This window comes from Colius striatus, chromosome 5 (genome assembly GCF_028858725.1).
Source record: "Colius striatus isolate bColStr4 chromosome 5, bColStr4.1.hap1, whole genome shotgun sequence".
Lineage (NCBI taxonomy): Eukaryota > Metazoa > Chordata > Aves > Coliiformes > Coliidae > Colius > Colius striatus.
This window is the reverse complement of record NC_084763.1, coordinates 35,630,400-35,774,578: the sequence shown is the minus strand read 5'-3', so window position 1 is coordinate 35,774,578 and position 144,179 is coordinate 35,630,400. Positions and strand designations below refer to the sequence as shown.

The 144,179-nt window shown below is 39.4% G+C and overlaps 6 protein-coding genes across 13 annotated transcripts; 5 read left to right on the top strand and 1 right to left on the bottom strand.

Moving 5' to 3' along the window:
* The first annotated feature begins 22,054 nt into the window (after positions 1-22,054).
* On the top strand, positions 22,055-32,697 carry STEAP1 (STEAP family member 1). Its single transcript, XM_061996468.1, has 5 exons — positions 22,055-22,195; positions 25,392-25,496; positions 27,649-28,161; positions 29,613-29,777; positions 31,527-32,697. The coding sequence occupies exons 2-5, from the start codon at positions 25,404-25,406 to the stop codon at positions 31,782-31,784; spliced, it is 1,029 nt and encodes a 342-aa protein (XP_061852452.1). The 5' UTR covers positions 22,055-22,195; positions 25,392-25,403; the 3' UTR covers positions 31,785-32,697.
* A 9,417-nt stretch (positions 32,698-42,114) lies between these two features.
* STEAP2 (STEAP2 metalloreductase) lies at positions 42,115-61,656 on the top strand. 2 transcript variants are annotated; one of them, XM_061997172.1, is made up of 5 exons: positions 42,115-42,171; positions 46,820-47,344; positions 49,067-49,594; positions 53,181-53,345; positions 59,736-61,656. In XM_061997172.1, the coding sequence occupies exons 2-5, from the start codon at positions 46,853-46,855 to the stop codon at positions 60,015-60,017; spliced, it is 1,467 nt and encodes a 488-aa protein (XP_061853156.1). In that variant the 5' UTR covers positions 42,115-42,171; positions 46,820-46,852; the 3' UTR covers positions 60,018-61,656. The 2 variants fall into 2 exon arrangements, with proteins under 2 accessions (XP_061853156.1, XP_061853157.1); XM_061997173.1 differs by having other exon boundaries at positions 59,884-59,989.
* Positions 61,657-69,026: 7,370 nt separating this feature from the next.
* Positions 69,027-96,672, top strand: CFAP69 (cilia and flagella associated protein 69). Its single transcript, XM_061997411.1, is given in 23 exon segments — positions 69,027-69,167; positions 69,426-69,488; positions 70,752-70,817; positions 73,039-73,148; positions 74,843-74,919; positions 76,099-76,197; positions 78,048-78,197; positions 78,322-78,499; positions 79,511-79,631; positions 81,339-81,387; positions 81,470-81,591; positions 82,076-82,292; positions 83,140-83,304; positions 84,520-84,638; positions 85,399-85,517; positions 86,549-86,630; positions 87,623-87,815; positions 88,447-88,584; positions 90,412-90,488; positions 91,536-91,730; positions 92,683-92,769; positions 94,386-94,490; positions 96,496-96,672. Coding segments are annotated over 23 exon segments (2,835 nt in total). The 5' UTR covers positions 69,027-69,041.
* A 5,272-nt stretch (positions 96,673-101,944) lies between these two features.
* Positions 101,945-105,664, bottom strand: FAM237B (family with sequence similarity 237 member B). The gene is made up of 3 exons (XM_061997274.1): positions 105,585-105,664; positions 103,024-103,420; positions 101,945-102,319 (listed from the first exon to the last, which is right to left on the bottom strand). The coding sequence occupies exons 2-3, from the start codon at positions 103,418-103,420 to the stop codon at positions 102,294-102,296; spliced, it is 423 nt and encodes a 140-aa protein (XP_061853258.1). The 5' UTR covers positions 105,585-105,664; the 3' UTR covers positions 101,945-102,293.
* Positions 105,665-111,873: 6,209 nt separating this feature from the next.
* GTPBP10 (GTP binding protein 10) lies at positions 111,874-127,161 on the top strand. 2 transcript variants are annotated; one of them, XM_061996965.1, is made up of 10 exons: positions 111,874-112,115; positions 112,618-112,811; positions 112,905-112,996; positions 114,086-114,230; positions 117,253-117,326; positions 119,153-119,205; positions 123,051-123,158; positions 123,676-123,753; positions 125,138-125,261; positions 125,956-127,161. In XM_061996965.1, exons 1-10 carry the CDS (start codon positions 112,083-112,085, stop codon positions 126,171-126,173), a joined length of 1,119 nt encoding a protein of 372 aa, XP_061852949.1. In that variant the 5' UTR covers positions 111,874-112,082; the 3' UTR covers positions 126,174-127,161. The 2 variants fall into 2 exon arrangements, with proteins under 2 accessions (XP_061852949.1, XP_061852950.1); XM_061996966.1 differs by lacking the exon at positions 111,874-112,115 and adding an exon at positions 112,430-112,518.
* Positions 127,162-127,849: 688 nt separating this feature from the next.
* CLDN12 (claudin 12) lies at positions 127,850-143,319 on the top strand. Of its 6 annotated transcripts, XM_061996297.1 has the most exons (5): positions 127,850-128,218; positions 128,445-128,630; positions 129,563-129,655; positions 133,778-133,815; positions 136,190-143,319. In XM_061996297.1, the coding sequence occupies exons 3-5, from the start codon at positions 129,647-129,649 to the stop codon at positions 136,950-136,952; spliced, it is 810 nt and encodes a 269-aa protein (XP_061852281.1). In that variant the 5' UTR covers positions 127,850-128,218; positions 128,445-128,630; positions 129,563-129,646; the 3' UTR covers positions 136,953-143,319. The 6 variants fall into 6 exon arrangements, with proteins under 6 accessions (XP_061852281.1, XP_061852280.1, XP_061852285.1 ...); XM_061996296.1 differs by lacking the exon at positions 128,445-128,630; XM_061996299.1 differs by lacking the exon at positions 128,445-128,630 and having other exon boundaries at positions 127,851-128,218; positions 133,747-133,815.
* Positions 143,320-144,179: the final 860 nt, after the last annotated feature.

The following is a 144,179-nucleotide window of genomic DNA, read 5'->3' as shown; positions in this document are numbered from 1 at the left end:
AATAAAAGTTGAGAGCTACTATCAAATTGAACTCTATAACTTCGTCACAGTGAAAGACCAAACCACCAAACAGTCTAATCTGAGGACAGACAAGTTAGCTACTGTAGCTTGACTCTACTCCAATCCAATTGACCTTAAGGTCAAGTAGACCAGACGAAAAAGTCTTGAAGGAACTTGCTCCATTCTACATATGTAGTTGTGAGATACCTCAATGGCCTTCTGCCTTTAAGACAATTGTTCACTGGAACTTCTGTATTTAACAGCCAACATACTAGCTCTTGTAGCTTACCAGGAAAGCAGTCATGTTTCTTAAAATATGACTTTATGTGAAGAATGTCCCAAGGAAGTTGCTTCGCATATATTCTTTTTACTTTCAAAAGGTTTAGAAGTCTCCATATTCTCAGCTTCAATCAGATTCCCCCTTTTAACACTATGTGAGTACTAAAAGTTAAAGCACAATAAAAGGTAGTCTATGAAGATGAAGTTCACACAATTAATTACAAACTTGTAAACTGGATTGCAAATAGTAAATACATTTTAAAATGTATACCTAAACTTGAACATCAAAATGGTTTCTCCTTAGGTTCTCAAGAAATAGTAAGCACCCAAAAAACTCTTCTCAAAAAAAGTAAACGTACAGAATACATGGAATTACTCTATCTATTGGGTGACTCCCTCCAATCCTGGATGATTTCTCTTAGATTGTGAATCCTGTCTCTTTTTAATGCAAATGAAGCATTCAAAGCTTGATCAATGTCCTTCCAAAGCAAATGAAATATTCAGGATTTACCTTTGATATTCAAAGCACTTCCTGGAATCATGACTCCCTCTTTTTTCTCTCTATTTCCAGTTTAGGAGGACCTTTATATTGCATTTTTAACATATTCTTTCTTTCACAGAAGATACAAAATAAATATTTTAACGCTTTCTTGACTTTTCTAGCCTTCCTATGTTGCACCACATAGAAAGTATAAATTATACAACTAGTTGGCTAAGATTATGTTTTCTGATGTGTTGCCGTTACTCTATGAAGACCATTCATGACACATTAGAAATACAGATGTTATACTCTGTAACAGAGTATTCAGACTTTCTGGCTGACTCCCACACTTCATACATCCTAACTCTCTTAGTGAATAGTTTTCCCTGGACCCTAAACTCAAACATTTTGCACAAGATACTGTAGCAACTCCATGTCTTTATAAATCAGTGTCTTCCTGCACCTTGTCATGCACATCCAGTATTCATTTAGGGCTGCTCCATACACTTATAGGTACAAAATTTTCTGTACGGCCTTCTCTCTGTCATACTTTTCATATCCTTTTCTGATCATCAGAACCTCTGCTCACCTGTTCCTCAAGTTTTGGCGGTAGGTCTCAGAGATGCCATTTCATATCCAAGTATCTTCTTAGAGGCTCACACTTAGGGATAATTTTCATCCTGTGAAATCTGCATCCACTTATCTTCATTGTGTCTTCCCTTCAGTAAGATGACTTCAGTTTTTGCCTCTGAAGCATCATCATTCTTCTTTCGAGACCATATATATTCAATGAAGGGAACAATTCTTCCTTCAAAGTCCCCTCCAGCAGGGCCACATTCTGGTTGCTGTGTTTACTTAGCCATTGAGCCTTTTGCACAGGCTAATTCTGATCCCAGTTATCTTTCATAATCATCCATGTACTGGCAGAAACTGAAATCAGGAAATTTGTCTCACATCCTCAGCTACAAAACCACTTTGTCAGTCATGACACGCTGTCTCAAAACACAGATAGCAAAGCAGTCACATAGATTAGCTCTGCTCTTAGGAACAAAACTTAAGTCTGCTTGCATTCCAAGTACATTCCAGACTAGCAAGCTCTTAGTCTTTTTTGTACTCTCCTCTCTGACTTCTGGGAACAATAAACCATGAGCAGATTACTAGAAATGTGAACATTGACCTACTAATAAACATATGTTTGGAGATACTCTTACCTTATTTAACAGAAGCTACCCTTCAGCAGATTTAGAAAACACATGGTGAACTTGTTTTGCATTAAGGCCATCTATTATGGCATATCAATATGTCTGTATCTAACCTGATTGCACTTCTGGTTTATTCATAATGTTGAGCTAGTGCATGAGTAAATAAAAATACACCTATAAAGAATAAATTGTGAAAACTAAAAAGTACAATTTCATATATTAAATAGCCACAATCTACATATATCCTGGTTTATATGAAGGCTTTGATAGGTTGTTGCTCTAAGATCAAGGCTTTTGTGGTCCCTAGGAATTTTAATTCTTGAGGGTCAGTACATGTTCTACTGGAAAAGTAAAACACAATGACCAAAAATATTTGCAGTGTTCAATCAGGATTAGGTGAGCTAGCAACCAGAATTTCCATTTTGAAAGTTCTAATTGATCAAGAAAAACACCACCTGCTCAGAGCAGACATCTAAGCAAGGTGCTGAATGTTATCTCTTTCACTAATAAAATAACAGAGCATTAAATTACATGTATTTGGGCTTGAAACTGTCTTAGTCAATTCCTAGGTTTCTTTGACATTAAATGAATTACACAAATTGCTTCAATATTTACTCCCATTTCAGGCGATACTTGTTATGTCTGTATTAAGACGACCCTAGATAAGCATCACCATATCTTTCTATGGGTTTCATCAGAGGGACCAAGTTCAAAACACCACAAAGACAAGTGATCCAGCACATAGATAAGCCCTAGCCCTGAACTTCACAATAATTTTTATCAGTTTATGACATTGTGAGGTTGAGACCAATGCTCACATATGGAAGATCTCAATGTTTCTCTACACAGAGACCTGTGTAATCCAAGCTCTGGATCTCATTCCTTCAGAGGAAAGAAAGGCAAAGCACAGGTGAAAAACTGAATCAACATTGCTCCCTACCAATCCACGCAGAGCAAGTTAAAACTGTCCTGCCATTTTGCAAGTCACAGAGAACACTGGTAAAAAAATCATATATATTGCCTTGAAATGAATCCCCTTAGCACACAACTAGAGTAGCACAACAAAATGTGATTTATGTCTGTTACCACAAGCAAGTTCGCATTAACACAGCTCAAGGACTCAAGTAGATAAAAGTTCCTAAGCGGACCAATGGACAAGAGAGCACTCTTATTCAGGTAAAGACATTCCTACGTTTCCATAAACCAAAGAAGGCATAGGAAAACATTATTGTGGGAAAACGTATATGGGGAAATTAAGACAGCAAAGATGTGGAGCAGATCTAGTGATGGTAATTATATAGAAATCTGGTACTTTGCCTTCTACGCTCTAATTAGGATGGCACCTATTCAGCACTGCTATTTCTTTTATTTACTACAACCAGTCTATCACATTTCAGACACATATCAAAAACTTATTAAATTCTTACTGTAAGACTCAACATTCTGTGTAGTTCTTCAAGTAAAATCTTGCAGAAATCATCTGCAAGAAATGCATCTACCAGCCTGAAGAAAGTATAGCAAGTTCACACAATAACACCATCAGCATCCTTTTGCAACTCCTTTTATGAGACATATTATATGAAATTTCATTTAAATCAGGCTTAGATATAAAAGACACATTAAATATGAAGATGATACCATATAAATTCTCCATTGAAATCAGTCTTATAGTAATGGTTAACAAAAGGTCCTTGGCAAAGCAGTTAAAGAAGATACTAAACTGAGATACTGAAGTGTCTTTACAGTGAGGTTTTTTTTCCTCTAGATATTTGCATAATTGTTTGAAAACACCATCAATTAGACAAATTAAAATAATTCTATTTCTTTGCCTAGGAGATGACTATTTTCTCTATTTTAGGTGAAACAAAAAGCTTTTATTAACAATTATCAGACAAAGTGATTGGGAAATTTAAAGGACACGTGAAACTTAAATTTGTCTCATGCTTGCATGTGAACAGATGTGCCTGTATTTATATAGCACCCAACTATTTCTGACTGAAACCCACCAACGCTTTAAAAAAAATGTCCTGAAAGGATGCATTGCAACCTTTTCACATCACTAGTATAATGTGCATCTCTTGCTGTTATTAGATAGGGCTGAAGGGCAGGACTGCTTGAATTTACTGCATGGGTATGTTTTATCATGTAACAAATGCAGCTAAAGCTGAAAACAGCTTTAGATAAGTATCTAATTGAATACATTTTTTCTGACTGCAGGGGCAAGTAGAAAAATTTCACTATATACCTAGAGAGGGAAATAAACAGCCTGAACCCAGGAGGATGACCTGAAAAGAGATGTGGTTTGCACACAATGGGACAAGCTAAGTCATCAATCCTTTGCATAACAGGAGTTATAGACAGAGACAAAAAATACTATACAAAAATTTATTCATATTAACCATTATGTATAGACTCACTATGTCCCAGTTTAAGGATTTAGCACACACTGATAGCATTACCAGCCCCTGACTAGGGTTCATCTATTTTGCAAAAACAACATTTAGTTTGCAGATTCTCTGCCCTTTCAAGTTCTATCCTAGACACAATTTACAGCATAGTAAAGCTCCTGATCACAACTAGAGCCAGGCATGTACCTAATCAACCCCAGCACTGCACCCATGGAGGGGAAATCCAGGCATGATGGCTGGATTTTAGAAGGCAGAAAAGGAACTCAAATTCAAAACAGGTACCACTGTCTTGACTAAGTAACACGGGAAGATTTAATTGAATCAGCAAACAAATAAAAAGGGACTTAATTTCCTCTAGGCATGAGTCTGGCTGCAAGGTTGCTGTCAGGAACATGGTGGCATTTCTTTAATCCGAGCTCATTTCAGCACTGAATTTCCTCATGATGGGGAAAATCAACCCACTTTGTCTCTTTCCAGCCTTATCTCAACATCCTCCACTTCAAGAGCTTTATACATCCAGCAGTGATGACAGTAGTACATAAGAAAGAGTAAATTTATTACTCTTGAGGGGCATAGATTTCCTTAGAGCCACATCTAGCTAGAAATCTTTGTGGTTGCAGGAGACCCAGAAGAAAAAATCACCCCTCAGGGAGCTAAATTAACAGTGCTGCAATTTTTGCCGTGTTACACAGCACAGGAGGAGCACCTCATTGATATAAGCAGAGCTAAAGAAAGAGGCTACAGCCATCTCATGGGTAAGCCCACCACCAGGCATTTCCAGTACCCATTCCAACGAGGAAGCAGCTCTACTGACTATGAACCAGGCAGGATTTTTTCCCATAGCCACCCCAGTACTCCCAGGTAATCAGTTAAGGTTTTTAACTGATACCTTTACTCTGACTGATGAACACAAAAGAAAAGAGTCAAAAGTATGTATCTTAAAAAGGTCCTCCTCAATATGAATTAAGCAATTTCCATGTGCTGGCCTCTGCGGGTATTTAACTATATGTTTCCAATTTCTTCATCTTCTTCATTTCATTTGATCTTCTCAGGGTTCATTAGTAGTTTGCAAAGAATTTAATTATGACAAGTTAACTAAGTATTTGCAATTTCTGTCAAAACTGTACAGACATTCCAAACTCGACTAATCTAAGAAATCTATAGTTGTGAGTCCCTAGAAGAACAAGAAATCCAAATCACAGAAGCTCTATTGCATTTTCATTTAACAAAATCAGAAATGTTATCCACACCCAAAGAGATGTGGTTCAAGTGAGCACATTTAGCATGTCTCCTTGTCAGGGGCTTCCTCTGGTTGACTCATATCATAGTTAAAAAAAATCCAACCAAAACCAGCTAAATGTACTGAAAGCTGGGAAAACAGGAAAGGAATTTTCTAAGTCCCAGTGTGAAACTTAAGGATTGCTCTCAATAGAGTAAGGACTGATCTTCCAATACTCAGTGTCAAGCTGATTTGTTTCTAATTTTAATGAGATTAACCTACACAAATTATACATAGGCCAGTAAAGGCTTCGAAGAACACAGCATTTCACAGCACTGCAGCATTTGTAGGTTTGACTTTCAGCTTACTACAGGCATACAAAGTAATGGTTAGTATAAACTATATTAAATATCTTTTTATTATGAGGTTGAGGGGTTTTTTGGTTTTGAAATTGTCTTGTACAGGATTCTCACAATATTTTGTCTTTTCCAATCAAATAAAAACCAGGTTAAATCTTGAATAATCAGATTTTTTACTCTTATTGCCTGCTATTTTATTTGCTTACTTCCTTGTTTATATTCCAAGGACATCATAGCTGATTTTTAACTAACTTTTTCCATGACAAGTTTTGTCATCAAGTGATCCATGGATTACAAGTTGCTAAAAGTAGCCATACAGAGAAATGAAGCTAACTTTCATGATATACGTTGTCCCTGGTTTCCATAATATATTTTACTAAAATTAAGGAGAAAATGCATTGAAAAATACACAGAGTCATCAAAAGACATTTATGGGATTTTGAACTTAGTAATGGACTAAACCCAGAAATTAAATTTGGATGCTTCAGCAATGATGTTTCAAAATGCATACGTGTGTATGAGTACTTCAAATTTTATGCTACTGTGCAAATGATGAACAATTTAAGAATGGAAAAAGAAAGCTAAACCCTAAGGTATAACACTTAAGAAAGAAGCTATCTTTTTAATTAGCATTTTCTGTAGAGTACAACTAGAGTATTTAGCTACAGTTACAACTAATAAAGATAATAAAGGAAAGTAAATTTTTTAAAGTCAGTTGCAGGGGGGAAAGAGTGCGATGTCTTTCATATGTGTTATTTAGCAGGATAAATGTTTGGCAGGCACAGCTGAGGAAAGGTCGTAGATGATACACTCATATACATAGTAATGAACCAAACATCCTTACAGACTACAGCTGACAGAGCACAGCAGAGATTTCACCATGGTCTGAAGAGCACAAATGTTGTCTTAGTCTTCACCAGTGGTTCTCAAAAAGAGCTAGAATGAGAAGAGCAAGAGAAAGGCTGTTTAGACATGTAGTGTATGCACTTGAAATGATGGATGAGCAGTTCCTTGGATGTCCCCATCTCAATAAGAAGATTTGAACTCTCTGTGATCTGTTCTCTGAGAATCAAAGCCATTCTTTTCCTTACACAAACCTTGCACAATAGCAAGGTTTGTCAATAGCAGACTTTTCTTGAGCAATAAGTTACTTCAGTAAGTAAAATTCATCTTGGCATTTTAATGTGCAGCCTAACTGGTAACTTTTTTAACAATAATTCTCTTAAAGTTTAGGTGAATTCAATTTTTGTTTTAAACTGTTTACCAGCCAAATGTAGAATGGCGTATTTTATGTGTCTTCACTGCCACCTTTTGGTCAAGCTTTTTATTGCATTAATTTATTTTCAGAGCAATACACAAGACAAACAAAACCAAAACTCCGAAAGTATATCCACAGCAAGCAAACATTCAACATAATACACATACAACTTTTTAGTATTACAGTTTTTAAAGCCTAAAAAAACCCAAGAAAAAGGCAAAAAACAAGGAAAAAACCCCACACCTATTTTATCCTAAATTCAATTACAGAAAGTTTGTGCTATTGATTCACAGTCCTCCTGAGGTACTGTGATTGAATACAGAGTTATAAAGCTGTCTCTGGATATACCAACTTCAGAGCTAGAATTTACCTGTTTTCTCTGCATAGATCTATGTCTCCCACTAAATACTTGTTTCCTTCTGATAGTTAGCTGCTCCTTCAGCATTATTAGAATTCACATTTTCTCTATATTAATACACAGCAGAATTCTTGAAAGGTGCTTGGTTGTCACTGAAAGTTACATTAATTAATTATATTTATGTAAAGTTAATACATCAACAGCACTTAAAATGCAACTAAAGAAGACTTTAGTGTATACAAACATAGAATAAAGAGTTTTTTCATGACCAAAGCTTTTTTTTTGATCATTTGTTGACTCTTCAAGTAACCTGTAATGGTTTTTGTCAAATTTTCAGGTTGTTTTAACACGCAATGCGTAGTGGCATAGCATCCAAAACTAATCCCTAACAGTCTTTTCTCACAGTCACCATCCAAGTCATCCAGAGGGACTGTCTCAAGAGATATAACACAAAAGTTGTTTCCAAATGAAGTTGTTTTGCAGTCTAATAAATCAGGAAAAAAATACTTGCAAGAGAGCTGAACATTATTTTAATTTGTACCTCCAGAAAAGACAATCATTTACAAGTATGTATCACATGCTGAGACCAATTGGAATCAGGACCTAGAATGTATCTGCTCATTTATTAAGGACTTAACTCTTCATTGATTAAACAAAATATTACACAGACGGGAAACAGCATCACTACTTTCTGGCTGCCACAAAGTGGTCAAATTAATTGAAATCAGTAAGAACCCAGAACACCCTTGGCAGGGATACTACTTGTCTATAAGACTGGGCGAGATCAAAGGAACATGTGACAGAAGAGTGTGTGAACCTGTAGAACAAGTATATACAAGTAACAGGCATTTTTGCTGAAGTACTACACACTTACTAAAGTTTCAGACTTAGGATTTAGCACATCCCAAGCCTACTAAGTATAGTAATTGCTACTACCTTTGCTCTGCTCGACTGTGTCCTTAATGATGTCGAAATTTTTTCATAGACATCACAATGAACATCCTTACATTAAAGAGGAAGAGACAGAGACACGGAACAGTGAAGAAACTTCTCCAAAGTAACCCAATAATCTGTCAAAAATGGCCAAGAAGGAAGTCATTGGGGTCCTACTTTCCTCCAGTCCACCTTGACTCTCCCCCAACTATGCAGGGACTCCTCTGAGAATGCTCCCTCAGAACACTGACCACTGCTGGTAGTGTGCTGGCTTCAGGGACAGATATTTGGTTGAGAAAACTGATATTCTGAAGTCAATTAGTAGTCTTGTTGTGTTAGAGCTTATACTACTGTACATCTTGAGCATCTTGGAAGATACCATCCTGAAATCTTTCTCCAGCATTAATAAGCACTTCTTTCCTGTGGCATTTGTCAAAAGTTCTAATTAGTAGAATATGCAAGCTCATACAGTAGGACCTTTCTTTTTAGTCCGCATGATAACATAGAATCACAGTGTTGTGGTTTGGCCCAGACAGCAGTGAAGCACCACAACAGTCTCTCGCTCAGTGCCCCCGTTCATCCCCATTCTCATTAGTAGGGCAGAGGCCCCAGCAAAATGGGAGAAAATAAAGATAACCAAGGTTGTTGTGGATGGGACAAGGGCAGGGAGGGCTCACTGACAATTACAGTTCCAGGCAAAACAGACTCCAGTACTTGACTTAGAGAGGAAAGTAGGAAAGTTTATTCTACTACCTACAAGAAACAGAATAGAACAAAAAGCAAAAAGAGAGAAGGATGGTTGAGAAAATTACAACCAGCACTTTAAGATCTTCCTCCCCCATCCCTCCTTTCTTCCCGGGCTCAGCTCAATGCTCCTGTTATCTCTACCTCCTCCCCCCTAAACGGCTTGGCGGGCAGGGAATGGGGGATGTGGTCAGTCTCTCACAGATGGGCTCTGCTGCTTGTCTCTTCTCAGAGGAGGACGACTCCTGGCATTCTTCCCTTGCTCCAACATGAGGTTCCTCCCACAGGACAGTCCTTAACAAATTTCTCTGATGTGGGTTCTTCCCAGCAGCTGTGGCTTCAGCCAATACAGGGTCCCTCACACGGGACACAGTCCTTAGTGAATATCTCTGGTGTGGGTTCTTCCCAACAGTTGCAGCTTCTGCAGATACAGGGTCCCTCCCACAGGATAGGGTCTCTTCTGAGCATAATTTTAATGAGTTTCATTGGCACGGGATATTCCCCACAGTTATAGCTTCTGTGAATATGGGATCCCTCCCATGGGATATGGCCTCCTTCAGCCACAGTCACTGCCTCTAGCACGGGGTCTTTAATGAAGAGAATCACTGCCCCTGATGTGGGGTCTTTAATGAAATGCAAACAAATCTTAGCTTCTCCAGTCCTCTCCACAGGATGCAGGGTAGTCTCTACTCCAGCATACCTCCTCCTCTCTTCCCTCACTGACCTGACATGGAGTCTGTATGGTTGCTTCTCTCTCTCTTCCCACTCCTTGCACCACCACAAGCTGGAGAAGAAGAAGGGACAGAGGAAAGAAGATACATCAAGAAGGAACAAGAAGAACTCTTCTCTTATGGCTTCTTCTTAAAAAAGTGATCATGGAGGCATCTAATTGGCTCATCCACAGAAGTGGGTCTGGCTGAGAGCTGGGGAGAGTTATGAGCAACTTCTTACAGGAGTTATCTTTACAGCCCCTTCCCCCTTACCAGAAACAGCTGTAATGTCAAACCATGACATACAGAATCACAGAATGGTATGAGTTGGAAAAGAGACCTCTAAATATCATCTAGTCCAACACTTCTGCTCAAGTAGGTCTGCCTAGATCAGGTCACACAGGAACGTGTCCAGGTGGGTTTTGAAAACCTCCAGAGAAGGACATTCCACATCCTAACTGGGGAGGCTGTGCCAGTGCTCTGTCACCCTTACAGTAAAGAAGTTTTTCCTTAGATTTAAGTGAAACTTTTTGTGTTCCAGTTTTTGTCCATTACCCCCTGTCCTGTCATTGGACACTACAGAAGAAAAGTGTTGTCCCATCCTCTTGACATACACCTTTCAACACTTGTAAGTATTAATTAGATCTCTCCTCATTCTCCTCTTCTCCAGGCTGAACAGCCCCAGTTCCCGCAGCCTTTCCTCATTTGAAAGATGTTCCAGTCCCCTGATCATCTAGATGGCCCTGCACTGGACTCTCTCCAGAATTTCTCTGTCCCTCTTGAGCTGAGGAGCCCAGAACTGGACTACTCCAGATGAGGCCTCACCAAGACAGAGTAGAGGGGGAGAAGAACCTCCCTTTAATGCACAGACTTAGACTCTAGATACATGTGCTCGCTCTTAGTGCACTGCAGACATGAGATATTGCAACACAACATAAATGATTAACTATACATGGAGCCAAAAGACCCACTCTATGGAGTGTCAACTAGTCACAAAATATACAATTTTCTGGAAGGAAGCAATTGTTATCATTTTTTTCAGAGAAAAAAAATAACTTCATGTGCTTCAGACAGACTGGGTGGAGGAGTGCATTTGCATAGATACATATGTAAACACACATCCAAGCACAGATAATGCTGTTTCAACACTGCTGTGGCACTATAATGTTCAGGATTTGTGAATGAATATAGAAGTGTCCAGCAGGACATTAAGAGGAGACGCTATTTTATGTAAGAATTTTGGCATTTGCCCATTCCATCAAATCTCAAAAATCTTTCTAGCAGGGGAAAAAGAAAAAAAAAAAAGTGGCTTTGTAGTAGATGGATTAACATTCCTCCTGTGGATTACACTACAAATTGCTGCTATTGAAGGGTAAAAGTAAAACTAAGAGTATTTTTAAACAAAATTTAAGGGACTACAGCAGCAAGATCTTTCAGGATAGAATATTCCAGTACCTTGCACACAAGTGAAATTGTCCCACAATTTACTGAAGAATTTCCACACAGGAAAGGGCTAAACCCTGTTCTGTTGTGATGCTGAACAAGGAACAATTCCTGCAAAAGTAACATAAGTAACAAGCAAGTTACAAAGTAACAAGCATCAAGTAGATGTGATGCTGACTCAAGTCCACAACAGTAGAAACAGGCATTCCTACCAATCGTTTTCAAATTAATGATTTCACTTTAACTACATCCAACTTCTCCGTCTGCTCCAATGCGTTCCCACTTGTTCTAAATCACAAGCGCTACTCATATCAAACAGTTCAGTTTCATTTAATATTTCTGACTTTACAATATAACTACATGTTAGAGCAAGGTGAAAGACTTGCATAAGGAAACAGTATTTAATTCTCTCTTTTATAATTTCTACTATTTTTATTCTTTATAATTGTATTTTAGTCCTGCTATAGTATTTGACTCATTTATGAAGATCCTTGCAACATCTGAATGTTCTGTGTAAACTTGTATTTGAAATGAATGTATTACCAAGAGGATTTCTTATCACCATTTTATTTTGCTCTACTGATCTGTTAAATGTGTTGCACTTCTCTTCCTTCCAAAGGCATCATTCATTATTACTATGTAATTTTTTTTCTAGAATTGCAAATAGCTATGTATGTTTTATACAAATTAACAGAGCAAAAACATACAAAGGCAGAATTGGGGGTTTCCTTCTTCAGGACCAAAGAAGGGCAGAGCTCAGTATGAATAAAGTCAAACTTGGACAAAATTCTACAATTTCTTAAGACTTTGCCAGCATCTTTGTTAAAATGTAACCAATTCCTTCAACTGTTTTTATACAAGTGACTTTTAGATAACACAGAAGCACATACTTTTATTTATTTTTAAACAAGATAGCCAGAGGAAGAAACTAAGGATGTCCAATTTCTGTCAACATAAAATAGTCTTTGTGAGTCCAAAAAGTTAAGTAACATTCTAGACTTAGAAACACGAGGAATACTAAATTACAGCTTTTGAAAGTACTTTGTTCTAACTTGCAAAGTTGAGTTTTGGGACTGTATATCAGGACAGGTTGCCAAGATTTCTGTTTTGATGAAACATTAAATCTACTAGAGATGGCAGTCAGTGGAACTGTGAACCATTTAGACACAAGTCAATCAAAAGGATTATCTTCTTATGGACAGAGATAAGGCTATGGTTTATCAAACCAGTTTACTAAAGAATATTCATTAAGGATGCTAAGGCATCCTTAAGTGTGTCAGTCTACTTAGGTCTCTTGCAAAGCACCACAATAATATCTAAAAGTAAGATAGATGCCTCATAGATTGAAATTTACAAAGCTCCAGGCAGTTGTTTTAAGCAATAAGAAGGAAGTGCTCATAAACATAAGAGATCCTTTAAGTGAGAGTAAAAGATGAATAGCAAAACTCAATCATTTTTATATCACCTAATAACATTCAGGAGCATAGATCCAGTCTTTGAAGTCTCTGGTTTTCTTATGAACTGTTGACTAAATCAAGGCAATGTTGTCAGGTGACATAGATTAGGTAGAGAAAAAAAAAAATCAGTGTAGTTTACGCCAAAGTCAGGATTGTTAGAGATCCACATTGACAAGAAATATAATATAATATAATATAATATAATATAATATAATATAATATAATATAATGTAATATAATGTAATGTAATGTAATGTAATGTAATGCAATGTAATGTAATGTAATATAATGTAATGTAATGTAATGTAATATAATGTAATATAATATAATATAATATAATATGATATAATATAATATAATGTAATGTAATGTAATATAACATAATACAACATAATACAACATAATATAACATAATATAATATAACATAATACAACATAATACAACATAATATAACATAATGTAATAATAATTTTAAGAAAACTTGTTCCTTACCTTTGCTGCTCTTTATGAATGCTGAGAAGGAGACTGTCTATATTGCTTCATCTTCTGATACTGTTTCTGAAAATAGATAGGAGACAAGACATATGCAATATTTCTGTTAAGTACTTCAAAGATCTTCTGGGTTGACTCTCATCTCTTTGTGAAGGTATTGATAAGTTTTCACTTTGTAGCCTGCAATGATTAAGTCCATGGCAATGTCTTTCTGTCTTTGCTTTCAATGCACTCTCCTTGGCTGCATTTTCACTGAGATGTCAAGTAGATGTAGAATTCTCAGAGAGCCAATAATGGTAAGCCATCTTAGGTCAACAACTCTAGTAAAACAAGTGTGGCCAAGACAGTAGCAAAATCCAAACTTCTACTCAAGACTTCAAGTAAGGCCAGTAACTAAACAAAAAATTACCTGAAAAAAGATTTCTGAGTACATTTCCTATGACATGGATTTAAAGTTCTCATCACACTCTTGGGCCCATCATTCCACCTCCATGTTCAAGGTAGCACACTCTCAAGACAGTTCCTGAAACCATCTATAGTTATTAGCGTCACATATCACTGTGGAGTTTGATTTCAGTCTTTTCACAATCAATGCACTTTCTGAAATACAGCCAATCAGGATTAGTTTCCTTATGTTTACATGGAGCTTCCTATATTTCAATTTGTGCCCATTTATTGTCCTGTCACTTGCTCTTCTTTACTCCCTTCCATCAGGTATTAATACACACAGATACAATATCCCCATGCCTTCAGTTCTCTAAGCTAAGCAGTCCACCTTCTCTAATGCCAGATTCTCCAATCCTTTAAACATCTTTGTCATCCTTCAATGGATTCATTCAAGTATATCCATATCTCACTCATATGGGGAAGAAAGAACTGTACACAGCACTCTAGAAGTAGAGTATTGAGGAGAGGAAAAGGGTAAACTCCCTCAGGCTGCTGGCAATGCTCTGCTTATTGCAGCCCAGAAGACTGTTGTCCTCTGATGCAAGGGTGATCGTGTTCACATGTGTCATGGTTTGACATGACAGCCTTTTCTGGTATGGGGGAAGGGGCTGCAAAGATGGCTCCTGCAAGAAGTTTCTCACAACTCTCCCCAGCTCAGAAAAGGCTCACTTCTGGGGCTGAGCCAATTAGACGCCTCCACGATCACTTTTTAAGAAGAAGCCGGAAGGGGAGGTGTCTTCCTCCATCTTCTTTTCCTTCTTCTGCCCCTTCTTCTCTTCTTCTGGCTGGTGGTGGTGCAAGGAGTAGGAACGGTGAGAGAAACAACCATGCGGACTCCAAGGTCAGTGATGAAAGGGAGGAGGTGTACTGTAGCAGAGACTCCCCTGCATTCTATGGAGAGAACTGGTGAAGCTGAGATTTATTTTCATTTCTTTAAAGACCCCGCATCAGCGGGAGAGACTCATTTTGATAATGAGCCCGCATCAGGGGCAGAGACTCATTTTGCTAAAGCTGACCCCGGACCAGGGGCAGCGATTCACTTCATTAAAGGCCCTGAGCCAGGGACAGTGATTTTGGCCGGAGGAGGCCTTGTCCCGAAGGAGGGGCCCTTTATCACTATGGCCGGAGCAGGCCCTGTCCCGAGGAAGGGACCCAATATCCACAGCTGCAACTGTGGGGAGGAACCCACGACAAAGCAGCTCATTAAACTTAGGCCCAGAAGAGGCCTTGTCCCGAGAGAAGGACCTTGCAACTGCAGAAACTGCAACCGCGGTGAAGAATCCACGTCAGAGATATTCACCAAGGACTGTGTCCCGAGAGAGGGAACCTGTATCGGCAGAAGCCGCAGCTGCTGGGAACAACCCACACCAGAGAAGTTTGTTAAGGACTGTGTTCCGGGGGAGGAACCCCGTGTTGGAGCAGGGGAAGAATGCCAGGAGTCATCCTCATCTGAGAAGACAGAAGCGGCAAAGCCCATCTGTGAGAGACTGACCACATCCCCCACTCCCTGCCCCCCTGAGCTGTTGCGGGGGGAGGAGGTAGAGATATCGGGAGCAGTGAGCTGGGCCCGGGAAGAAAGGAGGGATGGGGGAGGGAGATCTTAAAGTGCTGGTTGTAATTTTCTCATCATCCTACTCCCTTTTTGCTTTTATTCTGTTCTGTTTCTTGTAGAATAAACTTTCCTACTTTCCTCTCTAAGTCGAGTACTAGAGTCTGTTTTGCCCAGAACCATAATTGGCAGTGAGCCCTCCCTGCCCTTGTCTCAATCCACAACAATCTTGCTTATCTTTTTACTCCCATTTCGCTGGGTCCTCCGCCATCTTAACGAGGGTGGGGGTGAATGGGGGCATCGAGCGAGAAACTGTCGTGGTGCTGTTGTGCTAGCTGGGCCAAACCACGACAACATGCTGTTCACGAAGATCTGCAAAGACTTTTCTGCTAAGCTTCTTTTCAGGCCACCATCCTATACTTGTGTATGGATTTATTTCTCCACAGGTGCAGGACTTTGGCAAACTTCATGAGGTTCCTGAAAACCAATTCTCCCCCTTGCTGAAGTGACTCTGAATGGTAGCACAAACATGTGCTGCATCAACTGGTCACCTCGGTTATTGTGTCTCCTGCAAAGTTCATTTCTGATTGAATGGCTGTTAAGACAGAATCATAGTTTTTCTCTGGAGCCTGCAGCATGCTAGAACCTGCTGTGATTGCTCTGAATTCCCTGTCTCTGTTCTAGTCCTGCCTCATTTCCTTTTCCGGTTCTTCCTTGAGTGCCTGCTGCTAGAGTAGACCAGTGACCTAGACAGCAGCAAAAAGTCTGAACAAAGATCTTAGATTATTTCTGACTATTAACTTCAGCTATCTACTGTTGTTTGTAGTGTGTAGTTAGTCACATAGTATAACTACGACTCTGGATGACAAGAACATTTTCATTTTGACAATGGATAGTATTTTTGAACAGTCTTGTGATCTTAATCTAGAATTCTAGTAAGTAGTTTTGGACAAAAGATCTTTTTCTTTGTAAGTAATAAAACTGTCTGAATTTAAAAAGAATCATGCCCTAAGAACTTATAATTGGTATAAAATATCAATATTAGCCCCTAAATTGTTGAAAACTAATTCAAAATCTTGAAAAATATACATTAGAAGTTCTAATTAGCATAATTATTTCCATGTTGAAGATATTTGTATAATTGTGTTGTCAGTCCTTGCATGTGGGCAACAATTCCCTTACCAGTGTACCATAATAAATGCATTAATATAGTAGGTCCATGTAAAATGAATTGTCCAAAATCCGAAGGAAGACTACTTTCAAGTGTTTATTGCTTGATTTAAATTAATTATGGTATTATTATTGTTACTAATGATTAAATTAATTAAGTAATTCCAAAACTATTGTCAGGTCCTCTTCCACGTTTATTTAGATTGTATCAAATTTACCACAACCGTCACATACACTTGGAGGTTTAAGACAGTACCCTTAAGGCAGCATTTTAAGAATTTTTCACATCTGCTCACTTCTCAAAGACATGTTAGAAATCAAGAAATGTTCTGGCAAAGCTAATTCCTTGCCTTCCTTCAAAATCCTCTTTAAAATTGGGAAGCTGTTGTTATAACAGTGCATCCAGCAGTTGGAACTGCTATCATTACTCTGGAGAGTTGCCAGCACAGTCTGACATCCTAACCATCTCAGGTGCTATGATGACATAAATGCAAGGTATTGTGCCAAAAACCTCTCTACAAATTGTGGGATTTTAAAATGTGATACTGGAAGAAGAAAGGTTTTCTGAGAAGTTCCTGAGGTAGAAGGTCTGGGAAAGGACATGGTCATGGGAAGGATCCTGCAATAATTTGACAAATTTGTGACCTTATTACACACCATTGTAGGTCCTCAATGAAAAATATGACACTATTGCCACTCCTAAGACACAAAATCTATCAAAGAGCCATAGCTACAGGCAATAAATCACATAAAATATTTTTACAAGGTGTGTTCCAAATAATTTTCATTTCAAATTACTCCTGTAGCAAGATATAAACAATTATCATTACTGACAGAGATAATGAATATTGTGGTAGTTTGAGCCTGGCTGGATGCCAGGTGCCCACCACACCGCTCTATCCCTTACCTCCTCAGAAAGCCAGGATGGAGAGAAAATAAGATGGGAGTCTCGTGGGTTGGGATAAAAGCAGTTTAATAAAGAAGCAGCAAAGCCACGCGCACGGGAAGCAAAGCAAAAGCAGATAAAGCTGTTACTCTCTACTTCCCATCAGCAGCGATGTCCGGTCACCTCCCAAGAAGCAGAGCTTCAGTACGCGTAGCAGTTGCTTTTGGAAGGCCAGAAATGAATCTCGCCTCCCCTTCCTGCTCCTCTCCCCCAGTTTATATTACTGAGCTGACGTCATATGGTATGGAATATCTCCTTGGTCAGCCTGGGTCAGCTGTCCTGGTCATGGTCCCTCCCAAGATCGTGCCCACCCACAGCTATTGGTGAAGGTGGGGGAAGGAATGCGGGAGGGACAGCCCTGATGCTGTATAAGAAGTAGTCATAATATTTATATCAACAGTAAGCCCAGCACTGCAGGAGCTGCTGTAGAAAATCACTACCATCCCAGACCCACTACAAATATCCATATACATCACAGCAGAAAATACACCACTGCTATTCGCTATTACATAATCAGACTTAAGGAAAATGGTTTCCTGTACAAACAAAAAAACAGAGGCAGCAATGTAAAAGAACTCTTGAACTGTGGCAAGTCAAATGCCTGCCTGAATGCCCTATATTCTGTCTTTGCTCATAACCCTTTCCCTGTGAGTTCATCCCTTCCTCTGTATCCCTTACATTTTAGTCCTGAAGTGCTGCCCAATTTTTGCTAATATATGTATATACAATACTATTATTTTTATTATCATAATAAAGATATAAACCTTATAATGGTTTCACCATTATAAATACTTTAAGGCAGTCAGCTCTATGCTACAGTAATGTATGTGCCTGATGAAAATCATCAAAACACCACAGAGAGGTATCATAACTGCTTCAAGGGATAGTGGTACAATTTTAGATGTTATATAAGTAAAAGTGACAAATATGAGAAAAGCAAGTATTGTATGATTATACACAAGGAATATCACTGTGACTGATGCAATCAAATTTTGTTCTTAAATATCAAACAAATTCTTCTGTGTTGCTTCCCAGCAACAACATGCATTATCAGAAAGAAATTCTGTGAAAGATGTCAGTTCAACAAACTAGAAGTGGAAGTGTTTTCTGTACTTGTCTATAAATTATATACTTGAAACCAAGAATGTAATTCCTTTTACAAGGAATGAGAAAATAAAATGCTGCTATTCTTCTCTACTTTGAGTTGTTTTTCCACTCATTTAATTGAACTTTAACTGAAGCAGTCATGTGGTCTTTACTTGTACTTTCAACACTGTCTAAAAGTATCGCTTTTAAAAAATTGAGTGTCACGTGGCTCTACTGATTTCTCATAATTCAAGAGAACTAGTACACAGTTTTGTTTCTTACACTGAATTGAACAGCCCTCTCAAACAATCTTGAGCCTGTGTTTTTTCACAGTATATCTTTTTCTCAGCTTTCCCTAACTTGGCACCGATGACTTAAATCTTCCAGAAGACTATAAGTATTTTAAGTAGTTTAAGAGCCACTTCTTTTAATCAGAATTTGTGTGATAAATCCAGGCCAAGTAAGAAATTTATTTGAGTTTAACAATGTTACTTACTACAAACATGTGGTTCTTTACTTCACATTCATTCAGCAGAGGATACAGCAGCTGTCTGCTGGTCTGACCTCTTTCTACTATATTCCCTTGGTAAAAATGATTACTAAATGACAGTAAATCAAATATGTTGCCTGATGCCCCTGTTCTCAGATGGCTTTAGCCCACAAGGAACAAGAATTCTCTGACAGGCACCTCTTCAACTCCCACTCATTATATGAACAGAGGGCACTTATCACTTTTATTCACAATTCAACTCCATCTTATTTAGGAGCCAACACTGCAGTTTCTTATACTGTAGTTTTCAAAATTATATTAGATCTGATTGCACTTCACAGTGAATTTTCAAAATATTTCATAATTTTTCAAGTTCACACATAGTTCTTTGAAGTGCAGATTCTTTTCCACAGATTGCTGGTTTTTAGAATTCCCAAGAAAGAATCTTCTCATTGGCATCACACACATCTTCATGGCCAAAAAAGTTAATGCAGTTCAGTTTCACGTCCCCTGTCCCACACAAAGCAAGACCTCTGCCAATGTCAGACCAAGTCCTGGGCTCCAATAGGAAGCACATTGCCAGCTGGCCAAAGCAGGTGATCCTTCCCCTTTCCTCAGCTTCTTTGAGACCCATCTGTAGCGGTGTTCAGTTCAGGGCTCCCCAGTACAAACAAGATAGAGATACACTTGAAGTTATTTCAGTGCCACAGAGACGATTAAGGGACCAGAGTGTTTCTCCTACACACAGAGGCTGAGAGAGCTGGGACTATTCATTCTGGAGATTAGAAGGCTCAGGAAGGCTCTTAACAATACATATAAATACCTGAGCGGGAGTGGGGGGAGCAAAGATGATGGAGCCAGACTTTTCTCAGTGAAGCCCAAAGAAAGGATAAGAAGCAATGAACACAAACTGAACTACAGGAAATTCCATTTACACACCAGGGAAAAAAAATAAAAAAGAGAGGGGAAAATATTTTACAGTGACAGTGATCAAATATTGGAATAAGTTGCCCAGAGAGGTTGTGGAGTCTCAGTCCTTGGAGAGACTCAAAACCCAACAGGACAATGCCCTGAACAACCTGCTAACACTGCTTTGGGCCAGGGGAGCAAGGAGGTGGACTAGATATCTCCAGCCTCAACAGTTCAGTCATTCCATGAAAGTCAGCCGTCACTCTGTAGAGTATAATTTGGAAAAATTCCATGATTCCACAATCCATCTGGATTTTCACTATCCTCACAGTAAAGAATTTTTTCCTAATATCCAGTATGAACCTTTGAGCTGCAGTTTGTGATACCCGATTGTTCCTACACTCCTTGGCACTCCTTGCCTTTGTACTGCACCTTCAAGTGTTTCCAGGTTTCTACTACACCACCTCTTACTTTGCTCTTCACCAAACTAAGCAAGCCCAGTTCCTCCACAGCTCTTCTTGGTAAACCTCTGCTGAACCGTCTCTAGTGCCATCCTGGAAATCCAGACACTGTTCTTGATATCTTCACCTGGCTGAACCAAGCTCATTTGAACTTGTTTAAATTACAGGGGATGATTTCCACCCTTCGACACCACTTCCCCCTTGCAGCATCATTTCTGAGTCACACAAGGGCATGACAGACTCATCTTGCTGACAGTAATAGTTGTACTTAGCTTAAGTCAAGAATTTCAGAGTGAGACTGTTAGTATGACTCTGTGTAGATCTACGTCTGACTGGAAGACTATACCACTTTTCCAACAATTTGGCAAGTTGTTCTAAGAGCTTCTAAAGAGTAATTGTAGAAGAAGGTGAATTGTCCTGACCTGTGTAAATTGTGGTTAAAATTTTCCCAAGATTTAAGCACTGACAGGCAATCTTGTTGATGATGTAACAATTTTTTCCTCCAGAAAATGCAATCTACCACTCCCTCACATCCTTTGTCAACACTGCACACAGACTCTGTCAAGAATGAAGAAAGACTACAGAAAAGTTGGGCTAAGACAGAGTTCTCAGAGTCTTTTTCATCTCTGGAAAACACACTGCCACACTTCAGCAACCACAGAAGTACTACTCTTTCTCACACAACTCATGCAATATTTAAAGAATACTGACAATCTTCCAAATGTCTGAAGTTAGATAAAGCTTCACAGCTTTAACTTTTTGTCAATAAGATCATCCCCATTCTGCATGGGCCAAGAGAATTACCTCATTTTGAATCAACTCCTGATTCCTGTGTTATTTCCTACCTTAAGTTTCACATTTCTTGCACAGCCCTTTGCATAAATATCAGCTTAAAGCTCTCCACATAGAGCTGTCTCATCTAGATGTAACAGTCTGCAGAGAGACTGGGATCCACTTTGCTTTCCAGTAACTGCTTTAATACAAGTGGTACTTTGAATGAGCTGAAAATTATGCCGTAGGATAGCCACGAAAGGAAAATTTTCCCTAGCATTTGAATCGATCACCACTTTGCCAGCACTTTGTCAGCAGGGATAACAGACGAAACGGTGAGGAGGTTTCCCGGGTCGGGATATGAAGGGCGGCGTTTTGCGGTCAGCTAGTGGGGCGGAGGCAGACTTCCCCGTCCATCGGAGAGCTCCAACGGCCCTCCAGCAAATACACACGTCCGCCCCAGCAGCGAAAGCTGAGCCGCTGGCAGGAGGCGACTTGGTGGAGAGAAAGGGCGCCCGGGAAAGCAGCGCACCTTGGCGCCTCTTCTTCTTCCTCCTCCTTCCTGCGGGGCGGGGAGGGCCCTTTGAATGTGCCCTTTGTCCAGCCGAGACCCCAGCAGACGCATGGATGAGCACTTCTTGGAGCAGCCAGCCCGAGCACCGCGGTGCCGGAGGGGAAACCCCGAGGACACACCGCTCCACCGCCGTCCGGTGCCCGTCGCCGCCGCCGCGGCTCGGGCCGGCGGACAGGCCTCCCGCGTGCGCTCCACCTGCCTGGAGGAGAGCAGGATGGGCACAGGAGGCGGGGCTAGGAGAGGAGGTGGAGGCTGTGGCCAGGGGCCCCGCGCCGTCGCTTCAGCTCTCCTGCGCGGCCAACCCCTTTCCGCTGCAGAGGCGCGCCCGGGCACCGGCGCTCGCAAGGCTGCCAGCAGGGTTTCCCCCACAGCCTAAGGAACCGTCGCCCACCCGCGGCAGGGGCTTCGGCCTCCACAGGAAGAAGAGGCTGCGCGGCGGCGGGGCGAGGTGAGTGAACCCCGTGGCCGCCGCCGGGACGGGACAGGACAGGACGGAACGGGACGGGACAGGGACGGGTGCCCCCGGCGGGCGCGGGCTCGGGCTCGCTGCAGGAGTCGGCGCCCAACTGGCGGCAGCGCGAAGCCGGCCGGGCGTCTGGCTGGCAGCACAGCCAGCCCTCCCCTGCCGGCGCGGTCCGGCCCGGGCTCAACTCTGACTGGGGAGAAAAGCCGCGGGACGCACTCCTGCGCCACCTCCTCGCCTTTTCACCGAGCTCAGCAGAATTTGCGAGTGCCCACAGCGTTTCGCGCGATGCTGCAGGCACTTCAAAAGCGAGGCAGTTATCCCTAACACTTTCATGCTGTCATTTACAGATAGTGCCGAATGAGAGAGATACAGTCACTGTCCTGTGCCTCTTTCATCACCTCATCGTTGAGCCTGTTCATTTTGCTCATTTTTCCTTTTTCAAGAGGGAAGCCTTGAAACCCCTTACTCAGGAAAGCCTCTCATTGACTTTGAATGATGCTTTCTCAGGACAATGCCTGCACCATGTGGGTACCTGTTGGTTCAGCATTATAACGAGCCTATGTTCTCAGTAAAAAAATGCAGTAACATAACCACAGCTTTGGAAACTTGGCTTCCCCCATCCTCATTCCCAGAACAGAAGGGGTATACACTGAGGATGAACATCACTACAACTGTTTTCTTTCCTTGCAGTAGTGATTTAGGGCTATAACTGCTTAGTTTCTGTCTCTCACAGGACTCCTAATTTTTGTTTCTTCAAATGTGTTCCAAAAAGACACATGCTTTAGATTACTCTTTTCTGGCAATTCATAAGACACTGAATGGTGGAATTATAACTGCTTTGTATTTAGGTTTTCCAAGACTATTACTGTGCTTTGTTATTGGGTGTACTCAAGAAATAATTTTCTGTTAAATCTGGTATCAGAAGCCAAGTGGATTATTATGGACTAGCACCTGTGATTCCTAGCACATGTGACTGTGCATGCAGTCACATGGCCGTAACCTCGTTTCCATGGATAAGCACATATGCTCATTCACACACTCTTTTTTTCTTTCTGTTTTGTCTTCTGCTGCATAAATCATTGATGATGTATTTAACATTGTATGAAACATTGTTCCCCGAAACAACCAATGATGCATCTTTTAGGATCAGCAGCTGTCACTCCAGCTCATGGATTTCTTTTTTTTTTTTTTTCACATCATGGCATCATTTACTACATCCTCATCAACACAAACCTTTAGCTAGAAGCTGTTACTGGAATCTTCATTACTAAATTTTCGAAAGGAAGAGTGATGGCAGCATGAGAATCAGGTGATTCAAGTTCCTCCAAACAGAGCTTCTCAATCTAGAATATGCTTCTGGACCTTCAAGATAGTGTGCTAGTCAGACAAGGAGAGTTATGAAGTGGCTGGAATCACTGTGTAAGTTCATGTAGACTGGTGATATTAACGGTTGAAAGCTCAACAGAGATCTGAGCCACAACCTGTTTTAAAAATTTTAAGAAGTCAATCTCATGTAAAAGAATACAAAGTCAGTCTTCAAATTTGCATCATTTTTTTTCCACACTAAACTTTAGGATCAGAGAATAGGCCTCAAAACAATTGTGACTGCCCTTCATATTATGAGTTCTTTTTAAAATAAATCTGTGGCTCACTGTATTCATTAATCTTTTTTTTTTTCAGGTGAGTACATTATACTCAGTTCTGTTTGTAAACTCTGCTTTGTCATTGTAACAGCTAGAAATACAGTTTATTGAAACATAGAATTAGAAATTCTTAACTAATCATGGGACTTTGGGATATGGGATTTTATGGATATGTGATACCCTGAAACTTGTGATAAAATTACTGGGACTAGCCCAAGAGATGGAACAAGGGGCGGGAGGGGGAGGGGGGGATAGAAACGTGCCATCATCAGCCCATGCTGATGCTATATAAACCATCCATTGACTGGTGTAGAAAAGGGTTAACAGCCTGACCTTCAGACAGAAGCTCTTGTTGACCCTACTCTGCAACACTTGGCTGAAAGGTTATGCCCAAAGGGACGGTTTGGTAGCAGGAGGGAAAAATCCAGAGAAAAGTACTTAGGAAAAGAATACTTTGGCTTCAGGTGCCTGGTGGCCTGGCAGAAAGCAAACCCTCACAGCAGACAGTACAGAAGTGTAGGACTCATCCACTGAAGGAACCAGACACAGTTAAAACAGAACATCTGACAAAGTCTGATTTGTCCATACAATTTCCCAAATAAAAGAATCAGTAGTTAGCAAAATAGTTTCATATCTAGTACTTCAGCTATTCAGTAGGAAGATACACAGAAGAGCTGCCTAGTCACTGTCTTAGAGGTCTGCTCAGAAAGTCACACTGTGGTAAGGGACCCTGAGTTTCCACTGATGAGGTGCCAGCACCTTTCCTCCTGCAGTACCATGTGATGCACACATGAGAAGACTTTGTTGCATAGTCCTTGTAGTTATTTTACAGCCTTCAAGATGCTGGTTTTCCCTGCAATTCTAAAATTTTCAGAAACATCTCTTTCAGTTCATTCTCCTTTTTTTTTTTTCCTGACTTCTAATTTCTTGTAGTCCTTAATAGCTTATCACCATTTCTGCTCGTATTTGTGAGTGATGAATATTGCCAGTATTCCATGGAACCACATGAATGCAGTCCAGATGAAGTTTCCTGACAATCTCAAAGGGAAAATATACCTCTAAAGTCACTGTGTGATTGTGTGAGTGACTATCAAACAGACCAATTCTAAAACCTAAATCCTGAAACCTAAGAATATCAGGAAAACACATTTGAATGGATTTCTTGCTTTAGTTAGTCTCATGAATTTGCCCAAATCTATTTCATAACATTTTACACGTTATTTCTGTAAGATGTTTCAGACTTAGTTATTGTAACCTTAAAACTTTCAGCCTTAATTAATACATTAATTCCACTGGCGACGTGGGCACTTAGCTTAAGTATTCTTTTTCATCTGTGATTTTGGTCTGTTGATTCATACCCTCTCTTACTCTCTGCTTTGCTTAAAAAACAAACAGACTTTCCTTTCCTTAGATTATCATTCCTTCTCCAGCAAATGGGTGGAAGAGAGAGAAGAAAGCATTTTGAGGGAAGACAGGCCTCAAAGTTCCAGTTGAGCTTTTCGAAATGTGTTTTATATCCTGTATTTGTTTTGCAGGGAGTTTCTACAATGGAGAAGAGGGAAGGAGATAATCACGCCATTGATCAGAATGCAGGTCAGAGCATCGTGCCACGAAGAAATACAGGAAACCGTAGCAACTTGGTAATGTTTCTGTAAAAAAGCAGCTCATATGCCACACAGAATATTGCAGTCTTTCATTTGAGTTTGTCCAGAAACAGTGTTCTCATCACATTGGCATATCATCAATACTTCTAAGGCCTTGTCACAATATTGACATGAAGGGATATAAAGACAAAGAGCATCTCATTCAATTTAATCACAGTCCATGATAAAAAATACACAAAGATTGGGGAGCTAAAAAATTACTTGAAGTTAGTTGTTAGTTGTATTTTACCAGATGAGCAAAGCTCTGTAGAAATAATTTAAGATTGTTACACAGGAATACAAATTTTTCTTCGGAGGAGTCCTCATAATTGCCACAGTACATTCAGTAAGTTTTCCACATCACACAAAAAGTCCAGGAAAAAAATCCACTCCCAACAGCATTTCAGCAACTGCTAACACACAGAAGTAGTTCAAGCTACCACTTGCTATTCTAATATGAACTGTCTTTCAGACTGGGAAATACTGAATTAGGCTTTGCAAACTCTCTCTTCAAGAAACAAGTATCTCTGGGTTAAACTTGGTTCAGATGTGAATCTAAGTTTGTAGTATTTGTACCAACTTCCAATTCTACAATGCATAGATTACACTCAACTTTTCTTCACAGACTAAAGAATAAAACCTACTTAGTCTATACTGTCACTATTACAAAGATAGGCTCTTATCATAAGATAAACATGTAGCTGTTCAGCTAAAAAAACTTAATGAACACCATGCTCTTTAATTTTACTGTAAGGCACTGTAGGCAAGTCAGTCAGACATGGTGGGAAACTCTAGGATTTTAAAGCAAGATGGCATACATTTTTTATCTTTCTGTTGAAACAAAACACCTATGTATCATTGAATGTGAAGGTAAGATTTGCACCTACTTACCCTTGCACTATTTACAAGTAGTACCCTGCTTGAATTGACCCCTTAATCAGCTTCAATTTAATATTTGATTGTTAACAATAAAGCCAGATAATGTTGCTGAGATAGGAAGATCTCCTAGCACAATGCTAACTTAAAACTTTCAAATTGCTAATGTTTGCCTTCCTCAAAAGGAACATTGCCATTTCATTTTCTGGATATCTAGACACCTGCCATATCAGCCATTCTAAAGCTAAGCCACTGCAGCATAAGATCAGTTTTACTTTGTATTTCATGGGAATATTAAATGACTTACATGCTTATTACCTAAAATTGTCAGTTCTCTACCTCTGATAGCTGCCTGCTGCATCAAGTGAAATGTACTGCTGTTAGAACACATATTTTCATTGTATGTATAGTGGTTGTGTACCTCTTCCATGAACTATAGGACAATCTTTAAATATATTATCTCAGTTTAAACCACTTTGTAATATTACACTAAAATTTTGTACTAGTTTAGCTCCTTCTAAAGTCTCTTGTGAGAGAAGAATCAAGCAATGCCCACTTGGCAGCAGAAAATTCAGCTTCTTAAGTAACTCAGTTTCACCAGGTTTCATAAAAGTTTAGAGGACACTATTATATTTGTGAAGGAGAGGAGGAAGACCACAGGACTTTGTGCTGGAGTTGATAGATGTGCAGCTGGTCTAATGGTGGATCAAACCTTTCTACTTACATCCGTATTCCCAAAACGTAAATGTCATTAACATAGTGACAGAATGATATATGTTATTGTCTTGACTCTGGATTCTGTTACTGTGCATATTGTTTTGGCTGCATCATTAAGTCTGTAGCTGAAATTTGACATTTTAAATCTCTAGCTTATGTCATTAAAAGCTGTAATGAGGCCTCACATAATGTAATTGATCTTCCCTTGCAATGTAGTTAACTTCATGGAATTAAAATCTATTTTGAAATCACTACAGATAACTAATGAAGAATCTAGTGGTTGATAGGCCTAGGACAAAGGCTGGACTCATTGACCTTAAAGGTCTCTTCGAGTCAAAACAAAATGATTTTAAGAATGAGAAACCTATGGTAAAAGTGCCTTGCTCAAATACTGACTATGCTGTTTGAAATGTTCCATTTTAAACTATCTCATCTTTAATAGTATGTCTTGAATATGGTTTCAGTGCAGTATGGTGTAAAAGCCATGATGTTCCCATATTGTCATAACTGAAATTTTTAAACTTCTTTTGAACTATTTCCTTTCTATCCTTTCCAGAGCGTGGAAATGCAAGTCACCAATCCACCAGAAGTAGCAGAACTTTTTAATTTACATCAAGCACACAATTTTGCTGAGTTTGAACACTCTTCAGAGCAACACTGCAAGCAGGATCTGTTCCCCAAGTGGCGCTTGCCAATGAAGATAGCATCTGTGATCTCATTAGTAGCATTTGTTTACAGTTCTATGAGAGATGTCATATATCCTTTTATAACTAGAAAGGAAAATGTTTTCTATAAAATTCCAATCCTTGTCATAAACAAAGTTTTGCCAGTGGTTTCAATCACCCTTTTAGCACTAGTGTATTTGCCAGGAATATTAGCTGCTGGTTTCCAGCTGTACTTTGGCACAAAGTATAAAAAGTTTCCCCCATGGCTGGATAGATGGATGTTGTCAAGGAAGCAATTTGGACTTCTCAGTTTCTTCTTTGCTACAATGCATGCCTGCTATAGCTTATGCTATCCAATGAGAAGATCATACAGATACAAGCTACTAAACTGGGCATTCCAGCAGGTATGATGGGCATGCAAATGCCAGCCCTTCTGTATTCAAAAAATTCTTGGTTTGGTCATTCATCAAATCTGGATGGGGAAAAGCCATTTTCATTGCCATTTGATTATGAAGCAGACCCTCACAGAGCACTATTAAGGAACAGAGTAGGACATAGTTGTTAAAGCTTGTAATAGAGTCATCACAGCTGTGTTAGTGTGTATTAAAGAAATAATTTCCTTCATTTGCAATTTTTTATTTCTCTGTAAAATTAACATAATTATACCTGCCTCATAGGAACATTTAAGCCTTTGGCACACTATTAGTTTAGTGTGGATTAACCTTCTCTACATCAGTGGAATCTAATGATCTATAAAAACTGAGTATACACTTTTAGACATCTTTGTAAAGAGAATTAGTCAGGAATGAAGGGGGACTGAGCTAAATCACAATAATCTGTATTTATCAGAAACTATATTTGAGAACACTGATCGCTCCACAATTAAACTGGTGCACACAAACTTGCTAAAAGACAGAATTTGAATCATGCTTCTCAGTCATGGGCAGTAATTTGCTTGCAAAACTCTTGAGTTCTCTGTGACTACAGAGTTCCTAGTACTTGCATACCACCTTGAGCACCATTAAGTATTTTAGTATAAGGAATATTCCAATACAGGGTAGAGACAGCAAATGTACAAAATGTGTTGCCCTCACAGCCTAATCTAGAGTTTTATCAAAAACACAGTATGATGTTAGCAGCTTCTTACAAATTCTATAAACAGTCAAACTATCTGTCAAATGCTCTGAAATCAGCTTTATCAGTAACCTGACTCAAATAGATTACCAGAAATTTCGCTGAGATTCCAATCTTTTGAGATGAAGAATTATCATGGGTCCTATTATGCTGTGGTGATCACTAGCAGCATCAAAAGGCTGTTACAAGTAGGTGTAAATGAAGTTTTGACAACAGTTTATTAAAATCACAACCTTTTCATCTGTTGTAGTCAATGCAGCTGAATGTCCCAAGTTGTTTTTGAAAAAACAGAGCTAAATTGTGGCAGGAATTTAAAGAATGACCACTGAACTACCTCCCTAAAATAGTACTGTTAATATACTTCCTGTTGTTATAATCTCCCAGATATGGTATTTAGCCACAGGTGGATTATTTTTGGTCAAAGAATAATATTTCTCCTACTGTGAAGGCAGGCTAACAGGCCTCAGAACCAGTCTCTCCTGGGCCAAGATATTAATAAAGTCTAAATTATTCTCACTTAAAGCCCACCTTTGCTCTGCAGATACTAGTAGAGACTTTGTCATCAGAAGTGAATAGCAGTTACATTCACGGACATTCAAAATACAAAAATACTGTGTTTCTTGGCTTTTTTTCCCTGAATATTATGGTGAAAATAGCTGTATTTCACATAAACAGCTACGTGTGCCAGTCTGTTATTTTAAGTATTATGTTCTTTTGGCAGATCAAACAAAAAAAAGAAAATGCCTGGATTGAACATGATGTTTGGAGAATGGAGATTTACGTGTCTCTGGGAATTCTGGCACTTGCTTTGCTGGTCTTGTTGGCAATAACATCAATCCCATCTGTCAGTCACTCTTTGACCTGGAGAGAGTTCCATTATATTCAGGTACACATAAATGTCATCATTACATGTCATTAGTCCCCATTTGTAGAACTGTATGTTATCAGCTGAGACCATTAGGAGTTAGAAATTTCAAACACAGAGAAGTTAGTGAAAAGTTTGTTCTGTACCCTTTGTTAATTGCTTTGCACGAAATAGTCATTTAGTTTGTTTCCTCGTCAGGAGAAGAGGCTGTCAGGTTCAGAGTATAAAGTAGGAAGAAAGAGAACTCCAAACCACTGGTTTGCTCCTCTGACTTGTGATGAGCAGCAACTGTCCCTTCACAGGACCTATTCTTAGGTCAAAGACCGCTGGTGCTGAAAACATTTCAGTCATCTTCAGGCATGCCCTGTGTCCTGCTGAATTGGGTGTAGATGGTATTGCAACAGCCAACATTGTTCCCATACAACACACTACACAAGGAGAATTGTTTATTGCTTCCTTGGAGCCATTTAGGCAATTCTTTGCTGCCTGAGCAGTATGAGGTGGCTGGAAAGTCCAGGAGAAGACTTCTGCCCAATAATATATGCAAAGGTTTTTCACATGCAGCATTTTTAGCTTCATAACTCCCTCCAAAAAGGTGCATTCTGAAAAGAAGACATCTTGAAACACAAGCATAATCAAATCCAGCCACTCCTGGGTTTGCTGTAGATGTGCTTGATTCATTCATCTAAGTATCTCATTTGCTCTTAGTTCTCCTGTATCATATGCAGTAGTAACCAGAGGTGATTCTGCTGACATCGATATGATCACTCACAAGGTTTGAATTAGGTCACTGAACACCAAAATCCAAAAATTCAGTAACTTACTAATTACCAGGCATTTGAAAATTTGATCTGAATTTAAAAAGTAGATCTGAAACATGTATCTTCCTACAGTTAGTCATTTGAGATTCTGCCTGTTCTATGAAGTACTTTATTTATAAGAAAAGTTTTCAGCTCTACAGAGAATATATATGAACAGATCTAGGAGAGGGTCTTTCAGTGTATGGCTGCACTATTAAATTATGGTAAAGAAACACAGAAGAGTAACTTACTGTAGTGGGTTTGTTTTAAAACAAATAACCTTTATACTAAAAAATCGTATTCTGTACATTTAGCAGTTGGAAGGACAGTTGTTTGACTTCACTGATGAGTAATTCAATTTTTCCAACAATATCAAGATTTTTATGCAACAAGAACATCAAAATTACCAGTAACTAGCATAAAATTTCCTTTACTTTTGACTTTTCGTAGACATCCTAAGCCAAATTTATCAGTAAGTGGAAGACTTCAGTTTCCTATAGTTGTGCAATTGCTTTTGTCATAGCTAAAAGTTTCTTGTTTTAGTTAGCCTTAAAATTTTTCTTTGCAAATAATCAATTAAGCCATATATAACTCTCCTTTTGAACTCACAAGAATTAATCACAGCAGTAAAGTAATTTAGGATACAGATGACATCTATAAATTGAAATATTGAGACCTGACACTTCTTCAGGAATAGCCTGTAATCTGTAACCTCTTCTGTGTATTAGCTAAGTATCATAGCAATACTTGAAAAATGTGCCTCATCTGTTTTCTTTTATGGTGGCATAGAGGGATACAGTTAAATTCTTGAATTATAGTTCTTAAATTTTGGTTCAAAGCCAGTGGTCTCTTTTCTTGGACTGATACGTGTTTGCTGAGGCCCCTCATGTTTTCCATATTTGCTTAACAGAGTACTTTTTTTGCCAAATTGGAAAAAATAAATAGCTTCCTATTTTCTTTCTCTTTTCAGAGCAAGATGGGATATTTAGCTCTACTGCTTTGCACTGTTCATGCACTGGTGTTTGCTTGGAATAAGTGGGTTGATGTTAACCAATTTATCTGGTACACACCACCTTCGTTTATGGTAGCAGTTTTTCTTCCTGTTGTAGTTCTGCTTTGTAAATGCATACTGTTCCTCCCATGCTTTCGGAAGAGGATAAAAAAGATCAGATGTGGTTGGGAAGCTAACACACAAACCAATCAAACCAGTATGACTTCCAGACTGTAGTTCAAATATGGACATTTCCTGTCTATGTATGTAAATCAAGGCCACGAAACAGTCACTCGTGAACTCCATCTACCATCTTTTCCATGAATGTTTCCTTTTCGCTTTTCCTTTCAACTTCAGCAATATGGGCTGCCTGATGCACTTTGGACCTTTTCTAAGACAGAAAGTTGAAAGATTCATCTATGCAGTGTTCTGTTATTTGATCATTTCTTTCTGCTGACTCACTGCTTTTAAAATCGAAAGGCTTCAATGCCTCAACATTAATTGTTTCATACTCAAAAGCAATTATAAATCATTGCTCCAGATGACCACAGAAAGTAAATAAATTATTACACCATAAAACCCAGGAATGCTTTCTGCTTCCAACAGCCATGTTTGTTCCTTTGCTAAATATCAGTATTGTAATGGGACAACAATTAGAGTATTTATCATCGCATTCCTTCTTATTGCCTGTGTCCTATGTTTCACTCTGCAGAATGGGGACCTCAAACACATGAATCAGACAGAAACTGTATTCCTACTAGGTCTTGAATTTAGACAATTGGGCAAGCAGAACTGCAAGCAGAACTTTACGAGGCTTGTGTATAGCCCAAAACAAGAGTTTTTAGACTCAAATCTACACCCTATACAGGACTAGGCATGTCTCTGTTTACAGAAAACAATCAAACATTTCTGATTTTTTTATTCTATGAACATGTTATTTTGTTTCTGATGCTGGAAATTTTCCATGCTTTTGACCTAATCCTGCAGCCCTTGACATATACTAAACTTTATTCACACAAATTATTCCAGTGGGATAACTCACATCAGGTAAATGTGTTTTAGCATTTACTCTAGGGCCAGCACAACTGTGTGAGTGGAAGACAAATATTAAAATCTTGACATTGATTTGGTGAGATTTTCATGTAAAATGGTTTCTCAATGCACTTGCTTTTACAGAAAGTTACACACAAGCCAATTAAACCTCTCTTTCCTTGCGTTGTATAGGTCTGGCTGAATATTTTAAGTAAAATAATTCATTTGTTAGTATCTATTTTTAAATATGTTATGCAGTAGTTAATATTTTCACCCAGCATCAGGAACGGTTCTACCAGTCTCGCAGCATCAGTTGACTAGGACACAGAGTGATCGTCTGAGCAAGAACTGTAATTGGTAGTGGCTCTGGTATTAAAACAGGTAAACAATGTATGCAAAATATATTTAACACATGGTGCTAATGATTCTGCAACTAGTGATACACTGAACATAAACAACAGGCAAATTAAATAGCTATAGGAATACTACATTTTGTATTTTCCTAGTTATAACATCATTCAATTATTTCAGCTAAAAGTTGACCTTCTAATTTGCACTTAATGTAATATTGTGAAAATAACTGGGGATGTCGTGGCCTGTATTATAGACTGAAGATAAGGGTGGCATTGTGTATCAAATTATTAATGTATGACAGAGGCAAGCACTCTAAAACACAGGAAGCTAAGAAATTTCTAACAGAACAGGAAAAACGTGGAAGAAGCTATTCAAAGCTATTTATATGGCATGTATAAAACAATAGCAAGGCAAATTAATATTTGTATGCATTTGGAAAGCAAGTAGTTCAGGGGAATAATAATAATAAGCTTCAAGGCTTTTCACCGTATTAAGGCCATTACCAACTGAAGTCTTTTGCTCAATGGGTCTGTCATGAATCAGCTAGATCAGTGAGCATTGAGCAGAAGAGCGATCAATAGGATTATGAAGTCAATGGAAGCTGGAAGTTAAGGTCCTGTGCCTTTGGAGTCTACATCTTGCTGCACAATGGTAGGATTTAGACCACTAAGTCAGTTTTGAAAATGGGACTTTAATTCTACAGTTGATTTGATCTTTGTGAAATTTTTGCCCAAGTTCTTAATTTTCTCTCTGAACGTCTAAGGTATTGTCTAACTTGGAGACTAACAGACAGCTCCTTCTTGTAGAAATCACTACAAGTACCACTGCTAGAAAAAAGACCAAGAACTCCATGAACATGTAAATTATCTATATTCAACATGTTGTAAAAAATATTTAAGCTGTCTGCTCCAACACATTTTTATCTAAGTAGCAGGAAAAAAATATTATCTGTGCCATTATATTTAGTACATAAAATCAGACCAAGGCACATTGCCAGCATGGAATTCTTTCAGTAAGTACTAAAGAAAATGTATGGACATCTTTCTTTATCTTCTATTCATGGCATAGCAGTGATAAATTTAGATTCATCCCACTTCAAGTGGCTGAGAGATTGTGTCCTAATGAAGCATTTTATTGTACCCTGCTCTCTGCACTTGTTTCACAAGGTATTACAAAGCAGCATAACTTCATTAATTTCAATCTGTCAATATGGGTTGAAATCCTAACATAAATTACAGGTGAAAGACAATTTCAAAATCACATACTATCCAAACTGACATTTTACACTCATTGTTCAGATGGGATTAAACACAGAATTACACAGAATTACAGAATGGTAGGGGCTGGAAGGGAGATTATCTACTCCCTCAGTCTTCTCTTCTCCAGGCTAAACAGCCCCAGGTCTCACAGCCTTTCCTTTTAAGAAGGATGTTCCAGTCCCCTGATTATCTTGGAAGCCCTCTGCTGGACTCTCTCCAGAAGTTGTCTGTACCTCTTGAACTGGGGAGCCCAGAACTGGACACATTACTCCATACGAGGCCTTACCAGCATGGAGAAGAGGGGGAGGAGAACCTCCTTCAACCAGCTGGTCTTGCTTTTCTTGATGCACCCCAGGATGCCATTGGCCTTCTTGGCCACAAGGGCACATTGCTAGCTCATGTTTAGTTTGCTGTTCAGCAGAATTCCCAGGACCCTCTCCGCATAGCTCCTCTCCTGCAGCTATATCCCCAGCCTGTACTGGTGCGTAGGGTTGTTCCTTGTTGGGACAAGACCTGGTCGAGATCCCAACAGCCTTCTGGGGAATCAGCCGGTCCTCCCAGTTTGGTGTCATCAGCCAACTTGCTGAGGGTACACTCTGTCCCCTCATCCAGGTCACTGATGAAGATGTTGAACAAGACTGGCCCCAGAACCGATTCCTCTGGAACTCCACTGGCCACAGGGCTCCAACTTGACGTGGATCCATTGGTCACCACCCTCTGGGCTCTGTCATTCAGCCAGCTTTTGATCCACCTCACTGTCCACTCATCCATGCCACACTACCTGGGCTTTCCTATGAGGATGTTATGGGAGAGGGTGTCAAAGGCCTTGCTGAAGTCAAGGTAGATGATATCCATTGCTCTCTGCTCATGCAGCCAGCCAGTTATGTCATCGTAGAAGATTGTCAGGTTGGTCAAGCTGGATTTCCCCTTGGTGGATCTAAATTGACTCTCTCTGATCATAGAATCATAGAATGGTAGGGGTTGGAAGAGACCTTTAGAGATCATCTAGTCCAACCTCCCTGCAGAAGCAGGTTCACCTAGATCAGTTCACATAGATCAGGAACATGTCCAGGCGGGTCTTAAAGACCTCCAAGGAAGGAGACTCCACACCCTCCCTGGGCAGCCTGTTCCACTGCTCCGTCACCCTCACTGTGGAATAGTTTTTTCTTATGTTTAAGTGGAACTTTTTGTGTTCCAGCTTCATCCCATTACCCCTTGTCCTGCTGCTTGCTACTATAGAAAAAAGGGATGTCCCAACCTCCTGACACTCACCCTTTAGATATTTATAAATGTTAATAAGATCTCAGTCTCCTCTTCTCTAGACTAAACAGCCCCAGTTCCCACAGCCTTTCCTCGTATGAAAGATGTTCCACTCCCTGGATCATCTTGGTGGCCCTGCGCTGGAATCTCTCCAGAAGCTCTCTGTCCCTCTTGAGCTGAGGAGCCCAGGACTGGACACAGTACTCCAGATAATGTTCTTTTCCTTCATATGTTTAGAGATGTCATCCACAGATTTTTAGTTCTAGTATTGCCCAGGGGCAAATCCAGAAGTAAATTCTGCCAGCTGAAATTTGCATACTATTTACGAAAGCTATTCCTAAAATCACACTTGACATCTGAACTTTCAAGCCAGTTTTCACCTACTGATTGTCTCAAGTAGGAGTCAGGCTTTCTGTGCCACAGCCAGCCATTTCTCTAGAAATCACCACTGAATAATTATAGCTGGAATTTCAAACCTCATATCAAGTCTCTTTCCTCCTTTGCAAGCCTTTAGTAAACTACTTCTTGTAACTCACTTCCCAATCTATAAAACTGGAGCACTAACACTTATTATACAGTAATGAGGGAGGAGCATCATGTAAGAGTTGTAAAGGGCTACAGAAGAAAATGCTATTAAAAGTATTTTATTTTTCTCTAATAGACATGATTTAGTTCAATACTAATTAAAATAACTATGTTTGTACCTTAGAATTTATGTTTATGTACCTATTTCAAAATTCAGTATATTAATATGTTTCTATATTACTATAATGCATAAAATCAATGTGTGCAAATTTTAGACATTTCTTTTTGTAACACATTCTTTTTATAAAACTACATCATTAAATGCTTCAATGTATGCTATATCTGCTATTGTGTCATATACATTCAGGATATAAGGGTAAAAAGGCACAGTAGACTCTAGAGGAGCTGAACAATAAAAATGTCTTCAGTCAAGGGGAACCATTCTCCCCATGCTGGTGCAGAGCCTGGGGCCTCCAAAGAAAAGACAAAGATGTAAAAAGCAAAATGGACACTTTCATAGGGGGAGATTTTCATAGGGGGATGTGATGGAAGCATATTTTTCCTGACAGACACTTTTAACTGTCAGACTGCATATTCCAGCATTCAGAGATTGTGTGAGAAGAAAGAGAAAGCTGAACTAATTGTGGAGTGCTTTGGAGGGAGACCTATGGTCCCTGAAAACACTGATCAAAAACAAGGGAAAGGTCAAGAATGGTGAGCGCATTGCAGAGAGGAAAGGAATACTGGCATATTTTGGGCTAAAAGTCAATCACTTGTGTAAGTAGTTTTGCAGTGCCTCTACAAAGACTGCAAAGTACTTCCTTCAGTTGTTATATGTCCACAATGTACTGAAGTCAGAGACACTAAATTCAAACTTTGGGGAGATACTAAAAAATTGTTGAATTTTATGCCAAATTTACCAGAGGTGGCCAAATCCCAGAATAGTATTCCCAATAAGTGGTACCAACAATCAGTGCCCAGGAAACGAGAGGCAGGGCTGTGCTGGCTATGTTTAACGTAAATTCCTGATGATTACAGCATTTACTGTAAGCAGTCCCTCCCTTTGGCCACTCTTCTGGGTTCTCTCAGTTCTGCAAATGTTCAAAGCTGTGAAGTTAGTCGGACCAAGGAACTGGATCCAGCTGAAAAATAATGCAGGGAAAGAATGATTCAACCAGATTCACACAGGTCTGATTCATTTGACAGCCATGCACATATGCCAGCAGGAAGGACTGGAAGGGGAAAGGCATAAAGGGGCAGCTTAATTGAAACTAACTTAAACTAGTTGCAAGTGCTCCTAAAATTCAAAACTTAAATGACTTCATCTTATTTCAACAGTTTCATTACTTCACTTATTTGTCATGTTCTTAATTTTCCATGAATCAGTAGGCAAAAATGTGTTCTAGAAATTGTCACTGACTGACCTCTACATGACTGTGAACTGCATGGCTTCATTTGTGGAGATGATGGTCTCATGTCTTCACCTCTTTTCTGCTACGTCCATAGTTTTCAGTACTGTCCCTTGATATCATGAAATGTTATGTTAACCATTTTTGAAATTCAGACTAATTTGTTTTAAGCTAACTTTCTTAAAAATGCATTGAAAAGATCTTTTAAAACAAAAAGACATTTTTTAAAAACAAGCTGAATCTGTCTCTGGAAAATGTAGTCTACTGTAGTCACTGTAAATATCTGGAAATGGTTGATCCTTGCCACTGGTTTTTTTTTCAGTAGTACCAGGATTTCTTGATCCCATCAGCATGCTCTGTTTCTGATGGCAAAATAATGTCTTTTGGTGAGACTTTGGACTCCTTAGAAAAAAATCTCAGATCTAACTGAATTCAGTTGTATCAGGATTCAACTTCTGCATCGTTTGAACTTTTCCATAGATTGAATGTAACATTTGAATGGGTGTGGTGAGGCTAATGTGTTAAGTATGTATAATAAGTATTCAGAGTTTTTAAAATTAAAATATATAAACAATAAGTGAACCATACTCTATAAACTTAAAGACAGCTAATTCTAAGATGATGCAACAGAAGATAAAGCTCTTTTGCCTTTTTTGTTTGTTTCTTTTTATGTATATTTAATCTTTGAAGCTCAACAGTGTATCACTGAGATAAATACGCTATGACTTCAATTTGGTTTAAGATTCGTAGTCCCTATGGAACTGGTAGAATACTGCCACTGCTACTGATAAATATATTTGGTTCTTAAATGTCATCTTTTGGGCACACTATTCAACAAGAAGTGAGGCAAGTGTGAGGTTTTTGAACAAGACAGTCAATCCAACGTTTATTGCAGGTACAAGATCACACTTTTAGAACTCATTTTCTCACTTTGTAGATGCCTTTTAAGATAAGCAACCACGAACTAAGAAGAAAAATTCTCACCTTCTGTAGCTTATACCACAAAAAAAAATGTTGATGAGAGTTCTACAGAGAAGTGGAAATGTCATACATAACCTTGTGCTCCATACAAAGCCATGAACAAAAGTCTTAAAACCCCTTAACTGGGCTTCAACAATAGCTATGGAAAACCATACTCAGAGAAAGCTAGAAGAGGTTTTCTTCCCTCAGCCTTTTTTCTGGTGAATAAAATCAAACTGCTAGATCATAAAACCAGAAACAATCCTCAGTGGTTTTCTACTTGGATTGCCTTAGAAATAGAATTGTAAGCCTGGATCTCCTGTACTTCTAGTTGGTTTGGGCTTAGGGGGGGTTTTTTGCGGGAGTCCTCTGTTTTGAATGAATCACCCTTAATTTGTAATTCCTCTTCATAAGAAGGAGATAACCTTGTCTTGTTTTGCATGACTTGCTAGGATTTCTCAGCAATGGCTTAGTAAATGTACTCTAGACTTTCTTTCCTTCATTCTTTCTCTTTTTCCTCTCCATTTTCTTTTTTCTTTCCTACTTTTTCTTCTCTCTTTTCTTGTCTTTCCTTTTCTTCCTTTCCCTTCTCCTCTACTCACATCACTTTACCTCACCTCTCTTCTCCTCAAAGGATATCTGAATGTTTTAATTTATCTGTTTCAGTTTGTCCTTCTTTCCTTGCTTTTGACTGCTGAAACTTAGATCCTGTAGGGTCTGAAAGAAGTAGTGATATCACAACCAGTTAGTGAAAAGAGGACATCGCAAATTGATGAAATCCAAAAAGTGAAGAAAAGAAAAATATTTTAGTTGAGGTATTTACCATTCTTTTTTGTTCTTTCTTTAGTTGGTGGTTAGGTGTTGGGTTTTTTTAAATTGTATCTTTATTAAAAAATAACATTTTCAAGCAAACAATGACATCAGATTCCTTAAAAAAAACAGAAAGAAGCAAGTAACAAAATTACAATTTGTTTCTATAAGAAAAAAAATGTTTCAATTTTCTAAATCTCTGAGATCCATTTTGTCCATATAAATAACGGGTAAGACATATAAGTTTTATTTTTAGAGTAATGACAAGCTGTCATAGTAAGAAAACCTACTTGGACGGAATGTTCTTGGCTGGGAAATAGTGCATTTTTCTGCTAAGTTATGAAATTAGCTGTGTTGAGGGTAATATGCCAGAAACTATTGTATTTGGGATTGTTGCCCCAATAGGAAGCATATTTTTATGTGTTTGTTTTCACTGTCTTTCCACGGGGAAATCCCCAGGGCTTAGCTTTCTCCTTGCCAAGAGGAAGAACCAGAATATCTGTTTCCATTGTGAACTGGAAACTCCTTTGTTACGTTCCATCCCTTAAAGGAAGAAATAATGCTGCCCTGGACTTTGATAAAGAAAGAAAAACACCTGCTTAGAGAAAATAATCTCCTTTTTAAAATGGATTACTTGAGATAGCCCTTTATCAGGGTATCTGATAATTATGTTGCCCATAGATCTTTGTACATAATTTGAGAGAACTGTAACTTCAATTTCATCCTCTCACTAGAGACATGGTCCAATTTTGCAGAGAGTACAGTATATAGAAGGTCTGTATTGTACCCTTGCTCTCATGCTAAACCTCCATGCAAAAAGGGGACCTCTTGGTGCTTTTCCTGCTTGAATGGAGCAGTTACACAGCAATGGAAGAGAAGCTGTAGTTGTTTTAATCACAAATTCAAATGAGGATACTCAAACTGCAAAACCTCTAAATGGTGCAAGGAAAGCATAGGATTAAGATAAATCCCCCAAACATCCTTGATTTTAATTTTTAAAGGTACTAAAGTTACTGGTATTTGTTCAACAGGCTAATCATAACCATGATTCAAAAGTTTCCTCATTTCCCCTTGTGCATGAAGGCTAAAGCAAGGTAGGTTTGCACATAGTAAGAGAAGAAATAACTGGAGAAGAAACAAACAATTTAGGTGAGAGATGACACTGAATGACATCTGTGCGAACCTACATGGGTCAGGTATGAAGGACCCAGGTTGGAGCTTGCACACCTTACAAAGTTCAGGCTGGAAGAGAGAACTTGGCACTTTCACATGGAAAATGTAACTAATGAACACTCGCAGACCAAAAAGCTGCATGCACAAGAGACAGGTAACGGAACTCAAAGATCATTAACCACATACTATCTGCATAAGAAAAAACACAGATCTTGTAATGAATCATCTCCTAAAGGTATGAGTCTTCTGTTCAAGACTTTATGTTGCAATAATAATGTAAAAGACATCCCACAGGAAAGTAATCACAGATTTACAGTTTTCTTATTAAGGTACAATTCAAAGAAATTATAAGAATCGAGAAATGCAGTAGTATGACTACTCTAATTTCTGTATGGTGTGCTATAATTTTGAGGTGCACAAGACAGTCTCATGACTTGATACACTTAATCTAAATACTTGTACGGCTACAAGAGTCATATAAAGTAGCCTACAAGAACAATCAGCCACAAATAATGCAGAAAATAGCATTCTACTTTTTTCTTTTGGTACATATGTTGGTTGGACTAAGATTTTTGAGCTCTGTACTCATACTGGCTACAGAAAAACAGCCTTTTCAACCACCTGTTAATGTGTCCATGTGTTAATTTTCTTCTGCAACATGAGAGACATACATAATTATATGTCTTGGTCAGTTTTAATTGTGTTAAATACAAGGGGTTAAGGACTACACATTGTTATATATACAGCATAGCATAACGAGAGATGGAATTTATTTGGTAAATCAGAAAATGTTAAAATCAGAAGTTACAATTTTTCATGAACTGGAATTATCTTGAACTGGAAATTTCCTTGGCCAAGCAACGTTTAATTCAGATCTTCCAGTTTAGCTTCGTTTTTATGCAGTGGAACCCCATACATCATTTCATTTTTTATTACACTGAAATCAGAGTACAACTCCCACCAGCACAGAATACAGCAGGCATACAGCTAACTAACATTGAGAGCAACCTCCCCACTACCCACACACAGAGAAGCTGGCCTGGCCTGCAAGGACATCCAACAGCCTCTCAGAATTAATTTTTTACCAGGAGGGAGCTGAAACACTGGGACAGGTTGCCCAGAGAGATTGGAAATATTCCTGGAATGCCCCATGTCTGAAAACATGGAATCAGATTGGACAGGACTGTGAGCAACCTGACCTAGTTGAAGATGTCTCTGCTCATTGCAGGTCAGTTGGACTACATGACCTTTAAAGGCCTCTTCCAACCCAAACCACTCTGTGACTCGATGATTCTTCACCTGCAGCCCTGTAGCCGTCAATGGCTGAGGGCCAGTGGCACCTTTCTATCGAGAAAAAGATAGGGAAAAGTAGCCGGAGGAGGGTTCCCACCGAAGAATAAACCTGGGCCGCAGCAGCCAAGACAGGGCAGGGGCCAGGAGGAGGTGCGTTTTGCCCTCAGGACCGACTTCTCGCCTGAGGACCGAAGTCCCCATGCTGTGTCGGTGGGACCCTGGGTCTGGCTCAGTGCGTACTGCACACGCCTGTGGGGTTCGTGGCCGGAGCGTAGTGATCACGGACTGGGGCCGACGACACCGCGAAGCCACCGCGCTCCTCTGCTCACACGCGGCTGACCGCGGGTACTGCTACCCCGTCGCCACCTTAGCCCCGGCAGGACGTGGCAGCTGCCCGCCAGGCCGCGGCGGCGACCTGCCGCAAGGGGCGGATCGCAGCGGCAGGAGAGGCGCCGCCTTCCCGCCCGCCTGCCTGCCCGCCCGCCACTGCGGGCCCGGAGTCTGAGGAGGAGCAGCGGCGGTCCTGGTCTTCCTGGCGGGCGGGAGGAGGTGAGAGGCGCCGGGGTCGGGGGACGGGATGGGGTCCCATCCCCATCGGGCGCTGCCTCAGGCCAACTGTGCCCACCGTCGTCAGGCTGCCCATCGCTGTGGTGGGGAGCACCCGCCGCGGCTCCCCCTACCTTCAGACCGACTGTGGCAGGCCTGACGATGTCGGAGGCTCTCGGAGCGGGGCAGGCAGCAGGGCTAGGTGCAGCCCAGCCCTCGGCAGCCAGGACGGGCGCCCCGGTACGAGGCGCTGGCGCGGAGCCGGCTGCCTCCTCGCTGCGATGGCCTTACAATGCTGCCCCGGCTCAGCCCGGGGGGACGGAAGTGGCCAGGGCGGCGACCGGCCGGGCAGTGGAGTCGCCGGTCTTGTCTGGAGGTGCCGGATGGGACATGGGCCTCGCCGAGCTCTTCTAGGTTAGATACCGGCCTCGCCGAGCTCCTCTGGGGTAGATACCCGCATCGCGCTGCCGCCCGTCACCCTGCCGAGCGGGCATCAGCCTGCGCCTGCCATCCGGCCAGACCCTTGCCTCAACCCTGGCCTCAGGTCTCATCTCCTAAGTTACCACCCGAGCGTGAGGTCACAAATTTAGTGACTGTATGTCTTTCTCTTTGCTCCTTTTTCTCCTCCAGTAGTTAGTTTTCTAAAAGTAGTTTTTAATGTCTCTGTCACCTTCTAGCTGGCATAGCCTCTCAAGTGTTTTCTTAGCTTACCTAAGGGCAAATGGCAAATTTATGTCCCTTCCACTATTTTTTTTAATATCTATAAAGCCAGATATTTTGTAAAAGCCTGATTTTGTTGCAGTCTGTTCTTAAACAACCCACCTTAGCTACTTCTTAGAATTTGCTTTCCATCTATTTACAAATTGATTGATCAATAATTTGACATACAATCTGTCCAGAGACTGAAGTTAGTCTATAAAATCTTTGTTTTCCTCAGTCCTCCTCCTCTGCTCTTTTAGAGGTATGTCCTTGCTGAGTTCTCAAGCTGTCACTTTGATCAGCGTTTTAAGCATCAAGGGTGGGTTTCCTAAGTGTCTGCTGACTTGAAAATCTTTATCTTATCTTTAAATTTATCCTTTACTCTTATATTTTTTCGCTTTCTGTCTCTCTGTAAAAGGAATTCCATTAAATATGTATTCACAATTAACCTTTCTGCTGAGGGCTGAAGTAAAGAAGACATTTGACACTTCATCCTACTTTGTATCACCTCTAATTTGTTCATTTTCCTCTGAAGTTATAAACCTTCTGTCTTTTACTGTATTTATGGAACCTTTACTTGTTACACTTTATGTCCTTCACTAGTTATAGCTCATTTCTGTACCATTGCTGTTCTTCTTTTATCCCTGTATGATAGCACTGTCTCTGTAGTTTCTTAGCCATGTACACACATACCCCCTTTTTTTTCCTTTTTATTTTTATACATTTAGTAGAGTCCTGTAACTGCCAGTTCTCTGATCTCTTCCATCTCTTAGATTATTTGACCAACCATCATGCCTGCCTATTCCCTCAAAGTTTTTTACGAAGTCTGTTTTAGTCTGTTACTCACACTCTACTTGCCTTACAACAGGTTAGTGTGAAACTTTGTCGAGTGGGGCAAATTCAGCTCACCAGAGAAATTCATAATGTCTAGATCCTTGATGCCCACTCTCCTAAGGATTCTTTGGGCAAAAACTGCTGCAGTATGGTTCAATGGTACTGGTAGCCCATTTTCTTAAGGTGGTTCCCTTTCTATCACAAAGCTTTGCAGCACCTTCATGTCACATGACCTGAACTGAAATGGGCATCTGTCATCACTTGGTAAAAGTATACATGTTCTGTCATATCCATTTGATATATATCTGTTATCTGATGAAAATACATTATGTTCCTGGATGGGAACCTATCATGGTACAGGAAATACTGGTATTTTATTCATGAGTTAGATACATTTCAAATCATATACTAAGAAGGAGGTTGAATGGGGTTTTTTTCAGTGTATGCATAAAAATCCATGTGGTCTAACTCTGCCAGAACAATTCACTGTTAGAATCCTTTCTTAGAACACTGATTTTGTGGTTGCTTTCACATGCTGTTTTCCATCTTTATTCTCAGCCCAGTTTCAGTGAGTTCTTCCCTTCTAGTCAAAGCTGAAATGAAAAGATCCCATTCTTCTCATAGCTTCCTCCAGTGTTTTTAATTGTGAGAGCTTGTTTACCACACATACTATATTCCTAGCCAATAGTTGGGTAAAGTCCCCCACTGGTGATGTTACCATCATATCAGCTCTTGGATAGTGGCTCAGAAAGAGGTTCATTCATCTCCTGCTTTTTATGTCATCTGTTGCCCATTGCTTCCAAGACGCTAACCTCATGGTTTCTCTCTCTTTGCTTCTTCTTAGCCTGCCTTTCCTTGTTGCTTCCTTCATTTTTGGAACTCATTCCCATTCAACAGTGCAGAACCACTTACATTATAACTATGGCTTCATGTGAAGACTTTCCTCCTGGAGGTTGTTTTATTGGGTTTTTATGTCTTTTTGTGACAGCTGTACAGCAGTTCTGTGACCTCTTCTCTGCAAAGGGGTAACTTTATTTCTTTTAATTTTCCATGAGCCTTAGCTTCTGTTCTTCCTCAAAGCTTCCCTTACTGCACTGAACTCGAGTCCTAAAACTCCCTTCTCTTTTATTATTCCATGAAATCTATCTCTTCCTGCCATTAGCTTTTCTTGGAATGCTGCCCCATGTGTTTGTCTCCAAGATTTGTCTTCTCTGCCTGGTCAGAAAATTGTCAAGCAGATTTGTGGCTTGTGGCCTTGAATCCTTTACCCTTGCACCTGCAGTTAATCCTTATGCATCCATGGCCAGACCTAGCACTCTAACATAGCACTGTCGTTACAGATCTCACAAACAGACCTTGACAAATTTCCCTCATTGTCTTTGCCATTGGGCAGCCCATTTCCCAGGGTGACAGGTCAGTATGTCAGGTGGATGTCAGTCATGGTGGTAGCCATGACATTTGCAGCTTTGACACTTTTACATCCCTTCCTTTCTAGCCAATATAGGATACCACAATAATAACCTACATAAGGTTTTAAAGGAACTCGGTTTCCATGAACTCACAGTCCTTATGCCAGCCCCACTGCAGCTATCTCTACTTTCTAATATTTTCCATAATGACAGTTTTTCCTTACATGTTTCTTCTCGTTATTCCATTGACCATTAGTTTGAGGAGCATGAAGTTATCTCGTGGTCCAGTGTTCCAGAGCTGTGGAAGATAGGGATGTGGTGGTTTAGCCTGATGTCCACCCAGTCATAAAGTCACTCCCCCTCCTAAACTGGACAGGAGAGAGAGAGAAATATAACAAATGGCTTGTGAGTTAAGGACGGAGAGATCACTCAGTAATTAGCGTCACGGGCAAAACAGACTCAACTTAGTGAGAAAAAGATTTGGTTTATTAAAGAAACAATAAGAGCAGGGAGATGAGAAATAAAACCATCTTAAAAACACCTCCCCCCACCCTTCCTCTTCCCAGGACTCCCTTTCCTCCCCACCCAGTGGTGCGGAGCATGGGGGTTGCAGTCAGTTCATTACAGATGGACTTTGCCGCTGCTTCTTCTCAGGGGCAGGCCTCACACTTACCACTGCTACAGTGTGGGGTCCCTCCCACAGGAGACAGTCCCTCATGAACTTCTCCAGCGTGAGTCCTTCCCACGGGCTGCAGCTCCTCACAAACTGCTCCAGCATGGGGCCTCCCACAGGGGCAGCTCCTCACACACTGCCCCAGCGTGGGTCATCCACCGGAAGAACAGTCCTTCAGGAACAGACTGCTCCAGCCTGGGTCCCTCATGGGATCACAAGTCCTGACAGCAAACCTGCTCTGGTGTGGGCATCTCCCCCTCGGACTCCCAGGTCCTGTCAGGAACTTGCTCCAGGATGAACTTCTTACACAGCCTCCTTCAGGCAACTACTCGCTCTGGTGTGGGCTCCTCCACGGGCTGCGAGTGGATCTCTGCTTCCCGGTGGTCCTTCATGGACTCTAGGGGAACAACCTGCTTCAACATGGTCCTCCCCACATATCACAAGGGAGCCTCTTCAGTGCCTAAGCACCCTCCTCCCCCTCCTTCTCCACTGACCTTGGTGTCTGCAGAGATGTTTTCACATTCTCTCTCCCTGTTGCTGCTGCAGTTTTGCAACTGCGCAACAACTTCTCCTTCTCAAACATGTTATTCACAGAGGTGTTACCTCCATCGCTAATAGGCCAGGCCTGGGTCAAGTGCAGGGTCCAGCTTAGAATTGACTGGCCCTAACCCTGTGAGCTATATGGGAAGCTCCTGGCAACTCTTTTTGTTTAAAGAAGCCACCCTGCTACCAAAAAACCTGGCCCAGGCAAAACCACTACAAGGGAATAGGAGAAGATGGAGAGAATATTACTTACTCCTGTAAGTTTATTATTGAAGTGCTTGAAGTATTTTAAGTTGCTGCTTGTATTAGTGACACATTTCAAGGCAAAATTGAGTGGCATATACTCTATTAAGAAAACGTAACAGGAAACTTAGAACCACAGATTTTGCTTCCAGAGGTGTTTATGAGTTATGATGTCTTGTAAAATTGTATGATGGTGATTTTTTCCTTCTGTTGCTTTCTCTTTTCTTTTCTCTTTTTTATTTCCTCCCAGAACAAATTATTGTAGGTTTGGTGTCTTGGAAGTATGGAATCAATCTCTATGATGGGAAGTCCTAAGAATCACAAAGAAACTTTTCTACCAAATGTCTCCAATGGCATCAAGGATGCCAGTAAGATCACAATAGGCATCATTGGAAGTGGAGATTTTGCTAAGTCATTGACAATTAGACTTATCAGATGTGGGTACCACGTGGTCGTAGGAAGCAGAAACCCTAAACTTGCTGCTGAGTTCTTTCCACATGTGGTTGATGTCACACACCATGAAGATGCTGTAGCAAAAACAAACATCATTTTTGTAGCCATTCACAGAGAACACTACACCTCTTTGTGGGACCTCAAACATTTACTCGCTGGTAAAATTCTGATTGATGTCAGCAATAATACAAGAGTAGACCAATATCCAGACTCCAATGCAGAGTATTTGGCATCACTTTTCCCAGATTCCCTGATTGTCAAAGGATTCAATGTCATTTCAGCTTGGTCACTGCAATTAGGACCAAAGGATGCCAGCAGACAGGTAAATAGTATATTTGTATTAATTTAATTTGTTTGTAACGTGAAAATGACAGGAACTGAATGTAAGCAGACAGAACTCACGGGATTCCTCCTGTCTGACTTAACATACCTGAAATATTTGGCCTTTAAGTTTTAGTAGCAAATGAAACTTTCAGAGTCTACCTCACTCCACTGTTAGAACATAAAGAGTAATTGGTCCAAATTGGCCTTTGGGATGCCTGGTTATATTTAAAGATTACAGAGGAAATGTGGATATTAGCTTAGACTAGACTGATGACCTTTAGATGACCACAGACAGGGAAAAGAAATTGAGTCTTAATGTCATCTGTAGGAAATATGGTAATTTTTATCCGTATGTTCTATATAAGGATAGAGGTAGTCTTTCCCAGTATATTTTAGTTTCAGTATCGGTTTATATGGAGTGAGCTATTGAAAGAGATGCACCGAAATCTGAGGTCCTGATCCCAGGTCTCAGGAGTCAATTTTCTAGAAATGTTTGCAGTCAATGTAACAGCAAGGTGCGTGAAAGAAATTGTCTAGCTTTTGTAATGCCCCAAGATCATAAATATGAGGAAGCAGAAAGAGGCACATACGTTTCTAAGTGATCATTTATTTGATCCAGGACTACTTGAGAACATCATGTTCAAATTCCCTCCCAGTATGTTCCTGAAATCCATCCTGTGTATAGAAAAGGCAGATTTATGTTTTTCATGCTTTGCTGAAGTGATATGAAGGATTTAAGCCTACACAAGAACCTAATCCTTCACAGCTCTATGGGCTCTGAGAAATACATGAGAAATTAATGGTATGATATGAAGGATTTAAGTCTATGCAAGAACCTAGTCCTTCACAGCTCTATGGGCTCTGAGAAATACATGAGAAATTAATGGTGTGATATGACTACTGGAGAGTAAGCTGAGTTTTCTGGCACTTCAGGTAGATTTTAAAGACAATGCAATTGAGATATATCTATATATTATATATATAGGTAGATAATTTTTAAAATAACCTCACCATACTATTTTAACAGATGACATGTTTTCTAATGCAGATGACCAACAAAGAGTATTGGGCAAACTATAGTCCACTGTAAATTTTAAAAGAACTTTACAGTACTTTGTAGCAGTGTGTTTCTTCCACTGTGTAGTAAACTGGTCTTTAGAAGGAGTTCCTATTTGACTGCTAATTTTCATCTTTTCCATTAAACATTCAATTTTTGTGGAAATCTGGATTGTGATATTAAGCTAAACTTGTTATACATGGAGAGATCACACAGTTCTCTGTTTTGCATTCTGTTTATGTTACAGCTGTTTTAGGGTCAGCATTCAAGATTCATGTATTTTTGAAGGACTCAAGATTTTCTGAAATGCTCTTAGCTATTGTGTCAAGTTCAATCCAGTCCTGTAGATATCTCAGTGCAGGGGACTCCAGTGTGCAGATTATCAGCGCATCCCAGAGTCAGCTCATTATTAACTCACAAGAAAAAGCCAATTTTGGTTTATTTATTCTGTTGCTAAATGAGTGTGCATATTTCCACTTTGCATGGATTTATATGTTTTTGTTCTTATCCTGGTGATAGAGTCTGCGATAACAGTGTACAGTTTTAGCAGTGGTGCTGTGGTTTGACCTGGAGGCCCTTAAGGGATTTCCATGTGGGTTTGGGATTTTTTACGTTTCAGTCTCTTTCTCTGACTACAGACAATTCACTTGACTTTCCCTACAGGTTTATATATGCAGTAACAATGTTCAGGCTCGCCATCAAGTTATTGAACTTGCCCATCAGCTCAGTTTTATTCCTGTTGATTTGGGGGCATTGTCATCTTCACGGGAGATCGAAAACTTACCTCTGCAACTGTTCACACTGTGGAAGGGGCCTGTAGTGCTTGCCATTAGCCTGGCAACGTTTTTCTTCATCTATTCCTTTGTCAGAGATGTAATCCATCCATACATGAGAAATCAGCAGAGTGACTTTTATAAGATCCCCATTGAGATTGTGAACAAGACTCTACCAATTGTTGGTATCACTTTACTTTCTCTAGTGTACTTATCAGGACTTATTGCAGCTGCGTACCAGCTTTACTACGGTACTAAGTATAGGCGGTTTCCACCTTGGCTGGACAACTGGCTCCAGTGTCGGAAGCAGCTAGGACTGCTCAGTTTTTTCTTTGCAACAGTGCATGTGGCATACAGCCTCTGCTTACCCATGAGGAGATCAGAGCGATACTTGTTCCTCAATATGGCATATCAACAGGTAAGCCAATCTTCAGTTCAGTAAGCCAAAAATGCCTTGACTGTATGCCTGTGGCTCATGAATGCAATATATGTGTTTTCTTAATCTGTTCTTTTCAGTGGGAAATGTTATGGGTTAAGGTATGCATAGCTAGTATCAAATACAAAAGGAGACTAAAAGAAAGGAGGAAAAGGAGGTAGGAGGCCTCCATGGGTGAGCAAGGATCTGCTGGTACAACTCAGGCAGAAAGCAGCTGTCTATGAGAGGTGGAAACAGGGGCTGACTTCTTGGGAAGAGTATAGGAACATTGTCACAGCATGCAGGGGTGCAACTAGGAAGGCCAGAGCCCTTCTAGAATTAAATTTAGCCAGGGATGTTAAGGACAGTAATAATGCATTTTTCAAGTACATCAACAGCAGAAGGATGGTGACGGGTAATGTGGGCCTACTACTAAATACCAAGGGTGCCCTGGTGACGGAGGATGCAGAGAAGGCTGAAGTACTGAATGCCTTCTTTGCTTCAGTCTTTATGGCCAAGGCGGGCCTTCAAGAAGCCCGGTCCAGCAAGGATAACAGGATGGCCAGGAAAGTAGAGGACTTGCCCTGGGTGGAAGAGGAAGAGGTTAAAGACTTGTTGGCCAAGCTTAAGGCTCATAAGTCAATGAGTCCTGATGGGATGCATCCGAGAGTGCTGAGGGAGCTTGCTGATGTGATTGCTAAGCCTCTCTCCATCCTCTTTGAACAATCATGGAGCACAGGTGAGATGCCTGAGGACTGGAGAAAGGCCAGTGTCACTCCAGTCTTCAAAAAGGGAAAGAAGGAGGACCCAGGAATCTACAGGCTGGTCAGCCTCACCTCCATCCCTGGAAAAGTCATGGAACAACTCATCCTGAGTGTCATCACTAAACATATGAAGGAAAAGACTGTTATCAGAAGGAATCAACATGACTTCACCAAGGGGAAATCCTGTTTGACCAACCTGATAGCCTTCTATGAGTGCATAACCGGCTGGCTAGATGAGGGGAGAGCAGTGTATGTCATCTACCTTGACTTCAGCAAGGCTTTTGACACTGTCTCTCATAACATCCTCATCAGAAAGCTCAGGCAGTGTGGCTTGGATGAGTGGACAGTGAGGTGGATTGAGAGTTGGCTGAATGACAGAGTCCAGAGGGTGGTGATCAATGGCACAGAATCGAGTTGGAGGCCTGTGGCCAGTGGAGTTCCACAAGGATTGGTTCTGGGGCCAGTCTTGTTCAACATCTTCATCAACGACCTGGATGAGGGGACAGAGTGTACCCTCAGCAAGCTGGCTGATGATACCAAACTGGGAGGACTGGCTGATTCCCCAGAAGGCTGTGCTGCCATTCAGTGGGATCTCGACCTGCTTGAGAATTGGGCAGAGAGGAACCTCATGAGGTTCAACAAGGACAAGTACAAAGTCCTGCATCTGGGGAGGAACAACCCCATGCACCAGGTCAGGCTGGGAGTTGACCTGCTGGAGAGCAGCTCTGCAGAGAGAGACCTGGGAGTCCTGATTGATAATAAACTGAACATGAGCCAGTAATGTGCCCTTGTGGCCAAGAAGGCCAATGGCATCCTGGGATGCATCAAGAAGAGTGTGGCCAGCAGGTCAAGGGAGGTTCTTCTCCCCCTCCACTCTGCCCTGGTGAGACTTCATCTGGAGTCCTGTTTGTAGTTCTGGGCTCCTCAGCTCAAGAGGGACGGAGAACTTCTGGAGAGAGTCTGGTGCAGGGCCACCAAGATGATCAGGGGACTGGAACATCTTTCATATGAGGAAAGGCTGTGGGAACTGAGGCTGTTTAGTCTAGAGAAGACTGAGGGGGAATATTATTAGTATTTACAAATATGTAAATTGTGAATGTCAGGAGGTTGGGGCATCCCTTTTTTCTATTGTATCTAGCAACAGGACAAGGAGTAATGGGATGAAGCTGGAACACAAAAAGTTCCATTTAAATATAAGAAGAAATTATTTAACTGTGAGGGTGAGGGAGCCCTGGCACAGGCTGCCCAGAGGGGTTGTGGAGTCGCCCTTCCTTGGAAGTCTTCAAGACCCACCTGGACATGTTCCTATGTGACCTGATCTAGGCTGACCTGCATCTGCAGGGGGATTGGACTAGATGATCTCTAAAGGTCCCTTCCAACCCTACCATTCTGTGATTCTAAGAGAAACATGGTCCTGACCTCATGGTGACTTGAGTCACCAAGCTGCAGTCAAGTTACTTACCTCCAAGGTAGGGGGAATCAAGGACATGTACTGCGTAAATCCCTGATAGTAATATACACAAAGAGAATGTAGGATGGACAACTTAAGAGCAACAGCGGAAAACCTCTGAGGTATGTATGGAGGAAGTATGTATATTTTAAGTTCATTTACCAGTGTGAAAAGTACAAGGGTAGATGCTGTAATAGTGCTTACAGCTATGTCTGTGTTTACAAAATGAAAATGCTACTACTTTGTAACATTTTGGACCAGTGGCAAAAACACTTTATTCATTAAAAATTCTATGAACGTCATCTATTACAGGCAATGGAGATTGACTCTTAGTTCCCAGGAGCAATTGATCTTGCATAACCCTGAAACAATCTCTAACAAATCTGTCGTCTTTTAGAAGAGAGTCTGATGCACCTATCTGTCAGCAAGGTAGCTAATTGTCACCATTAAAGTGGTAGAAAAACAGCACTGCCAGAAAAGTAGCATTGCCATTCAGCGCATAAAATCTGCAGGAAAGAGAGATGTGATAGGACAGAAAGAAAAGCAAACTAAGGAAATTAAATCAAGTGGAACAATTTAACAGGGATTGGGTCTGCAAATTCTAAAAGAGCTATCATGAAAAACAACTTCAAGGCGGGATGAGCAAAACTATAAAAGGCAGCAAGAAACTGTGATTGTTCACACTTAGTAAAGGACTCACTGATACTTTTACTAAGAACTTATGTTGGTTTTAATAATATTGTAAAACTGTTACTTGCTAATATTCATAGAGAACCTCTTTCAAGATGTGCCATATCACAATAATTAACCTGAAAGTGGAGAAGTAATTGAAAATCCAAACCTCTTAATTGTTAGGGAGCCAAATTGTTTCTTTTTCCTTATAAAGCTCTCCAACAAGAACAATCTTGGATGTATCTAGTGTATAGGGTCAACAGTGAAACAGACAAAATAACTTGGATTCTGCATAGGGAGCTGAAGCAAAAATAGGAAATGATACTAAAGTATTTCTGAATGTAACAAATGAAAAACAAAGGTTTACTCAAAGTATATTAGAGAATTTAAGTTTCCAAGGTCTGAATAACACAGCTTGTAGGAATGAGCAGATTTATCTGATTTTAGAACACAATTATTATCAATGCTATATGTTACATTTTCTGTTAACAATTCATCTAGGTATTCATGTTTAATATATTTTAAATCTAACAAGAGCAATACCATCAGTAAGGAAATAGTTATTTTCCTCCAAGACATGAGGAAACCTCTGAAATATTTGACCCCATTTTATAGATGTCCTGTGACTCTAGACTTTTACTCAGCAAAACAACTGGTGATATTTTTAACATTCTAAAGCATTTCCTTTCTGCTCTATTATCAGGTTCATGCAAATGTTGAAAATTCTTGGAATGAGGAAGAAGTGTGGCGAATAGAAATATATATCTCCTTTGGAATAATGAGTCTTGGATTGCTTTCTTTGCTGGCAGTAACTTCCATCCCTTCAGTAAACAGTGCCTTAAACTGGAGGGAGTTCGGTTTTATTCAGGTGTGTTACTCTTTAAATAAGGGGAGTTTGTTGTTAACAAGAATTCCTGGATGATGATCATCATGATCATAGTCATAATTATGAACAAAAGCACTTTGCAACATGATGAGAGCTCTCTTTTCTCCTCTCTCCACTAAGTAAATAAAAAGAACATACCCTTACTCTATTGCCATGAAGCATTTCAGGAGTGTTAGAACAGGATTTTGTGTTTACACTTCCTAGTCTTAAATAGCCAACATAGCTAAGACCAAATGAGCACTAATCTATTCCATTGTTAGAATTTCTTGCTAAATTCAATTTAGGGAAATTTGGACAAACTTGCTAAAGGCAGTGATACTGATGGGATACTACTACATGTAGATGCACAAAAGTGTTAAAATAGAAGACTTAATTTGTCCTACAGGATTTTTATTGCACAGCCCTCTCATAGCCATGGTATAATTGATTTAGTTTTATTTCCCCTCCACTGTGTGGGAATTAATATAGCACCCAACTGCTTTATTTCCAGTAGCTGAGAATATCCATTAGTAAAACGTGAAGCTTTGTTTATCAAAAGCAAAGGCTTTTCCAGGTCCTGGCATGCCTTTTGCAACCCTCCTCCCACAGATAAATATCTACAACAGGCAGACCTAACCATCATAAAATTCTGAGAAACAGGGGCTTTAGGAAACAGCTTAATGTTTGCTTCCAAACAAAATTGCCATTAGTTTTAGATAGCATTCAGTGATAGAAATTTCATTAGGATTTGAGCAATAATCACAGAGTGATGTGTCTACAAAGGCTTTTTTTTTATTGTGTCATAGTTACTGCAGTTATTTCCACTGTAAATAAAAGTCAGAATAGTTCCAAATTGAGTAATTATGAACTTTTAATGAGTTATCTGTCAGTATTTTGAGGAATTTAATTCGGAACAAGCTATTCTGGAAGTATACAGGTACAGCTAATATTGCATCACATGCTGAAGAGAACTGGTATTGCTAATTAATCATGCAATTTTTAATCACAAAAATTACTGAACTACTAAAAATGTCCTTAGTTATCATTAATGGTACTTCACTTTGTCATTAATTACTTTCCAGGATGTAAATTGTTCTTCATTTAGTTACTTGTCCTTCAAAAAGTCCTCTTGCTTTATTCAATCAGAAAATAGACTTTCAGTGATCCTTCACTAAAGTAAAAGGAGTCTGCATTTCTCCAAAAGCTTCACTGCACCCAGGATGCAGGTAGAACAGATAAAACATGATAATTCTTACTTTTGTCTTTTGTATCTTCTAATGAAGTGCAATATGATGAAATTACTCTTCTTATAATCTTACTCTACGGGGAACAAACAGTGGAACTATTAGCCCATCATCTCAGTGCTGCTTTTTTTTTTATGGGAAGAGCCATATGTTTTTAGCTTCAATCCTGATTCTCAGGTGATTTGCCACAATAATTGCTGAACTTCTTTTGCATCTGACAGATGAGGAACCAGTCAGTCAACATACTCAGTTTCTGACCTCAGCACTTCCCACTGATAATGTTGCTAATCTTAGTAAATATAGTTTTGTCAAAATAAGGGTCTTGTAAAGAGTTTTACCACTAAACATATTCAGTCTTGAGTCCTATCAGGAAAATCTGAGATTGGGATTAACAAATTATTTATATATATATAGACTATTTTCCTGTCTTGTTGCAGTAGTATAAGCCCCGAGTAAAATCTCACCTACCTACTCTGGTTCAAACAGACCTCTACAACAATTTTCCTAATACTGTAAAGAAAGCCTAATTGTGAATGTTTTGGCCCAGAAATCATTGCTATCTTCTATATCCCCAATTATTTTGGAGGTGTCTCCATCTTACCTGGATTGGTTTCATAGCACAGGTGTCAGAAGCCCCAAAAATTCCAGCCTGCTTGATTAAGGGAAAAGAACTCTGCGAGATGAAGCAGATCAGGCTCCACATCATATCTCAAAGTATGAAAAGGAATGAAGTGAGATATGAGAGGGTTGAATAGTGATGCAAAGGGAAGTTACCACGTCAGCCTTACTAGGAGCTAAGAGACCAGCATAAAACTTGGTACAGAGCTGACCAGTATACAAAACAAATATCTGATTACTTTGTCATGATTCAGAGAGAAACACTCATAATATCCAGATAGAAGAGCAACAGAACGAGTCAGTGATTCAAAGTTTGCTTAGTTGGAGATCTTAGATGCTGGAAACGTAGCATGAAACTTTGCAGGCATCTTAACTTGACCCAGAGTTAGAGCTTATTGAGGAAAGACACAGGGAAGAAGCTGAGGCTGACAAACTAATGCATCGTGTTTCTCAAACGCTGCGTCAGTACTCTTCTTTTTCCCTTCTAAACATATTTGGATAAGAAACAAAGATATTCATAGACAATAAATTAAAAATTATTCATATTTTGTCAGAGCAGGCAGAATGACGAGCCCACACCAATATACTGCAAAGAGAAAAAGGCATTTATTGAAACCAGTCCTTCAGTGTTCACATAAAATACATGGCAATGGAGAATGTTGTCTGCAAGCACTGCTGCATTAGGTGCTTCAGGCTTCTGAAGGAAGTTAAACTATAAATATATAACGTAAGCATAAATGACTACTGCTTTTGTATTCCTACCTTAGAGCCCAAAGCATGTCACTCGAAGTGGCAATGGACAGAGCAGACTAGCTTTGAAAGCTGAGCTTTATGTTTCTTAGCAAAAATAAGTGCAAATCTGACTTTTGTATAATAGGGAGATTATCTTTTTGTAAACATTCCTTTTATCTGCTAGCACAATCCCATAGTTCTTTGGAGACAGTATTACTCAAACTTTTATTGCACACAGACTTTGAGGAAGAGCTGCCCTGCTTTGTTTCTCCCACAATAGGATACTTTCCCTCCAGAGTAAAAAAAGAACAAATCCTGAGTATTTCACAACTTTCCGGGTAAAATTCTAGTCAAGGTTGCAACAGACCATTTATAAATTTAGCAATATTTAGTTACTGAGGGTATCTGAAACATACCTTGCATAAACGTGGGCTTTGGAAAATACCTTTTGTGTATATAAAGTGCTTGGAACTAGTCTAACATTGTGAAGGTAGAAATGCCTGAAGCAGGTTTTTCCTGCAGCAGATTTGTGTCTCTATATATGTACATCTTCCTGGTAACATTTTAGGGATTTTTCTCCTGCATCCTTTCCACTCCTCTTAATGTTTTTTTTCATCTCAAACAATGACAGTCTGTCACAATTATCAATGGTCTTGGCTGGGAATCTCTCATATCGGCTAAAAACTTGACTTTCATTGGGAAGGAAAATAAACTAAACGAGAAAGACTTAAAGAAAAGCTAAAATATTGCAGAGTCCACAGGAAATGTGCTAATCTGTAACTCAGCTTGGAAGATAAGGAAGAAAAGCAACAAAAGACATTCTTCCCCTTTTCCCAGCAGCTGTCCTTGAGCCTGAGCAGAGAGCTCCCAAGAGTTACTTAAAATTGATATTACTACTCACTCACCAATGTGAATGAGAAGTATCCTTTCTTGTTGCTTTCAAAAGACTCTTGCTCTTAAAGAAGTTAGTATCCTGTGCCTCTCCTAGCCTCTCTGGTAACTTCAGTTTAAGTGCTCTTCCAGCTCTCATAAATGTATTCACCCCTTTCTTTTGATGTCTTAAGAAACCAGAAAAGGATGACAGAACTGCAGTATGTATATTCCATCTAAAGCACAACTACATTTCCCTCCTCCACATTGTCTAATCATAAATTTGTGCAGAAGAAAACTTGGTTGCATACCTGAATGACAGCAGCTCTCTCAACTTTACAGTGTTAAGCAGATTGCTTTCTAGCAATTAGTAACTCCCACAATCATAATTTATTTCTCAATACTTGAAACATCTTTCATGTTAGCATCCATAGGGGTGGTCAACTTTGGAATATGGCTTTCTGACACTTCTGCTGGCCAGGATTTGTAGTATGATCCAGTGCTACCAACTGATTTTATTTTTACACTTCAGCTGCCCAAGATTGCCGCCTTCTGCACTAGCTGATGTCATTTTGTCCAAGCCTGCTTCGGTCAGTTCTGAGTTTCCTCATTTTACTACTGTGCAGCCATTGTCATAGTCTTTGAATACTGGCAGGGCAGATACAGAAAAATCAACTTTTTATAGCAAATCCAAAAGTTTTGTACTAACACAGCCTCCGGCAGTAGGGTTTTACTTAAGTAGCAAAGGGAGCCAGTCTTGCTTACACTTCTGGAAAAGTCATTGTCAGTAGCTGCAAGCTGGGATAAATGCTCTTAATAGAACTTTCAAGTGCAGATCTGCTGTGACTAAACAAAACAAAGACTGCAGAATGCTAAGTTGTGTGGAGGACATCCTTTTTCTTTCTAAGCAGTGTTATTACTGTCAAAAGTACATCATAGAAATTCAGCAATTAAGAGACTGGTAGAAGAAAATATCATCAGTAGCTGACAGAAGCTCCTATAGCAGTGTCGTTGTCGTCATATTTTTAGATGAATTGTTGATATGATCCAGTGTGTACTAGCACATGTCCTACCAGTGCTTCCAAGAAGCATATGACAACCTTCCACAGGGGGAAAAAAAAGAACTTAAATAGAGATGCATTGTATGTTTTTCTTGTCCTTGTGCTGTTAGTTCAAAGTGTACTACTAAGTGTACTGATGTACTTCTTCACTTTGATTTTGACCATTAGATAGCAAGACAGATAGAGATGTCTCAAAACTGTAGTTTGTAGATGGAATTTTAAGTAAGCGTTAAAAATCTGGTGGGGCAGGAAAAGAGTCTCTATACCTTTTCCCTCGTTTCTTTTTCAGGAATTGTTATAGTTCTCGTCAGTAAGCCTGATGAATAAATAAGGGATGTGATTCACTTGTGCCCTTTGCCCTGCTGGTAGTGATAACAGCAGCAATGAATTCAGGACAGACATACTTGCTAAAAATCTGCAATAACATATTCAAACATTAGGTTTAATAGTACTGTTTGCTGTCCCAATTCCTTACCAAAATGGAATGGAAGCATTCAGATATTGCTTATGCCATTTTCATATCACAAGTGGTTGTCTGGTTGTTTCTTATGGAACATTTTGACAGCAAATTGGATGTTTTAGAAAAAGAGTGCAGCATATCTAATATGTACAAATGTGACTCTGAAATCATTAGCAAAAATGCATAAATATTGACAAGTTAAAAAACATGGTACCAATCTCTAGAATTTAACAAATGTATTTTCTTTTTTAAGTCATTGTATCTGTGACTCTTTGCACGTGGTATTAGCTCAGAAATTCTCCTTTCCCTACAAACTGATTAGTCTTGAAGTAGAAATAATGAATTATTTCACTAAATATTATAGGCTCATAGGCTGCGTTTTTCTTAGCTTTTCTCTTCAAATTAAACCAAACCTGAGTAGCCAGTTACTTATTTCTTCTTTGTTTCACTGACCTTCTACAAATGTTTCCCAAGCAAGTTAGTTATTACATCAGCTTTGGCCAAAAAGAGTTTTTCTTCATTTAGTCACCATCAGAATTCAAAGTATAATAGCATTTTTTTTTTACCATGGCTTGAGAAATTCAAGGTTAATACGTTTAATTCAAGTCTGCTGAGCAATACAATAATGGGGTTCTTAAAAGGGCAGATACACAGAAACAGTGAATGAATGAATATTAGCACTATTTTATGTGGCATGCTCTAGATGATGTGCTAAGAGGTCCTCTGCAGGGTGTTGTGGTAATCTTCTACTTCATCTTTCATTTGGCACTACCTCTATGATAAACTGCATTGTTGCATGGTTCCATTTTGCCCAAGTCCTGCAGTCCAGGTACTCCCATTAATCAGTAGGCAACAGCTGATAGAGAAAGGTAAGGGATGGTTTGTCCTGACTTCAGACAAGTGGATGTAGGCCATTGTGAGGAAGAAGTAAACTGCACCTCTCAGAGTGGTAAAAATCTGCAGTGTTAGGCCTAGATATCTTCCTGCAGAATTGCTTTGTTCCATAATCATAAATCTTGGAAGTGATCTACTTGTGTACTTAAGAAACAGGGAACTTGAACTTTCAGTCATAACTGATGTTGCTCAAGTGACTTCACTGGAATTGTTCCTTATTGGATACATATACTGAAGCTGACTTCCATTGCTTAGAGTTTGGGCAAACATAATCCTCATTTGAGCTTTCACTAATGCCTACAGATGCTAGTGGAGATATGTTTAAAATCGGTGTTCAGTCTAATTTTCAGAACATGTGAACTTAAAACCACATATTGCTAATTTTAAGTGGTGTACAGGTAAGAGATTTTAACATGATGTATAACAGAAATGTTAAAATAATGGGTTGGAGCTGTCTGATGAAGGACCAAGTACTCTTATCTCTTCTTTTTTCCCTGTTTTCTCTTTTTCAAAGTCCACACTTGGATACATTGCTCTGCTCATAAGTACTTTCCATGTACTGATTTATGGATGGAAAAGAGCTTTTGAAGAAGAGTATTACAGATTTTATACACCACCAAATTTTGTTCTTGCCCTTGTTCTGCCTTCCATTGTAATTCTAGGTAAGACCATTTTACTTTTGCCATGTGTAAGTAAAAAACTGAGAAGAATTCGAAGAGGATGGGAGAAAAGCCATGTTACAGAAGTAAGTGGGTCTATTTCACATCTCTCCCCAGAAAGGATAACTGTGATGTGATAATAGACTAATATTTGTTAGCACTGTTGTAAATTCTAGGGTATTTTGTCATAAATGTGTATTTGCAGGATTTCAGTTAAGTATGAGTAAAGTCACTGTGGACTTGCTTGGCATCTAGTACAAGCTCTAAACCAAACTATGATAAATTTTTATAACTAGAAGAGTACTGCTTCAGATAACTACAAAAATATTTTTGTTTTAAATTTCAGAGGGTTAGATGATTATGAAATCAGAATTTTATAATGCTTCTTTGCACAGTTGTATCACATTATAACCATGAGTTCCAGATATTTTTTTGACTTAGAGCATATGCGTCAGAGTACTGTTTATTAATGCCACATTTTCTGGGCACTGTTTCTTTTATTAAAGCCACACTTCTGAGTTACTGTGAACAGAACATATACTATTAGAGTTAATAATTTAAGAAATAAACAGGTTTTGAAACAAGTTAAAGTAATTTATAATGACGTATTGCACATGTACAGTATATTTTGTGTGTGTGGTTTTACACAATTCCATTATTTGAATATTCGAAACCATTTAAATTATTGTGTATATCTGTTAAGCAAATGGCATTGTACCGTTGTTTCTTTCAAAGTAGGATTTTAGACCTTTGTCATCTTTTTATTTTCATACATCACATAATGAAAAATCAAAGCAATGTTACACATGTGTAGGAAGACTTGCAGATATGTGTGCAACTAGTTTTTGGGTTTAGAATGATTGTGAAATACCAGAAAATATTTTAAAACAGAAAAAATGCTGAGAAGTCTGCAACAATAAAAATCTATTTTCACTGTGAAATTTTCAGTATGCTGATAAAACAGAGAAGCAACACAAAACTCCTTTTCCATATGTTTTACACTGGAGTTTTTGTTATTTTCTATTAATTTCCCAGAGACTATCTTACAATCTTAGTATCTCTTTGTGCAAACATAATCTTCTATTTTTATGTAAAAGTTTTACAACAAGTCTCTCTGGGATATGCCTGAAATTTTTGAGAAACAAAACTGTTGTTCTTTTACTTTAAAATGAAAATCTGTCTCTGAAGCTTGACGTCTGCATTTCCTGTGCAATTCAAAAGAACATCCATAATTATTTCTGTCTACTGCTTTGACAAGTTCTACCCTTCTCTAATGTAATAGCCAAACTCAACTCATATACCTTCCAGCCACTCCTGCCTAATTAGCAAAACTTCTATTTCGGTGATCAGAATGTGTATTTGGTAATTGCCTTTCCTTCTATGAAATCGTATTTTTCTTAGCTATATTTGCACTGTTGACAGTCTCTGACTTTTTTAGCTGAACCTTCACTTATTTATTATGTTGCAAGAATTTGTCATCTATATCATAAATCAGAAATATACCCTACTTAAGCTTGAATTTATCCTTAAATATCACTAGTCCTGTAAATCTCATTATCTCTGTCATAAAACCAACATGTCCACAGACTGAGAAGAATCTAGAATCAAACTCTGCTCCCAGTTATGCCACCCTAAATCCAGGGAGTTCATCGTAGTTGTTCTTACTTTCATTTAAAGCTCAAAAAAACTATCACAGTTTAATTTTCATTGTAGTATCCATATTCCCCAAATTTACACACCAAGTCTGTGTATATTCAGCTTTGTTGCAAATCAAGAGACGGTTAAACTTTCTTTCATTTTAATTGTGTTGATATCTAGTGGTGAAAAAGAAATGTTTGTATTCTTTTTTTGAGAATTAAACCACTTTTGATAAGTCTTTAAACATATTTTGTATATAATAAGAGGTCAGTGAATTCTTTTTCTCTCTTAAAATGGAGGTTTCCAAATAATTTTTCAAAATAAAAAAATCCAAATCTTACTACACATGTATCAACAAAAATTTCAGAAGGTTTTTTTCAGTTTACAGATGTTGAGTTTCAAATAGTGGGAAAACTCAGTTTTATCCCCCTTTTAAAACTGTAGGGTGAGAGGGAAGCACTTGGAAAGAGAAAACAGAAAATTGGAAAGAAAAAAGAGCTGACCTGTAGCAGATGTTTCCAAAAAGAGGGCATGTCCAGTGATTCTTCTCCTGACATAACCTCTTAGCCTCTTGGAAATCAGTAATTTAGCGTTTATTTGAGACAAATGCTGCCTCTGGACTATTGTGTTTAATAGCTGCTTTCTCCAAAAACTTATCTAACTTTTTAAAAAATGTGGAACTTTCACACTTTTATCCAGGAAAAGAAATGAAAAAACCATCTATTAAATTAATTTTAAAAGCTTGCATTCTTTCTTTTTTTCCAAAAACAAATCAGTTAGCTTCAAGGTACTAATTTTATCATCTCTCCTCCAATATGCAGCTATTTCAGTGATACATGTGGTGATACACAAGCACTATTCTAGCAGATCTAGACAAATGAAAAATCTAGCGTTGGAGAGAGACAGGAGCCTAAACTAGTACAAATGAGATTTTCACTTAAGAATGAAAAACGTGACAATTGCAACTCCTGACTTACTTTGCCTGTCTGTAAATACTTTCCAATACAGAAAATGTATATTTCTTGAAAGGCTTGCGGAATTACATGTAACTGAATTTCCTGTTCTGTTTCCTATTTCATTATTGCAGAGGGAATCATATAATCACAGAAAGGTAGGGATGACCTAGGCCAAGCCCCTGCTAAAGCAGGTCACACAGGAACACGTCCAGGCGGGTTATGAAAACCTCCAGAGAAAGAGATAACACACCTGCCCTGGGCAGCCTATGCCAGGACTCAGTCACCCTCACAGGAAAGAAGTTTTTCCTTGTGTTTAAGTGGAACATTTTGTGTTCCAGCTTATGCTTATTTACCCCTTGTCACTGGACATTACAGAAAAAAGTGTTGCCTCATCCTCCTAACATCCACCCTTTAGATACTTCTAAGTTTAATGACGTCCTTCCCCTGTTCCTCTCTTTTGTAGGCTAAACAGCCCCAGGTCCTACAGCCTTTCCTTGTAAAAAAGATGCTCCAGTCCCTTGATCATCTTGGTAGCCCTAAAACCACACAAAACTTAGGCATTTATGCTTCAGTCCTTTAAGTGAAATTAATTTTTAAAATCTTAGAATACACAAAGTCTTGGAGGATTTTAATGGGATAATACTAAGCTACATTCTACCCCAGGCCCGTGCATGAAACCTAATTGAACCTAATTGAAATCACTAGAATAGGACAGTATAACTGAGAGCAGAATTTCACAGCTGTGAACAGATTTAGGACAGAAAACATTACTATTGACAATCCAATTACATTTCAAAATTAGATATGTTCATATTATTTTATAGTAATTCTGCACTTCAATAGAAGAGGTAATTAACATTCATGTTCCCTACAATTATCTAATGCATTTGATGTAACAGCGATAATGTTGCAGGACTAAAATACTGTACTGATTGAAAATTACTATCAAAGTCCCCATATTTTGTACTGTAATGCAACTACTCAGAGTATATACAGAACTGGCCCTCTTTCCTATGCAAAAAGAAATTTCATCATTAAATTTCTTCAAGAATGTTTAAATTGTTAAATTTTGAACTGCCAAAGGTGTCTGGAGAGAATAATAATATGCTGCTCCTTTTCCAAATTGTGTGTGTGGAAAATTTAAAATGTGATTTGATTTTGTAAGTTACTTGAAATGTTGAAATAGTAAAGTGCTAATAAATAGATGACATTTTTAGATCAAGTATATTAAGACATTTTGTTAAACATTTGTTCTACAGAATGGCATATGGTTTCCCATTAGGCCATGTATTTTACTTCTAACTGGAATAGTAAGTTGACTTGTGATTTAATAGTTTGTAGTGTTTTTTAAAGACCAATTCACTCTAACAAGGTCCTGTAAGTCTGAATGTAAAATGGCACTCGTGTTTACTAAGATCATGCATATGTTTAATCACATAAGGAATCTTTATTCACATAATGAAACACATTAATATCTGTAGAACTCACAACGGGATTTCTCATTGGAAAATACTAGAGCCTAAAAGATTAGGTTTAACTGCCTAAATACAAATACCTACATTCATGTAGATGTCTTAAGTTACTTAGGAGAATAAATACACAGTATGAGGTATAGCCTGCTATAAAGGTATTTTTGTGTAGCTTCATATAAATTGCTTACTGCCTAATAAAAAAAATACTTAATATATAATACAGAAGTGTACATATTGTATTAGAAAATGGAAACTTTTATGTATTTTGCAAGATTATTTGTTTTCTATGGCTATTAAGGTATTCTTTCTTAACATTGTCTAAAATACAGTTCTGTTACAGGTTTCATGAGTGTTTTTAATTTTATCTACAATTCTATTAACTGTAGCGACTATATACAAGTTCATTAAGTAGATATGTTCTTGAATTATTTAGAGGTTAATCATTTTGTATTTGTTTTGCAAGTTCTCTGCGTATCTACCTTGTGGTAATGGTTACTGTGAATTGGTGCCACGTTTAACTTTTTGTTCCAACATTGTGCATAAAATGATATTTCAACATGAGAAAGTGCATTTGTATTTTTATTTGGCATTAGTTGCCTATAGAATAGTGTCTGTGTGTGCTTGTGTCTGTATATTATTACCTATAAATGCTGCCCAACTATCACTAAGGGAAATTACAATTAATGTAAGGCAATGAATTCCCAAGTGGCTATAAACTTCACAGGTATGAATATAGTTAGGAAACAGCTTTCCTCTGAATGTGAAGATATCACCTGAAAGTTAGATATATCAGGTGTATAAAAGTTAGACTGAGTTTTTCAGTATAATATTTTCATATATGGAATAGAAATAGATACATATGCATTGTTCCTTTCAGAATGTGCATCTGCCAATAAACAGGGTTTTGACTTCTTGGCTGTTCATGCTCTAGTGTTTTCTGTCAGTATAATGAGTAATGTTGCAGCACTGATACTGTATCATTATTAATTAATTAGATTACAGCCTTTAAAATATGTGACACATTGAACTGACTTAAACAATGGTCTCTATGATTATACGCTGTTTCTCATGCCTTGCTGGCATTGTCTTGCAGTGAGCATAGTATGTCTCCCATGTGCAATATTCTCTTTGTAGTTGTGTTTGTCAATTTGTTTGTGCTGACTCTCTGAACAGGGCTGTTATAAATTGATAGTAATGCTTTTATCTATTTTTCCATAGACTCTGTTTTATAGAAAAATCGATTAAAAGTCAATGTCAGCTACTTGGCTTTGTCTTCTGCTCTTACATTTTTAGTAATAAATTTTAGTATGCTTTGCTTTGTAATACACATGCTCTGATCAACATTTCTCTGAGAGGTAGAACTCCAATGTGAGTTCATAAAAAAAAATTCTACAGGGCAATTTGTTTCTTTTGCAATGGCTGGATTGCAGACATTTCACACATACACAATGGAAAGATATATCCCATATCCTACTGTAAGGTACTCTCCATGTTTTCAGAACACAGAATGAACACTACAGTACTATCAGCATATATTCAGTCCACTATCCATCCAACAAACAATGTCTGGCAAAAGTTAGACTGCTAGGCACTCATAAGTTTGCCAGTTGGAGACACTCTTCCTGTTTGGTTGTACATGTGAGGCAGCATTACTGTTTAAATGAGAAAAACAGGTGAACCACTTAGTAATCCTTTATTTGGAAATATAGATTTTGTTTTCCAAAGAGGCTTATGCCAACATAAGAGAAAAGAGGAAAAGAATACATAAGAGGTGAAATCTTGTTTAGCTAGAGGTCAGCACCATGTCAGTGAAGCTAGCAGGATTTGTATTGCTTTCACATTAAGTTACATGGCCTTCCCAGATTCACAAATGGAATTTGGGTATTTTTAAAATCCAAAATATTTAATATCAGTTTTTTGCCACACCTGATGTAACAGTAATGTTTTGGGTCTTGAAGTCTGTCTTTTCTCAGCTTTTTTAAAATCTCACCCTGTTTCTCTCTATGACGGTGCTTGTTTTACTGAGTGTTGATACTGTGCTGACAGCTGAGGGCTCAAACTTACACCTTTGTCCAACTGTACCTTGTACCATGCAAAAGTGTAAGTTCTGTCTATGGTGTCTTACTGCTCAAATCCATACTACTCAATGCCCTAAACACTGTATTTTAATAGTATATGCAGGTAAATTCAGATGGTGGAAGCTCTGTTGACTTTACAGGTTTAAGGTTGAGTCTACTGCTAGCCGCTTCACAGGTCTTGTATTTTTCCGTGGATATCAAACACAAGACGTCTGGCAGAACAATTCTGCACTTTTCTGTTCCTATGCCCTCCCTTCTTTTTCCCCTTCCTGCTGATCAATAAAAGAAATGAGAATGAAAAGAAGATGAGGAGTCAGTGGACTGATTCTTATAAAGACTCTGATTTCTGTACTATAAAGAAGCTTAGTGTCATATTTGGTAAACAGTGCAGATGGCTTGAAGAAAGTCCACAGGCTCAATACAGCCAAGGAAAGGACATCACTTGGCTTGAAGAGCTCCATTCCAGCACATTAAAGGTGTATCCTGTTCTGAAAAATAGTCCTTCAAGGGCTTGCAACCCAATTTGTAAGATGGAAAATACAGAGTGGTAGTGGAAATAATTCACTCAGTAAAGTCAACAGGAGATTAATGGCAGACCTATATATAGAACCTTGGATCTTCTAAGGCACAGTTCAAGTATACTACACATTCAAGTATAGAGACCTGTAGTTTTATGAAATATAACTTTATCTCAAGAACAGAGTTTGCTGAAATGTCTGTTAGCACCTCAGTCAAAACAGAAATCCTCTCTACATCAACTCTACTTTTTAAACTTACTAGCATTTGTAAGACTTTACATTTAATACTTGTGACTGAATACTCTCAGAAGTAAGGTACTACAGTCTTGATATCTTGATGTTGTTACTAACGGAAGAGGTAGATGTGATAAAAATACAACATAAGCCTGTTTGAGGAAAAAAAAAAACTGTTAAGTAAATATTTTCACAGTTGATTGCAGGTTTTGGAAAATAGACATTTGCCAAGGGCAGCAGAATCCCTGTGGTGAAGCTTGCACAGTGTAGCTTCCATCCCAATTTTTAAAGGCCTCATTTATGAAAACGGTGCAGAGCGAGCAAATTGAGCTTTACAACTTGATCTTTGGAACAGTCAGACAACAAATGGCATGTGACCTAAGCTTATAATTTACAGACTCAGTTGCCCAATTTAGGTATTTTCTCTACAAAACAAAATTGCCAAAACTGAAGACCACTTAAGCCACAGTAAATTTTACTACTTTCTTTTTTTTTCATAAGCTTAAAAATTTTGAATACATACAACTTAGTAAGTATCTGGACACCAAGCAAAAACATATATATTATCCTGTTGGTTCAGCTCTAACTGCTTTCAAACCTATAAGTATTGTCATTTCATCACAAATGTTTAACAAAAAATCTTGTTCCATCCAGTGTAGGCCCAGATACAAGACTGCCACTGAGGATACATTCACAGAAACAAATGTTTAAGTAGAATATGGAAGGGCTAGTAAAATGGTTAGAGGAATGGAGAGATATGCAGATATGGCTGAAAGCATCAAACACCAGTTCCAAGACTGGCAGACGTATTGTCACATTAGTGGATACCCTATGGTGTCCTAAAGGTCCTGCCATTGCATGGCCTGTGTTCCTATGAATACAACTTGGGAGCTTAAGTAAGTCAAAGTGCTCACTGCATTTTCCAAATTCTGTGCTGGGCTATATTTTGCTATCATTTTTTAGTTGTACACGGATGAACTTCTACAAAATGCAGAGCATGACTGAGTACATGCAGTATTGTGCATTTCCCCTTTGATGGAAGGAGAACTGTGTAGCTTATTTGAATATGAAACACAATAAGCACCTTACTTCTGAAGAAGGCAGATATGAAATAGTGGGGGTGTAGCATACAAGCTGGGAAGAGTGAAAATAAGAACTCTGTTGGTTATAGTTGAAGCCATGACAGTTTCTCTCTTGCTTCTGTCATCAATTGCTCAATTGTTATCAAGCTGTCTGGAGATTCAAGTATCCTCATTGTTGTTATTATCATAATCATAATCTTTAAATGTTTGGAAACACAAGAGTTAAAAATTACTTGTTATTGAAAACTGAGGTTGTTATCAACTCTGCCTGCAGCCTGGGATATGTGCAAAGTGTCTGTGACCACACTATGAGGTGTCACATTTTGCTGCAGCCACATCTGGATACTCAACTTTCTTCCTCCAGACATAAATGCACCAAATGGCCTGGTGTTTGCTGGCAGTATGGTGTTGGCAGGCTCAGCCACATATCCATCCTGGAGACACCATTTCAGAATACAACCACCAAGCTGTTAGGTATGCATGCATCCCCATAGCATATAGTATTTGCAGCTGAGAGATGCCGTAACAAAACTAGGGGTGCAAACAGAGCAAGTAGAAAATACTCATATCCCCTTGCACTTCTGCCCCAGCTTTTATTATTTCCTAGGCATTAGTCATCTGTTTTGTATCCATCTTGTGTCCAGACTCCTTAACCCCTCTTCCCCACAGCCAGGCTTCCCCAGACTGGACTGTCCCGTCCCATCTATGTTCAGGGTTGTCAATGCGGCCTGCCACGGTGGCATTTTTCATGATCACAAGTTATGAAGTGAGCAGCCTCTACTGTCCAGCTGTGCAGCAAGAGAAAAAAGCCCAGTCTCTGCAGTGCACAGGCGCTGGGGAATTAATTTCTCTGAGGAAGCATTTTATAACAGGGTGTGAAATGACATTTCTAGAAGAGTGGAGTAGGATGTGCAACCTGAGTGTCGCAGCAGAAGTGTTAGAGACGTCGGACCCAAATGAGGGAGGAAGGGCAACCCTGGGCCCCACAAGCGGCCACTCGTCCCCGTAGGACGCCGGCCGCTGCGCTCCGCGGGGTGGCGGCAGGCGCAGCCGCCCTGGCTTGGCGGGCGACGCAACGCGCGCTGCGCCGCCGCGGGCCCTTGCCCCGGCGCCGGGAGGTGGTGCCGCCCCGCTCCCATGGCAACGGCGCAGGGCCGCGCTCGGGACGGCGGCGGCGGGCGGTATGTCCGGCCTGACTGAGGCCCCGGCCTCACGGACGCCTTCTCGCTCCCAGGCGCTCTCGCCGGCCCTCGTCAGGGAGAAGCGCAGCAATACCTTGGACGCAGCTGAGGACCTCGGCGCGGGCCAGGTGAGCTTCCCCGCGGCCAGGAGGCACCCGCCAGTCTCGCCGCCGGCCGGGAGCCGCTCGCCAGCCCAGGCCTTCCCTGGCTTGGCTTGGCTGCTGCGTCGGTCTGAGAACAAGCCTTGGCTTGTGCTCCTCACATAGCGTGGATTTACCCGTGGGTAGATTCACGTTGGTTCAGCGTGGCGCTTTTACATTATAAGGTTTAAGCATTTCTAAAGCACAGTCTAAAAAATAAAAAGTTGAAAAGTGTGACTTTTCTAGGATGCACAGATAAGATCAGTGGATCTGAATCACATCGTCAAACTACTCGAAGATTCAGACTCAGTAAGTATGCCTCGTTATGTCAGTTACACAGTTAGTAATGGGGCCTAGAATAACGTTTTCTAGAATTTCTTTAGTACCTGCCCTAAATAAACGAGAGGACACCGCTGCCTGAGGCTGCAGAGCACAAAGCTGGAATTGTTTGTATCTGGTACTTACTGTAAAGATGGGCATTGTAATAGAGAATGGGATCAAATTTTTGTGTTTATTTATGTATAACCTAGTACATCTTCACACGGGCACTTTTTCAAAAAGATGAAAGGATGTGCATTTAAAAACTAGATGCACAAAATTTCTAACTTACCTGGGACTTTATGAGTGCTTGAAACCTGCAGCTGAGAAACAGAAAGACACACAGAATTACTGAAAGTATGTCAGGAATTTATGTAACTGCCCAAGTTAACTGCTAATATTTCTCCAGGGAGGTGATTTTGAAGGAAGAAGAAATATACAAAGTTCCATGTTGAGGAACAAATATGACTACCTAGGAACATGATGGAGAGCCTAATGTCGTGGACTTCCACAAGAAAATTTGTCAGACTAAATTCACTAAGCCATCAGTTATTTTTTGTCTAAAAAACAATTCTTAAAACAAGAGCTCAACACACCACATTTTAAGTTAATGCCCCACAGAGTAGTTTATTCTGGATTTTTTTCCCTTTGATACAGAGCTAATAGAATAAGCTTACCGACTGAAGAAAAATGTGCTGAATTATATCATTTATTGCTTTTCTAGAGAGATAAGATGTACCATAAAATGCCCTGAAGATTCTGGGCTTGTAGATTCCTGAAACAACTTTCTGGCCTGCCTCTAGTTGCAGCACTCTTGCCTAGCATCGAGATGCACAGAAGAGCTGGAACAAATGCTGTGTATTGCTGACACACCCTGACATACCCTCACGTCAGTTTTTCTCAGAATGTTTCCTGGTGGTGGCCGAGCTCCAATCTAAGCTACTTAAATCTGCATTTTTGTACGTTCATGTCGTGTGTTATGTAGGTTTGGTTTTCTCAGTTATCTTCCACAGAATTCCAAAGAATTTAAAAGAGCCACATCTTTAAAAAAAAAAAAAAGCCTCTTCAGTTACAAGAGCACAGACTTTATACTTGGAAGTGAGGGCTGCAAAGCACTTTCAGAATTTCATTGTGCTGTGTGATTTTTTTAATCTAGTTTCCACTTTTGTTAAAACTTAAAAGGTGATAAACATAATCATTTAATGTTCTAAGGCAAACTGTAATTAAAACCTGCTTTTCTTTCACTTACTTAAGAAAGATTTGGAAAAAGAGCAGCTGAAAACCCTCAAAAAAGTAGTCAAGCATTTTGAAAATGGGCTTGTATCCTTTTTGCCACTGCAGATTTCTGAATTCATGGTGTTTTGTGTATGAAAATAGTTTGACTTTTCAGCAGAGCGTTTTGTTGATGTGCTCTGCTTCCAAATGGAGAGCAGTGATGGTCCACATACATTCTCACAGCTAGCACAGCAGCACCACGACAGTCTCTCGCTCGGTGCCCCCGTTCACCCCCACCCTCATTAGGATGGCGGAGGCCCCAGCGAAATGGGAGTAAAAAAGATAAGCAAGGTTATTGTGGATTGAGACAAGGGCAGGGAGGGCTCACTGCCAATTAGGGTTCTGGGCAAAACAGATTCTAGTACTCGACTTGGAGAGGAAAGTAGGAAAGTTTATTCTACAAGAAACAGAACAGAATAAAAGCAAAAAAAAAAAAAAAAGGAGTAGGATGATGAGAAAATTACAACCAGCACTTTAAGATCTCCCTCCCCCATCCCTCCTTTCTTCCTGGGCCCAGCTCACTGCTCCCGATATCTCTACCTCCTCCCCCCACAACGGCTCAGGGGGGCAGGGATAGGGGATGTGGTCAGTCTCTCACAGATGGGCTTTGCCGCTTCTGTCTTCTCAGATGAGGATGACTCCTGGCATTCTTCCCCTGCTCCAACACGGGGTTCCTCCCCCGGAACACAGTCCTTAACAAACTTCTCTGGTGTGGGTTTTTCCCAGCAGCTGCGGCTTCTGCCGATATGGGGTCCCTCACACGGGACACAGTCCTTGGTGAATATCTCTGGCGTGGGTTCTTCACCGCGGTTGCAGTTTCTGCAGTTGCAGGGTCCCTCTCTCGGGACAAGGCCTCCTCCGGCCATAGTCACTGTCCCTGGCTCGGGGCCTTTAATGAAGTGAATCGCTGCCGCTGGTCCGGGGTCACCTTTAGCAAAATGAGTCTCTGCCCCTGATACAGGCTCATTATCAAAATGAGTCTCTATCGCTGATGCGGGTCTTAAAGAAATGAAAATAAATCTCAGCTTCACCAGTTCTCTCCATAGAATGCAGGGGAGTCTCTGCTCCAGCACGCCTCCTCCTCTCTTTCATCACTGACCTTGGAGTCCGCATGGTTGTTTCTCTCACCGTTCCTACTCCTTGCACCACCACCAGCCAGAAGAAGGAAGAAGGGGCAGAAGAAAGAAAGAGGATGGAGGAAGAAACCTCCCCTTCTGGCTTCTTCTCAAAAAAGTGATCGTGGAGGCGTCTAATTGGCTCAGCCCCAGAAGTGGGTCTGACTCTGAGCTGGGGAGAGTTGTGAGCAACTTCTTACAGGAGCCATCTTTACAGCCCCTTCCCCCTTACCAGAAAAGGCTATCATGTCAAACCATGACAGACACACATAGCCAAGATTGATAAATTAGCAAGGTTCTTGGATGCTAGGTTCATTTGCTACAAAATTCAGCAGAGAGATTTTGCCTCTACAGTGGCTGAAAATTTTCAGAATGTAATTAATATACTTTCAACTCTGAATAGACAAGCATAGTAATTGTCACTGCTTAAGAAGCAGCTGCTAAAACAGCAATGGCTTCCAGGTAGGAGACATTTTAAAGACAAATAAAGTCAGAATAATTTATCTGAAACATTTTTCATATTTACAGTACAAACAGAAAGGATTCCAGTACTAGGGAGGATGTGGGCACATGGAAAAATGTATTTCATTCCATATAGTTCAGCTAATTTCCACAGTGATATAAGCTATCACATTGCTTCACAATTGAATTGTGGCTAAGCACTCACAATTTCTATGAGTCAGTAGATGTGTATTAACTTCTCAGTCTCAGTAGTCTGTGTGGTTTTGAAATTGTGCCTCTCTGTCCTAAATTAAATAACCTCAATATATGTTTGTGTCCAAATTTTCAAATTTTAGTTTTTCACTTGGGACTAGAGTAGGAAAGAATTTAAATACCTCAGGGCTGTCTCAGAATTTAGATAAGTAGATCTGACACTGTGATGTAAAAACTTTTTGTCCTATATTTTTAGATATTCAGAACTTCCAATGAGTTCGTCTGATAAGAATGCTATATCAAATTTGCAAAAGCTGTACTTCTGTAAAAGTAAGGCAAAGTATTGACTCATACGCTTCTTAAACACCCAACTTTGGAAGCACTGGCCTTGTTTTATCTTGGTTATATCTTTGAAGTATGATAAACACAGTTTTCACCTTTTTCTTCCTATTAATAGCAATACAAACAATCTAATTTCCTTAACTTTAAGTTAAAAGCCCCTTAAAGATTTAGCACAAATAATCAAAATTCTTAACCTGTGTGCAGAAAAAATGAATGAACAAGAAGCTTTCACCGAGCCTTTATGTGAACTTATTAAATTATGTGGGTAAGTACTTCAGCCCATCTTTTATAGATTTAAACGCTCCTTATTAACACATTAATACATTTTGTAAAGCAACTGACATATCCATGCAGCATCTTTCTACAAGGCATCTGTATCTGCAAGGCATATATTATTTCACCCTTCCTTTTCATGAACCATGTTTTCCTTGAGTCCAATTTGGCATGAAGATGGGACCTATTTTATCAGTTCAATATCTGTGGAGCTGCCTGTTATGTCCTTCAAAACTATTGTAATTGGCCCCAACTTGCTTGGAAGCAAGAATCCCCAGAGTGTCTTATTTACTGCCTGAGTAAGATGTTCTGGGACTGCTGGCCTCAAAAGATTCAGTAGCTAAGTCATGCCGAGGTATGCTTTGCTGTTTCAAAGAAGCCTGTAAGTGAGTTTAGAAACATGAGGTGACACAAAGGCACTTTAATAGCTGAAGGTAAGCTTTATGACATGACAAGCCATCTTGCAAAAGAGAAAGAACTACAAAAATTGGAGGATTTGGAATTTATAGTTACTTTAAAAACATGTAGCAGGAACTTTTGGACATCTTCATTGTCAGACTGTATTTTAAATTATTCATAGAGTAGAATTTAGTTGTTATCCACTACTTATTAGTAGTTTTCTCCTAAATAATTTAATGGTTACTTATGGAATGTTTGTAACTACAGTTACTCCTATGTTTAATTATAATTGGAGAGGATAAAGAAGAAAAAAAAATAATGACAGATCACATAGTAAACCAGATGTTCAAATAGGTGTTGACATAGCTTCCTCACAGCTGTTAGGTTTAAAAAACAGAACTTCTCAGATGAATCTTTTAGTTCACGGAGCACTTTCAGTTTGGAAAATTTAATTTTAATTTTGGAAAATTGCACCCTTGGGGTTTGCTTTAATTTCTGTGCTATGGAAGTTTCACCACAATTTACTACTCCTCATATGACAAATAAAAGCTCCCTGTAACTGGAGGGTGGGGCTGTTGTTTAAAATTTCCATTCAGATACTAGAAGTCCTGTAAATTTTTCCACTCTTTCATAACTGCTTCTGTTTACCTGACTTCTTCCCAGCTTTTTTTCCAATGGCTATTTCTTGTTTTTCCTTCATATATTGCATTCTTTGCCCTCTTCTGCCTTTTTTCTCTGGATATGTTTACAGAGGTAAACCTATGGGAAAGCTGCTTTTACACTATGAGCTGCAGAGACCTCAGAATAATATTGTGGTGTTTATTGTTACCGAATTTGTAGCACTTACATGTTTACATCACATCTGAATATTTTTCAAATGTTATTGAATATTTTGTAATATCCTATTTTTTAAAATAAATTTTTCATTGGTCTATTTGGGATCAGTTTATTTGTCTTATTTTTATACATTTCAAGAGGTCTTTCCCAGGAGTATAATCCTTTTTTTTTTACCAGTAATTGTATGCCACATGTTTTATACCACATGTATTTTTGTAACACTAATTTTATACCACATGTACCGCTAATTGCCAAAATATAATTGCTAGATGATGAAACTGGAACTTTCAGTGTAGAATCAGCATTGCAAAGAATGTATTTGTCCTGGGAAAAGTGTCTTTATTTACAAAAGGAAGAAGAGAAAAGCTATTGAGCTTTTCTGGTAACTTGGTTAAGGTGTTCTGCAGTGTTTTAAGCAGAGTTGCAATATTTTTAAATTTCGTTTTGCAGGTTACCATTTCAAAAAAATAAATTATCTGATGAAGTAAGCTATTCTGTGGCAGTTTCAGAATTCATTGCACAACTAGGTGAGTGTTATGCCAGAATATAGTTATTATTATGCACAATACAATTAACTATATTATTAGCACAATTTTAATTTCTTGTTACTTCCTTAGTAAAAGAAATTATTTACATTATTAGCACATTCCTCAGTGCTTTTCAGCATTAGAAACCATTCTTTGCCTTGTAGATTACCTGGCAGAATTATCTATTTGCCATTGTCAGAAGCTATGTGGGTTAACTTTATTGGTACCGCTGAAGAACTAAACCTGTCTATAGGCTGTTTCATTTCATTTTGCTCTGAGAAACTGGTGTATTACTGTAAAGACTGAAGCCTGAGATAAAGGGAATGTATGTTCTTCCTGCTTCTTTGAAACCAAATGGAAGGAATGAGTGAGAATCAGTAACTCCTGACTCCCACTTCAAACCTTCAAAACTCAACAGCCTGAGACCTATCACCTACAAAGGTAAAATACAAGTCAGTTTAGTGCTATGCACTATTAGGAGTAGCAGTTTCTGGATTCATCCTCTGCTGATCTGAGCCATGAGCTTCTGTCTTTCAAAAATCAGTTTTAAGGTAGCAAGTGTTGTAGATCAAAAAAGATTCAGATCAAAGCAAGAATGATATATCATCTCACTTAATGGTAAGATTAAAGAGGTAGCACAATCAGCCTGTCACATGTCAAATGTTTTGAGAAAAAAATATTTAGGAGCCAAGTAGTCTACTTTCACCAAGTAGACAGCAGAATGACCTCCTGGTTTCAGATAGTTGCAGATTTTTTTAGAGTGGTATGTCTAAAAGATTGTTTATATTATCCGTATTAGCCACTGAATTCTGTTTGTCTTGTGGAAAAGGATCTCTTTCTGTGCTCCCTTTATGTCGTGTCTTGTCTCCTAGAAGTGTTGCTGACATGGTAATAATGACTACAGCCTAGCGTAGTTTTCTTCTGACTTCCACAGCTTCTGGCATAACATCCAGTCTCTTGTAAGAGTTTGCAGCCATAAAGCAGAGAACATTTTGATGTACCTTATGCTACTCCTCCAAGGTCCCTTTGTCCTCTTCAGTGTAGGAGTTCCTTTCCCTTGAGTATTTTATAATCAAACTTTGCATGAAAGGAAAAGAAACACTATATAAATAGAAGTGTTGAGATTACTTTCTAAAAAGATTGTAAACTTTGTAACTTTTTTATTTCTGTTTCTGACAGGTTGTTTGATGAGGGTGCCAAGCTCTCAAGTTAGAATACAAATCTGTAAGTGTGTTGTTAGCTTCTATACTATGGATTTACCAAGAAAACTCCTTGCAGGTAAAGCACAGTGTTTTTAAGTGTCACAGGAAATCAAGTGTTTATGATCCCAGCTACTTTGAAATTACTCTTTTAATTAGTTATGGATCAATTTTTCTTTATAGTTACTGTATCTAGTGTAGTAAATAAATCATGTTGGAAAATATGTCATTATCATGTTTTTATAGAACTGCAGACTCAAAATCTGACATTAGTTCATCAATGTACAAGGAAATAATTATTATATTTATGTGGTTAGGATTAAATAGTATCCAGAAAATGTGAAGTGGTCACAAATTCTCTGAAACATGGCTAACGGAGGAAGAAACAGTAGTTAGGATCAGTATTATAAGAACAGAAAAGTAATTATAAACTTTGTGTATGTAGCCTAGAGAGAAGCAGATGTGGTTTCACCTGTGTGGCTTGTGTGGGATAGATTTGAGCCCATCTAAATTTGATCGAGTTCATGTTATATGGACACTTGTCAGCATAGGCTTTGAATTTATTATGTGACTTGTCTCTGCCAAAAAAGACTGATGATGCATGGATATGAGCTCAAGCATCATCCTCTGGTATTATGGATAGGCATGCAAACTGCCATCAGAATCCACTACTATTAATTCCTTTGACCATTGTAGTAGTGCCAGAGGCTGTTATCAGGTAGTCAGTCATCGATCCCTCCTAGAGAGGCAAAGAATCCCTTGATGTGAGACAGCACAAGATTTATAGGCAGACGAGCTACAGAACATTGCTACACAGTGTGGATCCAGAGCACAGCTGAGGGAGCATGCTGGGTGTCCGTTTGCTCCCTTGCTGTGTTCCCACAGTGTGACAGTAGTTCCTGTACCCTTTTGCTAGTTTGTATTTATTTTAGTAGGCCTACAGAAGCTGCAGTTGCAACAGTCCTCACGAGATTCTAGAAATATGAAAGCATATAAATCTGGTTTTACCATACAAATCTCAAACCCTGCAAGCAGCTGTGTGTACATTTAGTCATATATCTGTAAATAGATAAGTGGATGTTACATATTGAGAGACTTTATTCTTCTCTAGATCTAGAAAATAAGATATGTTCTCTCAAAAATGAAGAATTTTTTTCAGTTTGATTTTAAGTTCTTCATCTCTAAGCATATGTGTAAATCTTGCCAAACTTTGATCCCACAGAGATCTCTTACCTATAAAGTAATACCAACTTAGAGCCTATCACGATTTAAGAGCCAGTCAGAGTTTATGCTTAGTTAAGACTTGTTTCAGTGTGAGGATTATCTGCATTTATCAGTCTTGCATTTCATTGATTTGTTAAACTTTTTAAGAGAAACTTTACTTTCATAAGTTAGCATATATAAATATAAATTTATTTTCTCAATGCTTCCCCTTCCCCCATGATTCAGTGAAAGAGATATGCATATGCAGAAATAAAAGTTAAAATAGGTACATACTAGAAAGTCAATCTTATAAATCAAAGGTTAGATTCACATATTTTAAGTTATATAATAATAAAAGGCATTAATTATCTGTTGAATAGGCTACAGAAGAGAGTTAAGTCCTACAGCAACAATTTATTTCATGACTTGAAGAAGGGGTTTTGCTTCTGTAATGCTGCTTGTTCTTTCATTCTGTAAATTCTAGGAAACAGTTTATGTAGCATTTTATTATTCTTCAGGTTATGTCTGTGGATATGCTTCAGGCACTATTAATACTAAGACATAAGAAAAGAAGTTTTTTATTAGCTTTGTTTTTTTTGGATAGTTTTAGGGCTACGGAAAGATGGCATTCAGTTCTCAGTCTTTCTTGAGAAAGGATGAATATTTTTTGAAGTAACCAAATTCTAAGTATTTACTGCATTGTAACTAAAATTATTGTATGTGCAGGTTACCAGCCAACAAGTGCAAACTATAAAATTGAGATGGCTGAATTAGGAGGATTAGCAGAAACTCTTGTTTTGTCATTAGCATTAGTTGAAAATCAACTTACTGAGAAGTTGTGGGTACTTAAAGCTCTCCAGCATCTCTCCAGCTCTGGTTAGTACAAACTGTTCTTTCAACAATCTCATTACCATTGATCTTAGATCATTTGTTCTCTAAACATGCATAAACCAATTACTGACCTACAGGGAATTAATTATTCAGATTTTCATAATTTCAGGAGTAAATTGCAGACTTATGATGAAGGCCCAAGCAGCCAGCAGGCTCTGTTTGTATCTAAATGATGTTGACCCCTCAGGACAGCTGCTGTTCCATTCCTTAGAAGTCCTAATGAACCTCTTAGAAAATACCTCAAAAGAAGAAGTTGTTACTCAGCTCAGTGGCTTGGAATGTGTACAGTAAGTACTGGGAAGCATTTTATTAATATTGTCATTTTGGAGACATCTAAAACATTGCTGTTGTGTAGCATTTTGTTTGAAATGAATCAAGAGCAAATACAAAAGGGGAATGTAGATCTCTTATTAAATCCTCATTAAGTTTTTAGTATTAACATGTCTGATTCTCCAGAATGGAAGCACTGCTGCATCAGACCTCATAGCCAAGCAGTCCATGATTTAGACCCCTCAGGCATCTGTTTCTGTTTCAGCAACACAGATAGCACTGTGGCCTGTGAGATGCCAGGAGATAATATGGGATACAAAAGGTGCCTGCCAGGTAGCTTACAAACTCAGTGGCTAGGGTCCAACTAAAAGCATATCCAGTCAACTGCAAAACTATTTCATTGTCAAACCTCTCTTTATTTCATGAACGCAGAGATGCACCACCAGGTCTTACTCTTACAGGCCAAGAGTGTGCTCTGCTGCATAGTGCAGGAGGTATAGCCCTATCTATTGCTTTTTATGATGAGAAAGTTAATTGCACCATTTTGAAGCTAATGGTAGGCTCAGCAGGCCAGTGTTACTGCATTGTTGAAATGCTTGTTATAAAATTAGTAGGAATTCTATGCTATGATGTACAAGGCTTCACTTTAGATTGTCTGCTGGAGTAAGTAACAGTCTCTCCATTAGTGCATTACACTGTTTTAACAATTTAGGATTAGGCCATTACTTCTCAATAATCATTCAGCAACATCCAGTTCCATGCCTGAGTAAGCATTATGTCTTTCTATTTGTTAATTGTAATACATACAATGGAAAGTGCAATTTGTAATACATGCACCTTGTATATATGCCTAAATTCGATGTCCAGTGGAACACATAAGAATCGATTTCATAATAAAGTTTTAGATCCTTTTTCTTGCAGTTAAAACCTTTGAAAAGCATCATGTTGAATGAGAATTCATGTACCTAGAGCTGTCTAAAAATAGAATACAAAAAGCAAAGGTAAAATACATTTCACTTTCTTTTAAGTGCTTTGAAAGAAGTATTTGTAGATCTCTTGCATGGTTTTCGGCTTTATGATCATCAGCTGCAGCATGACCTCTTGGTGATTGCCACATTACTAGCTGAAAACCCTGCTGCACCTATGATTGTAAGTATTTAGAGTTATAATCCGGAGATTACTAACTTCTCTTTTGCTATTATATACTCGGTGTATTCCACCATTAGAGTTCTACGTTTGTTCTACTCTGTCTCCAGTGCTTTCCTCTTTCTTAGATATGCTGAGCACAAAACTAGCTTGCTTTCTTCAAATCCTTTTACCTCAAAGACATACCAAATCTGTAGGTCATTAGGCTGGAGTACTAGCATCAACCTTTCCTAATACTTAGAAAATTACACTGACACTACTCATGTGCAAAACTTAATCTTGACTCCTGTATTCTTGTACAGGTTCTGAGATGTTACAAAGAGTTTGTTATTTGAAGATGTAGGAATACAGGCAGTATTCAGATGGCCCAAATTCAACTCAAGTATCTGTGCCTCATAACCAGAAGCAAGAAGGGTCCCTCAAAAATCAGCTGAGAATCTCTAAGATACTGATAAAACAAATGCTTAGATCCAATTAATAAGGAGCAGATAAATTCTTTCTAAGACTAAGTCCCACAAATGTATTCCAGAATGCACTATCAGGACGTGCCTAAGAAGCAGATAACTCATTCTTCTGTAGTAGTCCAGTATTTTTATGAGGAAACTTCAGAGAAGTAATTACTTACTAGTTTCTATTAGAATTTAGTACTATATTAATCAGCAAGCAGAAAACATTAATAAGTTTAATGTTGTTTTTTATTTACCCACTTAGCAATGTCCTTGTACAGACAATACAGATACCATAGAGACAAAAGCTAATAGGCAATACTGTTGTGTACTTCAATATTTACTTAAAAATTACTTCTACAACATTTTTCTGATTGTTAAAATCATTTGTGTGTATGCTAACTTCCAGAGCTAGGCTAAACAAATCTGAGCCCAGCTTTTTGGGGGTGCATCTAAAGTGCTGTTGCAAAACTAATATAACTGCATGATTCTCTGGGGATGTCTATGTAGTGTTCTGTGAGTTTTACTCCTATTGTTTGCTTGTGGAAAGCTCTGCAGTGGATTTGCTGGAGTACTGAGACCAAGCTAATGTATTTCTCAAGTAAAGCAATGTTCTGGTGGCTTCTAGTCACCTCAGAAACAAAGCTCTTTTGCCTCTAGTGTGGTGCATGAACACGCCTTGGCCTTTGTCCTCTCTGAAGCTTTATTAGACATAATTGTTCTTAGCTCTCTAAGAGCTGTGAATTACAAGATTTTATTTTCTGAATTGTTAATATATAGTATTTATAGATGCTTCTTGCTCATAGATACAGTTTTCATGTGCTTACTTGGAAATGCACTGAAGTTGAATGTAAGTGTATTAGTATGCATAAGTGAAGGCACAGAGTTGTACATACTGACAATCCTGGTGTATGAATTCACACCTGCACAAATGCATTTTAAAAAACACAACTCTAACAGTAGCAAGAACACAATGTTCTTGTGTGGAAGATTATAGTAGTGAATACCTGTGTTTGGGACTTCTCCATCAAAGTTCAGACTTGTACTGAATGAGACATGGGTTTAACTAATTGTACCCTTAGGACTGTAGTGAGTTAGTATTGTACAGTGTCCAAATGGTTGATCTCTTCTTTGATAAAATTCTGTTTATTCTGCCATAGGATACGTTAAACTCTGTTCTGAAGAAAAAAGCAAAACTAAAATTAAATCATAAGTCTTAATTTCACTGCAACTTAATTAATGCATATTTTTTAATGCCCATTAGGAAAGTGGATTTACAAAGCTTCTAATTGCACTTGCAACATTTTCTGAAGGTAAGAGAATTCATACTGCATAATTATGCTATTTTTACTTTTTATGATTTTTTTAATAACTTATCTACAATTTCCTTCATAGTTAAAATTTCCAATCCTTTGGTAAAAGGTCTTAAAATTACCTATTCATATGAAGATTTCGAGATGAAGAAGTTACTATTTAATGTAATAGCGGTCTTATCTAAAAATCCATCCGCCATACAGGTATGTTGTAACAGAACAGAAGATACAGTAAGAAAAAAAACAGGACAAAAGAATCATAACAATGTTATTTATATTATTTAGCGATCTATCTGGCATAATCCAGTAGACTGAAATTAGCTGCAAATCAAGTAATCATACGTAGGTCCAAACCAAGTCCTGCTGTTTAAAAGCAGCATACGGTTTCTGTTTTAGAAAAATTACAAACCTAGACCATGCTGGGAAAATTAGCTGACAAGTGACTGTAAAGCATTATTGAAATACATGTGAAGAACACAGTAAAGGTTAACAAACCACAGCCTGTGGGAATGCTGCAAAGTATCAAGAGAGTTTGTCTGTACTTGTAGTGTTCTTAATGTACCTTCTGAATAAAAAATTATTTTCTTAGTGTAGGACAGATAAAGTTGACTCATTGCTTTTGTGGTTTTTTAATTGCATGTGAAACCTGTAAGCTTTTTTTTGTTTTTCTTTTGTCTTGACTCTTCAGCTTCTCAGTGAAAATGATGTGATGCCAGCTTTGCTTAGTTATGTAAAGCCAAATCAAAAGCCTGGATTTCATGACTGGTCTGCTGCTGAATATGAAGAATTACAGCTTCATGCAATTGCTGTTTTAGCTTCAGTGGCTCCCTTATTACTAGATAAATATTTGTCCTGCCAAGCAAATACACTTCTCCTTGTGTTTCTAGAATGGTGTGTAGGCCAAGGTCAGTAGATACTCATGGCTTTCATGCACGGTAACCTCAAAATGCAGCTCAACCGGGCTTACTTTCTTGGACAGGAAGGAAAAATTTAAAACTCATGAAGTCGGAATAGTTCTTTTTTTAGTAGGTCACTTAGAAAACTAATCTTTCTTTTAAAATGACCATAATATTTATTCACTACTGAAGGATAAGCTGGTGCCACTATAGTGGTATTCCTGCAGCTGTGTGGGCAGCCACACACCTCTACTGCCCAATGTTTTAAGCTAGTCAGATACACTCGATGTGGCAAGAAGTCCAATCAGTAATTCTTGCCATGAGGCAGGATGTGTTAAGAGCTATGTAAACTTAGATTTGTACACAGTTAGACAACTTCCAGATGGCTTGTGGCCATCAGCTAGGAGTATGGGCTCAGCAAAAATGTAACTAACTGCACCCAGTTTCATGGACTGGTTTTCTGGAGATTAATAGTTTTCATCAAAAAATTGTAAGTTTTCCTAGGAAGAATTTTTCCTCTGGCTCTAACAGATATTGAAAGGCTGATATTACATGTCTTACTAAAGAAGATATTTTGAGTTTTGGAGACTACTCATTAAACTACTAAGTTTTAAAAAATGATTGTAGTAATTTTAAATGTTCACCAAATCATACCTTTCTTATGAATGTAAAAAGTATAGCTCTACACAGAAAGGGTTATTACTAGATGGTTTTAAACAAGCAGCCTTTCTGATATTGAGTGTGTTTGTTTTCAGCTTACATTGATATGTCTTTTTTTTCCCTTTTTCCTGAGCATATTACTAATTCTGAATATACAGTCTGCCAGTAACAAATATTCATTGTGATTGTTCCACAGATTCTTTCTTTGGTCAAGGTAACAGTTTCCATGGAACAGGCGGTCGTAGCAACAAACTTGCACAAATGCACTACAGCCTGAGAGTGCTGAGATCTGTTGTTTCCCTTTATGATGATGCTGTGAACCTTAATTTGTGTGACCAGGGAGCACTTAGCCAGCTGCTGGGTAAAGCACAATTTGTATTGCTGTACTTAAATTAGTACATTTCTGTTGACATTAAGAATGTTCATGCTTTTTCCTGTGCTGTGGTTTTTGGTGTGTTGCTCTTTTGCCTGCTGAAAAAGTAAAAAACATAAGACAATTCATCCAAGATGTAAATGATTTCATTTTGAATTTTTTTGCCCTTGAACACACAGAGTTGAAGGAAATAAGCAAAATAGACATCTGTAACAGCCTAGGTGTTTAGTTTCAGAGTGAAAGCTTCCCCTTCTCCCTTTATTATACTACATTTCCTACATCTTTTCATTGTGGTATCCCCCAGGAACTCCAGCCGTGAGCCATTTGTTCTACCTAAAAAGGTGATGTTGTCATTGATGTTGTCTAGAGTAGGAGAAAATTAGTAACTATGTACTTTTATTTTAATAACATTATGAGTAATAGAAGGAGAATAAAACTATTTGACAACTGTCCTTGCACTTAGAGTATTTTTGTGTTCGGTAACACTTACCTACTGTTATATTTGGGTTTAAGTTTCAGGACATAGTATTTTTTCTTTTCTTACAGTTATAAAAATAAGAATCTTTGGAATTTAAAGAGTATGTTCTAATAGAAAGGATAGAAACAAAAGATACTATATCCTCAGCTAAAAGTTAAACTCCAATGAAAACTCTGTGAAAACTTAAAGATTTTTAGTGAAAGCAAGATTAACACTATACCTTAGATACCAGATTCAAATAATTTTTACTTTGGAGGAGTTCTGTGTCTGAATATCCTCTTTCACACAGTGGTTCCAAGGCTGATTTTCTCAGCAGTGGTGATGTTTTATGTCTCTCCCACTTTTCCACTGCCAGTACAATGTTTCTGAGGCTGTGCAGTAGAGCAAATTAATAAGTTCATTTGCTTTTTCTAAGAGTTCCTTAATTCATATCAGTTCCCTGAATTCCTTGCACTGGCACAACACAAAGGGCAGACTGAACAAGGAAGAAGTCAGTGCAAGCTGCTGTCATTAACTCTGTCACCAAGAGTAAAGTCCACAAAACTACAGCATTAGACTGCTGCAAGCTATTATAAAACACAAGCTATTATAAAACTGAACAGCATAAGTAGATTCCCTTTAAAATCCTCTGTTGTGAATTTGAGGGTTTTTTTAACTCAGCAGCTGTTATAGAATTCTGACTTGTGTATAGGACATTCACATGTGTAAAATTTATTCATTTATAGACATCCTAAAGTATGCAGCAAATAAATCTAAAGAGAAAGAAGATGCCATTCTACTGGAAATTCAAGCTGATCTATTGTTTCTTTTGTCTGCTCTTTGTGAAAGTGATCTCCACAGAAAGGTATGTAGCTTTCTACCTCATACAGGGCAGAAAATGACAAAACATGGTATATTTTCATTTAAAGGATACTGCTATTTTTCTTTTCTATTCAAAAGCAGATTCATAGGTAATAAGCCAGGTCTGATAACTGGTTTCTGTGACAGTGACAATTAAACTGCACAATCACTCAGAAATCCACCAGGAAGTGACTCACCTACTTAATTGCTAATTTAGAATCATAGAATCAGATAATCATTTCGGCTGAAAGAGACCTTTTAAGATCGTCAAGTCCAGCCTTTGTCCCAGGCCTATCAACCACTAAACCATTTCCCTAAGTGCAACATCTACCCATCTATTAAACCCCTCCAGGGATGGTGACTCCACCACCTCCCTGTGCAGCCTGTTCCAATGCCTGACAACCCTATCAGTAAAGAAATTCCTCCTCATATCCAGTCTGAACCTCCCCTGGCACAACTTGAGGCTGTTTCCTCTTGTTCTATTGCTTGTTACTAGGGAGGACAGACCAACATCGACCTCACTACAACTTCCTTTCAGTTACATGATTTTAAAATGACTATATGAAAGTGTGTTAACAAATGACATTAGAAGTTTGGAAAAACTGAAAATCTCTTTCCTTTATGTGTATCATAAGGAATATATCCTCCCCTAACAAATGGGTTAAATTTATCATTTTTTTTTCTATTGTTTTTTATTTTCTTCTGTGTAGCTGTTTAGTAAATATTATTTTTAAAACATATTGCTTTAATTAACATTTTAACAGGAACTCTTCAGCTATGAAGGGGTGGATATACTTATCCCTTTCATTCAGATGGATCCAAAGAAGTTATATAGTGGAGTCGGCCACAATTATCTCCTCTTCAGTACACTCGACTGCTTATGGTTAGTAAAGTATTTTAGCAGCAGAAACTCTTAAAAAATGTCTTATATTTTTTAGGTCTGCAGTACTATGGCCCCTTTCTCTGCACATAGGAGCCTTTCTTCTATTTAAAATGTATAAAATACCTTCATAAAATTTGACCTATTAAAAATGTTACAACAGAATATTCTGCATGTATTCTTTTCTGAAAAGGCATTCAATATGACAGCCTTACTCCCTACACAACAGTCTAACTCTCCACACAAAGTGACTTCCTGATGTGCAGAGTTACCTAAAGCCTTCTGAGAAGTAAGCAGAAAACAAGAATAGACCAGTATTAGCTAAGAACCGTGTAAGCATAAGAAGTGTTTGTAAACCAGCTATATTGGGCTAGAAATATTTTTAAGATTGTTATCAGAGCATGTCAATACATAAGATAACCAGAAGTTAATTTGTTTTAAGGCAGAGGATGTAATAGATTGAAAGGCATGTGATATGTTTGTCTGGGAGAAAAGACTGATGCAGGAGATCCCTTCAGTTTCTGTGTTAATGACCATAAGTGAGGAGATATAAGAAGGAAGCAATAGCAACATGAATGTGGGTGTTGCCATTTTAAGCTCCGAGGAGCAAATACTGTTACCAAGAAAATGGACTTTCTTGTCTCACTCCCTTGATTCTGCTGGCAGAAATATTCACACAGCCCTGCAATAAGCCAGATTGAGGACATGGTCAAGCTAAATTTAGCCTATTTTACTGAGTTAGTTTTAGTTCAAATCCATATTCTAATCCATTTCATTGTGAACCTGCCAAATTTCTTGGGCTGCTACAAGGAAAGTGTGCCATCTGCAAGAGAAGAAAGAGCAGTCAAGTAAGGTATATTTAGTTATACAGAATAAATGAAGAGGCATTTGCAACATGATTTTTTTACTCCCTTAATTTATGAAGCATATTGCATACCAAATATGTTTATGCAACTCAGTAAAATTATTTAGCTGCTTGTAGAATGTTCTAAAGCATAAAAATGTTTCTACACAGAAAATTATCTCTGTTCAAGGTCCTGTGTCATTGGATGTGACTTTGCAGAGGATTATTTTCTTGAAAAACAGGGCATTTTTCTCCTCCTGGATTTGTTGGCAGTAGGTGTTTCTATTATTATTGTTATAGAATGAAAGAGTAGTAAAACAACATGGACAATTTCATTAATTTTGTTACGGTATCTCCTAAGATTATTATAATACTAACAAAAGACCAGTGCATGCAATTCCCTGAGACAGGAATGTAATCACACACCATGATATCTGCTCGGTAATGATTGTATGGGTTTTCCATATATCTTTTTAAAACATAAGTGTTTGACTGAGTTTTAACCAAAAATTTACTCTTTTTTTAAAAGAACCCTCAAACTAGACTCTTATTTTGTATGACATTTCTGTTTAGAAAAGGACCTCAATTCTTACTTCACATTGAAGTTAATAAGAGAAGAAATAGTACATGCTTCAAGGCTTTAAAAGTTTTTATTTTTACAGTTCCTGTGTACATGTATTTTGTATGTATAGCTGCTTCCATGTAATTTGGACACAGCTGGCACAGGCATTTCCTCTCCCGCAAAACAAGCATGAACCTTTCTTGTTTGATTCACTTCTCATTTTTACCAGTTGAATGCCAGCCTCTGATACCCTTGCAATGCAAAGTTGCAGGCCCTTCTCTGCTCTCAGCTGCTGGTAAAGATCTGGCCACAACCCAGAAGAGGTGCTGTGTGGTGGTACTCAGCCACTGCCTTCAGAGCCTGATTCTTGCAAAAATAAATCTTAGTAGCAGTACATTCCGCAGCATGTGGGCCAGCAGGCATGTATAAAAAACCGTTACTGAATTCTGCACACAGGTATTCACATCTTGCGTGTTCCTGCACTCATTCCCCGCATATTCCATGACTTACGGAACTTTACATGGCAGGATTCCAGAAATTTGGTAGATTTACAGGCTTATTCACCAGTTTTGTGCAAATAATTGCCATTAAAAGCTTGCAGTTGCTTGATTACATATTATATGATTTCTCTGTTTTCTTGAAGGGAAACGTAACTGTCTTTTCAACAGTTTGAAACATTTTTTTCTTTTTCCCTTCACCAAGTTAAAGGAGAAGAAACTGTACAATATAATTCTTGGAATCTTAGTTGAATTTTGTGACAACCCTAAAACCACTTCACACATCAGTACCTGGCGAGGGGAGAAAGATCAAACAGCAGCAAACCTTCTGATACAGTTGTGGAGACAGGAGGAGGTGGAGCTGGGAGTCGAGCGTGATCAATATGGAAGGATTGTTGGTAAGTTTTATGATGCATGTCAAACTGTGAACAGTTCCACTAAATATAGTAAAACAAAGACAGTGGGGTTTTTGGGTTTTTTTTTTTTGCAATCCTGATGAAAGTAAATTACAATATTTCTGCCTTTATACTGTAACTATTACCAAACCTAAAAACCCGTGTATCTGTTTAACTGGAGTCTGGCCACTAGATGGCATTTTCTGCAACGGCTGAGACTGAACCAAGTAATGAACAGCCCTATGACTGGTTTCCTGAATAGCTCTTCTAATGCTGGACACTAAACTACTTCATTACTTCCACAAAAGGCATCAGTTTTTGTTATATGTTGTAAAAAGAAGTAAGGACGGTGCTTTGTTCTTGCAAATCTTTATTCATGCTGATTAATATTTCCTGGCCTAACTTACATTAAAATTCTTGGCCAAACTATCAAAATTATTTGCACAGTATCCACAGAGTAAGATGGAACAGTCTTGTTTTGGAGGAGGTGTCACAGAAAAGAATATGTCCGTAGCTGCCTGTTAAAGATCATTTTACTTCATTACATAGATGGAATTTCCTGTAAGTCAAAGAGTTTTGAGAGCATACGCCCTTATTATTATTCTACTCTGGTTTTGTGTTTTGAAATTATTAGACATGAAGAGACCTATTGCTAGCAACTTCCAGAAACATCAGGAAGTCATACCCATGCCTGCAAACTGTCCCAGTTTTGCCATCATGGAAATTTCAGAAAATATACGGGCAAAACTGTATTCATTATTGTGCAAACTAGGTAAGACAAGTGAATTGCCTTGTCTGTGTTATGTTTGTCATTAAACTGAACTTCTTCACTGGCAATCAGTAAAGTCACTATTGAAAAAAAAAGAGTCAAAGGAAACTTTGAGATGGATCATCAACACTCTGTTGTTAGTAGCTGCTTGCTCATCCTGTTCTTAGATGTCCATATTGGTGGGGATTTCAAGACATTCACAGTTCTTTGCTGCCCCTACCATTGGGAAGAGTTTTCTGAAAATTAAATTTGCTTAAAATGTTCCCATAATTTGTTTTCCTACACACAATATCTCTTTCACATAATTTAACAATGTTACATTTAATTTTGTTTCCCTATATGAAGAAATACTACTTTCTGCAGATGTTACTCATTGATCTAATTTTCTAGCATAACGTTTAATTATTCGCATTGTTATTTTCTTGAGTCTTTCCAATTGGATCACATTATGTATGGGTAGTGTCCCAAAACTGAGCAGAGTAGTCCAGCAGAATCCTCACAAATAGAGCTACATTGCTCTACTCATCTTGTAAATAAACATCTTGACATTATAACATACATATTAGTAATTACTATATTCATAGTGGGATTTGTACAGATAATTATTCCTACATGTAGGATTTTTTACTTGTCCTTAGAGAATTAAATTCTGTGGCTTTAGATAATTAGTCAAGTTGGCAAGATTCATTTACATGGTAATACATTCTTTTGAAATGCTGAAGTCCCTCCTAAGTCTATGTTGTTGGCATGCTAAATATGAATACTTATTACATTCTTGTCTAAAAACCTAAACTGAAATCTAGGTACATCCATAAATTTTCTTACCTGGCTGTAGGCAAAAAAACTCCTACAGATTTGTTTGTCTATTTGTTTCACATTTCTTTCAAGAACCAAACTGAACCAATATGCTCTGGCTTCTCCTTTTCCCCTTTTAAAAATATACATTATGTTTGGTTTTTCATGTGCATTTTTCATAGGTTCAGTGATAGTCAGTAGTTGTTCTGAGATTGCTTCAGCCAATTCCCTGGGTAACCTAGAGAACCAACTGATTTGAAAACATCCTTAATTTCTCTAGAAACTATAGCTGGTTCTTCTTCTGTCGTAACCCAGGTTCTTTCCTTTTATCAATGTTAATTATATTAAATATTGGATCGCAACTAAACTCTTTATTAAAGCGATAAGACATGAGATTTTTTCCAGCTTTCTCCTATATTCACACATACCTCTTACGTTAGTTACATACATTTTATTGTCTCTGTGAAGCGTAATTACCATTCAGTGCCCTAAAAATGAGGCATAGTCTCAGCAATTATACTTCTCTACCCTATTCTTTTACCTGTGTGCTTTAAAAAGATGAAGGCATTATGCTCAAGGTTCAAGTCTATGAGATGGAGGAGACCTTCATCTCACAACTTTAAAACAAAGGACCGGTCACCCTGTAATATGACTCTTCTGCTGGCTACTTCCCAGCTAAAGCAGTTAGTACTGAATTGCTTCTTTAGAAACTGTGACCTGTGCACTCAACTGTTTGTCTGCTTTAACAGAATATCAAACCCTTACCATAAAAGCATAGCAAATACAATACAAGCCCAGCTGTCCAAGTGATTGGAAGGTTACTGGAGCCCCTCATAAATAAAGAGTATAGAGTGAATTTATTATGGAAAAAACAGAGTTTATCACCAAAAGCCTGCTCAGGATTAGAAGAGTGACTGGTGTATGTGTGATGAAGATTTTGCATGTGATTATATTATAAGAATGATGTCTGTTTTTAAAATATTTTAAGACAAACTCATCATGTTGTTAATACTGAAAAGATTCATATTCTTTTAGGTTTTGAAAATTTGCCTGGCTTATCTGCTAAGGATCTTGTCACACTTGCTGTTATACGGCATTATATTGACTTTAAAGTGAGTACTGTGAAAAAAAATAATATTAGTGTATCTATTTGCAAAAATAGCAAGTATATCTCAGGATACATCAAATAAACATTCAAAAGCTGTCACCTCTGTCACAAGTCAGACATAATTTCACAGCAAGTGTAAGCTAGTATTTACCATCAAAATAAAGTCCCACTTCCATGATTCCGGCACTCCCCTGACTTTTACCTTGTAATGCTACAAATGTTTCTGGCTGCATAGAAAATAACACTAGAAACCAATGCTTAGTTAAAAATAACTCAGCAAAAATAGTTCTAACTGTTTGTCAGATCAAGAAATAGGACTATGTCAGGATAGGAGTAAGAAACTGGGGAAGAGTTGGAGAGTGGGACTGCCTGCTTGTGCAGTAAGGTCAGTTGGGGACAGAGGAGTGGTTTGCTAGTAAAAAATACATTAAGTTTACATTCTGATAAAGGTTTTTCTGTGGTCTCCCATCTTTGTCCCCACATGTAGTGTCTATCCATACTGTCAAAAGTTAAGAATGTTGTGCCCATAGAAAACAAGAACAAGATAACAAGCTTTGTGGGAGCCATCCTACTCAAAAGATGCTCAGTTCCTGCCAGTTTACTGCTTAAGAACAAAGCCTGTGAGAGCTTGAAATGTTCAGGAAGTAGCAAAACTCAATCTTTACTTGATAATTCCAGCTTCTGTTTATATCTCATATTGCAGTTTGTTCTGATAATGTGCACAATTTGAGATTTTAAGAACCAGCCAGTAGAACACAAGACTTCACTCCTGTAATTTGGTATCTTATAGCTGTCTGTGTTTCTTCTAAGTTTCTTTAGTTAACAACATTCCTGTTACTGCTCTGTGGAATGAAGCTTGGGCTTGGGAAGGCTTAGAGAGGATTATCATGAAAGGATTTGACATAGCATTACTAAAGTCTAACCTTGCATAAAAATTCTAGGAAGTGAAAGAAGAATAATGAGTTAAGATTGTTGCTCTATTACATTTTTAATAATTGAAACAGGAAAAAGAGAGAAATATCAAATAGTGTGGTGTGTGTTTCACACACAGGTTGGAGAAGTTTGGAGTGAACTGTGTACAGAACTAAAAGAAGAATTTAGACCTGTGGCATCAGATGAGAAAGCCTTGGAAGTTATTTCAGAGATGTCAGAAGATAGTGGAAGAAAGGTTGCTGCTCTGCAGACTGAAGTGCTTGAAAGTCAAACTCACCAAGAAATCCAAAAGGAGAAAAAAATATATACAAAGGTAAGACATGGAGTATTTAAACAAGTAAAGCCCATGTAAAGCTTTTTTGTCAACTTTTATGAAGATTTTTCTTACAATGTTGAGAATTTTGTATGTGTACACTGCGTGAAGATATTTTAATATGTCTCAGCAGTAAAATCTTCCCTTTGAATTAAATTAGGGTAGGTAACCTCTTCCAATTTGTCTAATTTTTCTGGTACTTAGAGAATAATGTGAAAAAATGAAACAGTATCATCAGTGATGCATCAGCAATGGTGCAATAAGACATGATCATTATGTTACTATAAGAGTTGCACTTGTGTTCCTCTATGGCAGATAATAATTTAAAGTACTTATTACAACTACATCTGCTTCTTAACATGACACATAAGCCTCTCTTATAAGCTTGTTCAGCTGAATATTCACAAAGCTTCATTACTTCACAAAGTAGGGCTTTGTGCTTCCCAGCATGCTCAGAGTGAGCACATGTAGGCGTTTTCAGCTCTGGTACTAAGGCAAACAGCTCAGCTACTGTCTCATTCTCTTCTCCTTTCTGAAATTATTAGTTAGTCCGGTAGTCTAAAATCTCATGCTAGTGTTTTTGAGGGATTGTCATACATTATGATGCTTACACCTTTGTCACCAGAACTGATTTCATCTCTATTATTCAGCATTTGAGACAGAGACAATACAGAAAGTATTCCTGAAAGAATTGAGGCTTTTCCAATGTCTGTGTTGGAAGAGGGGAAAATTTGTTTACAACAAAAAGGTAAACCTTTTTGGATGTTAAAGATATAGGTGAAGTCTTTAAAGGACAAGTATGCTACTACAATATTATGCAATCTCAAGTGAGAGGAATGATTTAAGGCCACCCAAGTGTGAACATGCTATCCAAATACCACAAGCAAAGAGCTCAGGAAAGCTCATGAGAATAACATTGTGTGGCATCTTATAAATTTCATTGATGTTACAGATCCAAGCTATCCATAAGCAGAGAGAAATGGTAAATAAATCTTGGGAAAACTTCTTGACTCGGACGTCAAACTATGAGGCTTTGAAGGTAAGAAATCTGAGTGATGGAGCAAAATTTACATTCATGGTGCAGTTATAATAATTTGGAATTTCTAAACACATTTCTTAATCAATTATGAGGATAGTCAATAGAAGTTACAGTAAATTTTATATTCAAATAGACACAGAAGAATCAACCATAAGATGCACTGGAAAAGCTATGCAATCATCTGTCCTGCTCTTCTGTGGTTTTATGATTTGTTCTTCTGATTACAGTCACAATTTGAGGATCAATCTTGTTTATGCACTTGCAATGGGGTGTGTGTTCTGTATAAATATGTGTATATCTGTCGTGAAATTGTTGAAAATAAAAGTCTGGGCTTTCTTTTTTGGTTTGTGTTTTTTTTAATACTTCCTTCCCTACTTTTCGTACAGCATCTTTCAAGATGGGAAATACGATTAAAGGAATTTATTTTAGCAATATATGCACTTTTCCAAATGAACATAAAGAGTTTTTGGTCAGACTAAATTGGAGAATGAGCTAAATCAGACTTTAAAAAAATGCTTTGGCAGCTGAATTTAAATTGTCTTCCTTTCCCAAAGATTATGCAAAAGAGAACAATTTTCTTCATGTGCAAGCACCTCATTGGCCTATGGTAAAGTTGTATGCTAGAATTAGAAATTCAAAAGGGACAGAAAAAAACATTTGGAGGACTACAGCTAGCTTGGTTTTAACTCAGGCCTTGAAAAGCTGTTTTAGGCACTTGAGAGATAGGGTGATTAGAAATGGCTGTCATGGAGGACAAATCATGCCTTTACAACATGGTTAATTTTTGCAGTAAAATTATTATCTCTGGATTATTATCTTCTGGAAGGAAGTGGATGTTCCTTCCCTTGGCTTTAGTAAGGCTTTCAAGCACAGTCTTGTGTAGCATCCTTGTAGGCAAACTGGAGATATATGGACTGGACTGCATATAGGTGCTGTCCACTACAGCTGGACTACAAGCTGGATTAAAAGCTGGCTGGACTCATTGGCTCAAAGGACAGTGGTCAGTGACTAAAGTTTAACTAGCAGGCAGTTTTGAGTGACATTCCTCAGAATTAATTACAGGATTGATATTGTTTTCAATAATTACTTGGATATTGGGTCTCCATGCAACCTCATCATGATCATGCATGACACTGGGCAGGAGGAAGCAATCCATATGCGGGGAGATAAAGTGGCTACTCAGCAGAACCTTGGCAAGCTGAACAGATGGGCTAAGCTAAAGCTCATGCAGTTCAGGAAAAGAAAATGTGAAGTCATACATCTGGGATAGATTAAGGTTGTCATGCATCAGTACAGCCAGCCGACTGAATACCTAAGTAGATGTGTACTAGTGTATGACAAGCTGAAAACTGAGGCGACAGTGTGCTCTTGTGGTGACAAAGACTAACAGCATATATGGCTACCATGGAAAGAAAATAGCCTGCAGATCACAGCAAGTGTCCTTGTAATTTATTTTGTTTTCAGGTCCTCAGTACAAGAGAGAGTCACCTGAGGGAGAGTACTTGAAATAGAATTATCACCTCATTTATTTTGTCATTTTGTTTGTATCTAGTTTATATATTCCTAGCAATTTATTCTGATTAAACAAATTTTGCTTTTGTCCTAACTATCTTTAGAAAGCAAAAAGGCTTCAGGAAAAATCAATAGAGGCTTCCAGATCTAAATCGAAGACTCAGAATGGAGCAGTCCATTCTACTGATATTAAAGGCCTTGGTACAACAGTAAGTAATCCCTAATGACAGCGTTATTGTCATTATTGTGTAAGCAGTTTGGGGTTTATTCTCGCTGTATATGTGCTGCTGCCTACTTCTTAATAAGGTTTATGTTGGCAAGCTCCAAGTATGTAAGAAAGAATCTGTGTCTCCTGCAAAGCACCACTTTCCATTCTGACATAGACAACAGGTAGTTGGTCAGAATGAGATTCAGGTCTGCAAATTACTCATTAAAAGTGTGGACAAGATTGTCCCAGTGCTACTTGACTTGTACCTCTTGTGGCATAGCCTGTCATGAAAACTTTGCTGAGATCAAGATTTCATTTACTTACTGTTGGGTAATTGTGGGTGATCTCTATTACATCAGTAGAGATGTCCTTTGTCAGTAAACATGTTCCTGACTCTCATTGCATCTGCAGAAAATATTTTTTTCTCACTTCAGGCAGTGAATTGAAGTGTGAGAAAATAAAAGTCATTGTTAAGCTCTTATTCAGCCAGAACAACATATTTAGATGTTGAGTTTTGACAAGCTGAAGTAAGAAGTGGGAGAATCTCCATTGCAGTCAGTAATTGCCTTTGAACTAGCTGGAGGATTTCTGTACATGCATCACAAGTAAGGAGAATTTTAGGAGGAGAGGTAGCTTCTTTCTTGCTTATAAGTTGCTCTTACATGCAAGGAGAAGTAAGGAGTAAAAAAAATGAGGTGCTGTTTTCAAACTTGTCCAAAGGCAAGAGATTCTATTATCATGGGCTCTCTGGCATGAATGGGTAATGAAAACTAAGGTGGCTGCATCCTGAAAAAGAGGCAAGTCATGATGATGTGATGAAGGAAGGAGTAGATTAATAGGAAGCAAGGAGATGGTCTCAGGGTGCTAGATTGGGATTTTTATCAAATTATCTTTGTCCTAAACTTCTGAAATATATGGATGGAAACATCTGTGAATGCAAGATGAAATGGGCTGGAAAAATGATTTAGTTACATGCATATATCAGTGCGAGTGATAATCAGAAATATTTAGCAGAAAGTAACTGAAAAATTTAGATATAAACACAAGTATTCTGAAAATTGTTAGTGGAGTGAAATACATTGTTTGATTTTATTTTGAAGATACGGTCCTCAAGCCAAGATTATTCATTTCTTTAGAGGGAGAGGATTTAACAAGATAATATCTTCATAGTTCTATAATCAATATTTAACAACTCTAGATAAAACAATGAAAAGGTTAGTCCATTTCACAGAGTGGATGTATTAAGAAAACAAAGATGTCAACAACATCAGATAAAATTCCTTGGGTACATTGCTTAGAAGACTTAAAAATGACAGATATGGCAATCTTTTTTCATGGAACATTCTTCTTTCCTCCTCTGTGCCAAACACCCTTAGTAGGGAGAGATGAAAATTACGGTTGTTGCAAACCAGTCAAGGTTAAGTAATCAAACATGTGAGCTACACGCACTCAAAGACTCGCATTGTTTGTTTTAGTAAGTCATGGTATGGATATTAAGGTGCCACTCAGGTACTTAATCAAAGATCTGAATCTATTCAGTATAAAGGGTAGCAGTGAGACTGGAAAGTGTTTTCCTGTAGCAGTAGTTATAGGCAATTGAATTCTGAGAAAAAAGGATCTGTTCCCGTTTTTTCTTTTAAGTATTAATGTATAGTGAAATTCTGAGGACAGAAACTGTGGCTGATATTACATGCAAATCCATACAACATTGCACAGCAACTTGTATTGTAATAAAGGCTTGAATGTCTTTTCGTCTATTTGTAAGATCAGATATGAAAGGAGAAAAGCAGACTACAGAAAAAATACCCGCTGAAAAACTGCTCCATCTTATTCTTTTGTATTGATGAGAACAATTTGTAAATTTAGTATAAAGGATAGTTTGAGTGGACTTCAGAAACCTCAGCATGCATCTCAGCATGTTTTTGAGAGACGGTTCATTTTTTAACTCTCATCTCATTTTCAATGCTAATGTGAATGTCAAGCAATATATTTATTTTGCTTTTCAGATTGGATCTGGTCTCTTGGTAACTGTTGAAAGTACACCTCCTCAGTTAATTGGAGGACCGCTGACTGTTACAGACCTCACTCTTAGAAAGCCCTCTGTTTGTGATGGAGCCTTAAAAAAGGTGAAAAGAGCTAAAATTTTGGACTAAGTCAAGAAAGATTCAGTACCTGTAGAATAGATACTGTTCTAAACAGTGCTTTTAATATTTTAGTTAACTGTATGTATATTTTAGATAGAAGATAAAATCTGTTTTTAACACTTTTAGGAATTGCATAGAACATCTTGAGACTAAAATTGTATTTTGTCTTATCCAGTATAAACGTAGGGAGGATTTATTCATAAAGTACCCTGTATGGTATGGTACAAAGGTATGTTGAGTCTAATAATTTTGTGTGCTAGTGTGAGGTTCACCATTTAGATTTCCATCTCTTCTTGACACGTTCAACACATTGCAGGTTAGGTATCTCTTTTGTGCTAAGCAGGGTGACGAACCTTCACATAAATACATTCAGTACTTCATTGTCCTGGCCAATGTACACACATGGTTTTTGTCCCAGTCCATTTTTTTCTTGAATTGACACCTTTAGCATCAGGACATCTGACTTCTCTCACTTTTCATCTAAAGAAGCTTGTCTGTGCCAACAGTTTCTCTGAGCCTAGTGGAGAGATGCTGAAATGTCTTGCTTCCTTCTGGGCTTCCCACAGTCCTTTAACTGATCTTACTATTCTAGTTATTATGTTATGGCCCATCTTCTCTCCAACAAGAACTCATCCTCTTGCACCCTAGCACCTCTAGAATACCAACACAAACTTGTGAGCAGCAGACCTTTTTGTAGGTGACTCAGTTTCTAAGCTATTGTCTCCTAACCTTACTTTTCCAGAATTTGCTCTTTAACAACAGGAGAAGATTCCCTGAGGCTGTTAATTCATTTTACAACCAATTGCAATCTATTGCTGTGGCGTAAATTGCTGTGATATTGCCAGGGTTTCTATGGCACGCTAGCTCTGGCACGTAGTCTCTCAGGTTTGCCTGTAAGCAACATTTTGAGAAAAAAAGTACAGACTTTCACTTTTTTAAATGCCAGCTTGAAAAACTGAAATAAATTTGAACTGAACAGGTAGAACTTAGTTTCAAACTCCCTTTTTTACTTCCTGAAGTGGGGGGCAGTTTATAAACGTTTATTTGTGAGAAACAAAACAAGCTTTCTCGCGAAAGACTCAGGTCAGACTCTGCAGTGAAGCACTTTTATTAAGCATTCTTGCAAGAGTGGGTGTCCTAGCTAGTAGGCACACCTGACAGGTAAAACATTCGGCTTTTTATTCCCTATCCCAGCCACAAGGTCCCTCCCTCGTTTCCCCATTGGTTGGGTACTCCAAGGTTAACTTCTCAAGGCGCCTACAATCCCCTCAGGGGATGTCTGATTTTTGTATCTTATCACCCATTCCCCACAGTCCTGAGATTTAAAACTCTAGTTAACATTACAAACAAACAGATAAAAGTCTTATGGTCAGTCCACTGATTTACATTACACACAGGCAGATAACAGTCGAAATTCCTTGTCTTAATTTCTTTCTAATTCTGCAAAAGCAACACCAGTATTTCTCACATTCTTAAAAATCTGTTTGTCCCTGTAAGAAGACACAGCAATGCTGGCATTACAGAGATTTCTGCTTTGAAATTGTCTACTTAAATTCTGTAAAAGGAAAAACCCTAAGAAAATAATGAAATAAAACAGCCATATGAAATGCTACTTAAACTTTAGAGAAATCTCCACGTGTGTAGAGAGAAAGGGCAGGTCTGTTAAACATTGCATTGTAGAGTAAGACAGTCATCTAGTGCTTAAAGCTAGAGAAATTAAATTGAGCTATGCTAATTTAATTTCATTTTTATGCTGGCCCTTTGCTAACATATAATTTTTCTGTATAACCTGGTTTCACTGGTACATTTTTTTCCAAAAATTATCTGCATAAAGTTTAAGCTTGTTTTATTAAACAAGCCTGTATGTGTATTTCTTGCCTGCCTACAAGACAGGTAAGCTAAGGTACAGAGAAATTATCTAAGTAAAGATAACTATTTAGCTCAGCTCTGCTGTTTCATTACTGATTTAGAGAATGTGAAAATATATCTACCACAAAAAGTGTACTCCATTGTCTTATTGACTTGCGGAATCAAACTCTATAACTCAAAGAGTTACAAAGAAGGTATGTTTATTCGGCGCCAGGCGCACGGGGGATCGCTCCACCACAAACGTGCGCACCCGACTCGGCAACTTGCTTGACTTATATTTGTTACAAAGTTACAAAATCATATGATGACATTATCCGCCTAGACAAAGACACAACCTGTCCCCGATTTCGCATGTAAATTAGGTCTTTTCTTCCTTTCATTTGCGTGATGTCTCCCGGTGATGGCCGGTGATGGTCTTTGGGGCCTTGGGAGATGAAGGCTGATAAGTCCTGAGGCTTTCTCACCCCTGATCTTCAGATATCGCTTGGCCTCTCGCAGAACCGGTTTGTGCCCTCAAGGAAGCTGGAGGACCCCGGAGGTATTGTGTGAGGAGATAAGCGTGACCTTTTACAGCTTGTGTGAATTTTGTCCTGTCTGAAAAATAAGCTTTATGCTATTGCGATAAGTTAGTATAAGGTTTATTAGCACATGTTAGTATAAAGCTCTACATCATTATCACAATAGAAACCTAATAAATATTTGTCTAGGAGAACAAACAGATTGATGTTTAGAGGTTTTACACATTATTGGGTATATGTGAATGTGTGGGTGACTCATGACTACTGGCAGCAAAGCAAAGACCCATTTTTCCCAAAAAATCATACAGGACTCATGTAAGACCTTCCAGTTTTTGTGCAAAAGCTACAGCGCTGCACTGTAGCCAAGGCATGGATATAAAAGATCTTTTATTTGGAAACCATTTTATGCTAATGTGTAGACTGTAAATCAGGCACTATGTGAGCCTCACAGAATTCTTGCCCCACAGCATTGTGTGTGCTTCTGCTACAGACACCCTGACCTGCAGGCAAGTAGCTGCAAATGCTCCTGAGTTGTAATAAAGGCTGGAGAGGGGAGGGGATGTTGCAGATACACAATTATTTTAGTTAACAACTTATCATCAAATAAGTAGTCAAGCACTTGTTAAGCACTTGTTAATCACCTAGTAATAGTTCAATCAACTAGCTAAGTACTTGCAAATAACTCAAATACCTATTGATTAAGTAAGTATTTATTTGAATCACATAAGGATCAAACTGCAAGAGTTACATACCACACCTGATGGGTACCTGTTACCTTAGCTACAAGACCCTGGTGAATGTATTTGTTAGGTTACCTTAGCTGTTACCTTAACTACAAGACCCTGGCAAATGTATTCCTTAGGTTACCTTGGCTGTTACCTTAGTTGTTACTAAAACAAAGGGACTGGTATCTTTTTTTTGACCAATCACTGATTTTGGAAAGTTTGTGTTGGTTGGGAACCAGTCAAGGTGAAGGGCTAAACTGATAGATGCACATTTTATGCATGCTTTTGTTGGCAAATGTGATTCTTTTGTTTGAGCTGTATAAAAACCCTGAAAATGGTAACTAACAAGCACTTATGGAGGAGCACATGTTTTCCCAGTGCTGCATAATAAAGAAGTGCCTGGCTTATCTGCATTCCTGTGTAGATAAGTTCTTCTGTGTTGTGGACAGGGACAGAATTTCCCAAAATGGCTATATTTATACTTCATGAATAGATAATACCATAAGGCTTTACAGCAACATAGGCAGCATTTGATTTTGCCCAACAGCCATGGACTATGGTCAAGGGGAACTCAGGTAAACTGGGCTTGCTGTTTCTGCTGTAACACAGGGACAGAAAGAAAGCAAGTGCTGAATGTTGCTGTAGGAAAATATCTTCCCATTCACCATTAGTCTCTCTTGTGGACACCCCAGGAGCAGCCAGCTACCTTTCCATGGCTCTGTTGTAGACAGAACACGTACATCCACCTGGAATTTGCTTTGCTGTTGCTGCTTGTGGTGCTGTGTTCCTGCTGCTCAAAATCACCTGCCCTGTGGGCAGACACTGCAGGGTGACTATAGCAATGGATTACCCAAGCATTCTGGAGCCAGTTATGGTACAAGCTAAGCACCTTTATTTCCTATAGAAAACTAATTAAAACAAAGACTTAAAACAAAGTCTGGGGAAGGATGGAGCATTTGAAAGTGCATAAGATGCCTTGCTCTGCCATTCAATTAGAAGATCACTAATATAGGAAATATTAACTTGAAAATGTTATCATAGTTCTACATTTCTGTAGGTGATGAATAAAATTATTTGTAAGTGTGAATTTATTTAGCTGTTTTTTGGTAGTTAAAACACTTTATTTGTTGAAAATGCAACACTGCTTTATAAATTGGATATTGCTGATACAGATAAGACAGTGGCTCTCACATAGCTGCTCATCATGTGTCTGTTCCTGAAACAGATGGGTTTATGTGTGTCCTGACTCCCTCTATTGGCACACAAGAAAAGTTGTGTTTAAAATACTTTCTGTGTCAGGAGCTTACAATGATAATAATGGGTAAGACAAATTTCTCGCTACTTCTGTACCCTCTCCAGAACAATGTAGGAGACATGTTTTGCAAGGTTCACTTCAATGTTGTGTTGACCTAAATGAACACTTACAAATCTATGATAGTCATTGGATATTTTACAAGATATATATGTGAGCTACACATTACGTGGGATGGATTTCTTATTACTGATGAAAGTTTATGTGCTGTTACTCTGTAAGTATTGTTCCCTACAATAGTCAAACCCAGCTGGGATCTTATAAAAGGCTGGAACATTACAGGGACTGAGCAAGCTGCGTTGCCCAAGGAGTAAAACCAGAGAACAGTCAGTGTCAATGAGTGTTCCCATGTGTTCTCAGCTTTCTGTGCTCAGAAGTGGTTTGACAGGACAGTTCATCTCCCTGGATCAGCTTACCCATACTGGCTGGTTTCTTACAGTGGGAGCAGCATTCAAGCCAATCTTGCACTCATTCAAACCCCTTCATGCATGTGGCTTAACTGTGATGCTGTGCCTCCTAAGACAGGGGTGGACTCTGTCACCCTATTTACCATACAACTGTGTAAATAAAGAACAGTCTTGTGTAAAGTGCTGTTCTTAATATAATGTAGTAGTGGTTTTACAAATAACATGTTAATATACAAGAAAATGACTACTCTCAGACGTTGCTGCATAGAAAAATACTTTAATTACTGCACAGCCTAGACTTAAGCGGTGATAAAATACAAAGTTTAGACTGCGTGGGACATTACAATGAGCATAATCTTTCCCTTTAGCTTGATGTCACGCTTCATTGCAATTCCTAAAGTTGATTGTGCAAGACACTGTATAAAATATGTTTGGTGACATTTTCTGCATTGCTTAACATAAAAAAATATATTGGGTTTCCATCCAAGTTAACTTTTAAAAAAGAATTATCGGAAAAGATGAACCTCTACAAAAATACAACACCGGTTCAGACTTACATGCTTACCTGAGAGAAAAAAGAAGTTGACTAAAAACACAAAAGCATTCACATGTACAGTGGGAAAAAGGCGACCTTGGTAGATTGCAAGACATGAGAGCAAAAGTGACAATGTGGGAGCTCACATACTTAGTTTAGCAGTGATTAAGTACAGCAAAAAGAAAAAAGTTGAAACATGGATGTGTCTAAGCATCTACAGTATATGCTGTGTTTTTGTGCTCCTTCATTATGATGGTACCTTGTTGAGGCATCTTCATTTTCTCCCCTTTTGGCCTAAAATGGGTTGGTGAAAGCTGACCCTGCAAGATTATGAGAGAAAGGTCGTTACTTTCCAAGAAACATGGTTAGGAGAGCTAGGATTAAATGATCTCCATGTTCAGTCTGGAAACCTAGAACACCTGACTGATTACATCAGAGTCTATTGCTGAGAAGGAAGGAAGCCAGCAGATCTAGAACTGGTTAGAAAGATCTAAAGCAAATCACCTACACCATCTCCATTCAGACTCACCCCAGACCACAATGACCAGAATCTGTCACCGTTCAATGATTGGCCATGACCATGAAATCACATTAGGTGTCAATCACTTCAATGGGACAAACAGGTTGCAGTTGGTCAGGTATCTGAGCTTCCCTTCTCACAAAGGGATGATTCCACAAAGTTGAGTCTGAAGTCCAGATACCAGGAAACTTTTCTGTATTATAACATCATATATATGCACGCAGTGATAAACAGAGAATGCAGCCTGTCCATTTCTGCACACCCCCACATGCACACCTGACATTTTTTATGCTTTGTTAAATATAGCGATGTAGCACCTTAACAACTTCTGACTCATGCATTGTGGAAGTAGCCACCATTGAACAATGCAAACATTTTTGGCAAGGAAAGTCAGAAAACTAGAAATGACTAAACTGACTTCTCTAAACAGTCAAGCACAGAGCTAGAGCAGCAGTTCAGGTTAATATTAGTATGTAGCAGACTAACACCATATGCTAAAGTTACCTTCTAAAGTTCTATATGAGTATGTGGAAGAATATTTGGGAGACATTAGTTGTCTTCTGCCCATTCCATGAGATCTTGAGAGCACACAGTCTACATATATATCCCAGAAATCCTGGGCTAAATCGTTGAAGAGTTCATTGTGCTTGGGCTTGGGGGATTCCTTTAGGAACATCATGAAGTCCCAGAGATCAGCAACTGTATCTGCTAGTTTCAGTTTCTTCATTTCCACCAGCCCATGGGATGATACCTCCCAGCAATGATTGTCAATCTGACCCAAGCTTGCAGGAGTCTCTTTTTGATAGTCTAGATTGGCATAAACCAAGTTCAGTATCAGTATACAGCCCAGCTGAAGATACCACTTTTGTTTCCATACAGGTTCCATACTCCAAGAAGACATCTGAAAGAAAGTGTATACAATCACAGTGATTCTTACATAATTTTCAAGGGTACTCCAAGAGATGATTTATGTATATATACAGAAAAATACTTCTTCTCAAACCATGCAACAAATACCAGTCAATGAACCCTAATGCTGGAACCAGGTTTGCACGTAGAAATTGTTAATGCTTTTTAGAACATGAAAACCTGAAGCAGAAAGTTTGAAGTGATTGCAGTCTATGTCGAAACTGCTCCTTGAGTTCAAGACTTCGTGCCCTAAACCCGTGTGCTTAGATCACCAGTAAAACCAGAATTAATAGCAGATGCTTAAAGAATCCTAGCAGTATGGTATTTGAAATGATTGCGGACAAGAAGCACTGTTGCAGACATCCAGTCTTTCATGGAACAGTCTGACTCAGAAAGCTGGTAATGATGGGCCAGTAAATCAGACCCTTACACTTGACTGGGTGAGTTTAGTCAGCTTATGAATTCATTCAATGGCTGTTGCAAGGCTGGAAAAAGGCAAATTCCTTTCTGGTTTATGTTAGAAAATTAAGCAAACTCTTGGTACAACTGTTTCTAGCACATACGTAAAACAGAAACTATCTGGACAACTGGCTATAGAAAGAATAACAATGCAGGAAGCATAATGAGAACTTATTGTAGCATGAGATGCTACAGAGTCTGTGTTTATTATTGCATATGGATTCCCTCTGGGAAAACCACAGTTTTCATATAATGCATATTCCATATGCTCAAAGCAGGTTTAGACAGAACATCACCAAAACATGTGATTTTTTTTTTTTTCAGTCCTTCCTATCAAGATAAAGTGCAGTGGAAGAGGAGGGTAAACATAAAGAGGGAAACAAGCAAAAAGAAAAGTGAGCACAGGAAGAAGTTTGGAGAAAAACATGTCAGTCACAACTCTCAGACAGTGCCCCTTATTTTGGTATCCTAAATCAATTCTGTGTCAAATAGTTGGTGCCATGCTCATTCCCACAGTTTCCAATTCAGAAAGTAAAATACAATTAAAAAATTATGTGAGGTTTTGTGCAGGTACAAGGCAACATTTTGGGCAACTGTACATTTTACTGGGAAGTTGGCTAGAATTGCAAGTGTGCTCTCCCACTTGGAATACCTTTGGGCAGTGGCAGTATGAAAAGTCAGTCTTTGATGTCTGTTAAGTGTTAACACATAGCCATTCTTGCTGCAACTCCTAGTGATACAATTAAAGAGAGGATAACCCAAAAAGAATAGAACATATTTGTGAACTGTTGGCAAGAAGATAGAGCTGAGGTAGGACTGTGGAGTTCACAGTCTTACTAGGCTGGATCAGGAAATAGGACCTGAAGCCTCAGGGTTCAGGGATGTTTTTTAGTTTGAATGTGCCATTACAGAATCACAGAATCACAAAATGGTAGGGAATGGAAGGGAACTCTAGAGATGTCTAGTCCAACCCCCTGATGAAGCAAGTTCACCTCCATCAGGTCACACAAGAAATCATATAGGCAGCTTTTGAAAACCTCCAGAGATGGAGATTCCACACCCTCTTTAGGCAGCCTATGCCAGGACTCCCATCACCCTTACAGGAAAGAAGTTTCTTTACTTTTACATTACTTTTTCTTTACTTTTATATTTACACTGCTGCAGCCATCTGAAGTCCCCAAATTCATGTATTTCTCTACCTCACCGTTCAGACTCAAGGGAATGAGGCAGACAGATAACCCCCAACCTAATTCCTTTCTAAAACTTCACCTGCTAGCTACATTTCAGCAGGCAGCAGGATTACCTGCCTTAGCATCCCAAGAGTTTATGAATGCATTACAGTTTCTCTTTCTTGGGTTGTTAGAAAACTGGCTCCAGCAAACTAGCAGGGATGGAAAAGCCTCTCCTCACTTCCACTTCACTTCGCACCAGCATTTAGAGGACAGATATAGTGGCAATTTAGCTACAAAGTAAGAAAACGGCAGTTGGGAAGCCACCAACATTTTGAGTTGTTCTGATTTAATGCTTTAATCCAGCTAAGAACTAAAATTCTACGGATCCATTTCAACACCTCAAACGGGAGCAGGGACCTCAGCAAGCCTAACAGTGGCTTTGAACTAGTAATATCTATGCAGTACAAGCCAGAAGAGTTTCACAAAGGTAGTAACTAAAGAGCCACAGCAGAAGTTAATACTCACAATGTTTCTGACGAGACGGAGAACAGTAGCCTTGAAACAGCAGTCGGTCGCTCGGAGAAAAAGAAGGAACTTCCCGTAGGGGTTGCGAGTGCCTGGCAGGCGCTGTCGGCTCGGCTGGTGGCGAGACGGCGCTGCACACCCAGCACTGCCACGGGCACAACCATCGCCGCGGCAGCAGCGCGACCTCCGGGGGCGGGACGGGCGACAGCGCGCGGCGGCGGCCAGCCCTCCTCTTCAGCGGGCTTCGGGGGCTAGTGGCCCGGGCGGCGGGCAGCGGCGATGGGGGTGTAGGGGAGACGCAGGGGGCCGTTAGAGGCAGAGAAATAAGAGGGATAGTAAATCTGTCTCCAAATCTTATTTTATATGCCCAGGTCTCCACCCACAACCGTGTCTCCCCACCAGAGCATGCATCCACCAAAGACAACACTTCAAAAGGATGGAAAAATGGATGTCCAGTCCAGAACTTCTAGGCTCTATGTGCATATACTATTCCAGTTCCCTTTTTATAGACACTCCCTGACTTGAGGTCAGTTTTACACAACTATTAAAAAAATCTCCCATTAACCTGGTTGCCAGGGAGGTTTTGGATGTCATTTTATTTGCACATAACAACATCCCCTCTAGAAGCTGCTGCCAGTGCTGGAGCCCACATCTGCCAACCAGCAGCAGCCCTTCTGTGCCAGTGGGCAAAGACTTTCCTGTCTCTGCTAAGATCATCAGTCTTTCACTTTCAAAGGAACTAGAATTTATTCAACATTACCATCAAACCATTAGCAGCCAACATCATTAAACTTGAAGTATTTTTACTAATACACTGAAATTCAGTGTTTCTTTCTAACCTGTTGTGGTTCAATTTCAGATTACAAGATGGATGCCATCTCCTTATGTCTAGACAATTCCTGACAAAGAATAACTTGCAGGCCTGCGGCTTTTGCCAGTGTGATTTCCTTTTCTATTAACTTCAGAGACCAGAGTCTATCCTGCATGGTGTGAAGATCTGTGAAAGTAAAGTCTTTTGAAGACCTATAGGACAAGAAGTGGTAAACTGGCTTAGTGTATAGAAACAAAATTGAAAACCAAAGGAAAACACTTGCATGGAAAGCTCAAGTAGAAGGTAAGTTTCTTTTTCATATACAATCACTCTGGCACAATGTGGGAACAAATACTTTGCCTGTATGTAGCTTCAGGCAACTTAAAAACAAATCTTTTGAATGTCAAGGTCTGGTGACTGCCTCACAGAAATTACATCTTTGTAAAGGCTTTTCAAAGGTTCACAAGGCACTGGTGAGACTTGGCCTCCTTCACAGCTTCACTCCTCTTTAAAGGCATGTGGTTTGCAAAGGCTACTGCTCAAAGTACAGTGAAAATCCCACCATCTGGCACACACCATAAAATCACTTCACTCTGCAACACTGTGTCCATGGAGAAATCAAACGCTGCTGAATTCATGCACAAAGACAACAGCTTTCTTCAAGGTTGTGTGTATAGCCGGACATCAGTATCTTTCGTGCATGAGATGTTGTCTGAAGGAACAGCCTGCTTTACAGCTCACTACCTGGTGATTTATGTAATGAGAGAAACGAGAGCAGTAAAACTGTGATTTGCTGCAGAGTACTCTTGTGATTTTCAACCGATCGTATATAAGTAAGTGAAGTACATGACAAGAACAGAAAGAGCAGGAACCGAAGCATCATTTAGCATGAAAATCAGACTTTGCACTGACTATGTCTAAATTAGTGTGGAGAGTTTTAAAATGGCATCAGCCTTTTGTATGGCTGAATTACAGTACCTCTGTGACTGCACATGCTTATATAAACAGGACTCACTGATGAGAAAGTATTGAGTCACCCCTGCATTACTAATTAGCACCATCTGAAGTAAAGAAATAACAGGGTGATGATGCTCTAGGCTCAGCCTTGGTTGTGGGTACTCACAGACCCATTACCTCAGTTTGAGTGTGGCACACCCACTAGTGAACAGCCAATGCAAAGCACAAGGGAAAGGCAACAGAACCAGTGCTGCCCAGGCAGAACAGAGTGTCTCCTGGGGTGACCAGGTAGGTTTCTGAAGCACAGTATTTAGAAAATAAGCCATCTAAATATCCTAAGACTTTTACAGAGTCTTAAATTAGCCAACCGCAGTAATTTTTACCATCATGTATGTATGATCGTGTACTCACCGGTATAAAAGGTTCCAGAAATGCACAATGGCACATTTCAAATGAAATGTCAGTTCCCTGCTGGTACGAGCTTGGTGGCGCAAGCTCACTCAGTGCTGAAACAGATCTGGTGTTATGTCAATGGATTTAACACCTTCAACTCACAACATATGTAAGGGACCTGTTTTAATTTCTTCCTCTTTTTTGAGGTTGAGCTGTGGATTGATTAAATTAGTTGAATTAACATTAGTTAGTGGCTTTGCTGTGCCAGTCCACCCAGGAACTTCATGTTGGGTTTGACCTTCTGCTGTGCCATAAGGAAGTTCAGTGCACTGAAAATAAGGCTCTGCTAAGGCAATGAGCTGCAGACCCCACTGCAGACCCACTGCAGACCATGCTGCTCTCAACAGTCCTGATTATTGAACAGCACTAAATTCCAGCAGGGAGCACCCCAGAAGCAGAACAAAGCATGAAAACACAGGGTCATTTAATATATGCTTGTCTTGGTATCTAAGGAGAGCTCAGGGCCTAAACCTTTATCCTTTGAAGAACTTTGCGGATAACCTTCCTGCCATCTGCAACTTCCCTGCACTTTCTGTGTCTCCCTTAAAAGTTCTTTTGCTTATCTCCTTTTCCCTATTATTTTCAATACAATGCTGACATTGCGTGCTTTACTGGGGTCATGGTGGCACAAGCTTCTGCATAAGAAGGACTTCTGAACCTCACCTACTGTCCAGATCACCTGATCACCTGATCTAGGTGGTCCTGCTTTAGCAGGGGGGTTGCACGAGGTGATCTCTGGAGATCTCTTCCAACCCCATAAGTCTGCCAGTCTTTCCCACGTTATGAACCACAAATCTGGACAAAATGTTCCGCTTGTACTATGAATTTGCATGGTAACAAGAAGGTCCTTCTGAATGGCAGCGCCTAGTTCCCTGTTGCTGCAGAAAGCTCTGTTATACAATCATATATTTACGGAGCATCATATTAAAAATAGGTATATTTTTAATGGTCCCACTAATTCCATGGAAAAGCTGCTTCAGAATTTGATTGTTATTACTAGAAACATTCTTTTAATTTCCTGATGTACTTATTAATGAATGGTACATGTCTATCTGTTCTCGTGCCTGCGAATTAAATGCTTTTCGTCCTTCATATTTACTTTCTGACGTATTTATAGACAGCACTTTTATCTCCTCTCCGTTTTTGTTTTGTTGAAGTAAACAAGCTGAGCCACCCTAAAACCTGTCTGTACAAAAGGCTCTCGAGCTCTCTGGGGATTGCCTAACCTCCCTCTACCCATCTTTTGTCCTCAGCTCAGCTATAGAACAATTAATTAGAAGCTTTCACAGTACCCCAAATGAGATTTCACTAGGGCCTTAAACAGTGACACTAATACCTTCCTACTTTAAATGGCAATGTATCACCCAAGATACGCCTTGTACTTAATGATAATTCCTAAGTACATATACCATTACCAGATTTCATCAACATGCTCTTACTGATTTTACTAGGGTTCATACAAAAAACATCAAATAAAACCATCCTAAAACCAATACTTTAAATCTGACATCTTAATTTTCAAACTTATTTCTCACGATCTCTCTTCACAATTTCTCTGCTAAGCCTCATATTCTCATTCCTTCCCAGGTGATAAACATGTCAAACTTTTTATCAGTAGGGTATTAGCATGGCAAATTTTAGTTTTTCCAAAGCTCTGCAGGAAAAACTGAGACCAGACTTTGGGGTCTGTGGTTGGCCAGGTCTCTTCATTTCAAAGATAAGAATTACAGTCTGGGTTCAGCTCACCTAACTTCAAAGACTTAACACAGACAGGGGTCCACAGGGAGCTATCAATGATGTCCTCAGGAGGCACCTCTCACTACTGAGTCCAGAGGGAGTCTCAGCAGCTTAGACTCTTCAGATACCTCAAGGCCAGGCCCATGCTTGCCATTTGCCAGTCATGTTAGAATAATCCTAAGAGATCCATTCAAAACATTTTCTGCAAGGTTTTACATATCACCTGTTTCAGAAATACAGATGTAGTCCTCATGATCACAGAGTTTTGTATTTTTTGCAGCAAAATTTTGATAATTTCTGTTCTGCCATTCACATGGTCCATCTTGCCTTTCTCCACATGGCAAAATGACCTTTGGGACAGAGGAAAGGCATACTTTGAACTCAGGAGATTTAAAACTTGGGTGCTCTAGGTGACAGTCACATCTCCTGCTCCTCCATTTATATGACTGAAAAATCCTCTGCTCTAAAGATTGTGTAATGGTATGATATAAGCATGTCCAGTTGGCAGAAATTAGAAGTATTTTTAGCTGAAACAGAATATATAGTTGATTGATTGGTAAAAATAGCATGGAACAGCAGAAAAAGCAGGTCAGTAATAGTCAACAGAGTGAAAAGCTTTTGAGCAGGTTTTTTCTGCATACATGTACATGGAAAGAAAAGGGTCATGAAAGAGGCTAAGGTCTTCCAAAAATACTACTAAAAACTCATGTGGAATATGACACTCCAAGACAAAAATAACCCCGATTCTGTATTGCAGTAGCCTGTACAATTGTTTTCAGTGGAAGTAAATTATTTTATTCAGTCACAAGATGACCATAAGTCATGAGGAATAATCATTCTGAATGACAGCTGTGCTTCTGTTCCTTCTTCTGAAAAGCCTAGTTGCAAAGAAACCCCACAGTTTGCATTTTTAAGTCAGAGGGAGAAGTGTGGGTCAGCTGAAAAGCACAGGAGTAGGAATTTGGACTTTTTTATTCATTCTCCCCTGATTTCTTTTTAAAAAATAACAGAGTTTTCCTAATTTATGTCTAAAATTTTTGCAAAAATGAAGGTTCCTTTACCCTAATTAGCTATTGACTAGATAAAACTGTATATAGGTAGGTTTTAAAAATATAGGTATTGGCCTAACTTTTCTAGCGTACAAAATAAAGCAAAATTAGAGCAAACATAAAGCCTAAACAACAAGACACCAGAGAATCTAAGTAAATAGCTACTATTTTTCATATATTTTATAAATCCAGCTTCCAGCTCTGATGTCCCAGGACATGAAACAACTAAGAAACAGAAGTAACAAACAACTAACAAAACCAAATTTACATTCTTAATATGGTATTGGACAATATTGCATGTTGTGATAAATCCTGGATACTGCTTAAGTGTTTTGTCAGGGTATTTAGCATGTACATGGCACAATACTGGCTTTTATACAGTGGAGTTTTTTTTAAACTATACAACAGAGAAATCAGTTGTTAAACTTTTTTTTTTAATATTAAATTAGAAGAAATGGTAATGACTCTCCTCAGGTAGCCAACAACTGCCACTGAGAATGCATGACCTTATTGAAGGGCTGTAAGAAGGAACAGAAGACTGTTTACTTTTTCATGAACATTTGGGCTTAAAAAAAACCTGTAAATATGCTCATACTGTCTGAAAAATGTTTATGTACAAGATAAAGACTTGTGACAGAACACGGGGGCTTTTTTTTTCACCAATTATACTGTTCCGACCTTACTAATGTCATGCTTTACAATGTATTTTCTCATTCATGCCTATGTAGGAAACGTGCACTGCAAGCCTTAGCAAAGCCGTGTATTAGCATCACCCATATCCCGAAATCAGCGTCGTGGAAAGGTCAGGTCCTAACTCTTCGAGGGAGCGCACATCAGCACTATGGCCAACGGGCTTTTAAAGCATCCGACTGCTTGGGCAAAGCCAACAGCAGATGCTGTATCTAATCGGCATAGGAGAACGGCATACAGGGAGAACGCGCTGCTTCAGACTGCGGACCCTGTTCAACACCTCACGGTGCCGGTAGCCGGGGCCTCGCTGTCCCTTCTGTCAATCCCTCCCCACACGTCGCCTTCAAACCGCCTCTCGGCTAGAAACGCTTTGGAGAGAAGCGAGGACTGGAGCGCGGAGCTCAAACCAAGCCGGTGCGTCGCCTGGCGGGCGGCTGGCCGAGGACCGGCCCCGCGGGAACGATCTCGCCTGCGAGCAGCAGGACGACGGCGGGCAGCCGCCACGGCGAGCGCAGCCGAGGGCGGGAAGGGCCGTGCACGCGCACCTGCGAGCGCCGCGGCCCCGCCTGACCCCGCCGCGGCCGTCATGGCGGCCATCGGCGGGGGCCAGAGTCTGGGTGCTGGCGCCTCGCTTCACTGCCCCTGGGCGCCGACTTTGCCCATCGTCCTGCCGCCTCCTTCTCTCCGCCGCACAGCCAGCCACAGCCGGGCCCCACCCAGCCCGCGCCTGAGGGCCGCCTCTCCCGCCCCGGCCCGCCCCTCTTCCTCTCTGTCTCTCGTAGGTTGGCGGTGGCTGTCAGCATGGTGCGGTGCGGCCGGGTTGAGCTGCGGAAGGTCAGTATGCCCGGCCCGCGGAGCGGTGGGGACTGGCCCACCGTGTGCGCAGCCCCACGCAGCAGGGCTAGGCCGGTGGAAGGGCTGGCATGGAGCCGCTGGCCCACTCCCGGCCCCGCGGTCCCTGAGGCGAGCTGACGGGTCGCTCCCTTCCCCCCCGCGCTGATGGGCTGCTCGCCGAGGCCCTCGCGGCTCCCCGGCAGCGCCGCTGCGCCTCGCAGGAGGCCGGTGATACGCATGTCCGTGGGCGCCGGGGCCTCGCCCCGTCCCTCTGCCAGGGCTCTGCAAGCACGACCGGCGCTCCGGCGGGTGTCGCTGCTTGGGCGGGGATGTCAGACATTTCTGAAAAGATGTCTGGGAGGGTTGCACGTTTGGTATCTGGACGTTCGTTGTTGCCATCAGGGTAAAGTTCTGTCCGAGCAGTTTTAGCCGAATCGTTTCTAATGACTATATAATGAAATGTAAACAGGATATAATACTGATATGAACCTTGTTTTATTAGTATGGCAACTTTATAGATGCTTTACGGCTCTATGTGAAAGGAGGAACTGGTGGAATGGGTTATCCTCGTCTTGGTGGGGAAGGAGGAAGAGGTGGTGATGTGTGGTTCATTGCCCAAGAAAGAACTACCTTAAAGAGCATAAGGGACAGATATCCCCAGAAACGATTTGTAGCTGGAACAGGAGCCCACAGTAGGTAAGAGTCTGGTTGACGAAAGTTGTTGCATACATCTTGTCCAGAAAGCAAAATGTCAGCTTAAGTTACTAAGCCTAATTTAATTTCTCCCAGCATTAAAGCGCTAAAAGGTGAAAAAGGAAAAGACCGTGAAGTTTGTGTGCCTCTGGGAATTTCAATTCTTTGTGATAATGGCAAGCAGATCGGTAAGAACTTTTGCTTTGTTTTAATGTAGCTAGTACATACTGTCATATTTATTGGTAATGTCTAGCAGACTTCTAACACTAGCACGTTTTAAGATTACACGTCTCCCAAAATTTATGTGTTTTCCTTTGTTTGGACAAAGAGTTGACAAAAAAAGCCACTGTAGAAATTATTGGAAAAGCAAAGACCCCTTCCAGAAATTAGCAGTTGTCAGTTTGTATCACTGCATGCAGGAGAAAGAAAATTGCCCTTGCAAACAAGTGTTAAAGATTGGAAGCCATACCAATCTTCCATGGAATCATTAATGACTTTACATAAACTCAGGTAAGTGTCCCTATAACTTCACTTATTTAAATGCAATTATGATACTGCTTGAAAAATAAAGATCCTCATTGAATGTCAACATCTCAGGTTATCTAAAGCACTCATTTCTATTCTCATTTTTAAGAGTAGTACTTGGTATTAACCAGGAAAAGGTATCTTTCAATACAGTGCTCTTGGAATGGCTCTCAATGGTGTCTTTGCAGTATCTCCTTTTTTTTTTTTTTTCTCATACTATTCAGACTTCAAACTAAATTCACAAGTGACTCTGATTTGGATGCTTAGCAAAACTGGATGTATGGCAAGAACTCTTTATAATGTAGTTGTGTAGATGTCTAAAGGTATCCTTGAATTATGTACTGAAATATTGCGTTTTTGTGGTTTTCAATTTTTCTGACATTTTAACCCTTAGGGAGATATTACAGCCTGCATCTCAATGAAAAAAAAAACCAGAACATCTGAAGAGTTTACCCATCACCATCAGTTCAGATTTTTCCTTGCATTCTTGAATTCAAGTATTGGAGGCTTCAGAACTACCATATTGGCCATACTTCGCCTGACTGTACTTTAGCACTTTTATTGAAGTGACTAGTGGTATAACAAAGGGGAGTACTGGAGTATGATGTACTCATTCATTTCTAAAGAAGTAAAAATACCATGGCTCTGAGTGCACAGCTCTTGCAATAAAGCAAACATAAGATAGATTTAAGTGGAAATTCACAACTGAACTGCAGGGGATTGTGCTTGTTCACCAGTGAATTTATTTTTAGGAGAGCTTAATGCAGCAGGAGAGAGATTCCTAGCAGCTCGTGGAGGTCTTGGAGGCTGTTTGGCTACAAACTTTCTGCCTTGCAAAGGTCAGAGGCGAATTGTTCGTCTTGATTTGAAACTTATAGCGGATGTTGGCTTAGTTGGGTAAGTAGCTTACTGTAGTAACTAACACTAGAAAACAAAGTAGTACGTTTCATATGGGGTTTCAAAGAACTGTGAGAGTTTGGAAGATGAGTGTTGCTATACGTTTGCTTTGCAAATCAGATAAGAGTTTAAATCTGTTGAAATTTAAATTTAAAATTTGGAAAACATTGGTTACGCTTTTGTGAGTGCAGGGCTTCATGAGTCAGGGATATATAATTATTAACATAATTGAATTTAGCAATTGCAGCAATTATCAATATACTGTTAGATAATATTTATGAAGTAAATAGGAGGTGCAAAACAGAGCCAAGAACACTATCCATATTGCATCTTTGACATTTCCCCTCAGTTCAAGGATGGGGAGTTGCTGGAGAGAGCTCAGCTCAGGGCCATCAAGATGATAAAGGAACTGGAGCATCTCTCTTGTGATGAAAGGCTGAGGGAGCTGAGGCTCTTGAGCTTGGAGGAGACTGAGGGATGATCTCATTAATGTTTACAGATATTTAAAGGGTGGGTGGCAGGAGAATTGAGCCAGGTTGTTCTCAAGGATGTCCAGTGATATAGGACAAGGTGCAATGGGTATAAATGGGAACACAAGAGATTCCAAAGAAATATAAGGAAGAATTTCTTCAATGTGAGGATGATGGAACACTGGAACAGGCTGCCCAAATGGGTTGCTGAGTCTCCTTCTCTGGGGACATTCAAAACCCACCTGGATGAGTATCTGTGTGACCTACTCTACGTGGTCCTGCTTTGGCAGCGGGATTGGACTAGATGATCTCTTGAGGTCCCTTCCAACCCTTAGGATTCTATGAGTCTGTGATTCTGTAATTGGGAGTGCTTATTTCTTTGAATGTGCTCATTAAGAAAATACTTATTGAGCTATAATGTCATTGGCATACTTATAACTGAACATGAACAGGAAGGATACAAAATAAGGGTTAGCTGTGGAACTGGTACAAGGGGATCCTTTCAGTAGTAGTTTTAAAGAGAATTTCAAAGGTTACGTAGCCTACACTTCCAAATTAGCAATTTGGAATGTTAGCAGGAAGTAGTTGCAAACTGGAACAGCAAGACTTGCATTTCTTTTGCTCTAGTGCTTTTCAGTGTTACTGTTTTATAACAATGCAAATAAATAACTTTTATACTTGGAGAAAGCTTTCAACAAACTACAATTGTAAAAGCATTACTTTACTGAGCATTTACTACCCCAGCTTCCCACCCTGTGGTCCTTGTTAATAAAAACATAGGGAATGTAAGACGATGAGGGCATTGAGGTAGAAATAGTCTAATTGGTATGTACCATTAAAGAATGGAAAATAAGGACAGTCTGGTTTTCTGCCTACATTTTTCTTTTTTTTTTTTTTTTTTGCTTATTATGATTAGTTCTGTTAATATCAGATTTTCAGATTTTTCTAAAGTGATATAAGTTTCAAGTGGTCTTCAGTAATTACATGAGAGATATTTGGTTTTTTGTTTGAAAATACAAGGAGTTTTATGAAACTGGTACTTCTTTAATCTTGCATTTTGGCTTGTGTTTTGGCTGATGATTTTCTTTCAAAATTGATAAAAAGAGTCATTATCAATTAATTAGAGGAACACGTTATTTTCTAGTTGAGAGTATGAATCAGCCTCTGATAGGTTGTGGTTGTACTTTGATGTCTTTGTGTTTGTTATTTTTACTTCAGTCAATTTGCAAGTGGTTTGCTATTAGATAAAAAACATACAGACTTGAGAAGGGCCCACCAGGTTTTGGTACAGGTTGTTCTGTGTACTATAGGTTGCAAACAAAATACTTGAGATGATCAGAGTAACTTTCTGGAATGTCTTTAAGGCACCTTTCAACATGAGAGCGCATTAAAACTACCCTCAATAATTTTCCTGCTGTCACAAGAGACATTGTGTGTCTTTTTTTTTAAGCAAGCCCTGTATAAAATCCCTTGATAAAGCACCTTTATATCTTATTAGTTGTCCCTTTTAACAGGTTGTGGTTCTGCATGTATTCAAGTGAGCAGTATATGGTTTTCTATGTGACACCCACCTTTGTAGTATGTGACCAGTGTTTAGTTGCTTGTAGACATGGTTTTCTTTGATTACTGTTGCACTGAAACATTGTGCTGCATAACTGTGATTTTGACTGGAGCACAAGTTTTGTGTGGTCTTCTGTGTGGAGCAGGTTCTATGAATAAGGTCTATAGTCTGTTCTGCATTAGCTTCAAGTTTGACATGGATCAAGACTATTGTGTCTTTTCCAGCTCAGACTAATCTTTAAAGTAAGCATGTGTTATAGTTTTAGTTTTAACTTAGGTTTCCATTTCAACGGGTAAATGTATTCTGTAAAAATCTCTTAAGGAAGACTTGTTGGACCCTGCAGGTATAGCTATGCCTTGTAAAGGGAAAAGCTTACAATTTCAGTATCCCTGCTACAACTTTGTTGGTTTAAAAACATACACAAACTGCAAGTGTGTGTCCATATACACAAGTCACTGTCATGCTCCCCACCACCATATATATGTATATACAGAGTTTACATATGCTTTGCTACGTTAGCTAAACAGTAGCATAGATATCATTGGTACTTAAATTTTCAAACTGTTTTATTAGCCAGCAAAAGACTGTAAATCCAACTGAGAACATGCATGTTTTGAATGTAAACATAATTTACAGAATTAGCTGTAGCTTATGAAGAGTAGATTCAAGTAGACCTGGATGCTTTAGCTGTGTTTCTGTCTGAGTGACTTCAAAAGGTTTCCCTTAAATCTATTACATGTGTGTTTACTCTCCTGCCTACATCCTTGGGAAGCATTGTTGTATTTAGAAAAAACTACTAAGATTTCATTTAAAAAAAAAAATCATAATGATCTGAGTTTTGTTGGGTTGTTATAAAGTCTGAGTAAATGAGTCTGCAAAAATTAGTTGATAGCATTGAACTTGACTAAGGTAATTTAGTGTATTTGGTAATAAAATATACAGGAATCACATATATATTTATTTAATATATAAATCCCAACTTTTCTTCTAGGTTTCCAAATGCAGGAAAATCATCCTTGTTAAGCAAGATTTCTCATGCCAAACCGGAAATTGCAGATTATGCATGTAAGTTCACGGTCTTATTTTTAGAGAAGTAGTATTTCACAAGAGCAAGAAGTCTTTTCTCTGACTTTTTTACAAGTTTATTGTAAAGAGGATAATATAAATTATAAAGGGGATAACCATGTTGCCTGCTAAATATGTTACACAGATTTTTAACTGTAAGAAATACTTGAGAGGCTTGCTGTTTCAGTATCCAGTTCTTTCAGCCACCTCAGTTTTTCATGTGTGGACCTTCATAATTCTTCAACCTATTGATGCAGAGTCTATTTAACATTTATTTTAATTTCAGCCCATTTTATTGCATTTATCTGAGATTCTTGTGGTGTTTAATATCCTCAGTCTACCATCAAGTTCCTTTGCATAAACATTGTGTATGCTTTGGAAATAGCTGCCACTTGTTCTTACAACAGAGTAAGAGTTTGGTTTTCATTCTGTTCTCTGAAAATTGGCAGACTTTTTTTTTAATCGGTAAATTAGGATTAGTTGTCTGCCATTCAGTGGGATATCGACCAGCTTGAGAGTTGGGCAGAGAGGAACTTCATGAGGTTCAACAAGGACAAGTGCAGAGTCCTGCATCTGGGAAGGAACAACCCCATGCACCAGGACAGGCTGGGGATTGACCTGCCGGAGAGCAGCTCTGCAGAGCTGGGAGTCCTGATTGATAATAAGCTAAACATGAGCCAGCAGTGTGCCCTCATGGCCAAGAAGGCCAATAGCGTATTGGGATGGGTCAAGAAGAGTGTGGCCAGCAGGTCAAGGGAGGTTCTTCTCCCCCTCTACTCTGCCCTGGTGAGGCCTCATCTGGAGTCCCGTGTCCAGTTCTGGGCTCCCCAGCTCAAGAAGGACAGGGAAGTGCTGGAGAGAGTCCAGCGCAGGGCCACCAAGATGATCAGGGGACTGTAACATCTTTCATATGAGGAAAGGCTGCAGGAACTGGGATTGTTTAGTCTAGAAAAGAGGAGACTGAGGGGGGATCTTATTGATATTTACAAATATCTAAATGGAGGGTGTCAGGAGCATCCCTTTGGGGCATCCCTTTTTTCTAGCAAAAATATCTAGCAACAGGACAAGGGGTAATGGGATGAAGCTGGAACACAAAAAGTTCCACTTAAACATAAGAAAAAACTATTTCGCTGTGAGGGTGATGGAGCAGTTGAACAGACTGCCCAGAGAGGTTGTGGAGTCTCCATCCTTGGAGGTAGGTCTGCAAGACCTGCCTGGACATGTTTCTATGCAACCTGATCTAGGTTGACCTGCTTCTGCAGGGGGGTTGGACTAGATGATCTCTAAAGGTCTCTTCCAACCCTACCATTCTATGATTCCATGATCATTCTATTAATTAAAAACAAGAATATATGTATTAATAATTCTTACTGATCTTCTTATACCACTCTTGATTCTCTACAGCCTTTTTACCCCTTTTCCTCAGTTCGAAGAGTCTTATCTCACTTTGCCTTTTGTTATTTTTCTTTATTTGGAAGCTATTCCATAGTCTGGATAATAATTTTTGTGTCTTGACACTTCTGTAGCAGCTCTACTCGCTTTTGGGGATGACAGAAACAGAACTGCAGACAGTACTGAGATTTGGTGAACCACTGTTGGGTTGGTTTTTTTGGTGGGGGACTTCTGAGTGTCTGATTTTGTTCTCATTTTATTTTTTTTTCAGTAATTCTTAATATTCTATTTGCCTTTTTTTTTTTCTGCTGCTAAACATTTGTTTCATTTAAATATGAAGTGATAAAGTATTGCAACACTTAAATATTTAAACATTTTTTAAAATGTTAAAACCAGCTTTGTTTACTTCCTCTCCTTTTTTCCCTTTGCCATAGTTACAACAATACAGCCTGAACTAGGAAAGATCTTGTATGCAGATTATAAGCAGGTTGGTATGAAAGTTCATTCTGGTTGTTCGTTAAAGTTGTATATAATGGTTAGATATGTTGCTTAACATAATTTCAAAAAGAAAAAGGAAACTTTCAGGTTTTTACTCGTGTATCTATAATGTATACATATAAAAAGCAATTACATGGACTTAATAAAAGTGGTAGAGAAGTAATAAGTGAGCTGTATAGAAAAATGGAGTAACATGACGAGCTGATTTCAAGTCACCTTAATAAATGGCTTCTCATTTTCCCTTATCTCCTTTCTGTGGTTCTAATCCTGCTTTATAATCTTGAGAAGTGTCAGCTCCTGTGTGGAATTGAGAGTGCTGTGTCCTAGAATACTCTTTATTAAGTTTGTTATTGTTTCAGAGACTTAATCTGTTCCCTTTATTTAAAAGAGGCAAATTTTCTGAAAGTTGGCTATACAGAGAGCTCTGGAAGGAACAAGTAATTTTCAGAATGGATTTTAAGCAGTGGCAAATTTATCCAATAGCTGCCAGTTCTGGAGTAGTGAATTATAGGGAATTTAGTGACTATAGCCTAGTTGCCATAATTTACTGTTCTGGCTTTCTGGGTTGGCAACTTTAACTTTCTTTTGTGGTTTGAGTTGGATTTTGTGGATTGGGTTTTTTTTAAATTGGTTTGGGTTTTTAAAATAAACTAAAATAGTATGAAGCAATAGTGATTGCCTGAACAGCACTAACTGAGAGGTGAGATACCTGGATCCAGTTCCTTTTGTGGTGGGCTGTAGCTCTGGAACTGGTGGAGCTACCATCATGCCTTTTGTGAACCCAGTTCTGCCCAGCTTCTTCGGGTGAAGTGGTCAGGTAATTGTGTGGTTCCTGGAATCCTTTCTACAGTATCCACTGGGAGAAAACCAGCGCTAAATGAGACTTCTGCTAATAGGTTTTGAACCCCAAGTTCATGTAAGATTACAACAAACATTTTATGTCCTCTAGCTTGAATCTTCTTTGATGTGCTTTTGTTTTGTTTTTGAAGTCTATGATACATGCAGTACTGGACTAATCACTTCCAAGATAAAAGGTGAATGCATAAAAGGGTTTCAGATGACTTAACCAGAAAAGCACACCTTTCGGATCTGAAAAGATAGGTCCTCTTTTCACTTTCAGAAGCAATAATGTTAAAGGCAATTCAGTAGCTGATGCTTGAAACTTTCACTTAACGACCTTTAACAAAACTGTATATTAAAGGAAGTAAATCTAGTTTGTCAGGTTCTCTGTAGAGGTGCATACATCTAAGAGATTTTTTTTTTTTTGTATATTCATTTTATATGCTAGCTTAGGGTAACTTATCCTAGAAAACTGTGCTGCAAATGACAGGGTTGTTCGTAGCCTTTTAGAAAAACTACCTACTGTTGGGGTCTTGACTATAATGAACGTTATGGAGTCCAACAAAGACGGAGGAATTTAGCAGTTCATCTTTGAATTGCTTTCGGCAGCAGAAAAAGAAAATAAAAGAATGCCTATGTGACAGCAAGCTTGATCAAGGAGGAAACGGAAACTACAGACTGACAGAGACAAGGTCAAAACAAGAAGACAGGATAGAGCATTCAATTAAGCATTGTGTGATTGCATGTATGTGACTAACAAATTGCAATATATGTAACTAACAATGGTATAAAGCTAAGCAAAATGTAAGGTAAGCATAACCATAGTCTAGTGTGACAGAAAACTTAACTGAAGGCCAAATAGATGGGATGATATTTTAAGTACAATAAGGTTGGTGTTTTAACACAGTGAGGTTGGTGTCTAAGTTGTTACAAAAATGAAACTTTGAGGCCTTATGATCCTTTGAGGCACGTGATCCTTGGTATTAACTAATTGTCATGAACTGTAGCACGTATACAGCATTTGGTAAAAGTATATAAGTGATGATTATGTGATAATAAATTTGGAGTCGATGCACGTCATATTGGTGTCTGGTCACTCCCGTCTCGCATAACGAAGAAGAACTACAACCTACCTTCCATGAATCAAGATCTCTCAAGTAGTAGAGAACTGGCATTCCTGGCTTGCATTCCTGGCTTGCATTCCTGGCTTGCATTCCTGGCTTGCATTCCTGGCTTTCTTGTCTGCAGTCTATTCTGCACTCTATTTCATATCAGAGCCAATGACCTTTATTGTTGTCTATTTCTGCAGTTCATGGTTTTTATATTACAGTGTTAGGTGCTATATAGGAACTGTATGGACAAAATATCCCTAGTCTAAAATCAAGGGAACTAGGATTGTGATCACAGGGAACATCTATAAGAGGAAATACTTCAGCTCTCATTATTGCAGCTGCTGAAAACAAAACAACATAAGTAATGAAGAGCCATAATTGAGGTGACTGTCCTGTATCACTCAAGGGAGAATGGCTCATCACATCTTTTTTTTTTCTTTTCTTTCCCACAGAACACTGATGTTTTTAAGGAAGTATGTAGCGGTTTGCTTCTTTTATCTTAGTACATTATAAAGAAGAAAATACATTCAAGTTAGCCAATGCCATCTATCATTACTATTTGGAAAAGACAAAAAAGTAGAGTCTAATTCTGAGTATGACTTGAGGTCTTAGTATCACATGATGGAAACTAGCAGAAGCATTTACATTTTCTACCAGAATATGCAAACCAAGTGCTGTTCAGAGAGAGTATGTGTGTATGAGCTCCATAAAAAATATTCTTTAAAAGAGAACATAAAGTTGGGGAAAAAGGTGATTTTGGTGGTACCACAGTACCCAAACACATCACACCAAGAAGTGGGTATTTCTGTTTTAACTGTAGCTATTCTTTCCCTGTTTCAGTTCTTCTTTGCCTGTTCCTAGTTTCAAGTCTGTAGATTCATCTAGCTGTGTAGAAGGAAAATTCTGAAGTAAGGATATTTACAATGGTTAGAAGTGTGACAGGAGTGGGAGCATAATTCACTTGTAGCAGAAACCCCCCTTCTGCAATAGATAGCACACTGGGGATATTACTGTGTGCTGGCTTTGGGCATTGGTTAATCGAATCCAGTTGCTATCTAAATGGATGTTAGTAGATTTGAAGACCTTACTTTTTACTCTTCTTTACTTTGCTATCTTATCTTATTTTTCTTTGAGTTACTGAGTAGGTTTTACTGAGGGTTACTGAGGGTTTTAGTTTTTGCTCTTTTTCTGACTGTCTTGCTCTTTTTCTGACTGTCTTAGCTCTTTACAACTGTGTACAACCCTTTCAGCCCACAAAAAAGATTACAAGGTCCCGGCCCATTGTTGCTGTCGTTGCTGGGCTCTGTTTGGAAGCTGGTATACTAATAAAAATCTCATTTTGGTTTAAGAGCAGAAGTCAAATTCTTGGAGCTTCTCACACTCAGGAGAACAATGTTAAGTGGGTTTGCATTTAGAATAATGGTCCTCTGTAGCCACAAGGAGCAGACTTTACATTCTTTTCCAGAGATGGTTTGAATTCCACACAAACATGATAGCCTAACCTTCTTGCCTTTCAGAGTCTCAGGTAATAAATAGGTACATTTTGAAAGATCTCTGCTGAGGTATTGTTACCTTCTATTTTCTACTTTGCAAATAGCTATAAATAAATGGACGGGGGAACACGAGGAGCATAATGTCTGTGTAATAGTGGCATTTTGTTTAAATCTGCTTCTGATGATAGATTCTAAATGTACTGAAACAGCCAAAGCATACTGCCAGAGAACCCGTCCTGCACACAGTGCCAAGAAATACAAACCAGACATTCCTGACATTCCTTTATCTGGCTTCCTTTCTGTGTATAAAATGATAATAAGTGTTGACAGTTTTAAATCACCAGTTTTGCTTGTTGGAAGTCTTTTGTTTGAAACTTTTGCTTTCCCAGATTTCAGTAGCTGATCTCCCAGGACTGATTGAAGGTGCACATGCAAACAAAGGGATGGGTCACAAGTTCCTCAAACATGTAGAAAGAACGAAGCAGCTTCTGTTAGTTGTAAGTTAAATACAATTTATGGGTTATTGAAGTCAAAGGCAGTTCAGTAAATAAAATGTGTCTTAATTGCAGGGTAGTTGTAATTTAGGAAATCATTTGTCATTTACATGTTTTACAATAAATATGTCTGTAATACTAATTTCAGAATGGAATGCTGAAATGACTGATGGTAAATTAAATTCTTAATTAGAGTTTAGCATTCAAATATACCAAATAATTTAGAGCAGTGAAGTATTTCAAGCATAATTAAATAATGAGTTGATTTTTTTCTTTTTTTTTTCCTATAAGATCCTCTTAAAAAAAAGAGTTTTAAAAATCAGACACTGTATCAGACCCAACCAGTTTGTGCTTCAGTGTCTATGGTGTTGCTTTGGTGCATGACTGCCTGCTGTTATTTGCCCAGGAATGAGGACATGTACTTGGACATTTTACTGCAAAGTAGTTTACTTGGGAGTACCTTGATACTGTAACATAATTTAGTACCACAAGCCTGATTTTTTGTGTAACTTCTTTTCAGGTTGATATTTCAGGGTTTCAGCTGTCTATTAAGACTCATTTCCGAACACCTTTTGAAACAATATTGCTTCTAACAAAGGTAAGTTCTTCATAATTGACAGTTAATAGTTACATGTTGAGCCAAGGAAGAGGCTCAGTTTTGATCAAGAGCGTTCACATGTTAGTATCTCTTCTCCATTTCTAATATAAGACCAGTTAACAAGCTTAGGATTCTCTGAAGTGATTAAATCTTTAACTATGCAGATGAAACTGCTCAATTTTTATCTAGGGCGCAACTTTTCCTTCATTAATCTCTGCAGCATCTGGGATTTTTTTACAGTCAAGTAAAGGTGGAAAGACATAGCATTTTCAGTTCCCCAGTCTGATAGCATCTTAGGAAGTAGAAATACATGAGTATAGTTAAATCCCTGCCTTGATGCCCCTACTGCATGCCCCTAATGGAGATGAGACATCAGGCCCCAGCTTTAGAAACATTCAGTGCTTCAGTCTCTTAGCATTGCTTGTGATTAAAATAATGCCTTTAATGTCATTTAAAGTTTAGCAGCCATTCTCTCTCTGGCGATGAAACGTGTCCAGAGATGGATAACAAAGGTGGTGAAGGGTCTGGAGAACAAGTCTGATGAGGGGCAGCTGAGGGAGCTGGGGATGTTTAGCCTGAGGCTAAAGAAGAAGAAAGGCTGAGAGGAGACATCATCACTCTACAACTACCTGAAGGGCCTTTGTAGTGAGGTGTCGGTCAATCTCTCCAGTAATAAATGACAGAACACAAGGAAATGTATTAAAAGTTGTGCCGGGGAGGTTTACATTGGGACATTAGGAAGAACTTTTTCACGAAGAGGGTTATTAAGCATTGGAACAGGCTGCCCAGGGAGGTGGTGGAATCACCATTCCTAGAGATATTCAGAAGACACGTAGATGAGGTGCTGAGGGATATGATTTAGTGATAGGCTCGGCAGTGCGAGGTTAATGGTTGGACTCAGTAGTCTTAAAGGTCTTTTCCAACTGTAACGATTCTATGATAAATCTTCTGGATTTCAGCTATTGCTGTTTATGATTAGCTGATTCATGGTTGTGATGTTATTTCTGATATTAACTATAGTCCATTAAAATGCTTAAGAATCAGAAAACTCTCCAATGAATTTTGTTATGCATGTTATGGGTGTGACTGTTTTCCCAAGTGGATTTTTTAATTTATGGATATCATAAAAACAAAAATGTCATTAGTATTACAGGAGGCTTGGAGAATCAGCCAGCCTGTTTACCTGAAACGTCTGTGAGCAAAAAGTCACTGGATCAATGTCAGAGTTCTTTAATACATCAACCTTGAGCACCTGAGCCAATCTCACAGCTGCCTAGGCATGAAAGTCTATTTGGACAATTAAAGAAATGAGAGAGGAGATGCAAGATTGAAGTAGCACTTGTTATACTACAAATACTTAAAGCAAATTTCCTTGTCTTTTAAGGAACTGGAACTGTACAGAGAGGAACTTGTAGCAAAGCCTGCACTTCTTGCCATTAATAAAATGGATTTGTCTTGTGCAAAAGATAACTTGAATGAACTTATGAAACAACTACAGAAGCCTCAAGGTAAATTAACTTCAAATAATTACCTTTGACAAAAGTAGTAGTAAGATTTCATTGGGGTAACTGCATTTGCAAGGAGCTGTTTGAAACCGAAGTCTGCTATTAAATTTATTACTTGAAAATAGTATTTAAAACCACTTTCTGCATCTAGAGCTGTTTCTGTGCATTTGTACTGTGGGCTTTGCTGTTGGAGAAGTATTTTAATAAAATAGAGTTATCCTAGAAGATCTTTTTTGGGTAACAGTAACCTTAGTGGAAGGTCTGCTTACAGACACCAATGCATATACAGTTTATCATGCCACTTTGGGCAAAACACATTAAAATTCCGAACAGGCCTGTGCAGGCTTACTTCAGTTTTGTTATTACATTGGGGTGAATTTCTTCCTATTTCCTGCAGAGGAAGGCTTAAAATCCTCCACCTCCCATATTCCACAACTTGAGATTTCTTTGCACTTAAGCTAAAGGAAGAGCACAGAATCCTCTCATGAGAGCTTACTGTGGAATAACTGCTATATCAGTGCTTGTCTTCAGAGCGTTTAGCTGTTTGGGTTTTTTTTTAAAAAGAAAATAATATTTCTATATTAATTGCAGTTATATTCATGACTGTGATTTATTCAAATTTATTTTCTAAATTTAATGGGATTTTATGGTCTTTGTACTGATACTTTGTACTAAATCTTTCAATATGATTTTTCAGACTTCTTAAACTCACTACAGGAAGAAATGATTCCTGCAAGGACACTTGAATTCAGAGATATAATTCCTGTATCTACGTATACCGGGGAAGGAATTGAGGAACTAAAAGCATGTATAAGAAAATCCATAGATGAGGAAGCAGAGCAGGAGAATGAGGAATATCAGAAAAAGAAACTACTACTTCTACAAACTTCAGAACAACAAACAAGTAGAAGCTAGTGTTTTAGGCTGGATCCAACGTGTCTTCATATTTTCAGTATGTAGACAAACCCATTGCTGTGAAGACCTTTCTGTTTAACTCCACCACCACTGCCCAATTCTCTGTTCTTCTCCATTGCCTCAATTTCTTTTGGGTAGAAGACAATGGGGAAAAGAGCAGGTTTTATGATATATGTTGGTCATCAACTCAACAGAGTAAAGAGAAAGTATATCTCTGTCATTTCAGAGCACTGCTTAACAGCTGATGGTGCCTGGCATATTTTTTGCCAGATGAGATGAATGGAAGGAGCATAAACTCATACAGGTAGCAAAGGAGCAAATTCAGCCACTCTAGGTCTTCTGCTATGGGCATCAGAAACACTGAGGGAAATTTCTGATGGAGCATGTTCCAGATTTAGTGTTTCTAAGATGAACCAGTTCTGCCACTTGGACAGGCATTGGATTGTGAGGATCTTGTCGTTTCTAGAGGTTTAAAGGAAACCACTAATAAATGGCCACAAGGAAGTGATCTGTAGGAGCACAAGAAGGCAAGGCTGATATGTAATGTTGGGATGTTTGCATTTGCTGATGCCTACTCTTGGTCATATAAATCCTGATTCCAAATTCCCAGACTTAATTTGGCATTCGCTCCTTTTATGAAGTGTTGGGTATGTGGTACTTTTGGGTGAAAAAAATGATGACTGCTTTTTTGACAATGCTATACATTTGTGAGAACAGTTAACGTTCCAGCTTTTGTATTACAAGCAGGTGCACTTCATTTTTTAAAAAAATAAGTCTTTTATTGTACAGGGTGTTTTCTACTTCAAAGCTATTAACTTGAGCGGAAAGCAAAATAAGATTGAATACATCAAAGGACTCTTGACTTCATCTTGTTTTGCAAGTATACTTACCAAATCCTTTTTCTCCAATTTTTGTTAGTCACTGGGAAGAAAGGTATGATGTCTCACAAATTATTTTCTTTTATCATTACTATTGGTTCTCATTCTGATTTCCCTCTAATCTTGCATTTGTGGCTAATGTGTGTTTTCACGAAAGCCAAGTATAGGCTGACAACAATTTCTGATACTCTGTGTCACAGGAAATTTTGTGTATGTGGGTGTCAGAGTTCTTGAACGCTGGTTTTACTCTCATAGATAAATGAGAAGGGGGGAAGGAGTGTGAAAGAAGAGCCAGTTTGGATTTATTTCAGCAGTGTGTACGAAGAGTCATGTGAGCTTCAGTGGTGGGTGGTAAGATTAAGTGTAATGCTGAGCTGGTCTTCACCGCTGTAACCTGCGGGACTAGTGATGACCTTGGGGTGACCTGGTCCAGCAGCTGAGCATCCACACAGCAGCTCACTAAGCGAGGCAGACTTAATGCGCAGTTTAAGGTTTAACATACATGGAAAGAAGAAAAGGAAAAAACCTTAAATGTGCAAGCCCACCACTTGCTACCTCCCACCACCAGACCGATACCAAACTGCTCTCCCATTGAGCAGTTAGTTTGGGAAGACCAGCTCCCCATGCTTATTTCTGAGATGAGATCGTCCCTGTGGGCGGCACTCCCCTGAGGTGGGGCTGCTCTTAGTGGAGAGCAGGAAGAAAGGGAGAGCGTGGAGCTGGGTCGTTCCTTCAGGGCCTGTAAATCCCTCTGGCAGCGTTATGAAGTTTTGGTCGGTGGCTCATAAAGTGCTGGCGCGAGCTGCAGTGCTCCCTCCGGCTGCGCTAACGCACTAGAGAAAAGTATAACGCATCGGTTTTCCCAGCCCCGCTGCGGCCCTCAAACACGGACCAGACTCCGCACACCTCCTGCCGCGGTCCCGCGGAGAAGGAGGTGTTAGGCCGGCATCGCCTCTCCCCGAGCGCTTTGCCGCGGGGGACGCTGGGAGGTGTAGTGCGCGCCGGGGCCTCGGCGCTCTCAGTGCGGCGGCGCCGGACTACAGCCCCACAAACCTCCGGGCGCCCCGCCACCGGCCGCGGCCTGCCGGGAGGAGAGTACCGCTCCGGAGGGCGGGAGCGGAGCGCCCATGGGGCTTTCCCTGTCTGGCCTCGCGCCCTGACAGCAAGGTGAGGGGCTGGGGCTGGGGGGAGGTGCGGGACGGTGCGGGACGTGGCTCCAGCTCTTCCCCGAGAGGAGCTGCCCGCGGCTGTCTGCCCCTGAGGGGGCTGTCGGCCTGGCCCGCTGCACTGAGGGGGCCCCACACGCCACCATTGGTCGCGTCGATCCAGCGGTTTCCGTGGCCGTTCTCGATTTGTCCCTGCGCATCTCGCCTGGCCGTGCGGGCGGCTGCAGGCGTTTCGGCGAGGAGCCGCTCCCCGTGCGCAGGTACCGGCGGCGCTCGGCGTGTGCCGGGGCACGCGCGGCCGCTGCGGACACCCCGCGGCCAGCTGCTGCTTTCCATTTCGGTCTCGGCTGCTTTTTCCGGATCAGTCGGTTAAAGAGTTACCTGTGCTACAGGATCATCTTGACACTACCAAGGTATGCGGTGGAAGTGTTAATTCTAATCTTTAACATCCAGATTTAGTTTTAATAGCAGTTCTGTAGAACTTGGAACTGCGTAATTGATTTCTTGGCTGCTGGCATCGGTTCTGTATCAGTTACTTCCAGTTATCTTGAGTCAGGACAGATGGTGGTGTCCTGTGTGTGGTGGTCAGTTACTCAAAACTCGTCAAGATTTGGGGTTTTTTTTAACTGATAATACCGTTGCGAATGGCTTCAGAAAGCAGTTTTTACAAATTGTATTTGCTATGACCTCCCGACTGCAGGGCTATGCAGAACAGCCGTGGTTCCCAGACCATAGTTTTCGCAAGGCCATACAGGGAAAAGAGCTGGCTTTGCTCATCACTGAGTTGTGTCTCTAGTAAATGCCCTTTTTTCCCCTCTTGCTTCATTTTTTTAGCTTATGGTTATTTCATGATGAACTAGTTTTTAACCAGATTAATCCAGCATCATCTGTTACAGTAACGTGGATCTTCAGAATAGGAGCCATGGTAAAATCTGTCCAGAAGTGACTGCAAACTTTTGTGGATCAGATATGTGATAAATGATGTATCCCCAAACAGGACTCCAATTAAAGTTTACAGTTTATTAAATGAATAAAGGCAAGCAAACAGCGCTGGGTGCGCCAGGAGTCTCTGCTCAACCAAGACGCTCTCCTTTGCCCCGAATACTGACATATAATGCTTCCCTTTTTCTGCTCCTTTTGGGAGTTTTTGAATGGTCGATTTTTCAGCTACTCCAAGGAGGTCATCTAATAGGGTCCCCATATCTTTTTGAACTTCCTTACATCCGTGGTATTTAATGGGATTACCACAAACCCGATGCACCCTGATTGCCTCTGAGGGGTACTTCTCATAAGGGATATAGAGAAGCTCCCTCATATGCAGCAGTCCTGCTTCTCGTACATGCAGATGGAGGCAGGGGCAACAGTGGCACAGGTGCAGACGCCACGGCCACCAGAGGGGGAGCCGCCACCGGAGGTGGATTGTTAGAATATGGAGGCGGTAAGTTTAGTGGCTCCCATTTATCATCTTTTTCCTTTACTTTTCCATTTTTATCCCCTTCTTCTTCCTCAAACTTTTCATCTGCTTTCAGTGGAAGTATTGAGGCTGGAAAAGGACGTGAAGTCCTAATCCATAATCCTGCATAATCACTTTCCTCCGGACTAAAAGGTTCCTTTGAATTAACATATATATTTAAAGCGTGGCAAATCCAGTCCTCAAAAGATCCAAAACAGGCCAAAAGACATGTGGCTTTAAAGGTTTCTTTGGCCATTCAGTCATACAATATTGGGCTAATTTTAATCTACTTTTTCCTTTTCTGGGGCCCCTTTCATTCCAATCCCTAATCATTATTCCTAATGGACTTTCTGATGGTATGTCTGGTAATTTGCTCCCTTTCTTTAGGTCCTGGGTCTTTGACTTTTTCTGACCCATCTAGGAATTTTGCTGTGGCAATTCCTACAGCTCTTGGTTACGAGTGTCTTGCAGGGGGTTTAGGGCCTATCACCCACCCATGAATACTATAGGAATCGCTTTGGTCCTTCACTGGCCAAGTCCCTCGCGGGAGATTGGAACCATGGTTAGAAGACCTCCACTCTCACTTCGGAACCAGGTTCCGTCTCAATCACACTCTTACACGCACAGGCAACTGAATCCCACCCAACTGAACGGTATACGCCTTAAATAGTTACGACTCCGTCGTCCTCGTTCAGATCTTCGCGCACTGAATTATGGGCAAAATAAACTGCTGCAGCCGGCAAGGGAGCTCCTAAAAATCAATTCTTTGCTTGCCCCTATTCAGGTTCAGGCTGGTGTTAGTCCTGACCCGACCCGATCAGGAGCGACCAAATGGTGGGGCACCCCTCCTAAATCAAGTCAGAATTCAGGAACCAAGACCCTCCTGGACGAGCCTCCAATTGTGATAAATTATGTATCCCCAAAGAGGATTCCAATTAGTTTACAGTTTATTAAATGAATAAAGGCAAGCAAACAGCGCTGGGTGTGCCAGGAGTCTCTGCTTAACCAAGACACATTAAATAGGATAGGCCTTAATACATATTCATGACTTTTCTTTGAAGGGGCTGGGATATGTTAATCATTTCTGGGAAGAGGTTGTCTCCTTGCGCATGCTTTGTTCCATCTTGGGGGTTTTTCTCACCCTCTTTAGGTGGTCGTTGGAGGAAGTCAGTAGTCTTCCTCACGGTGTCCCCCAGGCGACCTCCGAGTGTGTATATCACTGCAAAAGTGGTTCAAGCTAATCTTACAAAACACCTGCCAAGCTGTCATTACAAGAAACAGAAACACCCTCCTTATCAAAACTTGGTTCAAGCTAGTCTACAAAGACACCTGTCAAGCTGCCTGTCATGGTTTAGCAAAGAGCAGCTTTTGCTTGGTAACAGGGGGAGCAGGTTGCAGTGAAGACCCGGTAATTATGGACTCTTTCCCTGCTCCTGGGTTCACACCCACTTCTGGCCCAGCTGGGCCAATCTGGTGCCTCTGCCATCACTATTTAGGGATGGGAATTTGAAGTGCTGGCAGGAGATGTAAGAGTCATACAAGATGGAAATGACCGTGCGGACCCTTCAGCCAGAGAAGGAGGAAGGAAAGAGGAGCAATAGACCAGAGACTCCTCTGCAAGCCATGGCGAGAATGCAGCTGTGCCACTGCAACGCATGCAGGGCCATGGCAGGACCGAGAGCCACCAGCAGCTCCGTGTGAGTGAGCCCGGGCGGGCGAGGGACTGTGTGGGGAGACGGCCATGGCACAGGCCGTGCTGGAGAGCCTGCACGTCGCAGAGCAGCCCCACACGAGAGGCAGAGAGGAGCTGCAGCCTTTAGGATAAATGCATGTCGGAGCAGCCCGTGCAGGGCTGCCAAGTGTGTGAGGTACCCCAGGGACTTGCAGAGAAGACTGGTGTGGAGCCCACCTGCCCTGGGACAAACAGCAGAAGCTATCAGGAATAGACTGACTGAAACCCCCACTCTCTGCGTCGTTCAAGGGGGGAGGAGGTTAAAAACACTGGGATCAGGGCTCTGAGCCCGGGAAGAAGGGAGGAGTGGGGAGAAGGTGGTCTTAAAGGGCTGGTCAGACTCTTCATTGTTGTACTACTCTGTGTTGTTTTGTTTTGGGGTTTTAAGGTTATGTTTTAGTTGATGTTGTATTAAATTATTTTCTGTTTTCTTCCCCAAGCCTGGGAGTGAGTAGCCTGGTCTGTTTTGTCCTGGACCTCAAGTGGCAATTAAGCTCTCCCTGCCCTTAGGCAATTCTCAGCCTCTTCGGTACTTGAGGCTAATCTTGGTCTTTTGTTCCCTGATGGTCCTAAACCCGGACACTGCCATTATAAAAAGCAAGAACAAGTTACACAAGAACAAATAAAGCTACCAAAAATTACCATCCATATTCATTGCTCCACATTGACACAAATCAGGGGGACACATTTCACAAGATACAAGAGTCCTGAGTATTACAGCTGTAAAATGCTACAGGTATAAGTAGACTGAGTCTAGAAGCTAAGGCAAAACAGGGTTTCCTTGGCCAGCTGGTTCAGAAGTGGCTGAGGTTGTTCAACAGCACCAGTCAGAAAATAAAATCAGATGGACTAAACAGAAGAAGAGAAAAGATATTTCATGTCTACAGAAATGGAGGGTTTTCCAAGTTGGCTGTTGTAGAGCATTCCAGACCTACTCTGTATCTGTTTATAATGACAGCTGGTGGCCTCAGGTTTTCATCATTTAATGGGAGGGACTCCTGGACTAGGCACAGCTGACCTTTCTGACTAGTACTAATTTTCAACTTAATTATGGTTGTTGCTGAATATGTGCTGGTATTCAGGGGTGTGAACCTCAAGAGGCATGTCTGTGTTTATCTTCCGTTGCTACTAGATGCACAGTCAGTTTGAAAATTGCTCAGAAATTTTATTAAATAAAACCAGCTGCTTTGAGCAATGTAGTAATACTTTTTTTTTTTTAATAAGAGTTCTAAACTCGAGAAGCTGCTACTTCTCCAAATGCAATTGAACACGTTGACACTGATCTCTGCAGCTCTGCATGGTTAGTTTACCCAAATTGCTGTATTTGCTCGTAGCAATCTTGATTCACCTGGCAGTGGAAATCCAGTGAGGTGTTTGATTTGTTTGTGGTTGTGTTTCTGTGTCTTATGTGCAACAGCATTCATGCTGGAGGACTGCAGGCTTGGAAATCCACTTTCTCATTTAGTGGAAAATTTGAGTTGGATCTATGCTGTAAGGTCTCTGTCTTGCCTAGATGGTTTGAGTTACTTGGATGTGACACCTCAGGAGACTGCTCATATATAAATGTTAGAATATTTCAGGTTTTGTTGTAGGTCATTTAGAGTAAACTCTGTCCTTGTACACGTTAGTGCAGCAAACTCACCTTTAGGTTGTAGCACTTACAGTCACATAATGACATCCATGTGACATTGTCCAGTAGAAAAGATTTTCCTATTTTGACCTGCAGAGCTGCTCTTGGGAGTCGGTGTGGATCCCAGATGTGAGAGTAAAGACAGTCAAAAAGAGGATCTCTTCTCTTCCTCTGGGAAAGCTGAACAGCCATTGAAAGGCATCACCAGTACTTCCTGCCTTTCTCTCTTCAAACCATTGTGTGGAAGCGAGGAAGGAATGGAGAAACACAGATAGTCTGTGGCTTGTTCTCTGACATTAAAAACATAATTGCACACCTTCCTCCCTGTTCTTTAAGCTCAGCCTGGAATGTGACATCCAAAATAATTGTTTTATGTTCCTTTATATGGACCCTTTTTTTTTTGCTAGAAATACAAAATGCAGGATGTGAACATTGCCGTGTCTTCAAACACCAATGAGAAAGGGAGCTTTTGCAACCTTTTTATCTGTTGCATGAAGACACAGATAAGTAGGTAAAGAGAATATGTTCAGGGGAAAACTCCTGGGGGAAGGAAAAAAAAAAGTCGTTTGAGTTTTGTTTTTTAAATAAGAGAAAGGTGATGGAATTGGCCTAATATATCTGTGATTCCTTAATTCTGAATAACAATGTAAATGCTGTTCCTGGAATTGCATGAAACAAATGTCATGTTGACTCTCTCCTTGTCCTGTTTCTTAGATCCAGTAACACCTTTTTTTCCTGCTTCTAGAAGTTGCTAAGGTTTCTTTTGATTTGGACACACTGCTGGTAAGTACACTGGATCTATCTCAGTTAAGACAATTTCTATGATTCTGTGATCTTTTTTGTTGCTGTCTTAATCAGGGATCTGTAGCTGAAGCTGTCATTACAGCTATAAAGCTAACAAATTATCCAAGTGGGGAGATAGAGGATAACTTACAAATTCACTTTCCCTTGGTACCCTTTAATGGGAAAATTACCTGCTTCCTATGTCTTTCCCTCCTAATCCAAGAGAAGCACAATGGACTCTTTCATTATTTTATTAAAATCAATCCAAAAAACTCAAAAACTAAATACCACTAACGACCAAAACAAACCCTAAAGCAACCTCAAACAAATCAACTAAACCCCAGAAAACCAGCAGTGAAGAAACCCAACTGAAATAACCTTCCACGTAGCATCTAACAGGAATAGCCAGTAAAAACAAGGTATGCGCAGGGTGGCCTAAACATGCCTGGCAGCAACAGGGTGAACTAGAGACTGAAGTCTTCTGTCCTTGTAACTGCTATAACAGAGGTAATAGAAAAATACACACTTCTTCATGATGTCTTAAGTTCTGTCTACATAGCCCTTGCCAAACTAAATGTCGATAATGTAGAAGGAAAAAAATACCCCCTTTTTTCTTCTCTGCTGTTTTGTATTAGAGAATATGGGTGAATTTCACATCACTTCTTGCTTACCCTGTGTTAGCTCTGCCCAGGTTTTTGTCATCTATTTTAAATGAAGTTGCAGAAACACTGTGTTTCTGAAAATGGTCAATCTTGTGCTTATTCCAACTGCTTCTCTTGGAGCTTTATCATGGAGTATGCCCTGTCTGCATGGACATTTTATCCAGGCAAAGGCAAGCTCTATGGAAGAGTAAGGTATCACAGAATTGGAGGGGTTGGAAGGGAACTTTAGAGATCATCTAGTCTAAAATTTGATGCTATATTATATCTGTCCCTCAGGCTCCTTTGCTAGAGTTCCATTTCCTCCCAAGTTCATTGTGTTGACCATTCTGAAGCTGAGGTTAAACGTAATATTAAATCTATTATGATGGAAACGAGTCGTGGGTCCCTCTACCCAGAGGGTATCCTACTAATGATCTGCTACCTGAAAAAGTTACGACCATGAGAACAGTCCCTTGCCCATGCTTAGCAAAAATATAATGCCCTCTTTCTGATGAATGAGGCACATTTTTAGCATGAATGTGATTGCCCTTATTTCTTTTCAGGAGTGCTTCTTTAGAAGAGTGTGATCAGTACTTAAACGGTACTCGCATAACATTGCAATCCTTCAGGGTTAGATGGCATAAAAAGTAAATAAGTGTCTAATGCTTTCTTAGGAAACACATTGGGCTTTCTTTGTCTATTAATCAATGAAATGCTGGCTAGCTGTAGTATCGTCTGCACACACACATTGCAGTATAATGATTTGGAAGATGTTTCAGTGGGAATATATGACAGAATAGTGCTTCCGTGAGAATTTTCAGTGCCTGTTAAGTATTAGGCTTCTTTAAAGTATCTGAAGTACCCAGAGAAGGGATTACACACCTTTAGGTTGAGTAGGTGTTTTTTTTGGGAAAAGAAAATTTTAATGATCCCTCATTGAGACTGTTTCTCGGGATTTTAGCAGGCAAGAGGCTATGCTAGGTATGCAATCATCATATGGAGAAGGAAGCAGTATTCTTTAACACTTGCTCTGAAGAGGAAAATGGGAAAGCTGAAAAGCCATCTGCTTTCTGGATTTTTTCATGTGCTTGGACATCTCACTTTGAAAGGCAGAAGAAGTGTGGAAGAACAGTTAATTGCTTTTTAAAAAACAAAGGAAATTACTCAACAGAGCCTTTGCTAGTTTGCAGATCTCAATTTAGCCTAGGTGATACATGGATAACTGCCTGGAGGCAGTGTGCATTTGTTGTCTGGTCTAGCAATGTTGGTTTTAAACAGTTCCCTTTTTCTCACGATGCAGTGTGGTAGGACTGAACACACACTCTGATACTACATCTATTTGAACTGCCAGCTGGGGAGAGGTGAACTTCTTAAGTCACACTCAGTGGTTCACTTTCTCCACCTGGGCTCTACAGAAGTCTGAGCAGGGACACAAGGTGAAAGGCTGTGTTGAATCACATTACATGCTCCTTTCTGATCTTGAACACAGCAAATTTATTAGCCTGTCAGCTGAACAATCGTTAACAGTCTGAAATAATATGATGTTTCCTTAAAGCATGAACTTGGTTGTATTACCTTCACATAAGCCTGTAGGACAAAGAACGTGCCAGAGCGTTACTGCCCACCAGTTGCCATACAAGTCTATTAACCTGACACTAGTGCACTGTAGTCAGTCCAGTGTCCATAAACTTTCACCTACTGATTTTATTTATTTGGGTTTTTATTTTTAACAGCAGGAAGCAAATTCCGTGGGCCAGCATGGGCTGCCGGGACGTGCATGCAGCAACCGTCCTGGCCTTCCTCAGTGGAACAGCCTCAGTGGCTGGGCTCCTTGCAGCGGTTCTGCTTCCGAACTGGAGGCAAATGAGACTGTACACGTTCAACAAGAATGAGAGGAACGTGACTGTTTACACTGGACTCTGGATCAAGTGTGCTCGCTTTGATGGGAGCAGAGACTGCGTGATCTATGACCCACAGTGGTACACTGCTGTTGATCAGCTGGATTTGCGTGTTCTGCAGTTTGCCCTTCCGCTGAGCATGTTCACTGCTGTCTCAGCTCTGCTTCTCTGCTTGATCGGCATGTGTAACACAGCCTTTGTATCCAGCGTGCCAAATGTCAAATTGGCCAAATGCCTGGTGAACAGTGCAGGCTGCCATCTCGTGGCTGGCCTCTTGTTCCTGCTTGCATGTGCCATTTGTCTCACTCCATCGATTTGGGTCATTTTTTATAACAATTATCTGAACAGAAAATATGAGCCTGTCTTTAGTTTTGACATCTCTGTATTCATTGCCATTGCCAGCGCTGGCGGTCTGTTTTTCACTTCTGTCCTGCTCTGCCTGTGGTACTGTGCATGTAAGAGCCTACCTTCTCCTTTCTGGCAGCCCCTCTACTCCCATGCCCCCAGCATGCACAGCTATTCCTCTCAGCCCTACTCTGCACGCTCTCGCCTCTCTGCCATGGAAATTGACATTCCTATTGTGACACATGCATCTTAAGAAGGCACAGTCTTGGAAGCCAGGTTCATCCAGACCATGAAAATCATAGACTTGATTCTCTGTGCTGCCTTGCACTGAGCATAATCATTTGTAAGGTCAAGCTTCCCAAAGTGCAAAGCAATAGAGACCTTAGTTCATCAAGTCTATTCCTGTTGTCACACATTACTTCCTGACTGACTTTTTTTGTTTTTTAACACTGAGCTCATAATAGACAAACTTGCTGCTAATGCTGGCACAGTTACACTAACAGTAGTATGCGTTTATGCCTCTGCTTACTGAGATCAAAGCAGGTTTGAACCTCTTTGCTATTTGATAAGCTGCTGTTTGATTCTGATCCCATTGTAAGAGCGATACGAGTGGTCCCTTGTACCCATGCCTTATCTAAATGCAGGCAGCAGAACTGGGTGCAGGGAGTTCACTGAGTTTCTTGTTCATATAGACACACGGTTTAAGATGTGGTGTCTGGAAAAGGTATTTGGCAGACTAAATCAAGTTCTGTAGCACTGGTTTTTGTTTTCTGCTGCACACGAAAGTTACTTATGAACTGCTATAATAGAATTAGCATCAAACTACCTTTTTTCAAAGCAACTCTTGGAAGAAATAAAACTGATTTAACTAATAATGTTCTTCCGTATTGTAACAGCATTTTGTGAATTACTGGAGACTAGAAACTTTTTTGTGAATTTTATTTCTAGTCTGTTTAAAAAAACAAGTGAGCAAATTCACTAAATCTATTTTATTATTAAAACAACCCTTGTATTTAAAAATTCTGTTTAGAAGCTTGGATACTTTATCTAAAGGCCATCTTAAAGATGGATTTTCAAGTAGGCTTTAAAGTGTTACCCATTCTGGAGAGAAATGTCACTCACTGCAAAATGGATTAGGAAAACCCATGAAGAATCCTGAAGGCTGTGAAAGATTCTTTTGGAACACTGTACACAAGCTATAACAACATCTCTCTAGGAAGGGGATTATAACCCTGGGGAGAGATTTTTAAATCTAGATAGTTCGGGTTTTTCTAAATGTATATAGAAGTAACAATGAGCTTATGTATCTTTCAGAGTGTATATTTAAGACTTCTCATGATGTAGCTTATTTAATTACTGGTTAAGACATATCCTTTTCAGTCTTGTTCTTCAACACATTTCAAGTCAAGCTGCTTTAAAACCCAGTTAATTCCTGTGCTGTCACCTTGCAACTGGAGAAATTCCTATTTTCTGTAAGATGAGATTTTGAATGAGCTTCATCTTGTACCTGTAAATTCCCAACCTGGGATATCTTGAAGTAACTTTTTCCTTCTAAAATGCAGGGCAATTCAGCCCTAAGGATCAAAGCTTTTCAGTAGAGGCTTTGAAAGAAATTACCTGGAAATTTGATGACAGTGAGTTGAAGAGTGTTACAATTAAGGCAAGTATTTTATTTGCTCAGATTTTGGCCAAATGAAATCTTGTGTTTATGATGTAATTCCAGTAAGGAAAGTTATTTTGGAGTTTAGTGGATATTTGTATTTCATTAATCCCAGAACAAATTTGCTTTGCTAAAAAAATCAGATAAAGAGTTCTTTAATTCCAGTTCTGCAAACTCATTGGAGGTGCTGAAAGTTGTTCCCTTTTCTGTGCATTAGAAATGGGAACAAATGCTGTGCTGGGCACATTGCTTCTGTTACAGTCTGTGCAATAACAGTGTGTATTGAGAAAAATCATTGTGTTTCAACTGGCAAACCTCAGACTTCAGTGGACTGAGTGAGGAAGCTGATCTCAATTTTAATTCCCAGCATAGTCAGTAAAGTGACTGGTCTTTCAGGCAGAGTGCTTGGCTAAACTGCAGGGTGAGAAGTTCACATTGTAGAGGATAAAAGGGTACTTAAGGAGGCCAGCCTCTAAAGTTACGTGGATTTAATACTGTCATAGATTCATAAGGTATGATGACAGATGAAGTATCTTTTTTTTCCATGACATCACAACTTGTATGGGATTAGAACAGGTATAATGACAGCTTTACAGGACCGCTTTTGTTTCCTTCACAATTGAACTGTGCTTTACAGTTGCTCTGGTTGTCCAGCATTAAATAATGTTGCTATTTCAGCTGCCCAAATCCTTGGATGCTCTGTGAGGTCAAAGCAAAGGGACCACTGGTTTGTGGTTTTGTATCAGCTTGTGTCTTTTTGTATCTTTTCTTTTTTGTGCCTTGCTTAAGTTATGAGTTGGCCAGTAAATGTTAGTTTCCAGTCAGTGTCTGTTGTGCTTTTTGAGCATGAATTTACAAAGCATTTTGATGATTTTTGGAGGGATGATGAATACATCTCTCGTGACTTCAAAAGGAGCTGAATCTTCAGCATCTCCAGAGCAGGAAAGACAACTTGACAAACTGATGTTTTCTACAAGAAAGTAAATGCAGGCAGTGTCTTATTCCATAAACTTCTAATAGCAGATCTCTCTGACTGCTCTTTTGTACTCTTTGATTTTTATGCACTAAACTTCAATCAGTATTTGCTGCTACCTAAGCTGATAGCTTGTTGCTTTGAAAATTGTGTCTTTCCAAGAGTATGAGATGGATCTGCGTTACAAAAAGTGAGAATCCAAAAGTTAGTTGGTTCTGGTGTAGGTTTCATTTAAGGTCATCTTTATTCAAAAGACTGTTGCCTCATATTGTATCATGCTGGGTTTTGTTCAACAATGCTGTTAATGTGAGTTTCTGCCGGATCCAAAGTGCTGTGCTGTATTTCCTCTTGTTTACTGAAAGAGATGTCCAACCTGTAACACTTGAGGTAGGTGCCACTCCAGTATTTCTCTCACTAAAGTGACTGTCGTGCCCAACAGCAGGGCTGGGGAAGGACGGGCCTTCCTGGATTTGGGGAGAAGGGCGCATACATCCTGAAACAATGCTGGCAGGGAGCAGCTGCTCCTTCCTGGGCACCTCACTCTTGAGGTTTGAGCATAGGGAGGTTTTAATTTGTGGCTAATGTAGTCAAAAGGTTGGGTGCTCTTGGATTTATGGGAATCAATGTTTTTTTCAAGCAATTTCTATCTGACTTCTTACGTTGTGTTACAGTGTTGGTTCTTTTTATGTGAAACGGAAAATATGTATTTTTAATAAAACAGTCTCATACAGGTACAGTTTATTTTGATTAATTCGATGGAAAACTAACTCCTAGAAAACAAAAGACCTGTTTTTATATTGATTGCCAGACTATTGCAGATGCCTTAACATGCTTAAAATGTGTATACTGGATTTTAACTGCCTAATTTGATAGGACTCCTGCTTTAAACAAACAAAAAAAACCCAACAAACACCCCCCTCCAAAAAAAAACCCAAAAACCAAAAAACCCATAACCCTTCTGCCATCTTCAGAAAGTTTGTTAGTTATCATTTGCCTTTATTTTTCTTGTAAACTAGTCCTAGGAAGTTCTATGATTCCTTTTCCCTTTAAACGGCAGAGTGATTTCCCTTGATCTAGAGGCGTGCTTTCCTCTGCCTAGGGCCAGGATGTGGGCCAGGGACCAGGATCTGGTTTAGCCCCTCCGCAGAACCCACCGACAGGGAAAAGAGTGCAGTCCTTACCCTGTGCCCAGAGCTCCACCTCTCCACCTCTGTGGCTCACTGTCATTGTTCACCCAGTGCAACTTTGTAACCCTGCTGAAAACTTAACATGCTGGGTTAGTTTTGTCTTAGACTGATAAGATCTGCATTGTGTCACACTAGGAAGGTGGTAGTGGCATTAGCTATCCTCCTGCCCTCTCCCCTCTGTGCCAGCTGTGCTGTCAGCTGGAGAATATACTACTATCTTATGTGTAAAAATTATTTGGGCATCCCAAGGACTTGTGACAGTCCAGAATGATGGCTCTTGGCGCTGCTTCTGGCAACTACAGCTCGGCAGAGTCATGGTGACGAGGTACTAAGCCCTTCCCCATTGTCACAGGGCAAAATACAAACACTTTGAGCATTAGAAATGCTGATGCCGTAGTGTAAGTTCACAAAACAACCTGGATTATTTATGCAGAATATAATGGGACTTGGAAGTAATTCCTCTGTAGATTTCTAGTATTCCTAACTGGCATACTAGTAAATCATTTTTTCATTTGTTTGGCAAAGTAATATTTATAGAAGAACAATTCTTATGGAGTGTGCACAGTACAAAGCAGTTGTTTCCAGTACTGCAATTCGCTTGAGAGGCTGGAAAAAAATACTATATTCACTGATCCTGTGGGTTCATTTCCTCCTTTGCTGTCACTTTCAGCTTCCTGTCCCCAAGAGCTGGTATTAACTTGAGGGCTAGTTGCGTGTTGACATATATACTGGAAGGCAGAGAAATCAATTTCTCCCAAAACATGGAAGCACCTCATTTTTTTAATGCTAAAATTCCTAAACCTACCCCATATATTTTGAAAACAAATCTCTTGGCAGATTTTCTCCTCTTGTGTTTCGCAAGAATTGAGTTCACATATGTGGTTCCACAGGTATGTAACATTACTTATCTCCTTGTGTACTGACTGAACAGAGGCAGCACACCTTAGAAGCAGCATGTTTTGTCTGGTTTTTGTCCCACAACAGCGTCAACATTCATCAAACTGGATGTACAGATGCTTTACTGAGGGGTAAGAGGGTGGTTTCTGATTATCTGGTTTTCTGATTTGTCTATGTTCCAAAAGGTCAATTTGCCCATTCAGGTGTTAGGCTGCTAGGGATGGGGACTGTGTCTTGTGGGTGTAGCAGCTGCAGGGAGATGTAAAGGCTGAACATAGAGTAGCAGAAATTGTGGTGAGCTGGAGGGTATACGAGGTTAAGGTGGTTTTGAGGAGAAAGCAGAAAGCTGGACTTCAAGAGCAGGGTGGTTGTCCAATTTTCTGATCTATGAAAGAGAAAAATGTGTAATTAAAGCTCGTAAGTATTTAAATAAACTTCACTCAGCATCACAGACTCTCAGAATATGATAAGTAAACTTTAAAACACTGTGTGTCAGTACTGCCCAAGCAGTCTGTTTCCACGGGAACCACAGATGTTGACCCAAGTGCCAAACAATGCTTCCTCACTAATACTATGCCAGAAGTTGCTGCATAGGCACCTCTGCACTGGGGGGCATTTTAGCACCAAAGCTTGGCCTTCTCCAGTCTCTCTGTAGTCTCACTCCCCTGCATTATAGATCTTCCACCAGTCAGAGGGTCCATTTCTATCACAAAGCTATAAAATAAATAATATGTAAGATCATTTACAAATTCATGTGGGAGTTTAAATAAATACTAGCAGTTACATCAAAAGTACGTTGTTTCCTAAAGCAGGTCCTGTATGTGTCTGAACTTACTGCAGATGCTTTCTGACCTGCTATTCAAAGGGCTTCAGCATGTGATTTTTTGATGGACTTAAGCAGATGTAAATATTGTCTGCTATCGGAAGATGAGATCTCCTTGCTCTTTTTGGTATTTATAATCTTATCTGATTATTTAGTTTTCAGCCTCCCAGGTGGCTCCTGTGGTCTGTCTCCTGGGCAGGGAGCTCTACTAGTAGAAAGGAGGCAGCAGGAATATATGAGTAGAAGGGCAAGAGGGCAGCCTTAGGGTGATACTTCATGAAGTCTTACTTTGAGACCTTTGTCTTCTCACTTAAATGAGTAATTTACATAAAGACTATTGATTGCAAATTTTTAAAGGTTGATTGTGTTTATTCATTGTAGAAATTGTTGAATAATGCTGTGTTTTGTAAAAAACATCCAATGTTTATTAGCAGAGCAAAAAACCATGGTTCAAGTCAGTTCAAAGTTTATTTCCTTTTCTTTCCTGTCATCCTAATTCGCAAAAGAAGGTGCAGCAAGTAAAAAAGTTAATGAAGCATAAAACCTGATGTCTTTTGAATTGAATTTTAAGATTACACTGCTTTAAACTATATGTGCCTTAAGAAATCTCAACTCAACTCATAATGATATCAGTAAGGAAAAGAGGTAATTTTTAAATGGATGAATGGTGCCAGATATATTTGCTTTAGCTCATAGATTAGACCCAAATAGCTTAGTGTTATCTCTGAAGACACAGCATCAGGGATGACTTATTACACTGTTTTGATTCTTTAATCAAGTCAACAACAATAAAATGCTTGATGTCTTTCTACTGCTGTGCTAAGGTGGTGTATAGATAAGTGGAATTTCCTGGCAAATGTGTCATCTTGGGAAGCAGCTGACAAGGAATGACTTGTCACAAAATAGGCTCCATGGGAGAGCATTTTTTTTTTACAGGTTAGCTGATAAACTACAGTTTACAGTTTAGCAGATAAATCAGACTGCACAAATTTGGCTGCCTGCTGTGGTTGCCTATTTGGTTCAACTATACATTTCTCAGAGAAAGCCTTGAGAATACAAGCCCAGTCATCAAAAAACTATTGGCCTTTCTGTTCTTAGGCTTGTGGTGCAGGCATCTTCAGACCTGACTTGTTACCTGCAGCTCTGACCCCCACAACTGCAGAGCTGTGGAGACTTCCCTTGCAAATGGAGCATCAGCCTAAGGACTGGGGAAGAGCTGGCTCTGCAAGCCTCGTGGTACAGTGGCAGCCACAGCATGTGAAGGTTTTGGCACCAAGGCTTTGCGAATCCTAAGGAGCTGGTGGGGCTTTCAGCAGCTCTTTGTCAGCTGCCGCTGGGTCACAGAGTCCATCTGTACATCAGTTCCACTTAGCTTGCATGTGCATTTTCAGATGCCATGTAGTTGCACCTTAATTAGCCAAGGAGTTAAGAGAACCCTGAGAATCACTAATCTTAGTAGCTGATGCCTGTGTGCCTCACTTGAGAAGTCATCTGAGAGCCATAATTCTCTCAGGCTCTTAGCACTAATCTGCTTAGAGCTCTGTAGGAGATCTTGAACACAGTGCAGAACAGAATTTGTTTGGACTAGATTTCATTACTCACAATAAGATTCAAATACATCACAGAGGCCTTTTGGTTTACAATACAGGAAAAGAATTCCAAAAGATCTTCCTAGATAGATAACACAAAACCAACATAATTTGATGGATTATGCCTCTGAGCTGCTTGTGTATGCATACTGAAGTAAAAAACTTCACAGCTTTTGAGTTTGGCCCTCAAATCAGCCAAATAAATTACTATTTCTTGAGAAGAAAGGTTGCCTTTGACAGTTTCCGTCCCTAGAAAACTGTCTTTTTCTTCAAAGGCCATTTCTATGCATCACAGCTGTCTTTGATTCATGGGCAACCCCATGCTCCCTAAAAATTCCATTATCTTCTCCC

Coding starts and splice junctions, on each gene's coding strand:
- STEAP1 (XM_061996468.1), top strand. CDS start 25,404: ATGGAGAAGAGGGAAGGAGATAATCACGCCATTGATCAGAATGCAGGT. Junction 28,162..29,612: donor TAAACTGGGCATTCCAGCAG/GTATGATGGGCA, acceptor TTCTTTTGGCAG/ATCAAACAAAAAAAAGAAAA. Junction 29,778..31,526: donor GAGAGTTCCATTATATTCAG/GTACACATAAAT, acceptor TTCTCTTTTCAG/AGCAAGATGGGATATTTAGC.
- STEAP2 (XM_061997172.1), top strand. CDS start 46,853: ATGGAATCAATCTCTATGATGGGAAGTCCTAAGAATCACAAAGAAACT. Junction 47,345..49,066: donor CAAAGGATGCCAGCAGACAG/GTAAATAGTATA, acceptor CTTTCCCTACAG/GTTTATATATGCAGTAACAA. Junction 49,595..53,180: donor TCAATATGGCATATCAACAG/GTAAGCCAATCT, acceptor CTCTATTATCAG/GTTCATGCAAATGTTGAAAA.
- FAM237B (XM_061997274.1), bottom strand. CDS start 103,420: ATGTCTTCTTGGAGTATGGAACCTGTATGGAAACAAAAGTGGTATCTT. Junction 102,320..103,023: donor CTCATATAGAACTTTAGAAG/GTAACTTTAGCA, acceptor ATAATCTTGCAG/GGTCAGCTTTCACCAACCCA.
- GTPBP10 (XM_061996965.1), top strand. CDS start 112,083: ATGGTGCGGTGCGGCCGGGTTGAGCTGCGGAAG. Junction 112,116..112,617: donor GCCGGGTTGAGCTGCGGAAG/GTCAGTATGCCC, acceptor TTGTTTTATTAG/TATGGCAACTTTATAGATGC. Junction 123,754..125,137: donor CAATATTGCTTCTAACAAAG/GTAAGTTCTTCA, acceptor TTGTCTTTTAAG/GAACTGGAACTGTACAGAGA.
- CLDN12 (XM_061996296.1), top strand. Junction 133,816..136,189: donor TTGATTTGGACACACTGCTG/GTAAGTACACTG, acceptor TATTTTTAACAG/CAGGAAGCAAATTCCGTGGG.